The sequence below is a fragment of the Chionomys nivalis genome, chromosome 24 (assembly GCF_950005125.1).
Source record: "Chionomys nivalis chromosome 24, mChiNiv1.1, whole genome shotgun sequence".
Taxonomy (NCBI): domain Eukaryota; kingdom Metazoa; phylum Chordata; class Mammalia; order Rodentia; family Cricetidae; genus Chionomys; species Chionomys nivalis.
The window spans coordinates 9,317,465-9,461,643 of record NC_080109.1 but is presented as its reverse complement, the minus strand read 5'-3'; the positions used below and the strand labels follow the sequence as shown (position 1 = coordinate 9,461,643).

The following is a 144,179-nucleotide window of genomic DNA, read 5'->3' as shown; positions in this document are numbered from 1 at the left end:
CTTCAAGCTTATGTCATAAATATATAGAATGGGTGAACCATAATGGCTTAGAAAGGATTCATTAGTGACTAAGGTGAGGGAAAAATTGCTACAAGTTAATGAATGGCTTTGCAGAGCATGTAAAAATTGTCAAGAACCTATTGTCAATGTTAATCTGGGTGAAGAGCCCTATTGTTACGTTTAGAAATATGTAAATAATGTTAGTCCTGTAGAAGAGACTAAAGTGTAATGTGAAAGTCCCCAACTTTCAGAAGTAAAACCCATTTCTTAGGTACTAGAAAGAGAAACATATGCAGAGAAGGGTCTTATCTAGCATACTAATTATCTTCAGATTTTTCTAGAAAGAAAAACATATGCAGAGAAGGGTCTTATCTAGCATACTAATTATCTTCAGAATTTTCTGAACATCTGGGTGGACTCACTTTTTTAAACAACTCCTAGCAAAACAGTTTAATTCTTAGAAATTTCCCCCCTTTTTTGAAAGGTTATTCATGGGCCATTAATTTCTCACAGGAACATACATATCCCATCCTAAAAGGCAATTAATATGTGCTACCTAACATTTTCCTGAGAAGACATGAACAACTTCTTTTTTTTGCCAAACAGAAGATGATGCATAAAGACAGTTTCACCCAAGTGTGCCTCAGTGAACTAATGACTTTATCAGACTTCATTTTCGGTAGGGTAGAGAAGTTTCTTATAGTAGGACTTTCTTATAGTGAGTTATAGGCAACTGCATCATCTAAAAGCCTAAGCCAGCAAGGGTGATGAGACATGGGAGCTTCATTTTGTGAGCTCACTGAATAACCTGAAGACGACTGGGCTACATGGAACTCTCCATTTCCCAGAATGTGACTGCCTCTGTAGCCTTGGGGAAGGTTCTTATGCTTCTGTAGATTTTAAAGGTTTCTTGAGATCTGTTTTGTTTTTTAAAATCTTGACACTTTTTATTTTAGATTTACTTTTATTGTGTGTGTTGAATGTTTTCCCTGCAGGCATGTATGTTCACCATAGGAGTGTCTGATACCTGCAGAGGTTAAAAGAGGCATTCAGGTTCCTTGAAATTGAATCCAGGTCTCCCGTAAGAATAAGCAGTTCTCTAAACCACTGAACCATCTCTCCAGTCTGACTTCCTGAGCCTTCAGGAATTTAATTCTAAGAACGAATGATTCCGTTGAGAGGAACTAGCTAATACAACGATATCCTTGAGAAGACCAGTTACAAGTACAGTTGTTAAGAAAATTGTTTTTAAGATTGTTTTTTACCAGTTTAGAAAAAGTTCTTTTTAGTTTTAAAAGGTGACATCTGTGGATAAGGAGAAGGACTCTGGATGATCCCTGGTCCTGAGAGAACATGAATTCTGCATAGTAGTGGAACCTAGAAGGTAACTTTAGGTGGGTGAAAGCAAGAATCTTAATAAAGACAAAAGTTTTAAGAACCAAGAGAAGCCAGAATTCACTGTGCACGAAGTGTTATACTGGCTTGCCATGGCAGACTGAACCTCAGTGCTGACTGATTGAACAAAGTCTTTACAAAGACTACCCAAGTTTGCTTACTAGAAATTTTTATGGCCTATGTGTTGTTACATAATGCTATCATTTGTTGGATTCAAGAATCATGAGGTTCTAATTTATATATATTCAATTCATATATAAAAATTTAAACCTGAAATTACATAATTTAAATTATAAAAATTTCCTCCATGCCTAAGTGCTCTTCATGGGTTCAATATTCCATCAAAATCTTAAAGAAAATGATGATTATTTAAATTTGAGAGAGAGAGATGAGAGAATTTACTGAAAACCTTAAACTTATAATCATTTGTCACCTATAATTTTAAGACTAAAACTTTTAGATATTGTGCTCAATAAAATGTATCATATGAAGTTTTTTTCTCAAAGGCTTAGATACCCAGTTCCAAGGAAGTAAAGACTGAAGACAGAGGTAGTAACGAATGGGGGAAAATCTCTAGTAAATTGAGAAAGTCATACATGGTCTAGGCCTTGGAATCTACCTTCCCTGTGAGTCTGATTGAAGGAGGAGGAGCTGCTATTTGTTCCAGCCTCCCAGAACCGAAATAATCACACAGAAACTGTATTAATTAAATCACTGCTTGTCCCATTAGCTCTAGCTTCTTATTGGCTAACACTTATATTAATTTCTATTAATCCGTATATCACCATATGACAGTGGCTTATTGGCAAAGTTTTGGCATGTTTGACTCTAGCAGCAGCTCCATGGTGTCTTTCCGCCTCTGTCTCGTTTCTCCCAGCATTCCGTTTATTTTTCTCTGCCTACCTAAGTTTTGCCTTGCTATAGGTCCAAAAAAGTTTTTTTATTCATTAATAGTAATCACAGCACAAAAAGGGGACTCCCACATCATCTGGTTCTCATGCCTTCCCTGGATATAGAACATGAGTCACCCATTCCCTATGAGACACAGTTCTTCAGAATTTGGATGTTTTTCTTCATTCACTTTCCTCAAGAAGTGTAAGAGATAATATGTATTTGACATTCAGCAAGAAGACTGACATAATATTAGCATTTAATAAGTATTAGTTATTGCTGTTGCTATTTTCGAGAAGAAAAAGGAAAGTGAAAAATCTAATCTTACTCCCTTTAAAGGGTGTTACAAATCATTTTACAGAATGGGTATCTGACAAATGTTTGCTGAACAAGTGAGCCGTAAGCGATATCACGATACTTATTTGAAAGACATGTCATTGACATCCCTTTTGTTTTAGTTAGATTTTACACGTCTATTACATTCACATTAGAGCAGAGATCACCTTGCTTCTGTTTATTTTTTCTAAACATGTGTACTCTGCAAGCTCTTTTTATAGAAACCTGATTTATGAAAGATATCACACCATTAGATTATAATCAATAATAATCTTATGTCCTAATAAGTCCTAACATTTCTGATAATGTAAATAGGTGCATCTATAAGGCATGTAAATTAAATTATAATATGACATAGGATGATGCCGTGGTACAATAGAATAGACTTAAGTTAAATTATAGCATACAGTAATATATAGCACCTGTTGGATGCTATGCATTTGGAAGAACTTGATCTCAGTGCTTTAGTGCATCAGATTAAGTAGCCAAATGAGACCATTCTATTATTTATTTGTTTATTTTTATTTACTATTGTTTATTGATTTATATCTGCATTGAAATTTTTAATCTTTCAAGCATTTACTTGATCCTTGTAATTTGCCATGTACACTGCCAGCTGCCAGGCAATAAATTTGGAACAATAAAGTGATGGTTTCTCTTTCAAGGAGCCATTTGGAGGTGATAGTAATGAAAAGACTAGCAAAAATAAAATGTGATTGAAACAGTTGTGTTTTGGACTCTTAAGCAATGAATCCTATATAGTTAAATTTCCCCCAGGTGTCCCATGATGGCAGAGAGAAAAGCTCTGGAACTGAGGAGAAGTTTTCATCCCAGGAAGAGAGATCACTCTTTTCAGGTGTTGTCTGAGATGTAATTCAATGTGTGCATTTCTGGTTTGTTTTGTCCTGTCTCTGACATTGCATTGCTGCCTCTGTGGGATTAAGAAGTTCTTTCTGGTATTTCTGGTCAAACTGTACATATTCTTTCCTTTAACAAATTCTTTGTATAAATTTCTTTAGAGATATGAGAAAACTAAGACTGTCTGTAGCAGGTTTATGGACCTAGGAGCTGAGTAACATCATGAACATGAAAGCAACACGGAGTTTAACAGTTTATCAGGAGAAATTGAAAATGATTTCTAATGTATCTGGAAACTTTTCTGATGGGTAAGAACCTAACAGATGTTTTTGAGGCCTAAAGTATTTATTGGTTTAAATAATATTCTAACTTTGAGACATCTGGAATTGGAGAACTTCAGAGAACAAATTTCATAGTATGACGCTTGTGTAAATCCAAGGAATGGCAGAGGAACACCTTATCCTTTCAACTACTTGTCTTTATGTGAATTGACCATTTTGGCTCTTAGGTAAACCGTGCATCTTTATTGATTTCTGCCAAGAATCGTGGCATCTTACAAGAGAGTTTTCATAACTTCAGTAGATGAATCACAGAACCTTGGTAGAGATTTAGATCCTATTTGAACAATACTATTCTTTGTTGTATACAAGGGAATCTTGACATCTGTGTTTTAAATCTATTCTGGCGATTCAGCTTTCTTTACCTTGCATGTTTAGTAAGTCATTTTCCACACTCCTCGGGCCTTTTCTTAGTTACATATACTACTTGCTATGCTTATCATAAAAAATTTCAAAGATTTTAGATGGTGTTACTTTGCTCATGAAGATCTTTTATTTCCTAATGCAAATATCTAGAATCCAATTGTACATGACATAGTGCATTTAAAAGGTCTTTGATAATTCTAGCAATAAAAGTACTGATTATATTTCTGTTTAATTAGAGGGACAAATTTAATTTTTACTAAAACATCTGGTCATATGTGTTGATGGCTGCTTTTATGAAAACAATATCTAGCTTACATGACTGCAGCTGCATTTTTCTCTATTCTTTTCCATTTTTTCACATTCCTTTCTGTATGTCTCTACTTCCTGGTACTGTTAATGCTTTATTTTAAACTTTTAGTCATTACAGTTACATTTATATTCAGTTTACTTTTTAACAGTTGTATCAGGTCGAATTGCAATAATGGATTTAATCAACCTATAAAGAGGAATAATTTAGGTTTATATGGGTTTGATTTTGACTAATATTTTTATTTTTCTATTCATTCTCATGGGAGTTTGTTGTTTTGCCTTTGTGGTACAAATGATAGAGGAAATGCGAGTTGGAACAAAAGCGCTAACCCCATGTCTGGGAACCAAAGAAGAAAGAAAAGATGAACCTTAGTTTCTAATGTCACCTTTCATGGGATTTCTCCAGTGACTTGAAGACCTCCTCTGGTGTGACATCTCTAAGTACCTGTACAGTATCCTCTTGCATTTGGACCAGGAACAAATCATTAGAAGTTGAGACAATTATCCTGAGATAGTAATCATAAGTGTGGGTTTGTTAACTTTAAGGAGGCTGGGATTCTATTGTATCTGTTTTACCTATCTGAGCTTCTGTTCAATCTTCAGGAAAATGTGGACATTCGATTAAATAAATAATCAAATATACTTGTTATCTAAGAATACTGAATTTATGGTTTAATTTGAACACAAGTAGCAACTTCAGAGATGACTCTCTATTGACATTATAATATGTTAGGGAATAAAACAAATATAGTTTATAATTGTCTTCATCTTTGTTCCTAGCTGAAAATTGCATGTGCCTGTATGTGTGTGTTCTGCACGTGTGTGTGCAGCGTGTATAGCATTTTATGGAAGGAAGATAAGGCAGGAGAGTGTGATGAAGGTCAAGATGACCTTTTGTAGAATAGCACAACTTCTTACATGGAATGAGAGAAGTCAGTACTAATAAGCAATATGTTCTCAAGTAATCGACACGAGAGGAAAGAAAGGGGAGCCACTGGAACACAGTGAGTCTGCGCTAATATCTCTTGCTGTTTTTTATTCTGTTCATGACACATATGTAGCCCCATAAATTACTTTCTAAAGCTGAAATGTTCTCTTTTAAAAGAAATTCATCATCTATGATTCTGACTCCATGTACTGAAGTGAATGGAATCAATTGAATACTCTGTAATAATGCTGAATAAAAATTACCTGCTTGAGTCCATAACCTTTTCCAAATAGTAGAATAATTGAAATGCTATGCTGCCACATGACAATTGTGACACTCTAACTTCTCTTCATTCCGTACGAGGCCTCAGAATGTCACAGCAATATGATAAATAAATTCATTTAATACTTTTAGTGTTATTTTCCTTCCTTTAAGCTGGCTAACATATTTCTGCTGTTCAGAGCAAAAATATATTCTGCTGTTATTAGAAAAAAGCACCGTGATACTTTCTAGTAATTTAGAAATTATTAATTATCTATTTATTCTAAGAAAGCTACATGGAAAACATACTTCTATGGTCACAAATTACAATTCATACTAAAAGTGAACATACATACATAGATAACTCATATATATTTGTGTGCATGTATGCAAACTGACACAAATTTAAAGTGTTAAATACTTTATGCAGTGTCCTAGTCATCCCATGCTGCTACAACAGACTATCATAGACTACGTCATTTATACAAATCACTAGTTTCTTTGTCTTTCACTCTAAAGGCTGAAAAGGCCAATTCAAGCATTTTACCTTCTGAGATTCATCTTTCCACAGAAAACATCACATAATGAAAGTATATGCGTGACAGGAAAACAGGGTGAGCTTCTGGTCTCCAGTACTTTAAGATAACCACTGCTCCATTAATGAAGACAGAGTGCTCCAGACATAACACAGTCTGGTTAGTTAGTGTATACAAACCTTGTGGCTGAGGACTATATTTTCAAATGGTGTTAGCTGGGGACATGTTCAAACTCTACATAGCAAACAGAAATTCATGCTGCTTGTAGGGGTCTCAGTAAGGCTGTTGGCCATGGTGATTTTCACAAGATACATGCAAAGTACAGGATAGTGGAAAGACTCAGTCAAGGTGTACAGAGGAATCAATTTGACTGAGAGCTATTTCTTCCCAATATATCGATTATTTTATGAAGCAATAGATATATTTAGCTCATCTACGTACTGTGTATCTACATCCTAATTGAATGTGAACTAAGAAAGTAATAAGGTTCATCAAACCTGGTTTTAGCTGAATGACACCTGATCGGTGGAGTCAGTATACGGAAAGTAGAAAGTAATAGAACTAAATAGTTCCTTCAAAACTTGGAATTGAAAATTGAAGCTTAACCATTCCATTTCTTACTCAAAACCTTATTGCTTTTTAATATGTAATTTTAACCACCTCTTGACTACAGCTTAAATGTGTTAAGAGTAGGAAGGACTAACCTAATGCCAAAGAGGCCATTACTTATCAAACATACATCAAAAATATAACCTCAGAAAAGCAAAAATATTATCTGCTATCTTGTTCTATTTTCCAGAGACAATAGGAACTATAAGATGATGAAAGAGTCATAATACTCCAACCAACATAACAAATTATATGTAATTGATATGGTCATTGAAGGTTGTTTTTCTTTAATAATAATGTAAATAAGTGGTCTGTAGAGATGTCGCAGTGGTTAAGAGTGATTAATATATGCACCAAATTTTCATTATCAGTTTATCTATTGATGAACATCAAAGCAGATACCAGCAACCCCCCACACACATACCCAAAAGAAAAAGCAAAATAATTCTAAAAACAGGTATTAGTGAATATGCAGTTTTCCATTTTGGTGGAAATTTCTGAATAGGAATTTTTGTGGCATTTCAACTGTATTTTAATGAAAAAGACTGCCTGAAGATCTGAGAGTAAATGGTCCTTCATTCAGTCTTACAGACCAGAATATGGTAACACACACAATTAATCCCAATAGCCACAATGACACAACATCTTCAATCTCAGTTGCCACCCTAGTTACCATGGAAATTAGGTGGTGCATGCTTTTAGTCCCAGTGGCGAATGCCTTTGATCATAGCCAGGTAAGAGCCAGGGACTGGCTGTTCTGCTTTTCAGATCTTCAAGTTGAACCCCAATTTGTGACTCTGAGTTTTTATTAATCATGATTCAAGGAGTCAAAATTAGTGACATGCTAATCTATATGTTTCAAGCCAGTGGTGATACTTGAAGCTACAGATACAGTTAAGGTTCTCCAGCTAAACTGTCAAAGTAAATTTAAAAATCTGAAGAATCCTTAAATTCTCAGATGAGAGGAAAAGCAGCAAAAATATAAAGCTTTAGAGACTGAAAAGGTTTTTTCTCTGCAAGTATAAAGTGTTACTCTTTGTACTGGTGAGCTGTAATAACACGAGTAGACAAGAGTTTCACACTTCAGAAACCAGACGGCCACGGCTGTGGACATTTAATATCCTCTAACTTCTAATGTAATCACGTAGCTCTTACAATAAAAAATACTCATATTCACATTCCAACTCCTTTTAATGATTTCATTGGAAAACCCAGTGCATTGTTTGCTTGAAGGTTTTTCTTTGATAACATAAGGCAATAATTCTCAACCAAGTTCAATTTTACTCCAAGGAACATGTTTGGTAGCGTTTGGAGGGATTTCCCACCGCTAATGGAATCTATTGAACAGACATTATGACTGCGCTAAGTTTCTGAGCACACACCAAACTTCAGCTTCAGCATACAGAAAAGTGCTCTTCATTCGCAAGCAGAAAAATGTGAGGCAGAGAATCGCCAATCTAGAGAATTGTTGTTGTTCAAAGCATGGAGTCTAGAAGATGAATATTACATATATGCACGTCCATGTACATTTAAAAATGGCTGTGTCATCAAATAAGTGGTAGACAAATGAAATCTTATTTCCATTAGGATTCCTTAGAGTTTTCCCTATATTCACAGATATTTTAGGTTGCTTAATTCTCCTAAGAGTTATTTTCATGCCCTGTTTCCCATAGTTAATTGACCTTAGAGCCTGTTTCTGATAAAACACTTTGAGAAACTAACACACTTTGCAGGAAAGTTTTGGAAATACTAATTTAGAATCTACAAACAAAGTTTCATAGAGCGCATGGCACAGTAAAAATATTAATACCTACTTAAAAATTTGTGAGACAAGAACATTCCATCCTGCTGTCTAACTTCAGATCTGATTGCTAGCTTGGACAAACCCTGTGGAAGATGTTAGTTGTGCAGAACAATCTACCAGGTAATACAAAACATAACTTCTATTTAATTAGTACACTTTCCTTTGGATTTTTAAAATTTTCCCTATCTGCATATTAGAAAATGGTTAAATGGAAAACACGTGCAATAATGTTACAGAGAAAGTATATTAAAAGTTTTTTTTCAATTTATTTATTTTCATTTTTAATGTGTGTGTGTTGCCTGCATGTATGTCTGTGAACCACATGCAAGCAATGCCCTCTGAGGCCAGAAGAGAGCATCAGATACCCAAGGAAGGAAGCTACCGTAACAGGACCTCAGTATTTTAAGTACTATAATTTTCTTTTATGTATAGTGATAGTTGTTACTTTTTTGAGAGAAAAAAATTACAAATCTGAGTTGTAATACCAGTAACATGTCTAATGACAATGTGGCATATATAAATACACATACAGAAATTTTAACATTTATTTTATGCCATTCATCATCTGAAGACTCCATTCTCAGTTGGCATTCTTCATTGAATACCCTTACATTTATAAAATTTTTAGTGATGTCACCTGGCATGGTAGCTACTCTGTCCTCAATATATATCTGATTTCAATATACATCTAATGTAATTCATAATTTACAATTTGATTTTCTAGCTGAGTGGAGGAGTAGAATCACATACATATTAGAAATTAATTAAAAGTCCATTAATATTTTAATAAAACCATCAACTTTTGCTGCTCAAAATGTATGTTAAAACATAACATTTTTATTATATTGTCTTTATAATGTCATAATTTATTTAATTTATTAATTCACTGGTTAGTCACATAATTAGCTGTCAAATCTACAAGGAAATTTGTTAAGTGAATTCACTTCTTTGTGCTTTCAAAGAAGATTCCATGTGTACTATTTTCTTAATAATGTGATTTGTATTCTGTTAAAGACACATTCATAACCTTTTGAAAAGTATTTTCTGTAATAAAAATTAGCTATAATTACTTCAAATGCCCAGTATATAGAAGTTTTTAATTAAATCACTTGTTATTCATATTAATAAGAAAGGGTGTTGGGAAAGGAAAATAGTTATTCAAGTTACATGTATGGCAGGAAGTTTAGCAACAACATACATAAACATGTAACATTACTAAGGCATCAAATAAACTACTGCAAGACACATGTAAATTTTTGAAATCAGGGAAAAGTCTTGTACAACAGTCAGAAAACTCTGCACCTATTAGCTATGCAACTTATTAAGACATCAAGAATCTGGAAGACACTGAGTGGGTTCGGTACTTGCTGTCAAAATGTCAGGAACTGAGGTCAGATCTCCAGTACCCACTTAAAATCTGGGCCCAGCGGTGTATACCTCTAACCCCTTTGCCAGTACTAGAGAGAGAGGTGGGTAGACCATTGTGTTGGGTGGCCAGCCAATCAGAAACAATCAATTTTAAGTTCAGTAAAAGACTTTGTCTTAAAAAAAATAAGATGTAGAGCAATAGAGGAAAATATTCAAAGACAACTTCTGGCCTACACGTGCTTGCACAGGAAAGTGTACCCACATAAAGTGGAACACATGTATTCATACAAAGTCACTCAATAATTTTGGTATTTTACATATACACATGATTTAATCTCAGGAAATTCAATTAAGGTAGAGTTAATGAGAAGCTGATACATTTGACCATTGAGATATTAAGTAGAATGGTAATAAAATTATGCTTGAGATACAAGATTTTATTATATTCTTAGCTTCAAAGTAAAATAACTCCATAAAATTTGGCAAAATAAAACACATTTTGTCTGAGGAGTATACTCTGCAGTCTGTGAACTTGTTATTTCTTAATTCATAAAAGAAGATTCCTAAATAGAGTTTAACCAGTGTTTGCCATCCTTAAATGTTCCCTGTGGGTCAAGAGTATGCAGCAGTATAGATGCATAACTCTGGCCAGGACTTTTTATGAGCTTATATAGGCACTGCAAGCTGGGACTACAATCGCATTTCAAATTTCAGTTGGGACCAAATTCACTTATGTGACTGCCAGCAGAATCAAGTTCCTCACTGGCTATTGACTGAAGTATTTGTCCTGGAAATATATGAAAATATGCACACATTCGTACATAGTCACCTTATACATAAAATATTTTGCAAATCTTATAATGTATTTGTGAGATACAGTTTAAAGGTTATTTATGAAAGAGCATAAAAGCCATCTTCATACTTATTAGACCATGCATTTTCACTGAAAAGCAATTATATTCTTAATGTCACTAAGCACATTATGATGCTGAAAAGATATGGTGGTAGAAATTGTAATTTAAATTGCATTTAAAGCTCTGAAAAAACAGTATTATTAAAAATTGCTGAAAATTCAAATTCTAAGTAGGTGACTAAACAACTGGCTGGAAGGAACAAGATAATAATGCACTAAATAACGAAGGCACTGAGCACAGAGAGTTTAACCCTTCCAAGAAAGGACTCTGAGATTATTCCAACTAAATCGGATCCTGGTTGTAAGAACATTATTTTGAACAAATTTGGATAGAGTTGAGACCTCTTGCCTACATTCTTTTCTTGTGGTCTGTCCTCTGATTATTAAATATCATAAATATCATTCCTAGTGCTTTCACATATTTAATTAAGACAGATCACATTGTGCATTTTTTCTCTTGCATATTTAATGGAACATTCCATGTATATTTTATCGTTCTTTATCATTAAAATCTCAAGCAATATCACAATACATTGAGTTTTCGGTGAATCTTTTTTATTGTGTTTATTCCACATGATTATATATTAGTATTTTATCACAGGAAACTAGCAGAACAAAATGATGTAATTATTTCAATGAGTATTTGCTTCATAAGCCTGTCATTGAGGGATAAAGAAATAGTAATAGGGTATTATTAGAAATCACCACAGTTTCTCAATTAGATGAGTTCTAATTGCCATAACTAATATTACCTTCTACCTACTCAAAAACTGTATATGATATTACTTATGTATGGGTATATTATAGTTTAATAACTCTGATAATATCTCCTTAGTGTTTTGTTGTAATTATTATTACACATGAGAGATCAGGGAACATTTTAAATACTTACAACTTATAGGCATTCATATAAGCTGGCACTAAATATCCCTTCAACACAGGTAAAAGGCCCTTTATAGATATTGTAGGAAAAATACACACCACATTGAATATCTTTTCTAATCAAAATGATCTGCCGTATGCATTTCCCAGTCACTCATAATAAGGAGCCTGTAAACCTGACATGAAGCTGAGCAAACAAATAATTAGAAGTATAAAGCAGTTTTTCAAAATCACCTTGCTAAAAAATTCTAGGGCAACGCATTCAAATCTAGCTTCTAATCTGCTTTCACTTTGCACTTAACTATTGCTGGATTGTCTTTATCTCAAGAGAGTATTATGCTATCTTTAGTGAAGCTCAAGTGTAAGTTAGACAGAAGGAAATGTATTTCCTTTCATAAACAATCTTCTGGTGTCATTTGGGTGTTATCAGAGATGTTTTTCAGATGTGTAAATGTTGTATGTTGGAAACACAGAGCATGTACTTTCCTTGACTTCGTAGTAAGTATATCAGAAAGCAGGAAGGCTGCAAATGGTGTTTTTAAATGCACTTGTGACAGATCAGATTTCTGAAGACTAGAAAGCGGTTGTCACAACACATATCAGAAAAGCATTAAGTGATGAGAAGTACAGAAAGAGAGCATCCGTTAGCTTAATATAAATCATGGAGCAAGTTAAATTAGAAAATGAACTACAGGGAGTAAGTGCTTACACAGACATGGCACATGCAAAACAAAAATCAACTTCTTCAGTAACCTATTTGGTCAGTGTTGTGCTGTACAGGTATGTTCACTGTCACTTGTATGGCTTCCAGACTGCCACCGAAACTGAGCATTGGTGGTTTATAACACAGCAGGCATGGTATGGCTCAAAATCAAGAATTATTTCAAGCATCAGAATACATCTTTAATTTAAATACATCACTGTAATTCTGCTTAGTAGTCTAATAAATAATTTGACTAGTTAGTTATTTAATAGAAAGGTACCAAATATAATGTCTAACTATTGTTGGATAATCAAACTCAGTGGTCTAATTCAAAATTATCTGTATATTGTCAGTAGAAGAGTCATTGAATGGGCCACTTTTCTTTTTCTTTTTTCCTATTTTTAGTTCTTTAATTCTTTTTTATTGCTTTATAAATAATACCATTCAAAATTTCCACTTCCTCCCCTCCTCCCATTTCCCTCCTGCTTCCCCACTCACCCTCCCTCCTTCTCTTTCAGTCTTAAGAGAGGACAGGGTTGATGGAGGAGTTACTTTCATTTAATAAAGAAACTGCCTTGGCCCATTTATAGGCCAGCCCTTAGGTGGGTGGAGTAAACAGACAGAATGCTGGGAGAAAGAAGCCGAGTGAGTGAGTCACCATGATTCTCCCACTCCAGACAGACGCAGGTTAAGATCTTCCCTGGTAAGCCAGCTCATGGTGCTACATAGAATATTAGAAATGGGTTAGATCAATATGTAAGAGCTAGCCAATAAGAGGCTGGAACTAATGGGCCAGGCAGTGATTAAAAGAATACAGTTTCCGTGCAATTATTTCGGGGCATAAGCTAGCCATGCGGGCGGCTGGGTACTGGGAACGCAGCCCTGCCGCTCTTATTACAACACAGGGTACCCTGCCATGTGGGAAATCCAAGGCCCTCCCCACTCCATCGAGGCCTAGGAAGGTGTGCATCCAAACAGACTAGGGTCCCAAAAAGTCAGTACATACAGGAAAGACAGATCTCAGTGCCCTTATCATTGGCTTCCCCATTGTCAACCACATTCAATTTGATCACATGCTCCTTCAGTCCTAATCCAGCTGGCTTTCATGAGCTCCCATTAGATCAGGCACACTGTTTCAGTGGGTGGACCAACCCCTTGCAGTCCTGACTTCCTTGCTCATCTTCTCCCTCCTTCTGCTCTTCAACAGGACCTTGGGAACTCAGTCCAGTGCTCCATTTTCTTCAGAGTATGTTTTGTTTTTTCTTCATTTTGGAGTGTACAGTGTGGAGGTACCTGTCACAGAGGCACGATGGTAAATAGTACCTGTCAGCTTACTTGTGTCAACAATGTCCCTGATGCTTGGTCTGCTTTACTTTCAGATGTGTCTGTTGAGAGTATTTTTTTATGAGAGGATTATTCATAAAGATTGTCTAACTAATGAAGTTTTCCCTTTCTACCATGAGTTGTCCTTATATTGTAAGTTAACAGTTTGCTTAAAACAAAAAGGCTCACCAAAATTCAAGGTAGAGAGGAAATCTGTGCTAGTCAACATTTTTTAGAAGAGCAGAACATAGAGAACATAACTTTCTCTAAATATATGGAATGGGCATAGTAGGATGACTTAAAGGCTGTGGTTAGCTAATCCAACAATGGTTCCTTATGAGAGGGAGGTCCAAGTATCCATTAGTTCTTCAGAGAATGAAGCTGGATGTCTCAGCTGGTTTTCAGTCAACAGTATTTTCTAGAAGCCAGAAGAGCAGGCTCTAATGTCAGTGAAGGAATTAATTTGCTAGAGAGGCATAAGCAAACAGGTAAACAGTGAAATTTTCCTTCTTCCATGTTCTCATATAGGCTTCCAATACAGGGTGTGGCCCATATTGGTGGTATGTCTTCCCACTTCAAAGGAACTGGATTAAAGTTGTGTCTTTTCCCTGGAAAACTGTAGGTTAGAAGTGGATCTTCTACTTCAAATTAAGCATAATCCCTCACAGGTATGCCCCATTTGGGGGTTTTAGTTCATTACAAATATAGTCAAATTGACGATCAAGGATAGCCAACACAACACCTCTTGCCCAACTATCATAAACTAATATTGGTCATGTGTTTTTTTTTTCAGTCAGACTGAAACATTGGTTTTACTTGGATCCAAAATCTCCTGTGTTTTATATGACCTCCCGTTTGCAGAATACAAATGTTAAAAGGTGTCAGCCTCCTGAATCACATGAATACATTATTTTTGTTATATCTATCTTTCTTCCCATTTATCTCTATCTTTACCCCCTCTTTAGCTCTTTCTACTTCCTCTCTTTCTTACACACACACAATTTCATGATATAGAAGTTACTCTTAAAATTGCTGAAAAATGCACAAACTTAAAAGCCAAAAGTATTTTTGGAAAGTAAAGGGTTCAATTTGCAGTCCCTAGATGGCAGCTTATAACTGTCTGTAACTCCAGTTCCAGGGGATCCAGTACCTTTACATAGACATACATGCAGGCAAAATACCACAATGCACATGAAATAAAAATATGTAAAACATAAAAGATTTTGAAATTTTTTGATTTGACCTTCACTCACTCTTTTTTCACATTTCTTTATTATTATTGTTATTATTATTATTATTAAAAATTTCTGCCTCCTCCTCACCTCCCACTCCCCTCTCCTTCTCCTTACTCCCCCTCCTCCCTCTCCAGTCTAAAGAACAGTCAGGGCTCCCCGCCCAATGGAGAGTCCAAGGTCCCCCCCTCCATCCAGGTCCAAGAAGGTGAGCATCCAAACAGACCAGGCTCCCCCAAAGCCAGTACATGCAGCAGGATCAAAACCTGGTGCCATTGTCCTTGACCTCTCAGTCAGCCCTCATTGTCCGCCACGTTTAGGGAGTCTGGTTTGATCCCTAAACCAGTCGAGCTGACCTTGGTGAGCTCCCATCAGATCAGCCCCACAGTCTCAGTGGGTGGGTGCATCCTTGCTCATGTTCTCCCCCCTTCAGCTCCTCATCTGGGCTTTGGGAGTTCAGTCTGGTGCTCCAATGTGGGTCTCTGTCTCCATCCCCATCCATCGCCAGATGAAGGTTCTATGGTGATATGCAAGATATTCATCAGTATGCCTATAGGATCGGGCCATTTCAGGCTCCCTCTCCTCAGCTGCCCAAGGAACTAACTGGGGACATCTCCCTGGGCACCTGGGAACCCCTCTGGAGTCAAGTCTTTTGCCAACCCCAAAATGGCTCCCTTAATTAAGATATCTTCTTCCCTGCTCCCATATCCACCCTTCCTCCATCCCAACCATCTCATTCCCCCAGGGTCTCCCCATTTTCCCCTCCTCACTTTTCTCTCCCCATCTCCCCATTTCCCCTTACCCCCATCCCATCCCCACCCCCAAGATCCCAATTTTTGCCTGGCAATCTAGTCTACTTCCAATATCCAGGAGAATGACTATATGTTTTTCTTTGGGTTCACCTTCTTATTTAGCTTCTTTAGGATCATGAATTATAGGCTCACTGACCTTTATTTATGTCTAGAATCCACTTATGAGTGAGTACATACCAAATTCATCTTTTTGGATCTGGGTTACCTCACTCAGAATAGTGTTTTCTATTTCCATCCATTTGCAGGCAAAGTTCAAGATGTCATTGTTTTTTTACCGCTGAGTAGTACTCTAATGTGTATATATTCCACACTTTATTATCCATTCTTCCATTGAAGGGCATCTAGGTTGTTTCCAGGTTCTGGCTATTACAAATAATGCTGCTATGAACATAGTTGAAGAAATGCTTTTGTAGTATGATAGGGCATCTCTTGGGTATATTCCCAAGGGTGGTATTGCTGGTTCCTGGGGTTGGTTGATCCCGAATTTCTTGAGAAACCGCCACACTGATTTCCAAAGTGGTTGCACAATTTGCATTCCCACAAGCACTGGATGAGTGTACCCCTTACTCCACATCCTCTCCAGCAAAGGCTATCATTGGTGTTTTTGATTTTAGCCATTCTGACAGGTGTAAGATGGTATCTCAAAGTTGTTTTGATCTGCATTTCCCTGATTGCTAAGGAGGTTGAGCATGACCTTAATTGTCTTTTGGCCATTCGAACTTCTGTTGAGAATTCTCTGTTCAGTTCAATGTCCCAGTTTTTAACTGGGTTAATTAGCATTTTAAAGTCTAGTTTCTTGAGTTCTTTATATATTTTGGATATCAGAACTTTGTCTGTTGCGGGGTTGGTGAAGATCTTCTCCCAGTCAGTAGGTTGCCTTTTTGTCTTAATGACAGTGTCCTTTACTTTACAGAAGCTTCTCAGCTTTAGGAGGTCGCATTTATTCAATGTTGCTCTTATTGTCTGTTCTACTGAGGTTATACGTAGGAAGTGGACTCCTGTGCTCATGTGTTGTAGATTACTTTCCACTTTCTCTTCTATCAGATTCAGTGTGTTCAGATTGATATTGAGGTCTTTAATCCATTTGGACTTGAGTTTTGTGCATGGTGATAGATATGGATCTATTTTCATTCTCCTACAGGTTGACATCCAGTTACGCCAGCACCATTTGCTTAAGATGCTTTCTTTCTTCCATTGTATGCTTTTAGCGCCCTTGTCGAAAATCAGGTGTTCACAGGTTTGTGGGTTAATATCCGGGTCTTTTATTCGATTCCATAGGTCGACTTCTCTGTTTTTATGCCAATACCAAGCTGTTTTCAATACTGTAGCTCTGTAATAGAGTTTGAAGTCAGGGATGGTAATGTCTCCAGAAGTACTTTTATTGTATAGGATTGTTTTGGCTATCCTGGTGTCTTCATGTTTCCTAGATGGTTTTTATTTCTTGTTTCTAATCATTTATCATAGATACATTAATATTTACTCACTGTGACCCCGAGAGTAAATTTAGTATAGCAGTAACACTAATTTTGTTTACTAATTTTTGAACTTATATGGACTCCTCAGCTTTTAAATTATTCATTCAAAACATCACTGTTTATTCTCTATTTGTTTTTTCGAGACAAGGGTTTCTGGTTGTCCTGGATCTAACTCTGTCCTAGAACCAGGCTGGCCTAGAACTCATAAAGATCAGTCTTCCTCGGCCCCCTAGCCCTGGGATTAAACACATGTGGTACCACACCCGGCATTGTTTACTATCTTAAGAGAAATAGTCAGGTGGTGGTGGTGTGGGCCTTTAATCCCAGAACTTGGGAGGCACAGGCAGGTGGATCTCTTTAAGTTTAAGGCGAGTCTAGTAAAAAAGAAATAGTTTCAGGACAGGCACCAAAGCTATTTAGAGAAACTGTTTCAAAAAATTGACATACATACATACATGCATACCCACACACTTATGCATGTATGTATGTATGTAAAAATCCCTGAGTTTTGCATATGCCAATAGCTTTTATTTAGAGTTCTTGTTATCAGTGCCTTGTATGATTAATATCCAGGTTATCATCTAATTCAAATTAACAGGAAATTTGTTCCTATTAGTGATTGCTACCAAATACTACTACTAGTACTAACGTATATTTTAAAATATTAACTCTCTTAAGGATTTGATGATAATTAGCAGTTTATTTGTGAATTATACAGGTGATCGTGTTTAATGAGAATGAATGAGTTGTCACATGGTTAGTAATCCCGCATCATTTCTCTAGTGAAATATCTACCAATATTTTCTTTTTTTTCCATGTTTATCATCAAGGTTTCTTTTTATTGAAAAAATTTCTGCCTCCTCCCCGCCTCCCAGTTCCCACCCCCTCCCCTGAGTCCTCTCTCCCTCCTCCCACTCCTCTCCCCCTCCACCCACTCCTTTCCCCCTTCCTCTCCAGTCCAAAGAGCACTCAGGGTTCCCTGCCCTTTGGGAAGTCCAAGGTCCTCCCCCCTCTATCCAGGTCTAGGAAGGTGAACATTCAAACAGGCTAGGCTCCCACAAAGCCAGTTCTTGCAGTAGGATCAAAACCCAGTGCCATTGTCCTTGGCTTCTCATCAGCATTCATTGTCCGCCACGTTCAGAGAGTCTGGTTTTATCCCATGCTTTTTCAGACCCAGTCCAGCTGGCCTTGGTGAGCTCCCAATAGATCAGCTTTTCTGGCCAAAGACAGCACTGAGTTCAGAGACAGACGATGTTTCAAAACATATAGTGGAGAGGGATATAGGAAGACACTTAGCAAGGATGTCTGAATTCTGAATACTTAGGTATGCTCACACACAGTGATTCAGAAAGGACAGGAAGCATGTAATATAGAATGTGTGGTTTCTTATTTTGAAATTGCCAATTTTAATCTACTGATCTCAAAAGCAGAAATGAGAACAGGTGAGAGAAAGAGAAGTGCAGAAAATGAAAAGGAATTTGGGCCTCCCAAGAGGCGCTATTACCTTAAATGCAGGACGATGGCAAGGGAGAGCTTTCAGTGAGGGCAGAGAGGTGAGCAGGTGTTTTCACTTGTGAAATGTGTTTGATTATGATAATTTTACCAATTTTGCAATCTTAAGGAGTGTTTTTGGTGGCTAATCATGTGTCACAGGGAAAATGTGTGCTTCCTCATGGTGATGAATCTGTTAATGGATCATGAAATCCAGCTTCATATAGACAGAACAGGGGAGAGCATCCACTATGTAATTTCACAGAAAACTAGATACTACTTATATAAACTACATTGCTACACTTTTAGTGATGTCTTTAATATATTTAATAGAGAAGATGTGTCAATAATGCTTTGGTTCTGTCATCTCTACTCCGCAACTTTAATACAGACTGGAAAAATCAGTACATTGCTTTTAATAACATTCAGGAACAGAGGACTATAGAACCCCTTTGGGTGGCTTACATAAGTTACACTTTGTAGGGTATTTTTCCTAGGCCATGCCAGTGTTCTTAGCTGCCCAATGTGTGAAACAATAAACAGATTTCAAGGTGCATGGCAATTTGTTTTCATCGGTAGAAAATTGCCACACAGTCTAAATCATCACCATTATTCTGTGTTTTTATTTCTGAGGAAACATCTCAATATCTGACCACACAGAAAAGCAGTAATTAAGTGTAATTTTGTTTAAATAAGGAGTTATAGTATAGATAAGATAGATAGACACAGCCTATTTATTTCTAAGTGAAAGAATCATCAGTATATGAAGAATTCTAACGTGTTTCTTTTTTCAAAAGATATTAGTAGTGTGATAATGGAAACCAAACTGATATGCCAATCAAACTATCAGACCATGAGAACAAATGCTGCCTATATAACAAGTGAGAAATGTCATATACTCTTAGTTTTTTATCTCTCATATTTAAAAAAAACATTTTATATCTTCATTGACTTAAAAGATTTTCATGGATCCAAATGAGTAGATTTTTGAATGATGTAGAGTTTTCTCTTGAAAGGAAATAGATTGATGGATATCTAGATAGACAATTAAAAATATAATGATTTATTATTTATGAAAATGATTGTGGGGTCTATTGTATGGATTGGTATGTAAAAATGATTGCCCCAAATATCTGATAGTAAGAATAACAATCCAGGACCCTATGGAGGAAGGAGAGAACTGACTGCCAGAATGAGTAATCTGACCTCTACAAGAGTGCTGTGGCCCACACACACTCACACACACACACACTTGTCACAAGAAAGAGTTAAAATGTATTTGGAACCCTATGAAAAGGACATTATAGGGTAAATATCAATGCAGATGTCTCATCTCATTAAAAACGACTGTGTAATTTATACCCTTTTTAAAAGCAAAATTGCTCAAGCAGCAAATTCAAAGTGACATGGCTCTTCATATCATATGTGTGGCACTATTAATTTTGCAGCATCTCCAGGATTTGCTAAAAATAGTCTGTCATTAAGTCATAGTTATACACCAAGCTTGCTGAGGTGTGGATACTCACAGTCTGTGCTCACAGGCGAAGATGGGGGCATGGAAAAGCTCATTAATATAAATAATGAAGTAAACAAATGGATATTGCCTCAGGCAGTACAATTATTGATCAATAACTCCTCCTTAGCTGTATTTGATATCAAGGTTTTATTTTAGAACATTGTTTCTTTTTTTTTGATCTAATAATTTACTTTTTACATCTGAGACCCTTTCGTTATTTCCTGCAAGCAGGCTGACCCCATAATGATCCAAACCCATCGATCTACACACATAGCCATTTCATTCCATCTTTGTGCATTAATAATGAAATCCTTATTAATTCTAAAATCAACAAATCCAATTCTGGTATTTTTGAAGTGCTTAGTTTTCGAAAGACATATTCCAAAGAATTAAATTTGTTGGCACATTTGATTATTGTATAATGATGCCAAGAAGTACATAATAATCACAACCATCTTAGTGAAGAAAAAGTTCAACTTTGGATATGTAAGTGACCAGTCATAAAAAAAAAAATAAATGATGGGTTGAGAAGGCTGATGTCACCTAGGACCCTTGATTCTAAACACTAAAATACTTTATAACAACTATTCTTACTGTTTTACACTTGTGAATGTCTGTCTGTCAGTCTGTTTGTGTACGAAAAGTTAGATATTTTTAACTATTTATATATTACTTTTTGCCCTTTGGAATTTATTTATATTGTTATGCCTTCTACAACCTTTAGCTGATTTGTGTATAGATCAGCAATATTACACATATTTAAAGATCATTGTCTCTCTGAAGGCCTCTGTCTTATATGTCTATGAATTTGACTATACTGTATTTATATCATTAACAAGTTTGAGGCTTCCCCATCTCTTTTGGCAATGAAACCTTAACTTACAGTCCTTAAGACTCCTTGGAATACCTTGATTCCTTTTATATTATTCACTCCAATCTGGAAACCACCTGTCAAAGATAGCCAACATCTATCATGAGACATACTGTTAGTGCATGATTTAATAATAAAACAATACCTAAAGTGGGTAAAGATTAAGGAAAAGATGTTTATAATGCATGATATTTGAAGGTAGAATAAGTGAATCTATTTTCTTGCATGTGGATTTCTGTGACAAGAGACAAGAACTGTGTGAGTGCCCGTGTGTGTGTGTGTGTGTGTGTGTGTGTGTGTGAGAGAGAGAGAGAGAGAGAGAGAGAGAGAGAGTCTGTGTGCATGTTGTTTTCTTTCACTCATTCTCTCCCTCCCACTCTCTCTCCCACTCTTCTCCCCACCCTCCCTCTGTTCTCCTCTCTCTTTCCTGTCACCTACAGGTGTTCGATTATGAGAATCTACCACTGTGGCTTTCTAATATTTCAATCACTTCTCAAAGCTCTATTGAAGAGTGGGATAATTGGGCTGTTTCCATATTTTTAACACTTGGCTGTGTTGTCTATATATTTTATCACATAGATTCTTAGAATCTACACGATATTCAAATCATAGGATTTTTTAACTATATCAAGACTAGTGTCTTTCTCATAATACAAACTACAATGATTCCACCAACAATTATCTCTTCTTTGGCTGACTTAACCATTGATTCAACTGTCTCATGTGAAATCAAGATAAACTCTTCCAATTGAGTCTATAAACAAGCAGATAATATTAACTATTTCTAACATATAATGTTGCTACAGGTATGTGATAAACATCTGTGAAGGGGTAAGTAAATGTGAATAAAGTGACCTGGTTCTATTAAAAGTCCAAAGTCAAGAAGAGAAAATAAATCTCTAGGATCAGCAATTTGTGCTTGCTGCAGTGAAAGTTGTGACTATTCTTTTTATTTGTGATGTTGTGGGTCAAAAGCCTCCTGCTTTCTCTTCGGGGATCATTTTGCAAGGTGCCTTCTATATCTCCAGTGTACTTTGAATCCTGCTGGTAGCTATCACGTTTTGGTGTGCCTACTGTAGCTATATCACTAGGTCTTTTCTAACCATTGCACTCTATAAGGGCTCCTTAAAAGATCCAATCTGGTTGAAAGCTACTTCTTAGTTTTCCAGGATTCCTTTGGAGCAGTAATTCTCAATCTTCCTAATGCTATGCCCTTTTAGTGCAGACCCTCATGTTCTGATGACGCCCAAAGATAGAATTAGTATGTTGCTACTTCATAACTGTTATTTTGCTACTGCTATGAATCATAATGTAAATAGTTTTGGAGACAGATGTTTTGAAAGATGCCATGAACCGCAGGTTGAACAGCATTGCTTTAGAGCCTTGCTGGGTGTCCTTACCTCATAATGTGCTTTGGAATGTATAATCATGAATGCCAAGACTCCTGTAGACACTAACTGCAACATCATCTTCTTGAAAAATATTTTCAGGGGTGAAGCATTCTTCTGTCTACTATTACTTTGAATACAATGTCCTCAAGAATTCCTTTATGAAAACTTTGGCATGCTTGGTAAACAGCATTGAGGGAATTTTTCAGAGATAGTGAAATAAAAGAAATATGAGCCTCATCAGTAGACTAATACATGATTGAGCTCATGATTGAATTAATTGACTTTAAGAGGTTGTGGAGCCTCTAAAAAGCATATTCCACTTTGAGGAAGCAAGTCACCTGAATGGAAATATCTTATTCCAGGTCCCTTCTCTCACACTCTCTGTATTCTACAAAGCAAGAAGTGTGGCATTTTTCTCCATCTTGTTTCCTAGCAAGGTGTTCTGCCTGACTGTGACTTCAGAAGCAATGGAGTCAAGTCAGCATAGATGGAAACCTCTCTAAGCATGGCCAATAGAAGTGTTTTCTCCTTCTAGTTGATTTCTCTAAGGTGTTTCTGTCACAGTGATAGAAAGCTCACCTCCACAGTCTGAAACCGGAAAATTCATCTTAAGTGGCACTGTGCAACAGGAATGTAGGGATCCTGATTTGGGGTCCTGAAACCATTTTGTCCGCAGAGTTGATGGACTGTGATAGAACAGAGAACCCTGAAGAATTCAGAGATGGCCTTACAGCTTTATTGGGTTACGTCTGACCAAAGCAAGTAGCTAGTTACTTACAATCAAAGAGTCCTTCTGGCAGGGTGTCACCCTGCCATACTTTAGGACACGCATCACTGCTTTCCTGGACACATTGCAAGTTTGTGTTTTCTTTTGCTTCCACATCTTTCTGTAAATAGGATAAAATTCCTGCTGAACCCAGAGTATTTTTTCAGGAAGTTCTCTCTGCCAACAAATTTTCACCTCTCAGTGCAGATTTTCATGAAGTTTTACGTAATGAAAAGGAACTGGTTCCTGTTCTTTGCTCCATCACAGAATCAGAATACTAATAATTTGTAATCACACTTAAAATAGTCTATTTCTAAGAAATATCAATGAATTATGAGAACCATGACAAACTTTGAGGTGAGATAGCCAAATACACACACAAAAAAAGCTAATTGGGCATGGGAAAGGAGATGGGAAATTTGATGAAAGCGTAGGCGATAAACCTTCAGAATGAGGAGCTTAACTTCAGAGGACCTATTGGAAGAAAATCATGGGGATGAGAAAAATCAAAGATCAGAGACTTCAATATTTTTCCACTCTTGAAAGTGAGAAACTGAAGTTTAGTTTCTGTGAAGTTAGCACACCACACTGAACACTTCAGCAATCCTGATGAAAAGCAGACAGTCTGGGCTTTAGGTAGATGAGCCTCTACCAAGATCCATGGTAGTCACGCAGGATTAGTAGAGTCTGAGTGGATTTAGCTTAACAAAGTCCAATGCAAAGGCCTTGATATGATGCAAGGATGATCGACTGCTAGTGTAATTTCTGTGCAGAAACGATCGTCAGATGAAAAGGAAAACAAGGCTCTTTACAACACAGCATTTGTATTTTAAATATATAATTGAAATCTGTTAGTAATTCGAGGAAGAAGAAAAATGAGATCAACTCAAAGAAAAGAAAATCAATAAAAAATACATTCTTGTGACACACTTCTTGAAATTAGCAAAGACCTAAAAAAACATACAACATAGGCTAAATAAGTTACCAGAAAAGTAATAAACTGAAAGAAAATTTCACGAGTTAGGAAATCATTTCAAAGAAAGTACCCACAAAGACATTTAGAATAGTATACATGAATAAGTATTATATCTCAAAAAAATTTGAGAATAGGTAATAGAGAAAAGTAACATTATCATTAGTGATTGTTTAATAGAAATGTTTTGATCTGAATGATATGATGGCTAATTTTAGATATCATCATAACCAAATTAAAGAACAGCTAGATTATTACTGAAACATTATTCTCTGGTTGTACCAGTCTTCAATATCCAGAGAATCCTGGAAGCAATTTTGTTTACTTATTGGTAAATTTCTCCTTCAGTTCACGCCAGTGCCATCTAATTGCTTGGTGGACAGGTAACAGAATTAAACAGCGGGAGAAAAACTTAGTCATTGTCATCGTGGTTGGAGGAGGAGAAACTATTGTGGTTTGAATAAGAAGTACCACATAGGAGCTTGTGTCTGAAAGGTTGACTTCCAATGGCGAACACTGTCTATGGAGGCTTGCGAAGCTTTTACAGGTAGAGCCTGCCTGTAGGAAATAGGTAACTGACTGCAGGATTTGAGAGTTCATAGCCTCTCCCACTTCCAGTCCTCACTTTCTGCTTCCTGTGTGCAGATGACATGCGGTGAATCTACCCAACTCTAAAGAGTCTTCACACATGCACCCATGAGGAAAACAGACCTGTGCCTTGTTGACATCTCAGCAAATACCAGCTCCATCCACTTCCGGTTTCAGACGTGAAGGGAGTAAACTCAGTTAAAGATTCAGACTGTGGCTGCTGCCCAAAGTCATGAAAGACTTTGGCATCATCCATTTGACTCTGATTTTTCAGATGTGTAGAATGCAAGATTTACAGGTCCATAAAGTTAAATTTAAAAATAAAGTGTAAGAATCCAGGCCTTGTGCTGTGGGTTGAGGGTCCTTAATAGGAAGGCACAACCTAAGGGGCAATGCACAAAGCAATGGGAGAGAAGCTGCAGATGCAGTGGAAATGTCAGGAAATTGAAGAAAATGGGAGCAGAGCACATCTGACAATGAAAGCTGCAGGTAGCAAAGGACGTCAGTACCCATAGAAGCGGCGGCTCCACAACTGCACACAAGCTCTCTCATATGACTTGTGCCTTGGGTACCAGTTGTTGCCATATTGAGATTTGGTTCGCCTTGATTTGACCATTCGTTCCTATTATTCAATTGTTCCCTTTTGGAATGGGAATGTTTACCTTGTTCCATTCATGCATACTGTCATTATGTAACTTTCTTTTGATTTCATTAGGGCTCACAGCTAAGCGTTTGGCATGTCTCTTCAGAAAGACTTTGGGCTTGGACTTGTGAATAATGCAGAAACGGTTGACACTTTGAGAATAATATGAATATGTTTCAACTGTATGCACTATTGTTATAGCAAAGTGAATTGTGACTTTGTTATTCTTTTAGTTGGCATTTCAATGTTTGGCTGTAACATTGAAAAAGAATGGACTTGTCATGGTTAACCTTGATTGTAAACTTAGAAGTTTAGTGAAACACTTCTTTGGTTATATATCTGAGGAAATTCCTACAGAGGAATAACTAAGATGAGTTGCCCTGCTGCAAGCTGCTCCCACGTACGGGTCCTGGCCAGCCAGATGAATAACTGTTCCACCTCTTCGTGCTTCAACAGTGGCACTGGGCCTCATCACAGACACACATACGTGAAACAAACAATCAAGAACTGAAAGTGCGACTAAAAATAGGTCAATCAAAATGGTATTTTCAAGTATTATATCATAACCATGAAATGACTGTCAAATACAAATGACAAATAACTTCTTATACTCCTGGACCTAAGATTCCCTTCTCTTGCCTATGGGGATCTGATCTTTAGATTCTTTGTCTCCTGATCAGAAAGACCTAACACAATGGCAGCATGAATTTAGGTTATATTTTTGAATTAAGAGTTATTCCATGAGTTTTCTTGGAACTGTAAAGAGATACCAGAGCATCTTAGGGTTTCCACACTACATGTAGCCTATTGTGAAAATTTTCAGCATCCCAGATGGAGGAGAGAAAATATTAATATGGGATACAATTTTCTTATATTAACCCAAATAACCCAAAGAAAATGCATATTATAGCTTAAATAAAAACAAAACCAGATCACAATGCTGTCAAGCTACTAAAAAATATAAAAAATAACTTATTGAACAAAGGTAGTAAAAACAAATAACATAATAAAAAAGATGAAGCATCAAGTAGAAAACAATAAAGAAAGCAACCAATCTGTGTCAGTATAAGCAGCGTAAGTTAGAGAACTGTGAAACAATGTCTGAACATGCTTACCAAAAACACAATAAAAGCAGGTAAAGGCTGGAAATGTGGGTTAGTTGGTGATATGCTTGCTGAGCAAGAATAAAGACCTCAATCTTGATCTCTAATTCCTATGGAAAAAGCTCAGCAACTTGCTACACAGCCGATCTAGATGAACTGGTGAGCTCCAGGTACAACAAGAGACCTTGATTCATAGAACATGATGGAAAGCAATGAAAGAAGACTCCTTACTTTAACCTCCACCTATGGGTACTTGCTTACATGTGCACACATACATACACTCCAACACACTTACCCAGTGTTTATATATGTAAAATTTTCCTATAAAATTATAGAAAATTAAAAATGCTTTCTGGTAAAATTTAATTATCACAAGTATCATAACAACATGGAAAAGAAGTAAATAGTTTTGGTGAACACAAGATTGCAAATAGTTGTCATTGATAAATTTTTACATTTTATATAACATGAAATGATACTAAGAAGAATGAAAAGTTAAAAACATGTGAAATAGTTACTACAAAAATAATTTGAAGTTAAGAAAATTCTATATAGCAAATAGAATGGAATTCTCAAACTAATCTAAAACTAGTCTATTTTCTTTTAAAACAAACAAACAAACAACAAAAAATAGGCAAACAGAACTACTACCAAGAACCAAACATGAGAAGGAAAAAAAAATCAATTAAATGACTCCTAATTATGTTCTACTCTATTTGTAGATTGATTACTAACCCAGCTGTCATCAGACAGGCTTTGTCAGGACAAAGTTGAAGGGACTAGATGCAGAGACCTACAGCATTAGACCTAGAGAGTCTAGGTTGGTGGTCTTCATCTCCTCCCTTCCCTAGAAGCTCAGGGATCCCCACAGAAATAGTGGAGAAGGAATGGTGGGAATCAGAGAGGACACTAGGAGAGCAAGGCCCATGGAATCAACTAAGCAGGGCTCATAGGGAATCACAGAGACTGAAGAGACAATCACAGAGTCTACCTGGGTCTGCACTAGGTCCTCTCCACATATATTAATGGTTGTTGGCTTAGTGTTTGAGTGACACAGGACAATGGGAGTGAGGATGTCTCTAAATCTTTTGCCTCCACTTGGACCTTTTCCCTCAAATTGTTTTGCTTTGCCTAGCCCTGACATCAAGGTCTGTGCCTAGTCGTACTGTATTTTATTATGCCATGTCTAGTTGAAATCCCTGGGTGGCTTTCTCTTTTCTCAGCAGAAATGGAGGAGGAGTGATCTGGGGGAGAACAGGGTTGGGAGGGGATTTGAGAGGAGTGGACAGACCAAGGGGAAACTTCAGTTGGGATGTATTGTATGAGGGATTAGATTTAAAAATAACTTTAAAAAATGAAAGGTATAGTATTTTAAAATAGAAGACAACTTGAAGGGCCAATTGAATACAAACATAGCGGTAACAATAGAATAAACATAAGAGTATTTGCTAGTGAATCAGCCCTTGGCATAATGAAAGGAAGAAAGGATGGAAAGAAGGAACAGAGGGAGGGAAGGGTTTCATAATTATTAGTTGAAGATAATGTAAATAAGTTTATCTCAATAAATTTAGAACATCAAATTCTAATGTAATCTTTAAATTTATTGTAATGGCATATAAAACAAAAATTCACGCAGATTTGTTAATTACTGTGTGGTGTTCTTATGTATGAGAGTGTTGGCAATGTTTTAATCAGAGCAGACATTCTGAGTATTTGAACATTAATTATTTATGATAAAAACATCATAATATTTCTTCTAGATTTTGAAATAACAAAATGTCTTATCATTGCTTATAGCAACTGTAATGTAAAATGATGCATATCAGAGATTCTTTTTTATTTATTTATTTATTTATTTATTAAAGATTTCTGCCTTCTCCCTGCCACCACCTCCCATTTCCCTCCCCCTCCCCCATCAAGTTCCCCTCCCTCATCATCCCTAAGAGTAATCCGGGTTCCCTGCCCTGTGGGAAGTCCAAGGACCACCCACCTCCATCCAGGTCTAGTAAGGTGAGCATCCAAACTGCCTAGGCTCCCACAAAGCCAGTACATGCAGTAGTCTTTTTTGTTTTATTTTACACTAATTTTTCTTCTTTGTCTTTCTTGAGGCAAGATATTATTTAAACCAGTCTGGCCAGGAAATTAATATTTATTGAAGAATATCTTGATCTTATGATTCTCTTGTCTCCACATCCCTATTTCTAGGAATCCAGGCAGAAGCCACTACATCTGGTTTATGTCGTGCCTGGGACTGAACACAGATATTCTTGCATGCTAGGAAAGCACTTTAACACCAGAGCTACAGTCTCAGTTCAATATCTTAACTATTTATAACAAGAAATTAGTGGCCAATGGTCAACCTTAGGGAAGCTTAACAGTGGTGTTAAGTTTATCTGTAAATGAACAGCTATGCTATCTGATGACATCTTTATCATATCTTTTATGATGAAAGTATATAAAATATTGTCCTATTGATGTGGCAGTTTGAATGAATGTGTGTATATATATATATATATATATATATATATATATATATCCTTCAACTATACACTTTAAGCTACATGTTATTACATATAAACTCTGTACCATTAATTATTCGATGTAACACCCTTATGTCACTAACATTTAATATTAGTTTTTAAATATATATTTTGTATATTATAGCGTTCTTCTCAAGTTATGCACCTTGGCAATATGAAGTGTCTTGCTTAATTTAAATAAACAGTAACAACTTAGCAAATGAAATAAACCGTACACACACATTCACACTCTGATTTGTGAATGACAAAGTTTAATTTCTGTTATCGAGTAGAAACTGCTAAACTATGGCTCAGACATTAAATCTGACCTCTTGGCTGTATAAACTAATGCCTTAGCTACTTTTCTGTTGCTGTAATGAGATATCATGACAAAGATAATTTATAAAACAAATGCATTTCCTTAGAACTTAAAATTTCAGGATTAGAGTCTAAGACCATCATGATGGGAACATAGTGACAGGATTGCAGGCATGGTGCTCGAAGAGTAGCTGACATCTCCTATCACAATTCACAACCGTGAGGCAGAAAGAGTTAACTGGGAATGTCATGGGCTTTTGGAAATCAAAGTCCTAGTGACAAACCACTGCTAACAAAGTCACATCTTCTAATAACCTCCAAATCAGTCTGACCAGCTAAGGCATGAATACTCAAGTAAGTGAATCTGTAGAGTCCTTCTTATTCAAACAACCACAGCTATTGACGACTTTTACGTTTTAAGTGACTAGCAATAATTTTAAAAGAAGACAATACTGTGTGATGTGAACAAAAAGCATAAAATGTCAACACGCATGATCTGTAAGTAAAGTTTTATTAAGATACAGCATAGTCAAAAATAGTAATTACAATGCCATAAGATAAACCAGAATGCACAAAGATAAATGCTGAAAGTGAGGCTGACATTTTGTTACATCTTACAGAAAATTTATTGTAATTATTGGAACAAGAAAATCATTCCCGTTATGATCCATGCAAATAGCCAGCCATTTCGCAGATGCAAACTTGCAGGTGGGAATCACCCAACAGAGTCTATAAGAAGAGTAAAGCGATTAGCCAGGCTACTCATGTGGAAATAATTTGGGAGGCTGTGAGATAAGGAGATAAGTGATTTCTACCTACACAGTTTCATCAGCTTTGCAAAGATGAGACTAAAAAGCGCTTTATAAATTAAGGGAATTAACTGCAGCACCACTAAACTGAAAGTACCACCTACACTCCTTGTACAGTTTTCTATTAATAGTGCTTGAAGCATTAGCTGCCAAGGCCCTGGAATAAATTATTGAGGAATTTGAGTTTGCAGAGATGAGTTATTGCCTCTCCCATGCACACTTCTCGTAGCAAGAAAATGCCATATTTGGAGTCAATCTCTTGTAAAGTCCAAAAGCTATGAACAGTTACAATGACATAAGAGCTTAGACTTACAGGCTTATTAATGTTTTATAGAAACAAAGTAGAGGAGATAAAATGGATAATAGTTTAAATGATGGTGAGATAGTTCTTCAATGCCTTTCGATCCCTTTTTAGTCTAACATCGACTTTTAAGAGTACAAACAGATATTCCTGGATGTATGAGAAATTCATTATTCTATGGCATTACTTATTAAAGAGGGTGATTATAACTCGCAAACCTTTGCTGTTAGACTTGATAAATTTTGGTACATATCTGCAATACAGCATGAAAATATGTTTAAGATCAAGATCATCATGCCATAATTTATATAAAAATATTTAAAACTTACAAATAGCAAACTCCTAAAGATCCATTTAATCTGAAAGGAAAACTTATCATCAGACTACAACACAAGAAAAATTCACAGTTCCCAAGGCCTTGTGGACAGTCTAGGAAAATTAAATGAGACCATTAGTGCAGTGGTCACCATCTGTCATCGCTCTGGTTGGCTTTTTTGTTCAGACATGCAGCTGACCCAATCCTTCTCATAGCAGAGAAAGACTGTCCTTCAATTTTATGTAAAGACACTCCTGTAACAAAGTAGAGACTAACTACCTAGAATCTCACTAAAGGAACTGTTTGGTGCACCTTATGTCAGTTGGGAATCATTTTGTCTAGCTACAGCAGTTCATTTTACGGTGTTCAGGGTATGGTCGACTCCTTTTCTACTTCACAGATACCTGCCAGTCAAACCAGGAAATGTGATTTTAAAAATCTCAGAGAACATAAGATGTCTAAGAGAAAAATCTCCTCAACTATTAGAACAATAGTTTTTTTTATTCATCACTGTAAATTAAGAATGCTGAACATAATGGACAATGAGGACTACTGAGAACTGAAGAACAATGGCAATGGGTTTTTGATCCTACTGCACGTAATGGCTTTGTGGGAGCCCAGGTAGTTTGGATGCTCACCTTAATAGACCTGGATGGAGGTGGGTGGTCCTTGGACCTCCCACAGGGCAGAGAAACCTGCTTGCTCTTTGGGCTGAGGAGGAAGGAAGACTTGATTGGGGGAGGGGGAGGGAATGGGAGGTGGTGGTGGGGAAGAGGCAGAAATCTTTAATAATTAAATAAATTAATTAATAAAAAAATGTAAAAAAAGAATGCTGTCTGATTTAGTTTAATGATTTTTTTAACCACAAAATATGAAAAGGAGAGATTAACTTGCTTTACAACATGTACATGTAACGAGGGAATAGCTCTCTCTTATTCTAACACTTTTTCCCTTTGCTTAATTTATATTTTAACTGATATAGAAACTATTTTATTGTATATACTAGTGGTGTGTTATCTAATGTACTGGTTTCACAAATTATTAAATGTTTGAGTCAATCAAGTTACATATATTTTTTTCAAATGAAGTTGTATTCTTATTTTTATGTATATTAGTGTTTTGTCTGCACCTATGAATTTTCTCCATGTGCCTGTAGTTCTAAAAGAGTCTAGAAGAAAGTGTTTGATTCCCTGAAACTGAAGTTGCAGGCTACAGTCAGCTGCCCTGGGAGTGCTGGGAACTTGGCTAGTCTTTCAGGAGCAGAGTTCTTAATACCAAGTCATTTCTCAAGATCAAGTTAAACAGTATTTCTTCATGGAGGGATGGATCGAAATCATTCCTTCTAACATCATGAAATGTACATTCTTGTTTCTGTAATCACAGTTTTGTAACATTTTTTAGATGCATTTACCATCCTTCCTTCCACATTTTTCACTGTTTCCTTGTCCTCTGGTAACATGTACACTATCCTTAACTTTCATGAATCAATATTTTTCAACAATTACCTCTTGATAAAATCTTCACCCCCACATACACAGAATGATGTTGAGTACAAAAATTTAATATGAATTTTGATATGGCCAAACAAACCATTATGAATGAGTTGGTCTCTATTTCCTTTGCATGGTGTGGAGATCCCAAAACAATTGAAGGAACTAGAAATTAAAATGAAAGACTCATTATTTTCTTATAATAGGTGACAATGAATCTTATCACTTCATTGAGTTGTTTTTCTAATAGTGGAGCCAGACCATTTTATTTTTCTTCTAGTACTTTGTTTTTGAACCCCGTTTCTGACACAGAGATTCTAAAATTCTAAAATTAACCTGGGTAATAGAAACATCTTTTGTGCTAATGAAGCAAATTTTGTTGATTTTTTAGACTTGTACTGGTCAAAAAGAAACACCAAATCATGATTACAAGCTTGGAGATTCCTTATCTTACAAACTTTAAGAAGAAGGGATTGATCAGAAATGAAGTTATCAAATCAGTGAAAGTTGTGAGAAGAATCCTTGGCAAAATGTACAAATTATGATTGTTGAGAAACTTCATGATAGAAATCTCTTCGGTATTCTGGAAGATTGTTGTATCCTTATTTTGCAAGGCAAAAGCCTCTACTTTTTTTCAGGAACTTGTCCTGCGAATCCCATTATCATGTGTTATTGTAATCTTTTATTAATAAGACAATAAATGTATTTAATGACTTCTGAAAGCAATCTCAAGGCATCAATACAGCAAAATATAGTGCTTCCATTGCCTTCAGGATAGTACTTTATGTTACTTTAATGTCATCACCTTTAGAGTCTGTAGATCAATATGCATTTGCTCACTGAGTACGGTATGTCATCTTATATGTTTCAGTGTTGTAATTCCTCAGTGAGTAATAATTGGTCATGCATTTTAGAAAATTAAAGCGAAATTTGGGTATACAAACTGTGTACTCTTTGAGTAAACCATCAGATGTGCATTCTGTGATTTGTATTAGTAATTGTTCTTTTCAAAGTTCAAGATCGTAGAGCAGGTACACAGCAGAGGTGTGTTATCTGTGTTCTTTATTTGATTTAGTCAGAAAATCTGCTTTTTCAAGTTCAAATTTGTCATTTTCCACCAGAAGTTTCTCATGACAGACATTTGTTTTTCTACTTCAGACTTCTCATTGACCCATTCCATGGGTATTTTATGTTCTACTGATTGCCACAGCTAGTACAGTATTGTGCACATAGTTCATAATACAATACTATTGGATTGTACTGTCTCCATAGCTCAGGGAATAAGATGTTCATCAAGTACTGCTTAATGGGCCCTATGAAGAGTGCCACAAAAATGATAGAAAGGAAATGAAACTTCTTTTAGGAAAATTTATGTAGTCTTTCTTGCTTAAGTGATACAATGAATAACTTCTCTGAGCCTCAGCTTTATAACGGTAATAGCAAAAATATTATTAAAATAAAACAAGGGTGGCACCTCATAAAGTCACAGCATATGCTACATGACAATTTGTATTAGTAAAACACTTTTCTTCCAGTGTTGCTTAATGTCAAATTTTAATCCCCAAAGCTCTCCTTTAATTTCTCAAAAGAACATTCAACATTTTTCCACTACTAACTTTTACGTTTAGTTTAATTAAAAGTGTTTGTAATTATGTGTTTGGAAACTTCTTCTATATGTGCACTTGTGAACCATGTGTATGTCTGGTGCTGACAGAAGCTCTAGGACAGCGCCAGATCCCTTTTACCCAGAATTACCTGCAGCTGTGGGTCACCATGTCCATGCTGGGAACTGAACTCACGTTCTCTTCAAGACCACCGAACATTCTTAACTACTGATCCATTTCTCCAGACTCTTACTAGGTACAGTGTTATGAAGCAATTTTCTTTGTATGTCAGCTCACTCTGATATTAAAAAATTCGCAAGCGATTAGGTTCCCGTCAATGAGACTTCTCTTAAAAGAAGTACCTAAGCAAAGGAGCCATACACTATACTGTAGTTTCTTTGGTAAGGAAAACCTTCTTTTATGTCTTTGTTAGATTTTGGAAGACTTTATTAGGCTTTGGAAGCCCTGATATGTATAATGAGACATTAAAATTATTTAGTCATAACTAAATTAATTCCAATCTATTTTTAAAAATTAACTGGAATTTTATAACTTTTGCGATGCAACAGTCATTATCAATTTTTATTCGTTTATATAATTACTGTTTCCCAAAATGTTTCCTATATATTTTTAAATCACAAAAGGCACATAACATTAACTTTGCTGCCCTCCTTCTCTAGGGCAACTTCCCTCCCACCCTACTTTAAATGAGTCAGTCACCTGACATGTGGCAACTAACAGCCGCACAGATGGATCACTGAGGGCAATCACACGATTGCTGGGTTTCACAACACAGGTGCTTAGATTGACTTTGCTTGCCTGCCAGCTATATACACACTTTTGGCAGAGCCTCTGTTTGTAAAGACGCAGAGAGAAAGAGGACTCAGCTGGCACCGACCTTCTCTGCAATGGGTCGACAGCTCAGCTCAGAAATAGTGTTTTCAATGCATCTTAGTTCCAGAGTCACTGTCAGGTTCTTAATTCATAACTACAAATTGGGAGTAAGCCATTTTGATTAAGTTGTATAATAATAAGTTTATTATAGCAACCTTGTAGCCCTTCATGCAATATTTTCTATCAACAGCAGAGTAGGAAGAGAACTTGAGGAAAACACAACTATTTTATTCAAAATACAAGATTTCAAAAACTAAAAAGAAACACATTTAATATTTATATTGATGAAATCTATGTTTTCTTACTAGTTTTCCAACTGTAGTCTCGATTTCCATTTCCATTTCCTATTTAAAGATGCTTTTAAAAGAGTGATTTCTGGAGCTGAAGAGCTGGTTCAGTGAATTAAAGCCCTTTTTGCTCTTACAAAGGAACCATTATTGGGCCCCAGTACCCACATACACCATGCTTCTTCAAACCATGTATAAGACCAGCTTTGAAGAACTTATGTCTCCCTCTGGCTTCTACAGACAAGAGCATTCACATTCCTTACAAACACACAGACATGATCACGTGTACATAAACAAAATAAAAGTGTATCTTTACAAACAAAGAGTGATTGCACTTTATATATATATATATATATATATATATATATATATATATATATATATATGGAGCTGTCTATATTATTGTGACGTGTATTTTAGGATGGAAGTACACAAAATCTTCTATTGTGAGACTACAGACACAGACACTGAACTATTTCCCAGAAATACAGATATGGGTTTCTAAAGGTTCATCCATGATAGTGATGCATAATAATGAGGATTCCAGTGTGATATTTTCCTATTTTAAAAGTGTGATACAATGCAGCTAGAGAGAAATAATTATCCTTCATACACGTCAGACAATCTAGAAAGAGAAACTGACATATTTTTAAGCTTGGTAAAATGTGTAGTACTTCATTTAAAAATGTACAAAAGTGGGCAAAGTAGCTTATACCTATAATCAAAACTTGCACAGGTTGACAATAAAAGATATTCATGGGATTGAGGAGATCTTAGGGTATAGGCTGAAACCCCATCTCAAAGAAATGAGCAAAGAAGGGAAGGAGAAGAAAGGTGGAAAGAAAAAAGAAAGGAAGGAAGAAAAGTAGAAGGAGAAGAAATGAAAAAACAAAAGTAAAGCCAAAGGGAACTGTAAAGATAATAGAAAGGAAGAGGTAAGGGATGGGACATTTATAATGGAAATGAGTGTGAAATATGAAACTATTATACAACATACATGCAAGAAAATTGAAAATAACACAAAATATAATTTCAAACAGCTTGTATAATGCTATTTTAAATAGAGAGGTGCCTGGAGTTACAACTTCATGATAGAACACTTGTGTAATATACATATAGCTCCAAGTTCTTTCCCTAATGTTTACACACACACACACATACATACACACACACCACACAAAAATTATCATAGCTGTAATGTTTGTTTCTGCTTTATAAAATACTTTGATTTTATGCGAGATTCATGTCTGTTTTACAGTTGACTAGCTACGTGTTTGTAGAGTCTTTGATCAAAATGGAAGATTTAATAATTTATAATAAGGAATTTAGGCTTTATTTAAATAATTGCATTATAATCATTTGCAAAACACACAGCATTTGAATTAGACCCTCAGGAAAAATTTTATTCTACTGACTGAGCTTCTGCATCTTCCTTCCCCTGTCTCGCTTTAGGGTCCTAAAATGTGTTGAATTAATTAAGCTAAAATCCTAGTGGTTTCCAAATGACTTTTGCCTTCATAGCACATGTAACAATACATTTAAAAGCTCTGATGATTTTACGTTTAAAGCATTTGCCATTTTCTTATCTCACATTTTACAAAATTATCATTCAAAGCCAAATTATTGGAAAACTGAAGTAGCCCCCTTAATAATTTTCCTGATTCTTCCAGGACTGTCTTTACTATTGTTCTGTTTGCCACAGGGGAGGTACAATGAGGTTGATTTTCTAAATCAGATTCCTTGTTCTTATTTTCTTAAGTGCTCTCCATTGATGTTAGAATAAAACACAAAGACCCTCTGTAATGCAACTTCATCTGTTACTATTTCCCTATCCCACCTATGAATTTTCATTTTCCTTAAATATATAAGCATTTTAGGTGTATGTGTGCATTCCTGCATATTTGTGTGTGTGTGTGTGTGTGTGTGTGTAGATATGAACATGAGCACAGGTACAGGTACTTAGAGAAGCTTTGGATCTGGAGTTAAAAGGTGATAGTAAGTGCATAGTGTGGGTGTTTGGATAAAACTGAAGTCCCTTTCAAGAGTTTTACATGCTTTAACTGCTCAGCCATCATTCCAATCCCATTATTTCTTTTATTTTTGTCTTTAATATTTTCATTATTTCAAGCCATGTTTTTTGTCACTCACTTATATTGATCCTAATGAGTATTTCATAACTGAGAACTGACAGTCTTTTTAGCATATCTTTTTCTTATGATCTGTCTGTTATCCATGATGTCCTTCCTGGATTTTAATATCATTTAACAACTACAAGACATATGGCATTTCTTGTTCTGTTCTTAAGATGCTCTGATTTAATGATAATAGACAATAGAATTGATCACAACATTCTACAATATTCTTTCTTTCTTCTTATCTGTTTTTTGAAGGTCAGAGCCCATAGTTTCCTTCATACTCGTAGGCAAGTGCTCATCCCTGAGTGATATCTTTCCCTTTTACATTGTTTTTAAGCAGTATCTCTCACTGTGATGTTCAGCTTTACCTGGATCTTCTGATCTTGTTCTTCTGCACACTCAGAATCAGAGATATATGCCACCATGACTGGAAATGATCTCAATTTATATTATCCTTCTAAATTTTTTTTTTATTTTCTAGTGATTGTCTTAGTGTTTATACTGTAGTATCCTATTTTTCCACTCTCTTCTCTAGCATTTTCCAGCAAATGCTTTGCTAAATAATAAAAGAGTTTTAAACCCTGCTAAGCATATAAATGTAACAGTAGCAGTGGAGGTCCATTAAGGAAATGCTACTTCTTCCAGTTAAAAGAACTTAACCTCCCTCCGTGTGGAACCATGCCATTATTTACTCCCTTAAAAGTTAAACAGATGCGGGAACCCGTGACTTGGCTACAGGGCCACCCATCAGGAAGGTTGATTCGCATTAAGTAAATAGTAAAGAAATAAGAGTAATAATTATCTATACATTAATGAAATAATGTACTTTTCCTTTCCAGAATACTTGTTTCTGTTGAGGCTAGGCTCAGCAATGTTATTGTCTGTCTGTTTTTCTGAGTTCTCAGAAATGCAACTTAAAAAAACAAAACAAAACAAAAAAGCCTGGACACGTTTTCCCAGACATGCTGACTTTAAAACATTTTTTTCTAAGTTGCCCCTGTCCTTTCTGTTATAACACTATTTACACTATTTTTCTTTTCCTTTTCTCCTTCTTCCTGTTCTGGACAATGACCAAACTACACAGCTTCACAGTCCTGCTTGGTTTTGTTTTTTATCCCCCCCCACCTCCCGCCTTTAGACTCTAACAAAATTGCCCTTAGATACACTTCTGAGTCCACTCTTTTATTACTGTATTAACAAGATTAAGAACTCTAAGAGGCCCTCAATGTCCTCAGAAGTTTGTGTCATTCCAGACAGGATTCTCCTAACTTTTCAGTAACAAAGACATAGTGTAATTAATATGCCAGTGTTTGTGAATGTAATATAAGGAAATGAACTCCTTAGTAGAAGTTTTAGGTGAAGAAGGATAGAAAGGCAGGGAAAAGATAGAGAATAGAACACATTCAATTATTTTGGAGTTTGTTGGAAGTTTCTTAGCAACTGAGTTGAGAATTTGATTAAAAAACAAAATTTGTTATAAAAATTACTACACCAAAACAATATTCTTCTATATAAAGTTATTAAAATGTGTTAGGAAGAATTTTCCCTCTTTTTTTAGCTTTATTAATTTCCCAGACACAAACCTATAGTTTTTGAGGTATCTCTCAATCCAAACTATAGATGTAGTTTATGTAAAATCATGTCTTTACTTCCTTGATGAACCTTGGTTACTTGTGGTTTCACTCCTGCATAGAACAGGGCAGCCATTACAGCCTGTGATCCCATTTACCAAAATCAGAAAAAGGAACAAAGAAACAAAATCAATAAAGTCATACCCACAGACCAGAAAGCTAACAACTTTGTCACTTTATGAACAGTAAATAATATTCTAAAATATAATGGAGATATATTTGTAGATACACAAATTTATATATTGGTATACACACACAAATGTGTGTGTGTTTCCAAGGCTGTTGCAATAGAAAAAGTTTGGGCTTAAACATAAATTATTCTCTCATATTTCAGTGGGTCACACCAAAGTTAAAGATGGGCATCTTCTCTCTGTTCTTCATAGGCTGCAGAGGAAAATAAATCCTTTGTCCTTTCTGCTGGCATTCTTAGCTTGAAGATATGTGACTTTTTTTCTTTGGGAGTAGTCATTGCTTTCTCCAATTAAGTCGTTTCTTTGATTTCTTAAAGGGAGTCTTTCATTCCCATTCCAAGGACCTTATCATATTCATAAGAGTTGTTTTATAAGGTTTTAAGGTCATTTTCTTGTGTTCCAGCTACATTGGAATGTTCACATCTTTCTTTTGTAGGCTACCTGGGCTCTGGTGATGCCACATTGCCCTGACTGTTGGTGATAGTATTTTTACACAAGCAGTTATGCATCTGGACTTAAGACTATTAGTTTTAGTCCCTGATTTGGTAGTCAGTCATTGTTCCATGTGTGCTTTGTTCCTTGGTTTTTGTTTCCTCTTTAGTTTTCTAGTCTTTTAGTCCTGGATTTCTGTTGACCGGCATGACCTCTGGTCTAGTTGAACGTCTCCTTCCAAGTTGGGACGTGGTCATCCAACAGTTAGCTTGGCCTTTGGAACAGCAGGGCATCTCTGTTCTTCTGGCTGGTGTGGCCAGCTCCTGGTGAATGTCCACCAGCATGTGGAGAAGGGTTCAGGAGTGGACCATTGGCATGGTGTGGGCTGTGGGAGAGGTCTTGGGATACAGAATCTCAAGTGGATTAGTTCCACCTGCAGTCGGGTAGCTCACTGTTTCTGGCTAGTTGTGGCCTGTTCTTGAGTCATGAAGTCCATGGTAATTGGGGGCTGACAAAGATCTGGGATGGCAATGCAAGAGGAAAGGGTCCCAGGGAACAGCTCCATCTAAGTCAAACCTCTCTCTATATGTGATCATTGTTTAACCTCACTGTAACAATCAATGATAAGCATCCAGGTATTTAACTCAGCATCTTCTGAAAACAACGTTTGCTGTATATTTTTGCACAGAAATGTTCAGAAACTAGGATGCCCCCATCTATCTACAAACCACAGTCAAGTCTTCAGATATGTTTGTACTTGTTTATGTTTGTACTCTTCCCATGATCACACAAACAGAAGCTATGTATTGTGTGTAAATAAATCAAAATAGCATTACTATTACACTGATTCTGTAAAGAATTTCATGTTATTAAGAGGAACATATATTAATAGTGCTATTATAAATTCAATAAGGTTTTTACTTACTGGAGCAACTAAAAGATTTTCTCAGCAATGAAAAGAAAGAATGGTTTATTTTTCATGAGGCAAGTAAATTAAATTTTTGGTGAATTTCAGGTATACTATCATGAGTAATTCAATAGAAAAGGTGTTTCAGATAGTATTGGTAATAACCAATGAATTCTAACAGAGCATAAACACCAAGTAGAGTCTCAGTACTGAGTTGCCAGCCCTTTTAGTCCACATCTACATTAAATGCCAGCATAAATGCCAATTGTCTTGTCTGTATTTCCTAACCCCTGGACAAATTTCCTAATTAATATCTCTAATTAAATCATACCTCTAATTTTATATCCAGTAGACTCTACTCTCACTTAACCCAGCGTGATCTTGGATTCTTTCTTGCATGATTAGACAGCATCTGATAGCTAAAAGGATTTAATCCAAAGTCTCAATTCTCTTCAGACCTTCTCAATAAACACTTGACATTCTCAGAACATTAAAATTCCATTCAACCTGTTACCTTAGGTGGAGAACACTGCATTCATTTTCTATGCCCTTTATCTTGGCAAATCCTGTAATCAGTTGCTTAGAGATGTTGATAATGTAGCACCTCTAGCCCCTCTAATGGCCACTACAAGTTGTAGCTACCATCCTCTCTTGTCTTAATAGGTCAAATGTTGCATCAACACCCACATTAGCCTCCTGTATTCTAGTCCTCCGGGATCAAGAGTAGTCCTTCTAAAATAAATATTCTTACTTATGGGCTCAAAACTTGGCAGTGGCTTCCAGTCTACACCTCTTACCTCCTAACATCATCTTTTATCATCATACTGTTCTCTCAGAAGGCTTCACTTGGTATTTTACAACACTTGTATGGCTTAGTACATTAATCACTCACCATGTGGTTGACAAGTCTTTTGTTAATTCATCAGTTAGAACTTGACCCATTACAAATTTCTATTTGAAGTTTGTCAATACTACACTTACTCATGGATTGTCATGTAATTCTGAAGCTCTCTGTTTATATATATCTCATACCACTAAAATATGGGTAAGAAGAAAGAGAAAACTTTTCTGTTGTGGACACTGTTGTGGAGGAAGGCGCTAAAATATGAAAAGAAAATAATAGTAATTAAATAAAAGATGAAAATCTTTTTAGTCTGTCCTATATTATATTCGGAGGACCTGACTAAGACTCTTTCCAAAGCATAGGCATTTAGTGATATGGATATACTGAAATCAAGAATAAGACTATATATGGTCAGTATAGTTAGATTTTTGGTATGTTTATTTTTTTTTCAAATAATACAAATGTTTGACAAGAATTTCCACATAAATCCTGAGGAAGTTTCTTTTGTTTTTTTGTTTTTGTTTTTGTTTTTTTTAGCATTCTAGGCAGATAAAAGAACAAAATCAAATAGGGCTTCTTTTATTGTTTTTTTGTTTTGTTTTGTTTTTGGCAAGGAAGGAAAGCTCATTTAATATATTTACAATAATTTACAGCCATCTTCTTTCATAAAAATGCATAATAATAATCACAAACAGGAAATTTCAAGCTATATTCCAGACGTAAGTACAGGATTTAAATATTCCAGCTTGTGATGGGAAGCGGCAAGGTGGTCACAGTGTACAATATAAACAAGTAGCTTTGGAAAGTGAACAAAGTCCTTGAGTGATTTTTTCTTTATTAAGAAAAGAACTCTCTTTCATTCCTTCCTGAAACATGATCACAAGTCAAAGTAAAGTTCATATACAAACATAATTTAAATGGAGTCAATCAAAAACCACTGACATAAAAAGAGTTTTATTCAGCCTACACGGGAGGGCAGTGTTGAGGTCCCTATTATAGTAAACTTTTTTCATTTCTTTTAAAAAACAAAAGCACTGCAGTATTTGCAGTAATCCAACTTCTTGATAGCAGCATTGTTTTGGGAGGGTTCAATTTGCTAGAGGCAAGCAAAGGCATGGCTCCTTTAAGAGAGGCTTCCTAACTCAGCCTTAACAGCAAAAACCTGTGCAGTTGTTTTGAGAGGCCCTGCTGCCAAACACTTAAGTGGTGTTTATGAGCAGCTGCTGGCATGCTTTTTGGTGGTGTCACGAACCTAGAAACTTCACAGAGTTTTTGGGGAAAAAAAGTGGATTCCACGTGTACCTCCACCATGAAGCTAGCTAGACTCTCAGAAAGCCAAGGAATGTGGCATATCCTGCCACCAAAGCTGTGGCTTTAATCCTAGCCATTTCATTTAACAAATTAAAGATTCATGTGATCAGAAAAAGAGGAATATACAGTAAAGACATTAATATGAGAAAAATCTTTAAATAGTTTACAGTATGTTTAACAATATATTTAGGTTTGGACGAGAATAGAAAACAGGATAGAAAAAGTTCTTAAAAGAAAGAAAGAGAGAGTAGTTGGGAATGGGGGTGGCACATATACTTGGGAGGCAGAGGCAGATGGATCTCTATGAATTCAAGAGCAGCGTGGTCTACAGAATGAGTTCCAGGACAGCCAAAGATACACAGAGAAACCATGTCTCATTTCCTGTGAAAACAAAAGCAAAACTTCTTCTCCAAAGTAACATATTTTTTGACTTAAATTTTGAAGTCAAGGCATATTCAAAGTGTGTATGTTGCATTAATCCAGCAGCATTTGTAATCAGATGTCTTTTATATTTGCTTAAAAAGAGACATTTTCCAAATTATTGCATAACAATGTTATAAAAAAAAACAAAAGAAAAGAACATTTTCTAAAGAAAATAAAATAATGTTGAAGAACTACTAGAAAGAACGGCTGCTCTAAAACTAAAACTGAAAAAAAAAAGTGCCAAAAAAGGGGCAAAAGGCCAATGACATATGGAGAAAACACTAAGTCCTCTTTTCAATATCCTGAAAAATATTTTTGGAAATACTATTTAAGAAAAAAATGTGTTAATTAAATGCAGCTCCCTTAGGAAGATTCTTGCTAGTGAAGATCTCTAGCTATGGTTAAGATAAACTGGCTTCACAACACAAATCTCAATATATGCCTGGAGCTTACCAGGTATTCCTAGATTGACATCAGGAAAAAAGGGAAAAAAACAATATAAATAACCAACAAAAAATAAGGAGAAGGAGGAGGACAGCAACAAAAGAGCGGAGGGAAAAGAAAAGAAATGCAAGTAGAAGGACGTTTGTTAGCAGGAATCGATGAGGAAAAGCATAGAACCATGAAAACTCGAATTTCATTCAGAGGAGAAGAAAAGGAAAGCCATAAGCTCAAATTAAGAAGCACTGAAAATTAACAATAATGTAAAATCATCTGACTGTGTTCTGAAAGATATTTGGAAAAGTTCACTCAAAAATTAGACTATTGCTCTCTTCATCAGAGGAATCACAATTTCTGAAATATGTCTGCTGCAAGCAACTTTTTCCTTTCCAGTACATAATAATAGAAAATTGGTAAAAGCTGATGTGGTCCTGGGACCTGTTAAAAATGTTGGATTTGGGATTTTGTTTATCATTAAACTAAAATTTGAGCTAAAGCTAAAGAGCCAAACAGATTTTCTTTGATCCTACTGAAGTAAAAGACAGACATGGAGTGAAAAACTCAGAGGATTTAAAGTGCTGAAGTGATCCGGTGCGATGGCATCACAGAAGGCTGGAGACGGATGACCAAAAGAATATGCACCGCTCAAGGACATTTTTCTCTGATTATACAATCAGAGAAATCTAGTAAACAATCTCTGTTCTTCAAAGACTAATTTTGGCTTACTCCTTCTTGTATGCAGAGATGGAAACACTCTTCGGATCTATCCCTTTCAGAGTGATGATTCCCAGGATATTGAGAAAGGTAATATTCCCTGAGAGGCAAAACTGAGAAACAACTGGGAGAAAATTCGAATACTTCTACATGAGATCAGCAGGTTTTTTCAAACAATTCTCTCAAAATTAGTTTATAAATAAAACATTCAATAACATCAAACTTTGCTATAGTTGCCACTTCTGGTTCTAATGTAATATATATGAGAGGAGCTGTGTATATACATATTTTATAACTGTTTGACTATATATTTCTTATGATATACTACATCATTTTGCATTAATTGTAATGATTAATTAGATGAATATCATGTGATCATCCTACTATTTTTCTCATTTTCTATTTTTTACCATATGAAGTTATTTAACAAATACCTTTGTTCTACTTCTATGATGGAAGAAGTTCTTTGTATAAATGAATATGAGTATACACATGATGCATTTCGCTTGCTGTAATAAAATAACATGACCAAGGGAACTTATAGAAGGAAGCATTTATTGGGCTTATATTTCCAGAGAGATAACTATCCCCAGTGGGAAACATGACAGCAAACAGGAGTCATGGTGCCTGTAACAGGAAACTTAGAGCTTAATCTTCAAACACAAGCATGATACAGAAAGGGTGAACTAGAGGAATAATGAGGTTATATATCTCAAAGCCTATCCACAGTGAAACATCTCCTCCAGCAAGGTTGTTTCTCTTAAACCTCCCAAACAACAGCACCCACTGAGGATCATGAGTTCCAGTATCTGAGCTTGTGCCTGGGGGAGGGGTGTTCTCATTCAAATCGCTATATTATCCCACTTAGCAGATTATGCATCCAAACATATCCCTCTCTCCATCCTTGCCTGAGAAAATTGCCCCTGTTTTGTACAAAGAACTCAAAATTATCTTCCCTGAAGGAAATGCTAGGCAAGACCATACAGATGTTCCTTGGTGCCAACTAATTGTTTTCTGTAGACCTTTAAGGAGACTAAGAACGCTCCTAGAAGTGAGGTCTTTGAGGGCAATGACTCTACTAAAGAATTTACTGAACTTTCTAGTTCATGAAAGTAGAGGTCCAGGGAACATGTGTGGGAATAGATCTTAACGATGTAGTATCATGGTAGAAGGAACATAAAACTTGATCAGGCTGAGATTATTGATATACATCCACTGAATGACGATTCTAGGTTTATTATGGAAGCTTTCACAATTGAAAAAGGGTAGCAGAGGTATATTGTTTGGTACGCTGATGTATTTATCAAATGATATTCTACTTAAAAGAAACTGAATGGAACTGCTATATTGACAAGGCTTATTATTGATGATGGGAATTTTAAGACACAGAATTTGGAATGCTAGGGAAGATAAACTTGGAAATATCTATTCCTTCACAGTGGCAGGGCAAAGAATACATGCCCTGCCCTACAGAAAATGGTGAGTGGGTAGCATGGAAAATGCTGAGAGGGCTCCAACACATTTGTAGAGCCCTGTCCTTGTTCTTTTCCTTAGGTCAGATCTTAACATTGAAGATGCTGCTGATCAATGCGTTAATTAATTGTAATGGGTTTAATTGGGCCACTGACTTGCATAGGTCAGGTGGCATCATTGAATTGTCAAAGGCAAGACAAGCATAGGTATTGGAATGGGCCACACAGACAAAGCAATATGTGCAAAAGTCTGACCCATAGGGACCTTTGGTACTGTCTAGTGAAACATGGTATTTCTAGGAAGCAAATAAATAGAAGCCTGTCTAAGTGTTTGTTTCATCTTTGTAAACAGAAAACTTCTAGAACAAATGCAAGAAAGGATAAATTGGATTGTCGTAATAAGGATTCTCTACCTGCCAATTTTCAGACTTGATCCAGTTAGAAAACCTAGAACTTCATGAATGAGGGAAGGCTAAGTCCCCCTGAGTTAGGATTGTATTGGTCTACTGAAGAGTTTTACTGTTGGCCTTTTGTCTTTTACTAGAGTAACTAAGCATTGAGGAAAAATAAAAAATCCAATTTGCATGGCCTATTGGATACTGATTTTTAATTGACATTACTGCCATAAAGATAAGCTGCTTGCTAAATGTGGAGGAAAAGAAATGGGTAGTAGAGAAATGTAGTTATAAATACTCGCCAAGATTCATTTGCAGAAATGATTGAAATTGGTATGAGTTTCTGTCTTATTATGTTAACAATATGTTAGTACGTATACACAGATATTTTTGATTTCTTCCCTCTATATCTTTAGCATGCACTGTAATATCAATTGAGATAATACCATTGGTTAAGTGTTATACATCAATATTGTCATATTTAAGTTGAAAGACACTAAAAGACTAAGGAATCTTCAAGGGACTTTGCTAGTTATTCTAAAATAGAAAATATGTTTATAGTTTTTCATGAGACAGGTATAGATTGCTAGGTGTAATTATGACTTGATTATTGCTTTCATTTGGAAAATTAACTTTGCTTGAGGAAATCTAGCTATATGTCAGGCTGACAATGGATGGATTTGTAATGCCTAATTTTGGTGTCATCTTGACGGTTGCTGAAATTATATTATTCCCATGTTTCAGGACAGTCCTCAGAGTGATTTTTCTTGATCTGGTTATTTGAAACAGAGAGACCCATCCTAAATGTGTGATGCACCTTATGGTGCCTGCTCAGATTAAAAGACATGGAAGAAGGAAATTTTGCATTTTACCTGTTTAGCCTAATTCTTGCAGGTAAATTTAATCTATTCTGTTAATGTGACATTCCTTCTCTAATATTAGAACCCACTTTTGGGTATTCCAAAGAAGACAAAAGCCCAGAAACTCTGTAGTATTTCTTCTTGAGGCTTCCAGCACCTGAGTGGGAATGCTGAGACTTTCGGCCTTGTGTATTGAACAATTTCTATATTCTAGGCCTTTCCAGTTTGAGACAGCCATTATTGAACTACTAATATATTTCTGCTAAGCCACTCAAATAAATTTCTTTCTAATATATGCATTTATTCTATCTGTTCTGTTCCTTTAAAGAACTCTAATACACATTTGTATGCATTTTTATAACTGCTGATGAACTTTTCTTTATTCTTTATCAGTGTGAGAGGATATTAAATAATGTTTTACATTCAGGCTACTTAGGCAAAGCACTTTTCATTCTACAAATCTGCTTTTTAAACTGGTGTTGTTGAGTTCAGTATTGACAGCCATGCTATGAAATTTCACTATTAATTTTGTTGTTTTCTTCAGCAATGTGCAGATTGTCTTATTTATTAGGCATTGGGTTGTGTCACAGCTAAAATTATATTAATAATTATCCAAGAAACTATCAGATTGATAAGAACTTAATTACTTTACTTTTTAAATTACCCCATCATTATAATGTTCAGCATATTATTTTTCAAATATTAGATATTATAAGAAGGGAACTTTTTTTTTTTTTTTTGATTTTTCGAGACAGAGTTTCTCCGTAGCTTTTTTTGGTTCCTGTCCTGGAACTAGCTCTTCTAGACCAGGCTGGCCTCGAACTCACAGAGATCCACCTGCCTCTGCCTCCCGAGTGCTGGGATTAAAGGCGTGCGCCACCACCCGGCTAAGAAGGGAACTTTTTAAAAAGATAACTTATTGCTTTAGTTCTCATAAATCATAATTTGAACCTTAATCCACTAAAATAATTTTTCAGCATATAAATAATTGATCAGAATAAAGGTCTAAACTGCCTGGATTAGTCACACTTATTCTTTTATAATCTAAGATATGTCTATTTGTCATATTTTGAGAAATGAATCAAAAGATCACCTAAGTTAGGTGAGAGCTGTATTAGTAACAGTTCCTCATTATTAACCCAAGAGAGGAATGACTGATGTCGAGTCTAGATTCACATACATTCAATTCATGAGTAATTTAACTCGAACATTTGTTTCATCTGAGAATCTGTTAAAGGCGCAATATCCAAGAGTTCCTCTAAACTGATTTCAGGGTCCGACCCAAAGCACAGCATGGAGGAAAAGGGTTCACTTTTAAACAATGTATTCTTTCGCTGTGGACTTCTTGTATGAGACCTGCTTAATATGCCAAATTGTTTTCAGGAACTGATGCCTGAAAAGTGTTTCCTGATGCAGGACAGCAAGTTGGTCTGATTTTTCAATGGTACATGAAATTCCTTAGTTTGTGCTTGTCAGCTTTATTTCACTATCACCTTTCCCAGATACTATGGTTCTTATTTTTCTATTCTCTCTTGCTTCTGGATATATGACCAGCCAATTTTTTTTTGTTATTTTACTATTTCATATTTACACTAGGTTTATAAATAAATTATAGGAAACATGAATATAAGCTATAACGTCTATTGTTTCAAAATCTGACTCAGTTTTTCAAGATACTTTTTTCTACATGGTTCTGAAAATGGAGGAGTTAATAAAAAGAGTGTGCTCCTTGTAGGCAAACCCATAAGGTTATCGAGGAAAGCAAGATCAGAGCAGCACAAGGTATTAACACACACACAATTCTCCAAGTTTGTATTCTATAAATTAATAAATCAACTTATGGTGACCCGGTTCTGAAAGGTTAGGTAAAATACTAAATGAAAGACGCGAGGAATCAATACTCTCCTCTGGCATTTGTTTCGCTGCTGTATAATAGCATTCTTGGTATGTGTGGAGAGAGCTACTTGTATTTTTTGCTCTCACCTACAGGAAAATGAACATTCTATAAAGGGTAAATCTATTAATTAGAGACCCATACAACTCTCTTTCTTGCTGGTGTAATCGTTAAATTGATTCTTCCAGTCCATCATGTAATTGCTCCAGCGATGGAATCCTGCTTTCCATTCTTGTTCTGTTTCATCAATATTTCCTGTAAAACACAGAATTCATTGCATTAATCTCAAGTTTAATCTCTGTTTACATTACCTGAAAAATAATTCTAATTATAGATGACATTTTCTGAAAGTATACAGCATAGCAAGGTTTTAGTTTTCATTATGTATTATGAACTTCTATTACTACTAGAAAAGGCTTTAATAAATTTTATGCAGTATATTAAATAATACAACTAAAATATATATATATAATAAAGTGAAAGCATGAATTGTATCATCTTTCATTATTTTCCCAGAAGACATGTATATATTACTTCTATTAATGAACTCTTTTTTTTTTTTTGGATTTTTCGAGACAGGGATTCTCTGTGGCTTTTGGTTCTTGTCCTGGAACTAGCTCTTCTAGACCAGGCTGGCCTCGAACTCACAGAGATCCGCCTGCTTCTGCCTCCCGAGTGCTGGGATTAAAGGCGTGTGCCACCACCGCCCAGCTATTAATGAACTCTTTAAGCAGTAGAAAAAAACTTCAAAATTCAAAATCTAGTCACACATAGACACTGGGGTATTATCTTCAGTTAAAGTACTTATATAGGTAAATATTTACTAATATCTAATGAGAACTTCATAATTATCATTCCATACAGACTTTTACATTCATTAAAATAAATTTTCATTCCATATGATGTTCAGTTATTTACAGTGTTGGCCACAAGAAAGCAGTTTAATATTTCCTTTGTAAAACACAAAGGTAACCAAGCAAATATTGTCCTTCATGTAGCCCGTGAATCATCTGTAGATTCATCTGATGATTATGTCATTAATCAGTATTCCACATGTATACATTATTGTGATACAGGAAATTTTAAAAGTGAAATGGCTAAGAGGATAAACTGCAAGCATTTATAAAAGTAAAAAAGAAAGTAGATTGGTATTAAAAGTATGGTAAATATTGATAAATATCATTAAATATTGAAGTAGACTTTTCCTCAATATAAGAATTTATTTATGTATACTTTCCATTTGTTGTTGAGAGAATTCTATCTTACAGAGCGAATTTATATAAAATATAATTCCTTCATTCTTGCTACAGTGGCACTAGTTTATGACTGGGGCATTATGATGTGAAGAGCATCTTAGCCTATCATGGAATGATGACTTTTTATGAAGAAGAGCCTTCCCTAGAATTTTGTGGAGAGAGTATTTGTAAGAATCCCCTCTACTGATGCCCTATAATAGAAGTCTATGTGGGAAGGTAAATTTGTTTCTTTTGTTATATGAACCACAGAGAAACAAAGAGTACTCATTCATTGTCTTCAGTTTGTCACTTTCAATAGTGTATGCAAAATAAAGAAACACTGAAAAGCAAAAAAAGAAAAAAAAGTACACCTATATGTGACATAAATTTAAAAGTATGTTATGGATATGAATAACAGCTCTAGAAGTAATCAGTGTCTAAAGTTCATTAAGAATAAGATAAAAACAATAAATATACATAAAATTAATGACTCTCGTTATTCACATATTTCAATATATGAATAATATATTCACATATATGAACATATGAAATATATTTAACATATGAAATATATTAAACATAATTATTTTTAATTTTCGATCATATTAAGAAAAAATCAATTGCAGAATTTTAGGCATCTGTATTATTTCTTGAACTAAAAATACCAGCCAGAGGCAAATTTAAAATTAGATATTTTCATACTAAAGAAAAAGATATTTGCAATACCTTTTAAAAAATAAATATAGATGGACTATATTAACATACAAATAAACTGAAAGTAACATGTTCTGGAGAGGACCTGGCAAACAAAAGCAGCGCAACCTGATGAATGGAATGACGGTCTGGGATGTGTTTCATAATGCAAAGCAGGAGAGCCTGGCATGCCACGAAAGCTAATATATCCAGGAATCAACAATACGGACCCGTCAGAGCTCCACTTAAAATTACTAAGCAGCTGTGCTTAAGATAGAATTGAAATTTCTTAGCACGGTGCAGAGGACACGTCGTCCCAGGTCCCTGGTTATCCGGCTCCCCTTTCCAGGATGCTTTCCTATTAAGATTCAGTGCAGGTGTCTGCTCTTAATAGCTTTCCACGATCCTGGACCGTGCCTCTGCCAATTCACTGTGAGTGAGCTTGCATCATTTTTATGAGGGGCTTCATGGATTGCACAGTCCCTTTCTAGGGCTAGGGAACAGAGCATGCATTCTATAAGCAGTTATATTAGTTGATGGAGATGAAAAGAAGGGAAATCATATTTCTATTCCGCATCTGGTTATACTACCCAAAATTGGACAAGCTTTTGTTAAATGCAAACCACAAAAGCATAGCAATCTGCTTGAATCCACTAGTTATTTAGAGATTATTTTTCTCTTTCCAATTTTTAATATCTTGTGGCTAATTGATGATGTCATTTTTGTTTTGAATAAAAAGATTTAATAATATTTGTGTTAACCAGTGTCTTGAAAGTTAAGTTTCTTTGGGGAAATTATTTTTAGTTTTTTAGTTATAATTAACCACACAATTTCACCATTCCTTTTGCTTCCTTCAGATGATCCCATATGCCCCTCCCTGCTACTTTCCAAATTCATGGCCTCTTTTTTCTTTAATGGTTCTATACATGTATTTATATTTTGCTAGCTGTCGCCCTCCCACCCACCAAAGAAAACATCCTATTGCCTTTTTAGCAGAAATGTTAAGTGGTATTCTGAAAAGTGTGTTAAAACTATCCCTGGCATGAGCTAGCTTGTTGAAGCCCATTCCCTATGGTGGGATGCTATAGCCAGCCTTAACGCAGTGGGGGAGGGGCTTGTCTCTGCCCAAACTTAATAAGCCAAACTTTGATGACCCTTTGAGAGGAGTAGATGGGGTTTGGGCTGGGGGGAAGGTGGGAACCAGGGCAGGAGGAGGGGTGTGTGTGTGTGTGGGGGGGGGAACAGTGAATGGAATGTGAATGAAATTTTAAAAAATTAATCAAAATTAAAAAAATAAAATAAAATGGGGTTAAGCATTGAGAAGCCTCCATGGTCTATGGCAGGAAGATCAAAGTTAATCATAAAGTTAATTTTTGCTTACTTACTTTTCAAAAGTAAGTAGACACATTTTGTCTAAGTAAAAATGTTCATTTTGATAATAAAACTATGGTAGCATTATTCTCCATGTTACCTTTCCATGATCTCATCTTCAATTATTAATCTTGCTAACTAATTGGAACTATCAGCAAATGATTCTGGAAGTAACCAAGTTATAGACTATCTGAGCATTTTTGCATTTTTTTTTTATATTTTCATACATGTCTGTATGATACTTTTCATACCACCTGTGTGGATATCCTGCTTGCTCTAGGGATCCTCTGCTCCACCTTCAAAGACTAATTGTACTCACATGGATTTAGGGAATCAAAACACTAAGCAGCCAGTCTTCTCCACATACTCCAACGCCACTTAAATTTAGATAGGGTCTTCTTTGGATTGGGCAAGAATAATGCTCCATGATTACTCAAACATCAGTCGAGAAATTGCTGTGTGTAATGTGTTTCATTGTGAGATAAAATGAAGCTAATATATTTTCTATTAACTTTCATGCTATATTTCTATCACTTATGACAATGAATGGATAAATTGTCTCCTTTTAAAAACAACTATGCTGGGGGTGGGGGGGCTGGAGAGATGGCTCAGAGGTTAAGAGCACTGGCTGCTCTTCCAGAGGTCCTGAGTTCAATTCCCAGCAACCACATGGTGGCTCACAACCATCTATATTGAGATCTGGCGCCCTCCTCTGGCGTGCGGGCATACATCGAGGCAGAATGTTGTATACATAATAAATAAATAAATAAATAATATTAAAAAAATAACTATGCTGGGAGGTGGTGGCGCACGCCTTTAACCTTAGCACTCTGGAGGCAGAGGCAGGCAGATCTCTTTGAGTTCAAGGCCAACCTGGTCTACAGAGCTAGTTCCAGGACAGGCTACAAAGCCACAGAGAAACCCTGTCTCGAAAAACCAAAAAAAGAAAAAAAAACAAACAAAAAACCAAAAAACTATGACTTCCTATATGATAATATTCTTAAGGAAATACAAACAGAAAAATATTTCATACAAACATGAGACATTTTATTTTTTACAGGGCGTGCAATAAAGGCCAGGCATGGACTGATGTATAGCCCAGAAGTGAAATGCTGGAGGCTATGTGTTTAAACGAGTCTTAAGAATCATTGAATTTGAGAACATTTATTGCTCTAATGTAAACTCTAACTGAAGTGGCGCTTAGAAAGCATGTTGCTTTGTCATTTGAAGTGAAATAATCATTTCCTGTTTCAAGAAAGGCAGTCAGTAGTAACTCTTTGAAAGTTTCTTTTGTTTGTAGATCTACATTTGGAAAAAAATAACTTCAGTACAAGCCTTGAAATATTATATTTGAAACCTTAAAGATAAAACATAGAACATTTGTTTGTTTTTGTATATCGAGACGGTTTCTCTGTAGCTTTGGGTTCTGTCCTGAAACTAGTTCTTGTAGTCCAGACTGGAATTGAACTCCCAGAGATCCACCTGCCTCTGGCCCCCCAAGTGCTGGGATTAAAGGCGTGTATTACCACCTCCCAACAAAACATACAAATATTAATACCTGAAAATGTAAGGTATAGCTTGACTATATATTTTACAAATGAAATCTTCCTAACATTATCTATTTATAAAATTCAGACTATGTCCTTAATCTTGGCTATTGTAACAATATTAAATGAACACATTGTCCTCCAAATGATATAATTTATTTGCCTTTAACTTTAAAATATGTGTGTAGATACGTATTAATTTTTCTCTGTTATGATTTATGGCATATGTGACCCTGGCAGGTCCCACATGGGTGGGAAACAGACAGATAGGCCATGCAGAGAGAGCTCGGGTATGGAGAGTTTATTTAGTGGGTATTGGGAGGATATGGGAAGGTAGGGGGACATGGCAGTAAGAAACAGAAAAAAGAGAAAAGAGACAGAAAGAGAGAGGGAAGAGAGGGGGGACAAGGGAGGCGAAGGGTGCCTCTTCAGAAGAAGAACTGGGGGAAGAGAGAGAAGGGAGGGGCAAAGTAAAGACTAGTTTGCCTCAGGAAGAAAGGAGAAGATTGGAAGTGGGCAGGGCTTGTCTCTTAAAGGGACAGGATACTCAGGGCAGGTCAGCATAATTATAACATTTTCTGTCTCTGTCTCTCTCAGTGTCTTTGTCTCTCTATGAATGTGTGGTGTGGTGTGTGTGTGTGTGTGTGTCTGTGTGTGTGAGCACACTTGAGCATGGATGAATGCATGGTTGTGGATTATTATTTGGGTATTACTGAAGGTGGGTCATAGAAATATATACCGTTCTGGTGTGTGTTGGGGGGTTAAAGTTAGTGCTAAGATTTCAAGCTCAGGTCTCTGGGCTTATTCAGTGAGTTGTTTACCCAATGAGTCATCTCGTCAAACTCCTAGAAAATATATTACATTTGAACTCATTTGGAGGAATATTCAGAATACACGAGAAATCTAACAAATAAGAAATTATATTTCAAGACACACTAAATTTAATCCAAAGAAATTAATGTGTTCTAGAAACTTTTCTTTTTAAGTTTAAGAGATGCTCACTGCTTTCAGAAGCAGTAGCAGTTAACTTAAACTAAAGTTTTATGACAGGAAAATTTTTCAAATAAATCTTTTTGCATCTTACTTTCAAAATCGCTGGTACTTCAGTCATGGAATATTAATAACTAAAGAATCAAATCACTTATATTTACCTACTCAGACGCTCATTAATAATTATTCCCTGTAGAACTTCACCCTCTCCTTTAAGTTGATCTCTTCCAGAGATCAGAATCTGGAGTTTGTGGTATGTTCAATGGTATCTGTTTGGGTTTCTTGGCAGATCATGTGAGTTACCTCATTGTTCCTCACACCCAGAGAACACAAGGACAGCACTGTTGCTCTGCCAAGGGACACAGAGACTCTGCTCTGGATATATATTATGTCATAGAACATTTAGTCTTACTCAGAGCACAGATATATCGTTAAGCTCTTTCAAACAGATAAAGTACACAATTACAAATTTGGTGATCAATGTCAATAATCAAAGGGCATATTAACCATACTGACACTTCTCTGAGATGCTTATTTTTTAAAACTAACCCAAATTCTATGAAAATGGAATCAACAATATGCATTATTTTTGATTTCAAACACACACTTTGGCAATGAGTTTTCTATAAATGACCTGTCATGTGATGGGTCGCTGAAATTTTATTTTAATAAAAATAAAACATTTGAATTATGAACAAATAGTACATGATTATTAAACTAACATTAGATAAAAAGGTACACATTTTCAAGTTTGATCATAAATATGATACTTCTCACAAAAAATATGTTTAGATGGCCAAATAAAATTTAATAATTAAAAATAAAATTGACAATGTTGCCATCATTTTTCCTTAATAAGTGTTCTGTAGATACACATAGAAAGCCTAAATTAAAATGAGTTGAAACATAAAATTTTTGATAATATGAGATGGTTGCAAATTCAACAAAATATTAAACTTTGAATCATAAAGACTGCTCTTTAGACTAGAGAGGGAGGGGGAGGGAAGTGGGGCGTGGGGAGTGGGGGGAGGGGGCAGAAATTTTTAATAAAAATAAAATAAAAACAGATAACCCCCCCAAAAGAAATAATGTAATAAATGTAAAAATTAAATTAGGTAATAATTTAAATAAAAATGAAAAATAACCCTGGTTATGGAAAACTTCCATCTGAATGATTTGGTGAAGACTATGAGTTCACATGCTTTTTACTCTAAAGAATGGGATGGTAAATATGCTATCTCTCCTGCAACTGTACTGTTCTCTTTAGTAAGTAAAAACAGCTACAGATAATACATGAAAGCTGTATTCCAATAAAACTTTGTTTATAAAGCTAGAAAAAAAAGAACCAATATGCACTGTGGAAGTAGATTGGTACTCTACTAGCATTCTCTGTGATATTTAATAATAATAAAAGCAAAAATATTAACTTCTAGAGACAAAATTAATGAACTATGCTGAAAAATAATCCTAGTTAATAAAGTATCTTAGAGATATAAATGCTAAATATTTCCAAGATTAAAATTAGTAATTCTACCTAGATAATTAAGAAAACAATTATTTCATATTTAATATTAACCACATTTGAGAAGGAATACTTATTTTCGTTGTATATGTGTTCTTTTTTATGTGAGCAAACTCCATGCTTTTTGAGAAAGGTTCTTTCACTGAACCTGGAGGTCACTGACTCTAATAGAGTTCCCAAGGAGTCCTCTTCTCCTGGCCTCCCAGCACTGCATTTACAAATATGTACCATGACCACAAACTCACGTATTATGTGGTGCTGGGAACAAAATGCACATCCTCCTGTTTGCACAGTAATCACCTTACAGGTTATCTAGCCTTAATTTTTGTCAATATTTTTTCATATAGTATATTTGGAGGAAAGTTTATCACCTTCATTCCCTCTCAGGTCCTTGCCTCTTCCAAGCTCATCCAACCAGACAGCTTTCTATTTAGAAAACCATCACTTACACCCCATTTTAGCATTTGAACTAGATCAAGTAAAGACTTTTTCAACATTCAATATTCCATTTTCCCCTAATTTTGCACAACCCACCATCTATCTACTAAATAAGCAAATGAGAAAAACATACCTGTCATTTCCAAGACTTTAGGAAAAAATAGTTTCCAAAATCGGCATTGTGGAGCACGGAGCTTAGAGTTTATTCTTGGTTTCTCTGTGTTCAAAGTTAGGTATTTTTGTTCGGTACTTGTGAAGACAGGCCACATTGTGCTATCATTCTGGATCCCATTGGGATGTCTAGATATTTAAAGAGATGTTAGAGATTTTATAAAATCATTGTTGGATAAAATATTTTCTCTGAAATTGCCAATAAATGTCAAACAATAATTTTAGAAAACCTGTGGTCATATTTTGATGATGGCAAGAGAAAATGAACTGGGTTTTAAGATGTCGAGCATGAACGAAATTCCTTTTTAGTTTCTTCAGTCACAATATTAATGAAAACTATAGGAACTGAAATTCAGTGCATGCACTTATGTGCAAAATAAAAACACCTTTTAATTTTTTCAAAATGTCTCTTTTTTCAACATAATACTCTTGTTGATTATTTCATACAATGAATCCAAATCACACTCACTTCATTTTTCCACCAGGTCTACACCCCCACACTTATTACCCCCCCCAAAAAACAATATACCAAATGCCAATTTGTGTTGGCGAATTCTTGATTCTCACTTAAACACATTCAGAAAAGGCAATGTTACTTTTATTCCATTATCTTCTCCTATTATAGATTTAAGCTTTTGTAGTCATAGTATTACCACCATCTCAAACTGCATTGCCTCTACTATGTTCTATGTATAATCCTGTAAAATACTCTCTGGATTTGGCACTATGGATCACCTTATGAAATAATCTTACTGTCATAGAAAAGTAGCATGCTTCATTTTAAAAGCCTCTTATTTCTCTTTTGTTTTACTCTTTAAAATATCTCTATAAGAGTCAACAAGATGTGTCACCATGTAAAGGTACCATCCCCCACATCTGATAGCAGAGTTTGATCCCTGGGGCCACATGGTTCAAAGAGAGAACTGATTCCTGAAAGTTGTTCTTTGACTTAAACATGGATTCCCTATGGAATACACACACACACACTCATGCACACACACATGCATTCATAAATATACCTAAAAAACATTAGTGAGTAAGAATATCTAGGAAAGCAAAGAACCATTGATGAAGAATATTCTAATACTAGGTCTAATACTGAGAATAGTAATCACATCTGAAAAGAGATCACCCAAGGAATGAGATTTTGGGTGAATAATAATAATAATAATAAAACATAAGCCAAAAACACATGTGGGAAAGACAGAGAGGGAATAGAGTTGGAGCAAAAGTGAATATTGAATCTGTTGTTTTGTTCAAAAATGATAAAAAATGTCCTCACAGTTAAGAGCCAAGAAGCTAGCTTAGATATTAGTGTTGTCACATTATATATGACAACCTAAGAAAACAGTGGGACTGCATTTGTGAAATTTTCTGCTCTTCAAGGAATTTGGGGCCACTTTTTGTTGTGGTAAGTAGAGTGCTATGTAAGCCTATGAGGTACATACTTATGTTTCTATAGCAAAGAGAGGATTAAAGTCATAGAAATAAGAAATCCATTTTTTTCTCTTAGCTTTTTTTCTTTATGTGAAATTACAGAAGAAAATTTCTCATTGACCTTCCTAGAAACAGTATGAAAGACTTCATTGTTCATATATTTGTAGATGGTTAGTCAATAGAAATTTACAAGCAGAGTGAGACAATACAAAACTTTGAGATTGAGAGGAGACTCTGAAATGTAGCATTCATCAAAATAGTTATCCAGAGGCAGATTGTACCAAGAACTTGTATTAGAGAGCACGACCAAAGCGCATATCATCCCAGGCACAGGCATACTCAAGCATGAATTTAGGAGCTTTAGCAAGAAATAGCTTCCCGATGGACTAGTTGATTTTATGCGGAATTGGATGATGTAGGACGGATTATTAATAACCAGAGCTATTTAAGCTAAATCAGTATCATCCTAGTATGGAAACCTCCAGCTCAAGGATATTATTTGAAGGAGGTCAAGAGGAAAATGTGGCCTGATCACAGATGGCTCACAGCCTGGGAGAATCACGGAATCCTTTACTTTGCTCTAAAAGTTGTGGAAACAAACAGGTCCAGCTGCTGGAGGCTGGCTGTTAAACGAGGGGAACCACTGGTGCGACGCAGAACTGTGATTTTGTGTTGTAAACTGCACACTTTCCCTCTACGTCCTCTCTAATTAATTTACAGCAATGTGTTCACTGCACCCGCCTTCCTGACTGATGCAATGGGTGGCTGAGATAGAACTGGCTTTCTCTTAAGTTCGAAAGCAGGACAGTAAAGGCAACATCAGTGTGCACTTAACAAACCTTGTCCTTAGAAATGACTTATGATGCCCCATGCTATAACTTGGGGGCAATAAATTTTCTTCTGCTCATGAATGCAGATATGGTTTTCAGAAAACATGATTGAAGCAGTTTGCCAGTGACAGACATTTTAGTCTGTAATGTAAGGAAATCTCCCACAAATTGAAACTTGAAAAGAGATGCAATTCTCTTCCTGTCTGTATCAATTAAAACCTTGTGAAATGCAGTGTATTTCCCAGACACACAATTCTGAAACAGGATGTAATTCAGATCTCACGAATAACATACATTTCAACATCTTGAGTTTTGCTATTTCTATAAAACATTTTCTGCCTTTGTCACAAAATAAAGACTTGAAAGTGATTATAACATAAAAAATTTCAAGAAACAGTAGGCTATCCTTTATTTTTATTGCCAGATCTTTTTTCACTTTGAGATATACAAAATGTTCTAAAGCTCACTTATTATAATCTCCATTTTATGTAGGTGTGAAAGGTTGGGAGACATCCCATCTAACCAACCAAAGAGATTTTCTTTCTTTATGCCTATGGTACAGAAACATACTCTGCCAGTTATAAATATCTGGGAATATATATATATATATACATATATATATATATTCTTTATGAAATAGCTTTAAAAACATGTATTAACGTACTGTGTCATGTTAAGAAATAGTGGACATTTAGTTTCATATTGCAACCTTCTTGTAAAATAAAATTCTAATCTTTCTTACATTAACAGAAGAATTAAAATATATAAATTTGGGGTAGGGAAATGACTCTCAGTAAAGTGCTTGTTGCACAAACACAATGAGTGAATTTGGATCCTGAGTGTCCATATAAATGCCCACTGTGGTAGCTCTTCTGCAACTTCCAGTGCTGAGAGGAAGGGGACAGAAGCCTGGAACTTGTCAATAGAGTGGCTTTAAGTGGGCTAGCCATACTGATACTTGGAGATTTGGAGTTGACAAGATCTGTGAAAAACACCACTCACTCATTCAGGAAACTTAGAGTTCCACTCATGTGACCACCTGATTCTTTAGAAAGGGCCTCGAACTCCAGATCCACCTGCCTCTGCCTCCTTCAGCAAATCCTACCGGTCTGCGCCACCAGAACCGGCCCCCATTCCCATTTTCCTTAATCACTAAAGCCAATAACTTAATTTCTCTTACCTACTAAATGGGGCTTTATTGTCAACATGGAGAACAACCCCAAAATAAGCCCACTGGTCACCCCCCTTACAGTGTAGCAGATGAGGAAGGCCTTGATGCACTTCTTAGCATCCTGTCCACCTTGGTTGGGCAGTTCTCTGTCTGTATGGGATCAGCTTTTGTTTGCAAAACTAGTCCTGTCTTAACAATAGGAATGACCACTAGATACAGACTGATGAAAAGAGGAGTCAACCATGCAAAGGCCCAGCAGCTGTTTTCCATGTAGACCCATGATCTGTCTTCAGCTGGGATCTATATGACACTTGGGGAAATTTTTACCATCACGGCTTTTAATGAGTTTGGTTTTCATTGTCGTTGCTTTTGCTGTTAATGTTATAAGGATTGTTTGTTTGTTTGTTTTGTTTGTTTTCAAAACAGGGTTTCTCTGTGTAACAGTCCTACCTATCCTGTAACTAATTCTTGTAGACTAGGTTGATTTTTAACTCACAGAGATTCACCTGCTTCCTCCTCCCAAGTGCTGGAATTAAAGGCATGTGCCACCACCAAAAAAAAAAAAAAAAAAAAAAAAAGGGAGTGGGCTCGGCCACATGAGTAGTGACACCATCAACATGGTGTACAAAAGAAAAAGGACAAAACAGTGCGATCACCAAGCTTAAGTGAGATTCCTAGGTTGTTAGTAGCCCCTTCAAGATTTGCATAATTTATATGAGAATAATGCATCTTGAAAACAATTTGGCCCTTTGGCATGACTGTGCAGATTATGTTGACTGTCTGATTGATGAGAGAAGATGTAGCCTAAAAGTGGGCAGCATCATTAACTAGTTGGACCCTGAACAGAATGAGAGTGGGCAAAACTAGTTGGGTACTAAGCATGCATATGTTTATTTCTTGCAATTTTTGACCTTGGATGTGTCGATACTAGCTCTGTCAGGCTTCTGCTACTACAACTTCACCTTGAATTGGAGGTGGAAACAAACTCTTTATACCCTGAGTGACTTTTTGTCAGAGTATTTTGTCACAGCAAGTGAAATTAAACTAACACATTTAGAATTGGAATCAATATGCTTTATCATTTATAGAAGAATGGATGAGATAAATATTTAGCCGGGCAGTGGTGGCGCACGCCTTTAATCCCAGCACTTGGGAGGCAGAGGCAGGTGGATCTCTGTGAGTTCGAGACCAGCCTGGTCTACAAGAGCTAGTTCCAGGACAGGCTCCAAAACCACAGAGAAACCCTGTCTCGAAAAACTTAAAAAAAAAAAAATATTTCATAGGTTTTATATATGCAAGGTCATGTTATTTCACATTAAAAGAAGGATATGCTATAAATAGTCAAAATTGGAGAGATGTAGAAGATATTATACTAAGTAAAATAATTCAGGCATAGGATTATAAGTGTGTCATAGTCTCTCTTGCTTAGAAGTTCTAAAATATTGTAATATGAATATAGAGTTCCCATCACTATGGGGTGGGATGACTTGTAGAGTGTCACTAGAGGAAAGTTAAAAAATAAGTATGTAGGCCGGGCGGTGGTGGCGCACGCCTTTAATCCCAGCACTTGGGAGGCAGAGGCAGGTGGATCTCTGTGAGTTCGAGACTAGCCTGGTCTACAAGAGCTAGTTCCAGGACAGGCTCCAAAACCACAGAAAAACCCTGTCTCGAAAAAAAAAAAAAAAAAAGTATGTGGAAGAGCAAGTGCGAGCACCAAGCCATGTTGTTCTACAGTGAGGCAAGGTGACCATTGCTCACATACTATAGATGGTATCAGTGCCTACCAGAAAGGGATTCCAGGATTCCACATACAGTGTAAGGCTAAGGAGAAAGCATATCCTAACTGATTGTACTTGTGCACTGAATTGTCACACTGCCCCTTTCATAGACAGCCAACTGTTAATCATTAGCTTAAAATTTAAAAAGTCGAAATGAAAGTGGCAGTTATTTAATTATTTTTATACAATTCTTTTTTGTTTGGTTTTGTTTTTTGAGACAGGGTTTCTCTGTAGCTTTGGTGCCTGTCCCAGAACTAGCTCTTGTAGACCAGGCTGGCCTCGAACTCCCAGAGATCCGCCTGCCTCTGCCTCCTGAGTGCTGGGATTAAAGGCGTGCGCCACCACCACCCAGCTATTTTATACAATTCTTGAATTATTATATGGTACTCTCCTCAAATGCATAATTTAAATTTAAAAATATCAAATTAAGCAAGAATTTACATGCTATGCTCACTTGTTCATGAGTCAATTCCACATCAAATTTGACATCCAAATGTAGGTGTATGTATGCAGTTAAATTTTAATGATTAATCTTTATTTACTGACAGAACCTTTACATTCCAAATGATTCACACTGTATTTTAAATGGCGTTTTCCTAGAAGCATCAAAACTGTGAGTCAATGTGTTAATGGGAACACAGACACTATTTAGAAAGGCGCAGTTTACAGTTTGCATAGTATCTGTTTTCCTCAGGCCGTTACTGAAACTCTTCCACACTTTCATCCTCAGGGAATCCTTCCCTAATCATCACACTGAAGCAGACACCTTGATCACTGCAATACTGTCTTGTTCTAAGCTCGTCCTCCCTCCCTCCCTCCCTCCCTCCCTCCCTCCCTCCCTCCCTCCCTCCCTCCCTCCCTCCCTCCCTCCCTCCCTTTACTTTCACTCCTTCAGGGTCTCTAACTTTATACCTTTCTACCACCTTCCCTGTCTGCCCCTCTTTCTCCATAAAGTCTAAGACCCATGCAAGCCAACATTTGATTTTCTTATTTCTGGAATGAAGCCAAGCCTGAATCATTCAAAGGAAGTAAGGCCTGGTTATTTTCAAATGTAAAGCACCACAACAGTTATTTTTAATTAACTTCCTTTTTACAGAATTCTAAAATGATCTGTGAATGATCTCATAGGAAAACTGTACATTGGAGATAATTTCTCCACCTTTAGCAGAAAGGTTCAAGTTTGATTATGAAAACTTCTGCCTCAAAAAGCTGTGACTTCAGAAAGTATTAAAACTATGCCGCGTTTCCTCATTATTTTCCAATGATAATTTCATATTTAAATCAAAATCATCAATAACAGAATATAAAGTATCTCTAAACTCTCACCTTTCCAAAGTGAAGTGATGTAGTGAATTTAGTGCCACCAGGAATAAAGTCTAATTGAACAAGGAGAGCATGAGAAAGCAAGGCATTCATTTTTCGACTAGCAGAGTTGCCCGCTAATGAAAATGTTCACACGTTCTTTCCATTATTTTGACATATTTATATAATGATCAGGCAAAACAATTTTCACATAGTAAACAAACTCATATTCTGTCTTTACACACATGGTAAAAATAAACACATGGCATAATCCGTTCAGGAGGAGAGACTCCAGCCATGTTAGTTTTCTAGAGCTGTACCTGAGAAAAACAGCTGAAGGAGGAAAGACATATTCAAATTCATGATTTTGGAGTTTCCCCTTATGACCTACTGGCTCCATTGCTTTGAGACCGGGCAGTGGTATATCATGGTGTTGGAATCAGGCAGAGTACATGACAATGCATGCCTTGAATCAAAAAGAGTCTGGACCAATAGCAAAGTGTGGTTGATCAGGGCACATTAATTGAACTACTTCTCCAGTATGTCTCCTTATTAGTTCTGCATTTCATTCATTGTCCACAATGCAGTTATTTGTCAAGTCATGAATGACATGAACGATCTACAGGTGAAGTAAGAACCCTCCCGATCTAATCCCAGTCTGAATGCCCATCAGTAGGCAAAACAGGAAGTTTATGGAGACCTTTCTTGTCTAAACCACAACAGGAGTGAAACAGAAAAGAATAAACCACAGACAAGAAGGAATAAAAATAGTATTTCCTCCAAGATCATCTCCTGTGCCTCATTTTGCATAAACAAAATTCCTTAGTCTAAATTTGGTTATAAAGTGCACTTTAAATTCTTTCTAGGGGGATTTTATGCCTAGGAAAAAATTCAGTCTACCAAAGTCTTTGTGCCGTGAGAACTGAGTAAATTATTACTATATCTTAAATATATTTGAAATTATTCATGAAACATAATACTTTTAGAAAATGGAAAAAGTCCACCACGAAACATCCCTTTATTCTCAGTGTTTGAGCAATGTGTTAGAAATATTACTATTCTAAAATGAATTAACCATGAGTCCTCAAATAATGTATTGATATCTGCATTATTTATGTGACATAGTACATTGTTTCTTATGTCATATGTGTGTTTCAATCTTGTTCACGCTTTTAAACAAATCTTAATGTCATTTATTTAATTTGCTCATTTATATCTGGCTGTATGTATGATGTCCACATGCCAGAGTGTGTGGATATCAGAGGACAGTTAGAGGACTCATGTGTCTTCTTCCACCGCTTTGGTTCAGTAACTGAACTCATTCTGATGGATTTGTCTTTGGGTGCTTTCCTAATCTCAGCCATTTAACTAGTTTTTAACCTTGTTTTTTAAATGGAAACTTAATTCAGTTTTTCTAATGCCCACTTAAGTCCACCAGCTTGACTCACTATATTGTATAGAGCAGGATTAATGACTGGAAATATTTCCTTCTTGATGTAATAATAGCAAAGTGATTAGCTTATAAAACAATAACTAGATTACACAATAATTCATTAGTTCATGGGAATTTTGGCTGGTGAAAAACTGGTAAAATAGATTATAGTTCATAGAAATATTAACACCTAGCTCAGTTACTAGTAACATAGATTATAATTAATAGAAATATCAAAACTTAGCTCATTTTAATTGTTTTTGTCTTCACATATCCTAATATGTTTATTAAAAATTGTGGGAAGGAGAGAGATAATTCTTGAAAAACAATTACCTAAATTAATTAATCTATTAGATTCTTTCTTAGTTAAACATTATGGGATGTTCTTCTACTCAACAATCTTATTTCTCAAGAAAAAAGAATTGTAACAGAAAACCTTAACGACTTGCAATAAAGAAATTCACTAATGATTATGTTTGGAGTCTAAATATATTGAGTAGAGCTCACATTTATATTTTTAACAAAATTTTCCTGTGGGTCCTGTTAGATGGCTAAGCAGTTAAAGCTACTCACTTTAAGCCCCAAAACCTTAGTTTGATCTTCAGAACTCACAAGGTAGAAAGAGAGGACCTGCTTCCCAAGATGTTCCCTGAATTCCTCAAGTATGGTGTAAAACAGATATGCATAAGCACACACCCATAAATAAAACAGTAAGTAAATGTGAGGAGATTTTTTTCTTAAATTACTATTTTATTATTCGTAAAAAATATAGTAATTTCAAAGAGGACTTAGAGAACTGACTTTTAAAAGCAAGAGAAATGAATGGAGGTGTAACAAGTGGGGAAGGAAGAAAAGGAAGATCTAGAAAAGTATGAATAGAAAAAATAACCACTACAATCCAGTTGAATTATCTGACCAAAACACAAAGCTCATCAACACGCCAAACTTTCTAAGAAAAGGAAATGAGAAGAATTCTTTCCATGGAGTTTAGTGAAAGAGAACAGGTTTCATTAAGTTAAATGTGTACTAGAAAGAATGCATCTTTGCTGGCATAGTTTACCTGCACATTGCCTTTGAGGCTGAAGGTTAGTAATAGCCACAGTCATTGATGGCACGCACAATATTAAATGAAGTTGTATGGCTGGCCATAAGCAAACAGTTAAGTATTCATCTTCCAGGAGCACAAAGTTGATTGTCTCTGCTTGGAAGCACCTAACCTAACAATAGTCACGTTTTTCTTTTTTTTTTGGTTTTTGGTTTTTGGTTTTCGGTTTTTTTTTTTTTTTTTTTTTTGAACCGACTAGTAAAGCCTTACCTGGATTATTAATTAGTGTTGTTTAAATCAATCTTATTTTATAAAAGCCATTCCTTTCAACAAGTAAAACACATTTCTCTTTTTAGTTCAAGATAAAATCTACCCCAAACTCTCTGATCTTTCCCAAGTTCTATTTTTGTCTTAAATACATAACTGGAGATTATATGCCCATTTTAAAGTACATTTTTCTGTATTTCATGAGAATATATAAACTTTAATTTGCATTGAAAGACATCCATATACATAATTTACTGTCTGGAATATTCAGCTAACGTAGGTGAATAGCATCCTGAAAATAAATTTTTTTCTAAGGCTTCCTGTTACTCGTTTAGATTGAGATATCATCAATATTGTGAGTCACTCATCACGTGAAAGGGCAGAGGGCTGTCAGCCCCAGCTCTCTGAGATCTTCACTGTATAGCTGGCATGATGGTTGTAAAGCTCACGGTCTGGAAATGACACTTTTTGTACTTTCCTCCACATTGTTTGGACAGAAGGGTTTGTTTCATTAGCTGGAAAGTTAAAAAGTAGTGTCAGGCACTTAGCCCTCCCTCCAAATTCTCCAGAAAAATCAATTGCGTAGACTAGTAGATCAATTGGAAGATAAGCAAATATCCATATTTCCTTTCTTTTCTCCTTTCATCTTTACCTACCTCTCCCTTCCTCCTTCCTTTCCCTTGCTCCTTCATTCCTTCCCATTTCTCTCCTACATTCCATTTCTTTTTTTTTTGTTTTTGTTTTTTTTTTTTTTTTTTGGTTTTTCGAGACAGGGTTTCTCTGTGGTTTTGGAGCCTGTCCTGGAACTAGCTCTTGTAGACCAGGCTGGTCTCGAACTCACAGAGATCCACCTGCCTCTGCCTCCCAAGTGCTGGGATTAAAGGCGTGCGCCACCACCGCCCGGCATACATTCCATTTCTTGATCACTATTTCTTTCCTTTTCATTAACTTGGCAAGTATAACCAGATTAATAAGCTATTTTCTAAATTAAAGATGCATGACTTTAGTGTCCACTTAAGTTTCCCAGGTACAACAAAGCAAATGTCACCATTTGGATGCAACCATGTGCTCCAAAGGAACTCGGGCCCAGTGACCTGCAGCGTTCTAATGCCCCTTCAGTTAATAGCAGCAGAGCACCAAGGAAATAATAGACGAGTATTTGTATTAAATTTAGATAAAAAAAAAAAAAAGCAACTGCCAAATGGCAAACTTTAAACTGGCTTCTCTTCTTAGTGTGCTGATATCTTTCAGATTTGTTCTCTATATCTATTCATTCTAGTTTGTGCCATAAAAGCGACAGCAATTACAGGAACTAGCTGAGGAAATGCCAAGAAAACATCCTGGAAACTTTGTTCTGGAGTTGCAAGATCTTCATTCCAAAGGTATGCTGGAACATTCTAAAGTATTTTTGGGAAACCGAATGCTCTTAAGAGCAAATTATGTTTTAAATGGCAATTTGGGCATATTATTTATTTGAAAATCAAAAACTTTCTGTTGTTGTTTCGGGTTGTTTTTTTTTTTTTTTACTTTTCCTTCCTTTCCTTCCCTTCCTTCCTTCCTTCCTTCCTTCCTTCCTTCCTTCCTTCCTTCCTTCCTTCCTTCCTTCCTTCTCTCCTTCATTCGTTCCTTTCTGCATTTTCTCTATTGTGTGTTTGTGCATGTATTTGTGGTACGTGTGTTTTAATAAGTGGATGGTCATTATATTTGTTTAATAACTCTTTAGACTGAAAAGAGGGCAAAAGCTGCACTGTATTTTGCTTGCACCTGTATCCAGGAACAGTTAATGCTCTATAAAAGTCACTTCACATAAATTTTATTGACCCTAATACTTACTTATGTAAGTAAATAAGCCATGCAATTTATTGTCTTGAATAGAACCTCAAAGTCACTGGATTATCCTACATAACATCACAAACAAGCAGGGAGTGTTAGTAGATAAAGGTGTTTGCAATTAAGCCAAAAAACCTGAGTTCCATCACAAAGAATGATGCGGTGAGAAAAGAATACCTACTCTTGCAAGTTGTCCTCTGAGCTCCACATATTCACAGTGGCATGTGCTTGAAAATATGCATGCATGCGGAATAAGTACATATAAAGATAAAAACACTACAAATTAGTTCCACATTATAAAAGCATAACATTTTTAGTCCATTCATACCAAGGAAAATACTAATTATTTTTCATTCAAACAACTGATGCTTTTGAGGAATAAAATGTGCTTTGAGGATATGTGAGATCTACATCAAAAGTGTATAAGTAAATAGGAATGACATACACTTCAAAATCTAGATTTGAATTTTTATATCATAGAAATTTTACATAAATCTCATTAAAGTGTTTACTTTTGCAATTGTAACGACAAATTTCTCCCTTTCTTCTTTCCTCCCTTCAATCCATCCCAAACACCCTTCCCTCCTTTTCAAATTCATGGACTGAACTACTTTTTTCACTAATTGTTATTGCCTGTTTGTGTGTGTGTGTGTGTGTGTGTGTGTGTGTGAGAGAGAGAGAGAGACAGAGAGAGAGACAGAGAGACAGAGAGACAGAGAGAGACTGGATTCTTTTCTTAAATTGTTACTTGTATGTGTGCTTTCAGGACCGACCTTTTTGGCACTAGACAAACAGATGGCATACTCATTTCTGGGGAAGATCAGCTCTCTCACTTGCAGCGTTCCTCCGGTGCCTAGAGTTCTTTGTGTATGTTTGAGGTATCTCAGACTTTTCCTTATCCACTTTGGTATCTCCATTACTGCCGTCCTTGCTCGGCTTACATTTGGGCAGTCATGCTTGTGACCCTTTAAGGATATAGCTTCTGACACTACTAGAAGACATGGTCTCACCACAAAATCCCTGCTTCTCTGCCCCCTGTTCAGCAGTGTTTCCTAAGCCTTTGCTGTTTGAGTATTTTGTAGATGTACCCATTGGGAAGGGTCTTTGCAACTCTGGCCTTTGATTGGTTGTGGTTTTATGTAGAGATATTCATCTGCTACAAGGATAAGTTTCCTTGATAAGGGTGAAGACTATATTTATATGTGGTGTGGGTATATAAGAAAAATGTTTATAGACTGTTGTCATTAAGAATTACTGGTTTAGTAAATTAGTGGCTGTAGATTCTCCTCTAATAACCATGAATTGCACTGAGTAGTTAGCTATGTTTCCAGTACCAGGCATCATTGCCCTCTTGCCGAGAGGGTCTTACGTCCAATTAGAAAGCTGTTAGGAACCAGTAGTTTATACGTGCCACTGCTGCATTTTTACTGTTATCCTGGCATCCTGGTAACTAATGTGGTTTTTTTTTTTGGCATCATTGCTATTCTTTCTGAATATAGCTCTATATTTTCTCTTTTTGTGAGATTAATAGTATATTTTTTACTCAAAAATAAGTGTTAAATCTTTTAAACATATTAGATGTTTCTTTGAGTTACGATGACTAAATATACTACCCAGTGTTTTATTCCCCCTACAATATCATCATAAATGGGTTTCATCTTCAGTTAGCTCACTGTCCATAATGAGATATATATCAGTTTACAGAATGGTGTAACCATTGGTAAATATGCTCATTGTATATTTATACCCTACTAGAATATTACACATTGTAGATTTCTAGTTGTTACAGAATTTTTCAAACAGCAAGTATTTTTTTAAATAATTAGCTCAAACTAATTATTTTTCCCTTACCAGATCTCCTCCTTGAACCCTGAAAAATATGTTCAATTTGTCATTGGTGACATAACTGTAATAGATCGACATCCCCAACCCTTATACAAGCAGCACAATCAAATATCTTACATTTAGAAAAAGTTACTCAGCCACAAGCAGCAATCATATATCTAATAAGAAGATACTGAAAAGTGTTCACCTTTGTAGTTGGCTTTGGCTAGAGCTTTCTGCCTGCTCAAGTGAAATGTGAGAAGATGAACACAGAGGACTTACTTTCTCACAGATGCTAAATACAGCTCAGACAGCCCCTCCCAGGGTATTCTTTAGAGACTGTGTTCAATTGGTTTCTGAGGAACTTGCTACTTCAAGTTCCTTAGTAAACTCTACCTCACATGCTTATTGTAAAATAAAATTACCACATTAGTTTTTCTTGTTTTCAAGTCAAATATAGCATAGAAAACTTATAACTAAAATTAATTTTTAAAAGTATTATTTAATAACTCATGGATTTAAAGACAGTGTATCTTAAAATCTAGTCATGAATCTCATGCAAAATGATCTGGGGAAATGGCAAAAGAATAAAAACATATTTGCAATTAAAATTTTTATTGTCTTATGATTAAGGGTATATAAATATTGTTGCAACCAGGAAATCCTTAACATATTCTAAACAGAATGATGGAACATGAATAAAACATGAGTTATATAATATAAATATAGTGTATCTTTTTCATTGGAAATCTTAAATTAGCTTTTATTCAGAGGGATGGAAGAGTTTATGATATTGGAGACGGAAGCTTTAGAAAAAGAATATCTGCTAACAGCATATGCATCCAGTGTTTGAGTTTCATGCTGATTAAATAAGGCTAGTGTGTTCCTTCTTAAAGAGTTACTTTATGTGTATGAATATATTTGCATGTACGCATGTTTGTATATATGTATGTATGTGTATCACATGCATGTATACAGAAGAAGTTATTAGTCCCTCTGGAACCAGAGTTAGAGATGCCTGTGAGCCACTATGTGGAGATTAGGAATTGAACTCAGGTCCTCTGCAAGAGCAATCAATGCTCCGATAAACCTAGCTATTTTCCAAGGTACTTGTATGTTACTTTATGATACCATAGCTTGGATGCAATTTTTAGCCTAGTTGAAGCAGTGTGTATTTCAAGTGAAATTCATTGCATATCTTTCTTAAATTCAACTAAACTATTAATCAATAGTTTTATTTATAAAATAAGAAATGTGAGTTTTTAGATAAGTTACAAAGTATTGTATTTTATTTACCAAATATTTAGAACTTTGTATCAACTTCCAAATACTTAAGAAATATGTATTGTAATGATAAGCAGAAAGAAGTGGAAGGTTATGACAGTTAAAAGACCATAACTATAAACCCTAAAGCCCACATTCACGGTAGCAATTGCCTGCAGACTTTTGTACATATACCCATGTCTGCATGCATCCTCAGTTTTATCAAGACACATTTTCACAATAAACACTTGAGGTAGACTTTATAGGGAAACAGACAGGGGATTAGTATAATTGGCAAACATGTGGCAATCATAGCTTTCAAAATGAAGTGTTTTTGTCTAATTCTATGCTATTTCTGATGCACTATAATATAATATCAATAAAAATGGAGATGGAAATGGGAGCAAGAAATACGCACAGAAATGTGTGCTTAGATCTTCTATCCTTAGTGTTAGTGATTGCAATGCAACTGGGATTAAAATTTACCAATATTCCTTTGCTGCTATGTTCAGTTTATTGAGTTACATACATCATTTCGAGGTTTTATGGAGCTCTTTCCTTCACACAAGCCTCTACTATTAAACCATATACGTTTTTTCCTATGCCTTGTAGAAGAATCCACATGGAAAATTTTAATTAAAATATTTTTTATTATTATGCTTCTTTTTACTGCTTCTGTTGCTGTATTCCAAGTTGTTAATCACTTTTGATTGTGTAATTAAAAACCCATTTTGGTTATATTTCTACTTCTTATGCAGATGGCCATTATTCTAAGGTCATTTCAGTACTTCAGTTTTCTAGGTATAAGCAAACAAATAAACAAGCAAAAAAAAAAAAAAACTAAAAAAAACCAAAAAACCTAATTCGGTAGGTGAACAAATTAGAGATCAACCACATTTGTCAAAACAGTACCTCAGCTTCAGACTTGCCAGGGGTCAGACTGACCAGACTGTGACCGAATTACATAAGTACCCCTGACATCTTGTCCCAAACTGATCAAGGGATTTCTGCGTTTTGCTCCCTTACAGAATCTATAAAAACCTACTATGCACTCTGCTGGCAGAGCTCTCTGAATTTCTTCTCACGCTGTGTTGCCAAATTGCTCAACTGTTCTTCTTGCAAACACACCCTGTACTTTTGTTACTAAATAATCTCAATGGAGAAGGAAATATGAGTGAGAAAGAAGTGACAACCAACAGCCACGCAGCAATTTCCAACTGAGATGTTTTCAGAATTTCGTATTTATTCACTTACTATTGTGATAGATATTTAGGAGTAAGCCCATTGCAACCATTTAAAACTGTGTACGATTAACTGGAAATCATGAGGAACATAAATGCTATTCAAAATCACTACCACATATTCTGTTCCACTGTGACCCACAAATAAGACCTTGGCCCTTAAGTGTTTTAATTAACAGCCATGTTACAATTATTTCTTTTCGTATATATTCACTCTCTTACAAAGCTTATCATTTTTAGTTTTCATTATATTTTAGTGCAAATTCCAATGACTCGATCCACTTTGGTAGACTCTAGTCATGAACTTTTATTTACCACATTCACATGTTTTCTTTTAAACTGTTGATACACCCTCACCATTCTGATTCCTAAAAAGTATATATTATCTTCTTCAATGTTATATATGCATGCAACCCTTCTTCAAGTCATATAGCAGCCTGGATGTGAGGGACTATGAGATGCTCTGTTCAGAATTACAGGCATTGCAGCCAGACCAGTAGTTAAAATTAAACTTGAATGATTAATTCAATTTCTCAGCACCTACACATTTTAATTTTCAATGATGTAAGAGGTTAAGATGGTAGGAACAAGATGAATAAAGGGACAAATCATCCCAAGCAAAGTCATATAGATATTTATTAGATATTTAAAATGATTTGAACTTTATTATACATAAAATGAAATGTCACAGGAAAATTATTACATAGGAAGTGATAAGAGTTGTCTTTCAATTGAAAATATCACTCCTATAAGCGATATAGGATGAGGCTAACATTTGGAGTGGCAAGAATGAGAAAAGAGAGGTCGCCTGACTAGTGCATTGTACCAGAGAAAATTCTAGGCTGCTTTATATCAAGCATGTGACTGTGAACAGGTGAGAACTAAATTATCTTGCTGTGCTTGTTGGAGGAAGAAATGACAACGTTTGCTAATATATTATAGGAAAGGATTAAAACACAGCAAATGCTTGGTTTTAAGCAATGTGACATTTAAGTACATGTGACATTTACAGAGCAATGAATAAACTTACGAGTTTACATATGATGTTTTATGACATGGCAATCAAGAAGATGATTGAAGAGAGAACACGATACTGGTGATGGGGCAGATCTGAAAGGGAAGCTTTGTAGAAAGTGAGGACATCGGAATCTACCCAACTTTTAAATTTTTTCTCAACAACCATTCATTGACTACTTATTATATACACAAGAATTTAGTAAGTACTAGTAGAGATTTGGACAAGATAAATATTTTGCTTAGATATTTGTGAAAGAAGGTGATGATGGACAAGATCAGCTAAAAACTAACAGGAGGAAACAAGACAGAACGGAAATATTTTTAAAGACTTATTTGTGTGTGTGTGTGTGTGTGTGTGTGTGTGTGTGTGTGTGTCAGGTCATGTGCTTATGTATAGAGGTTCTTTTAGAGGCTAGGGTTGGGGCACTGGAGTCCCTGTAGTTGGCATTATAGGCAGTTGTGAATCACATCATGTGAGTGCTAGTATCTGAAATCTAGTCCTCTTCAAGTGCGGCAGGTTCTCTTAACCTCCACATCACCCATGTCTCCAGCAACTGAGAATGTAAATATTAAGTATGCAGAAAGAAACAGTAAAATCTTAAAACTCATTACATTTGTTATGTTATATTAAAAACCCTAATACTGTATTACTAAACAATTCAGCTTATATTCCTCAAAATGAGAAAATTATTCCTTTTTGAGAGATGTGCAACATTGCCACCTAATAAACTCTACAGTAACCACGTAAATTTGTGTAAACAGGCTATGCTATATGATATGCAATGAATATCACAACTATTTTAACACACTATTTGAAGAGGACTCTAGATGAGTTGTATTTTTAAAAGTCAAATTGACAGAATTTATTTAAAAACTTACTGTGGAAATAGATACTTTGGATCATGAATGCTCATTACCATTTTTTTTGCTGTTATTTTGCTTTTATTTTTGGTTTAATTTCAGTGTGTGTGTGTGTGTGTGTGTGTAAAATACACGAGAAAGTCAGTAGAAATAGAAAGTATGGCATCCATGGGGGCCTGAGTTTCAGGTTTGAGCAATCTCAGATGAGGGCTGGGATGGAACTCAGAAAGCAGCACTCAGAATCCCAGCACCATCACTCTTCCAGTCTGGTTTGGCTTTAGTCTAAGAAGCAAGTTCTTAATTAAAAATGTGACTTCAGGAGGAATTTTTGATCTCTAAAAGGAATGTTTTATTCTGTAGAAGAGATAACAGATTGGATTGCATAGAAACATTTCATGTGGGAGCAACATTAGATTTTGTCATCCTTCCTCCCTTATTTGTCTGTATCTCCCCTGGTCTGTGCACACACATGTTTGTGTGCATGGGCGCGCGTGTGTGTATGTCTGTTTATAAACCACTCGGTGATTACATATTTAGATTTCTTTCTATTGTGATTCCTTGGTGAAAAATGATTGAAAGAGACCCAAACTTTGGAAAGTTTATTGCATGAACTCTGAAATAATTTTAAGTTCCTACGTGATTTCGGGGTATAGCAGGGAGAAGGATGCTGTATAGTAGCATCTGCAACAAATATGATGTGGAGAGCTCAATGGTACAGTTCAACTAAGTTAAAGGAAGACAGGGATGATATTTTAGAAACGGGAAAGAGCCTTCAGACGTATATGGCAATGAAGTCATGTGCAATTAAAGTAATAAAGAAAGCTAGAAGAAAATGGAAGAGAGTCTTCAGAACATCCAGGTTGGGTAAAACCAAGGAGCAAGAAAATCTTTAAAAAGTTTAACCACACCGAATTTCCCTGCTACACTGGGAAGCTTTGCTAGAGGGAATCAATGAGGGTTTTTAAAAGTTTTGGAAATACACTTGATTAGTTCAAATTTAGTATTAGTTTCTTAAAGTAGCATGCCTCTTTCAAAAAAGATTTTTGATTTTTATTTGTCCCACGTTTATGGCATGAGATATTTGCCACATAGTGTGGGTAGGTGATATGAAGTTTGTGCGTTCATGTACATATCTCTGCAGATGAACAGATTTTTCTCATCATAGGAGTTGCTGACACCTAAAATACAGCTAGCTGAATTGGCAACCATGACCTAATCATTGAATCTTACAAGCTATGTTTGCAATATTTCCAATGCCAAAATAATTGCAAATAATTTGCAGAACTTATTTTCACTGCCTTCAAAATATATGCTTTATTACTATTATTATTATTATATCACTTTACTCCTATTCAGATCTTCAGTGCTCCATATTTTCCAAAGTCGGTAAAACATACTGACTTGCTGAATCAGATTCTAGCTGAAACTCACTGGTCCCCTCCATGCTTACCCTCCATGCATAAGACCCATGGACTGCATTCACTGAGGCTCTCCAGATAGTACTTGTCTTGCATTCTCAGTATGCCCTGCACTGTAGACCATTATTACTGCTGTCCGCGGTGCAACAACATGTCTGCTACTCACTGCCCATCTCACCGTACTGATTGTCTCTCCTAGGACGTTCACTCTTTGGAAGACATAATGACTTTTATCTCTTCAATAGCTGAAATTTGTCTGTATTTCTTCTTGATATAAACTAACAACAACAACAACAACAACAAAACTCACTGGTATATGGCATCCTTGATATGAAATCTTAAACTAACAAAGCTTCTACACACATGATCCTATGTAATTCTCTAGTTTAGTGTTTCCATATGCCTGCCTTGTAGTGTTTTCTTTCTATTTTTCTATCACTTCATGCCTTTTCATGAACAGTTTCATCTTCAAAAGGTATTTTCTTTGATCTCCTGCAGCATCCAGGGCTAGGTTGCTCAGTTTTGTTTTGTTTTTTTTTTTTTAAATATCCCTTACTTTAGTTATCCACAGAACAATCGTCAGCCCACTGGCAAATTGCTTATCCACCACTATAGTTATGCACATAATTTTCTGTGCAGCCAAATACATGACTTATAACTGATACTCTGTAAATATTTGCTAAATTAATTAAATTATAAAATATTATTCAGATGTGACATAAAGTTTAACACAAAATTGCTTTATACATGTATTTGTATTCATAATGTTGGATAAGACAAAGAGACTGGAACCAGATGCCCAAATAATGATATAATTGCATCTTTATTATAATAATTATGTAGTTCATTTTAATATGTTTGAGTAACAGTCAAAATGCAAAAAATATTGTTCTGATCATTGTAATTACCAAAATGGATCCTTTTATTGTTACAATTGATTGATTATGCAAAATTCCATCATTTAATTAGTAAAGGGAAAATAACAAGAGCATAACTCTGTAATTTAAGGAAGCAGCTATAAATAATGTCCTATCACTGAGCTCAGATGGTAAATAAATGGAACAAAATCCACTATTCCTAAAATAACTGTTTTTCTTAAAAAGTCGTTTTTTAATTTTCGTTTTCCTATGATGGAAAATGGAGAATAAAACTTTGTTAATTCTTTTCCTTTTTAAAAATGAACCTGAAAGCTGACAGCACAAAGTGACCATTAAACGATTCGAGGTCATTACATTTCAGATGGTGAACAAAAGCATCCAATTTCTGAGAAATTTTGTAAATTCATAACAAAGCATTTAGTTCTCCAGTTAAACTGTTGTGATATTATCTGTCTAATTTTGCACACTACACACAGAATTTTTTCTTTAGCCTTTCATGATAAACATCACTCTGGTGTCACATGTCCCTAAAACTTATTTATCTAAGAAGAAGTATATTTGAGGGATGGAGAGATGGCTCATTGGTTACGAGAACTGGCTGCTCTTCTACAGGTCCTGAGTTCAATTTCCAGCACCCTCATGGGGGCGCACAACCATCTATAATGGGATCTGATGCCCTTTTCTGGCATAGAAATGTACATGCAGATAGAGCCCCTATATACATTCTAAACAAGTAAATAAAAAAATCTTTAAAAAAGAAATATATTTGAATAATCTCCAAGTGTAGAACAAAGACATTTGAGTACACTAAAATGAGTTGTAGTTGGTTTAAACCCTGCTAATTTTGCTGGGAAGATGACTCAACAGTTAAGAACACTTGCTCTTGCTGAGGACCTGGGCATGGTCAGCTTCACAGTACAGACTAGAAGTAGCAGCGAAACCTCTGACATCTAGAATGGTAAGATCTCAGTGATGTAACAGAATCAGATGAGAAGCAGATTCCATTCCATGTCTAGTAATTCAACCTTGCCCAATTCCAGTCTGAGTGTGTGTGAATGTGCATATGATATACTTGAGAAAACTTTTTCTGAAATTAAATAGGTGAAGACACTTTGTTCAAGACTAGAAATGTGGTAAATTCAGTTTGCTTCTCCCCCTCCTTTTTATCCTTCCTCCCATTATTGGTCATCTATAGCACTTCTTTTGAAAAATTCACTTCAATTGTTCAGAGTTTCTGCAAGTGGATTCTCCACACTGTGATCACAGACTTTTAAAAAGAGAAATAGAATTCTGTCTTGAAGGAAAAAAAAAACCCTACATTTAATAAAAATGACTATTCTGGGTCTTTATTTGCTCTCAGAGCATTAGTATTGAGTTTGAGAAACAATATATTCAAAAACTAAACTGCTAAGAAGTAAGAAATCTTATCCTTACAAAAAGATTACATGCAAATGAGTCAATTAATGAATAAAAATTGGGATTTAGGAAAATTGGACTAATTTTTTGTAGTCCTGTTGTTATAAACAAAACACAAAATTATTATGGTCCTTTGGTCATCTGATGTAGTTTAAGACATTGTGAATGACAAGTATTTATCACCTGTTTGCTGAGATAAAATTCTATAGTAATCATAACAATCAAATAAATGGAAAGGTATATTATTATTTTACATGCTGTATATTGGTATTTCTAATTTCAGTGATAGCAATGTTTATTTCTTTAATTTTTTGCTTTATTCAAAAATTAACAATTGCAGAAAACCCAAGATCTAAAAAAAAAATGAAATATTTTACACATTTTTGTTAAGTTTCCAACAAGTATAATTACTGTCTAGGCAGTTTTCTAACATAATTTCCCACAATTAAAAGTGGTTAATAAGTAATGTATACTAACAAGCCCATGACTGTATGTACACATTAGGATTTGTATCCTGGTGCTTCCCCCAAAGTCAGTGTTTGAAAGCCTTCCTCTCCCGGGCATCTTTGTTTAGAAGAGGGTTCCACCTTCAGCACTAGGCTGTTTATGGATGAATTTGAATTCGTAGCTTAAAGCATCACTTGGAGGTGTTAGAATTTAGACACTAGAGACTACACTGTTGACATGCCTTGAAGGGTACAGGACCTGCCGAAGTCACATGCTTGAGTGGACTCGTGTTCCTTCAGAACCCAAATAAACACCTCCACTTCCTAAGCTGTTTCACTCAGGACTGAGAAGTTACCTGTCTCAGTAGGTACCCAAGCTAATTATGCAGGAGTACAAGGAGAAAGGTGTTTTTTAGAGCTTCCTTTCTATGTGCTAAATATTACCCCTCAAAGGGATCACGAGCCAGAGCATGTTCAGTGGATGAGTTCTTGCAGAATCCTTTATTTTCTGTCACTATTGGAAGTATTCCTCTTGCCGTAAAGATGTAGTGGGACTTCCACAGCTCTCCAGTTCCTGCACATATCACTTTCATTTTCAACCGTTCCTTGAGTGTTCTCAGCACCCAGGGTTGTTGGAACTGTTCCAGATGATGACTTTAAAGATCACTCCAAAAGTTAAACATGGCAAATACAAGTTAGACTACAGTGGACTAAACAAAAAAACGTTGGAGGTTGTAATGCATGATTTCTCTATGGCTGGTAGGTGATACCATCAAAACTTTAAAAGAAATGTGGATGTATCTGTGATAACTTTCTTACGTTGTGTTAATTTCCACAACTTCAGGTATTGAATGATTAGTGCATTGTGTTCCTCAGTTTACTACAACCACATCTTTATTCTGTTTTCTGTTTTCCACATGATTAAGTGAGTACATTACAGTTTGTAAATAAAATGTGAAAATAAATTTTAAATTTTCAACATGTTAGTATTTGCTTCATAAATATGTGTTGGTATGTTTATTTCTCTAGTATGGTCACTGGGAAAATTTCATGCAGCATGTCAGTAAACTGTAAACTTATCCCTGTTTAAAACTAAGGGTTACTGAAACAGCTACATTGAAAATCTGGCTAGGAGTTTATTATGAAAGTAATTCATTCCAATATTTTGATTCACTTCTCTATATTGAAATATCTACTGGAGCAAAACCAAAAGAATAAAAAGGAATAAAGTTTCATTTACTTTCTAAGACAATTTCTGTTTCTATTGAATGAACGAGTAACAAAATTAATTTTAATTTAATATTCAGAATTTAGGAATTATTTTAATGTAACACTATATAATTGTTACATATATGTTCTCCAGTATACTAAAGGTAGAAAAATACTGTAGTCAAAAGGAAAAATAGAAAATAATTGATGAATATCTCTGATATAATTTAAACACTTATTTATATCTACTTCATTATAAGCCTAAGGAATTGGTAGAGGATTTGAATGTCAAATTGGTGAAGAAGACAATATTAACATCTGTGTATCTTCAAAACTTCCACAGTTGTGTAATATGTTTTCTTTAACATCTACAATTATTTCCTCCCCAAAAATGCAGGTGGTTCTCTATTCTACAAGGTCTGAATAATGCATTTTCCAGTAGCCCAATCTTTCTAAGTAAACAGTGCACTATTGTACTTATTTTAGGAACGGATTGTTTAAAAATGAAATCCATGCTTGCAAGTTCTAATAGGGGTTAGTCTAAATATTATGCAAATATTTTGGTTTCTGGTTTCCATTTTTCTTCAAGATCCAGCATCTTTTAAAATAACTCTTACAAAACATTCATTTAAAGGGGTTATCCTTTCTCGAGTAGAAAAGAAAATAAAAGAAAATTCAGGAAAAAAAATAAATTCACAACAATTTGTAGTGCTTGAGACGCTCCAGCTAAGGAAAAAGAATTGTTCTCTCTTTCATAAAGTTAATAGTTCAGATTATTTTGCCCATCAGTGTTAACCCTTCTTTCCTCTGCTCACTAAGACTCCTGGGAAATATGTACTGTTTTGCTGAGACCTGCTGAGCCCCTGAGACAATCTCCTGGAACACATTGAACAGCACAGAGGTGTTCTGTCACCCTTCAGTCCTTGTTCTTCAATCTCCACTGTGCTGATCTCGTTGTCAGGATCAATTCCCAATTGCCGGGTTCAGATAGTTATTTCTCATTTTCTCACCAATGTCTGTACCCTTTGCTAGTTTTCTCTTTGACACTTTTCTTAGTTTTTACTAAACCTTTGCTGCTAGGGACTATGTTCTCTTTTCTCCATGCTTTTAGTTTAAATTAGAGCTTATCAGAGATGGCAAAACCCCCAAACAAAACATTCGGCTAAATGTGAAGGTCAAGTTTGAGGATGAAGCCAGTGGTAGAGTATTTGTCTAACATATATGAGAACCTAGGTTTGACCTCTGCATAGCAAAACACAAAGAAAGAAAGAAACAAAGAAGGAAGGAGAGTAAATATTTCTACCTAGTCACCAAATCAGTTTTTAATGTATTATCTATAAATCCTCAATCAGAATATCTATCTATCTATCTATCTATCTATCTATCTATCTATCTATCTATCTATCTATCTACCATCTATCTCTCCCCAAGTAGAAACAATTTACTAATAATTAGTATAAAAATAGAAAAGAAAGCCTTTCTTATTTTTTTTTTCTTATTTTCTATGTGTAGAGTAAAGTTCGCAAGTAGATTGAGTGCCGTAAGGACTAGACATGAGTCATTCACAAAGCACATCAAATAAGATGGAAATGTTTCTCTCACTACAAGGGTGAACTATAAATCACAGCTCTTAACAATCTTTAAGGATTTAAGCAAAACAAATTATTTGAATGTGTCTACCAGCTAATCAAAAAGTTTAGCTACCTTAGCTACAGCACCAGCATAAAAGTTGTAAGACCATTCTGCCAATGCATAGGTCTAGGCACGAAATGGGCTCTATTGAAATCAAGCACTTCTGCTCAGCTAGTAACAATTTAAAATGTAATTCATTTAAGTTGCATTAGTCTCTTGATGTGGGAGTCCTATCTGTGTGCTGTGATTACCATTAATGAATAAAGAACTGCTTTGAGCTATGTCAAGGGCAGAACAGAACTAGGCAGGAAAAGCTAGGCTGTATGCTGGGAGGAAGAAGGGCAGAGTCAGGGGACACCATGGAGCTGCCAGAGTCAGACATGCTGGTAAGCCGCTGCCACATGCTGATACACAGATTAATGGAGATGGGTTAAATTCAGATGTAGGAGTTAGATGGTAAGAAGTTAGAGCTAATAGGCCAAGCAGTGATTTTAATTAATACAGTTTCAGTGTGATTACATCAGGTCTAAGCTAACCCGGGGGCTGGGAACCAAACAAGTGTCACCCCACACACACGTCTCTAATTTTGTTTCTTTTTAGACACCTTGGATGTTATTTGGGTTGGCTTTGAACTCAATATGTAGCCAAAGGTAGTCTCAGTCTCCAGATACCTCTATCTCATACTTTAGATCCTGGGATTAAAAATGTGTACCTAATGACCAGCTGAGATTGTTCTTTGGGAAGTATATATAAAATACTGAAAAGAGACCAGGACCATGTGATTCATTGCCACCATGTTGATCTCTGCTACCACACTGGAAAACTTCTGGGACTTAGTGCCAAGGCCTCACTCTCTTACGCAGTCAGAATCTTCATTAATGCTTGGTTTTCAGTATAACAATGTTCCATGAAGAATGATGAGATGTTATTTTATTAACAGCTATTTATTTTTATTTGATCTTTTAAGAAATGTCCTATGCTTTATGTCGCAATTCTACTTAAACCGGAGCAACATAAGGTATTTTGTATACTGTTTCTCAAATATCTAAAACAACCCAGAAAAGAAACAATTAGCATTCCTATTTCATTCCTACGTAAAAATGGAATGATTGCCTCTTTCCCTGCCCCAATGAATACACAGAACTTTTCTTAGAAACAGAACAAAGGCTAGGGGAGATGTACCTTGGTTTCTCCACTGCAGACAGAACTCAGCTTGAAACACCGGTTTGTACTAAGAGCTGTGCAGACGAGCAATGCAAGCTTTTAAGCCCCACAATCTTACGTCCACCTGTGATGAGCACTGCTGTGATAATGAGATGAAGAACTAAGCAGGAGGCTAGGATACGTCAGCAGCTCATACACAGGGACACTTGCTAGTGACAGGGACAACACTGTATCTCAAAATAATTAATCCAAATATTCTTGATCAGTACTTTCTTGAGCTATCCTGTCTTCATGATAAGCTAAGTTATGTTTGCTAATATGTGAAGTGAAAAGCACTTTCATTAAAGACTAGGCCTAATCATAATCATATCCATTCTATTTTAAACATTAATTCTCTAAGAAACATATTATTATCCTGAATTTTCAAGGACACATTTAAAACTCAACATGGTTTGTGGCTGGGGTCAATATCATGGGCCACCATAGATTTTGCCCCATCTTTAATTTTCAGTTTCATATTTTGCTGTTAGTTTGAGACAATTCAATTTCAGTGTAATGTTGTTCATTTTCTGCTTTGATCTAAACTGACAGCTGTAATTCTGCTCTCTTCCCAGTTATTGGGGAGGCAGAAATGCAAGAATCTTCTGAGCTCATAAATTCAATGCTACTTTTCCATAAATGATACTCCATCTTAAGAGAAAAGAAAAGAATAAATAGTCAAAGCTGTGGTCTTAGAAGTTAGGATATGTGATAAGTCAAAGGGTCACAAAATATTTTGTTTCCTCTGGAATAAAATGTGAAATAAACATTCATTTCTATTTTGATGTTTATAATACCTGAAAGCTTTATTTATTTTCTCTTATGTTTCTGTCTCCTGATTCCTCTTCTCTGTACTCCATACAATCCAAGTCACTGGTAGCTTCACTTCTAATTAAATGCCTTGCATTTTATCTAAAAGCTTCACTTTCTAAATGTAAATGATTAAATAAAATGATTCAGTTAGTCATGATATAACATGAAATTAAATTAATAGCACTAATGGTACAATCCCTGTAATACACTCATGTGCTGATATATCAGTCTGTTTCTCTGGTATGTGTGTGTGCTTTTATTTGGTTTTAATTTTTGGTGTGAGTTATTTTGTTTGTTTTTTTTTATTATAACTTGAATAGTGTATTTTGTTTTCTAGGTTTTGACTGTCTGTTGCATTTTGTGTGTATGTGTGTGTGTGTGTCTATGTGTGTATCTGTATTTGGTTTTTGCTTTGATTTTTTTTTTTTTTTGCTTTGATTTTTTGACAACAGACCTATTGTTGGTGGGTAGGAGATGACCTTGAAAAAGCTTGGGGGAGGGCAAGAATATGATTAAAATATATTTAAATTTTAAAAAGTTAAAAAAATGTAAAGCTATTACCCCACTAATATTGACACTTAACTTATTAAAAAAGTCAATAGTTAATGCTTTCAGGTTAATATAATAGCATCCATCATGATGACATAAAGTAGGAAAGAACCCATTAGGTTTGCAGACTTAACACTCTTTAGCATGCGGATCCTAGTTGTACCTGACTGGAAGAGGATGTGGGAAAAGGAAGAATTTCTTGAAACTCATAATTCTCATTAAACACAGTTTAGACAGAGCTGTCTGTTAGAAATGTGTGTTGTTTTATACAATAAAATATTTACAGTAACATTTGGATACTGTATTATGTTACTATACTATATTCAAAGTTATGACTTTGCATATGCCTGATCTTTGGTAATCCATTTCTATGTGGTTTTTTTCAAAGAATTATTTCTAAAATAAGGCATCAATTCTAATATTAAGATGGATACAAGTAACGGGTGGTGGTGGCACATGCCTCTAATTCCAGCACTTGGGAGGCAGAGGCAGACGGAACCCTGTCTCAAACAGCCAAAAGCAAAACAAAACAAAAGATGGATATATGTACAAATGGGCTAATGTTATATACTTTCAAAATATAGATGATATTTGGAAATGAATAGAAGACAAATTGCATTACTCCAAGTAAATGGATGTGATAAATATTGGTTTCTGGTTTAAGATGCCTTATTATTGTAATATAACATCTACCCAAACCATACAAAAACAGTGTATTCCAAAATATTCATTGAAGCATATTTTATTTTATACCCTTCTTCATGGATCCAGTCTTTGGTGGAGGGGAACATCTGAATCTCTCTCCTCTCATTTTGCTATTATTGATGGTAAAATGGTGATTTTCTTTGAAATAGTTCTTGGGGTAATGTAAGCTAGACTTTAAATTGTCCCATAATGGAATATGTCCTTTTCAAATAAGTTCTATTAATGCATCAGATTTTTTTTGCCTACATTTATATTCTAAGAACTTCCAGTAATGCTGCAGTTAGCATTTATTGTTTCATCTATTTCTAAGTAAGTCCTTACCTATTCCTAGGGGAAGAGAGAGCTAAAATAGTAAAAATCCAAACTGTCAAGGTAGGGACAAAATATATCCATGGGGATTTTAGGCTTGGTTTTTCTGCAAAGTCATCAAAATGTTCTGTTAGGGTTAATTATTATACCACAAATAATTATAGAATCGGAGGGTAAGTATATTTTTCGTCAGTTTGGAACCACCACAGGAACTATTATCTATCACAAAATCTAATTATATGACTGATAAGAATTGGAACAGATGGCCAGATGACAGTCCTTCACAAATTTAAATTTTTCTCCATATCGCATGCAGTCTAATATTAGTCCTCTCTCCGCCCTTATCCCTGAAACATTAACTAGGATGGCAGTAGCATGCTAACATGTTAAATTACAAGTCTGCAACCAAATGTATTTTCTAAGCCTACTTAATGACTGCTCTTAATAATTCATGGTAAAGGTATAATACAAGAAAGTGAAAGTACTGGTTCATCTCTGTTTTGTCACCTGTTAGTGACAATTTACTGTTATTTCACAGACTACAATATTTTGGTTTAAAATTGGGAAATTTCACTATTTCATCATTTCTTCATAATACCATACTTCATCACCACACAATCCATACACTTGTCAGGCTGATACCACCATTCAATTTGTCTTGAACTAATGAAAGGTTTGAGTTTGGTCTTATGAAAGGAGCTCTAGAATGTATATTGTTTACATTGAAAACAGTAAAAATTAAGCTGAAAATTAAATTGAAAGTTGACTATTTGCTGAAGGAGTCCATGTGACTACAGAACCCTCTCTCCTGGTTAGATGGCTTAGGAGAACTTTTAGTCTTCCCTTTATTTCCACATTGTATGGTAAATTACTGAGCTACTGCATGAAAAAAGCGAAACAGAACACACACAAAAAAGCTTCTATTTGCAAAATAAAGGGAAAGACGACCACAGTTATACCAACTACTTTCTAATATAAAAACTAATAAACTAGAAGACAAAAATATTAATATAGTTTTATGCTATAAATTTTGAAAATACAGTAATACTAATAAATTCCTGACTGAGTTATAAAGCTATGATTGTGTATATGAAGACTCCTCTCTTCATTTGTTTGAGCTGTGTGCGTGCACATGTGGATACTTGGGCAAAATCTTGGAATCATAAGAGAATTTTCTCATTCTCACATTTGTCAAATCTGTAAGTTCTGAGTTTATGTTAGTGTGTGGAAGATTGCCATCATGGTTTGAATGAGAAAAGCTTCCTTAGGCCTGTATATTTAAATACTTGATCCCTAGCTAAAAAAACTATTTGGAAAGGAGTAGGAAGTGAGGCCTGGTTGGAGGAAGTGTCACTGGGAGTAGACTTTTAAGTTTCAAAGGAGCACATCATTTTTAGTTAATGATGTCTAAATCATGATTGTCTATCAGATGTAAGCTCTTAGCTAGTTCACTAGTACTGTGCTTCCCTGCCTGCTGTGAGGCTCCCCATCATTGAAGGTCATGTACTAAACCTTTTTAAGCTCTACTTCCTAAAAAAAAGCCGTTTCTTTTATAAGTTGACTTCATCATAGTGTCTTAACACAGCGATAGATAAAATGAAATTGTATATTTTATTGAATAAGGTATGGCATTAACATTTCAATTAATCTCACCATCTTCACATTAAAAAAATAACAACTGCCTGTATTTATACACTTACATATACACAAGTAACTACTTAAGATACATAGCATTTAATAAAATTCTCAAACCTTCTTGTGAACACGTAAGTAGAATAAAGAAAAAGCAGTGAATACATGACACTATATGTTTCTTGCATTTGTGAATTTATGAAAATGTATGGAAATTATTAAGATGAATTGTTAAAAGGAATTATTCATTTGAAATGCTGTTGTGAATTTGAAATGGAACCAAAGTTTAATATAATCAGGCAGTTGTCAGAAACAACTGTTTTCCCTAAAGCAATCATGAAAGAAAAATCCAAGAACCAATTAAGTCAACAGAAAATAAAATGAAATATTAAAAACATTTACTAAATTCAAATTAGCTACAAAGAAATAATGTGGATGGATAATTTATAAAAAAAAGATGTAGATATATATTCAGCTAAATTAATGATTACATTAACTGAAAAATAAAATAGCCACACTGTATGAAAGACTATTTTTAAGACTTGACTATGCTCTGTATTATTAAATATTTATTCGTTTTTAACATGTACATGTGTGTGCCTGCATGTATGTATTTGCATATGTGTGTTCCAGTACCCATTGATAGTAGAAGGAATAACAGAGCCCCTGGAATGAGAGTTACAAGCAGGTGTGAGCCTCTTGATTTAGTTGCTAGGAACTGAACCTGGATTCCATGAACAAGCTGCAAGAGTTCTCGGCTACTGAGCCATCTCTCCAGTCTCCAAGTAAAGGTTTTTAAAATATACAGATAGATTGAAAATTAAAAGATACGACAAAATATGCTAAAATTCCAAAAAGCTTGACATATCTCAGTATTAAACAAAACAGACTCTGAAGAGTATTTGATAACAGTCAGTCAGAGATATACACTAATGAACGTTCAATTAGCTTGTAGCACAGATTTGTACTCTAAAAGGAAAATCCTAATAAAAATAATGCTTTGTCCTCCACCTCTGCTATCACTGTTAATAAGCAAATACCATTCCACTGTACCTAGTACAATACACACAGAAAAGCGCCTATCATAAATAAATCTAAAAATGTATAGCTAGAAGGTCGCTTGCTGGAAAGAATAAATGGTCTTCACATTCGGTTATATTTATACAGATTTTGTGGCCTGTCTTTCAAGGTTAATTAAATAGGCAAAAATTAAGTTATTTTTCCTAAGAAAATGGAAAATATGAATATAATATGGAAAATAATTAAATTAAGATATTCTGTGGTCCAAACACTCAAGAGCTCCACTTAATAACTCAAAATCAAGATTGAGGGTAGAAGAAAATATTAAGATGCCCAGACCATATTCACAAAATCTTTGTTAAATAAATTGACTAACACATACTGTTGTAATTTTAACCTCAGTGTTTAAGAGAGCTTGCTGATCTTATAGAGGAATTGAATTTGTTCCCCACTACAACATCAGGCAGCTCCCAACAACCTGTACCCCAGTTCCAAAAGACCCTATGCTTCTGACCTGTATAGGCAGCTGAATCTTGTGCTCAAACATACACATACAGTTATATACAAATTTTATATGTAAATTGTTACTCATAAGCATGCCCTCACACACACACACACATTCAGAGAGGAAGAGAGAGAGAGAGATCATGCACTAAACCACCACGAGATCTTGGTTCAGAACTAGAACAATTTTAAAAAAAATGATTATTCCGAGTCTCCTTGAAGATGCAGAGTACTGATTGGGTTGGCATACTGGAGAGGGCTGGTTTTGAACTGCATAGAAACTGTGCAAGGGAGACTTGAGGTAGCATTCTTGCGGATAGGCTTGGTAAACCATGTTGGGAGGAGGCAAACCTCTCCCATCAGTAGAGTGCCTTGCCAATGGTCAGTCCTTGAGAACACAGATGTGCACTGTAGTTCAAAGGCTCTGATTAGGTTGTGGTTTTTCTTCTGATGAGGTGTTTTTACATATTATATTACAACAAGAGTTTTTCCTATAACACCTAGCTTTTTGTTTAGATTAGCTATGGAACAAAGCTCTTGAAATTAGTCGCAACCAAGTGATTAGTCTATGAGACTATTTTCATGTATTATGGGAACCTAGTTTGAATCATGATTTGATTATTATAAAAAGAGCACTGGCTTTGCAATAAAGTATGCAGTTGTATCTCCTACTCTGCATCTCCTGTGTCCTGATATCTGCGGCACTACCCAGGGTCATCCATAACCGAGGAGGTTGGGGAAGGGTCCCCAACAGCACACCAGCAATTTCTATCCCTGTGTTCCTTCATTCCCCCCAAAAGAATATATAGTACAACATATTAAGAAAAAACGTTCACACAACTGTTCATAATATTCCCAAGCAGAAAAATTCTTATAGATAGGTTATTGAAGTGTAGTATAATCTGTGAGAAACAAAAGCCTATGTCTCAGATAAAGAAGTGGGCTGAGGAGTTGGTTCTGTAATTAAAAGCATTTCTTACTTTTCCAAATGTCCCGATTTCAGTTCCCAATATCTACATGTTATCTGACAAGTGGCTGTAACTACAATTCTTGGATTTACGCACTCACGGCCTCCAAGATAACCAGGCATATTTAGGATATATATGGACAAAATGCTCCACATTAAATAAAAATAAATTTCTTCAAAAAGTAACAACTATAAATAAAACACACACACAAAAAAAGGTTCTACTTAGTGAGAGGGAACATAAATACAGAAGCAGGATGGAAGATGAAATAACATTAAGAAAAAGTCATAAGGGATCATAGTATCACATATACCTTAAAAAAACTTATAATACAAACCTGAAGAAATGACTCAGTGGTTAAAAACACTGACTATCCTCCCAGGCTGCCCTTCCTGAGGTCCCATGTTCAATTCCCAGCACCCACTTGGCAGCTTACAAAGTCAGTAACTCCAGTTATAGAGGAATCTCACACCAATGCACACAAAATAAAATAAAAACTATAGGAGGCACATGCAACGTTAAATGAGATGTCTTCGTCTATAATGGCAATGCTTAGTCTTCGAAGAGCCAAAAACAATCTAACCAAAATACCTACATCAGGCATTGTTGGTCTGATTACAGGCATATTGGACAGATCAAAAGTTGTCAGACTGAAGTTTCTGCTGTGTGCTGAACAAGCATGAAAAATAAATAAGAAAAGAGCCATGCAAAATGAACAACTGCTGGATGATGAATTATAGACATTAGTCAAAGTTTATCGAACTAGGTATGAAAATTATATACCAATGAAGCTTATGAGCATCACACATATATTTAACTAACATGTAAGAGTAATTGATTGGAACTGTGGTGGAAACATGAAATTCTCCTTCCTAAATGATAATCACTGCTTCAAATCTGACTCCACCTCTCTTTAATATAGCCTATGGCATGAAGATTAATAGAAATAAAAGAGTTCAGATCTTCTGATAGCATGGGTGCCAACATTTTAAAGAGCCACAGCCTACTTTTCTGTTGGGCCAAAATTATCGTAGGGCCTGTACCTCAAGGTCTGTAGGACAGAGAAAAGCCTGGCTCAAGTTTAAAGGATAGTATCAAAGCTACCAAGTGAGGATGAGACAGCAAAATCTAGGTAGACACCTCTCCAGCCAGAGGGAGGGCTTGGCTGTCTCTCATTGGCTGGAGGTACCCTCACATTACATGATGTCACTTAACCTATAAAAGCTGATGCTCACACTAATAACCTGAATTTCTGCTTTGACTTGATCCCTATCGCATCTGATTGTCCTGCATCCTGGGGCTGCAGAATGGGCGGATAGTGCACTCACCTTTCCCCGTGGAATAAGGCGCTAAAAAGACCTATCACTCACTTTTCCTTTGTTGAAAACACATTTTGGGAGTGTGGGGAAATACAGGCTATCACATGTTCCAATCTTGGTGTGGCTAACATTTTGAAATATTAAGTGTTTGTTTGGTGTTCCACGCATTAGATCATACTTTTCACCACCCCAAAATGGGCTCCAGAAAGTGCCCAGTATCCTCCAAGTCCAGCTGAGTGGTATATAAGGAAGATTGTCTAAACTTGAGAAGTGTAGAATCCAAGCATGTCTAAAGTAGCACTTGGCCCCTTTACCTCTGCTGAAGTTCACTTAATATTATCACTTTTTAGTATTATCATTCATTTCAAAGCATACATGACATCTTCCTTTGTTCACCTAAAAATATGGACTCTGAGGAAAATTGCCTTAACAGTGAAATCTATCGTGTGGATATTCTACTTTGTAAGGCTATTTTAAATTTTTATGATTTGTTTTATAAATATCATTTTATAAGTTTCACATTATAATTAATAAGCCCAGCCTTCATTTATTCCCCAGGAAAACTCACTCATCAGAAATGTACTTAATTAGGGTTAAACTGTTCCATTAAATGTCAAAGACTCTCCTCTTTGATCTGAAGCTATGTATCATAAATAAGATATTAGACATATTCTATTAACACTGTTAATGGGAACAGGGGAATTATTAGTTTATTATTAACATGAAAATATGAACTGTTTTAAAATTTGCAGACACCGTCAGGCCAGCTTGAGCTATATAGGGAAAGCCTGTCTTAAAGATTAGGAGAATAAGGGGGGGGGGAGGTAAATTCCAAGAGATTATACATGCTCCTACGTTTACCATGGAGTAAACCTAGACTCTTCTTCTGACGGAGCAGGCAATATTGAAAATAGACTTAGAGGAACTAGTGTAGCTTAGCAAGGTAGAATGTCAGGACAGCTGGCTGCTTTGCTACAAAGTGTGTGGGCTGGAGCTAAATTCTCAATGTCAGGGATATCCAACATCATGAGAGACTATAATTCCTCACATTGCTAATCCAGAAAAGGATAAATCCCAAGTAGGATTTCTAGTGAACAGTATCAACTCCGCAATATTCTACTGAAGACAAAGCCCCAGTGGACCCATTTGCAACTAGGGATAGCGTATATTTTATTATGAGTCCAGAACAACATCACAAAGATAAGATGAAAGCTAGCCACAAAACATGAGCGACCTCAAGAGTCAAGTGAAGCAGGCTACCTAAAAGGTCTGATAGAATTTTCTAGAGCCAAACTGCAAAATGCTGGTGCTATGAGACTTGAGAAAAAGGGGGTAGGAGAACTGCCTCATCTTCTCGCCACATTCATATTCCTAAGAGGGACATGCTTACTTCTCTGCCTGATGTCACTGACCCAGGCTATAGACAATGAGAAGACACATTCTTTCCCTTTCTTAAACCTAGTAACCTATTGTAATTCTGATACAAGCATTTATTTCCAAACTTTGGTTAACATCATTAAAGTGTTTTTGCAACGTTTTGGAAATGAAGTCAAAAAAAAATAGTTAACAGAAAAATTTTCCGGTAATTTTTCTTATGCACTGAGAAACAAAGAGCTGAAATTCAACACATAATGAGACACAAAGGCAGCTTAGCTACTGAGAGAAAATACTCCAAATGTTTCTATGCTTCTAATGAAGTCTGCAGTAGAGGTCAAGCAAAGCGAAGCAAAACAAAACCAGGCAACGAATATAGAAATCAGCACTTACCCGTATTTTGCAAAATTTGCCCAAAATTTCATTATGGATCGACTCAAATTTTCCTCAGCTCTCGTATAATTCGCTCCTCTTTCCAGAGGTAAACCAAAGACAAATTCGATTTCAGAGCCGTGCATCACTCCCATCCATTCAGGCCAAGGAACTTTGGAAGACCGGTGTTCGAAATAGTAGAAAAAGGCATCATTTTTAAGGTCTGAAAATGTCTTGGTAAACTCCAGCGCAGGGCAGATGAGATTGTAATCTCCAACAACATCGTCCAAAGCCTCCCGGTAAACTTCCGGTGTCTGGTCACCTAACCAATCCACATAATAAAAAAGGATTGCTTCCTTTCCCAAGCTGCTCACGCCTGGGAAATACATATCTAAACCTTCTTGAAGTTCCCTCCGAGTGATGAGACTGTCATTGTCTTTGCTGAAGCCAGGAGCCCCATACACTAGAAAAGATGACCCTTCATCTTTGTTAACGCCCACTAAGATCTGAGTTTTTTTCACTTGTCCGAGTTGGAGCAGTGTGTGGGGTATATCAGTGAGAAAATCGCCATCCACCGTTGGACCAAAATAAACCGATAAGAGGGAATCAGTTGGGAGAATGAACCTTTCATTCAGAAGAATTTCCTGAGGGTCTTTATTTTGAAGGCATTTAATCATCTCCGTCTCATTCTCCTTTGAGCAGCCAGTAAATTTAGCTAAGGTCCAAGTTCGGTTTCTGGCTTCCTCCGGAGACATTACTGCCCAGGGGGCGTTAGCGGATCCACTTTCCAGAATGGCTCTGGTAAACAAAGGGTAACTTTGGGGACAAAGCAAATGAAAGTTCACTGAGGCTGCTCCTGCACTTTCTCCAAAAAGCGTTACACTTTTAGGATTCCCTCCGAAGGCAGCTATGTTTCTTTGGACCCAGTGAAGTGCCAACTGTTGATCAAACAAGCCCATGTTCCCTGGAGCCTCAGCATTTCCCGGTAAAGCTAGAAATCCTAGGGCACCTACCCTATAGTTCATTGAAACTACAATAACACTTTCAACCCGAGCTAGAAATTTCCCATCATAAACAGGTAGAGAGGATGTCCCAGTTTGAAAGCCACCACCATAAATCCATACCATGACGGTGGCATTTTTCGGTTTAGGTGCTGGAATCCAAACATTCAGATACAAGCAGTCTTCACTGAGCTTCGTGTTCGGATTCCACATTTCCGACCCTTGGAAACCGGGGAAGGCTTGATCTATGTTCTGATAACAAGAATTCGCATATTTGGTGGCATTCTGGATGCCAGACCACTTGTTTAAGGGTTGTGGCTTTTTGAACCTTAGCCTACCAAGAGGGGGCTGTGCGTAGGGGATCCCGAGAAAGGCAGTCACTGTGCCACCGAGAACAGGTAGGCTCAGTCCCCGGACTCTACCAGCCTTGGTTGTGACTATGAAGTCTTCTTCAGCGTGTGTCTTCCCAAAAACCACGCAGAGAAGAAAAATGTACCAGAGGAAGTGGGTCTCTCTGACGGTGGTGCTCCAGAACTGCATGCTGATTTCTAAGAGAAAAGTAAGCAAAAGGTTTCAACAGCCTTGGAGATGCTGTGTTATGGCCCAATGATGATTAGTCACTAAAATACAGTAGTTCCTAGTTACCCTAAACTTATAAGACCTAATGAGTATGTTACTAAACCTTGGATATGTATAAGTACTAAGAAGAAAATCAATTGCTAACCACTTAGAAAAAAAAAAAAACATAGCAAGGAAATATATATGATCTTGCCTTGAAAAAAAAAACATTTTTAAGGATATGTAAGAAGTTTAAGCACTGTAGTTTGTCCCTGGTGTGCATGCTATCTTTCACTACACATGGCTACATTAAATGAGGACTAGCTACAAGTGGACATGTCAGAAGTAATTTCTACATGACTGGAGGGGGACACAATTGTTTTCTGAAATAGCATGGCTGAATGACAGAAGTCAGTTAAGAACATCGAGAAATCTGGAGGCACTGATCATATACTGTCTTCCTGTATTCCATGTTTTTTATAGCCCCCCTTTTAAGTATATTTTTCTTTTATACAATCTTAGGTTGTTTCAAAAGAAAATTGAGACAATTTATTCGCAGAATGTTAAGAATTAAGCAAATGTAATTTAGTTACAAATATCAACACTAACAAGCCAGTTTTTTCCTCTGGCTATTAAACACAGGCTGCTGAGCTGTATTACCTGTAGGTTTAAGGGAAGTTCTCTCAATTTATTTGATAATGATGAAAGTTTTCTGTGAGAATCACAATCTCCTCGGGGAGACCCAGGTGATATTTATGTGAGAGATGACATTGACCTAGACAGAAATTTTACAGGGCTAACAACAAATAATTTGTAAACTGATTGAAGCAAACATAAAGTAGTTAAATATATTTGCTAACAAAGTCATGGATACTCATGCATTTTTTACGGTGTACACAAGTCATTGAAATCAGAGGACCCAATGCAGAGACATGACTGGAATAAGTGGAAGAGGCAAGAGTGGTCTTTGTAAACTACAAAATGAAATGTATCTAATATTGTAGTTAGGGAATATTTATTTACAGTCATATGAAGACTCTTTTGTCTGGTCACAGTGTTATTAATTCATAACATAAAAATCAGTTTCTTTGAAATAAAACTTTCCAAACTCCATGGGAGGAAAAGGAATATAAAAAACATAATAAAAATATCGTTAAAAAGGAATCAATGTTCATTTATATAGTTTCAAGAAACACAATTAAAATATTCATTAACAGACACTGGTTTCCATCCGCATAACAATGGCAAGCACTCACAAATTCACAGACATCCTGTAACCTTTTCTAGTGCTCTAGTTTTAAATCTTACCTGCCCGCTCAGGAAACTAACTCTATCATCACCAACCACTTCCTATGACTTTCTGTATATATAATGAAGTTTGTTTTGCTAGGCCATGAGAAAGAAACAGATGTGAAACCTATGTTCCCTGACCATGAAGAATATCTTTTTTTTTTAATTTACTTACATTTGTTTTGATTGTGAGATAGGACAAGTGTGACACAGTTTAAGTCGAAGATCAGAAGACAACTCAGAATTTCTTCTCTTTTTCCACCCTTTACCCATCAAATCACCTTCCCACACTTTATACCTAGAAGATGCTAATTTTAAATCAGTATCATTTGCCCCTGCTCACGGGAAATCTAGCAATGAAATCCCAACAAATACATAAATAAACCATAATAGCAACACTTATTTTTGAACCCAACACTTTATGACTACATCCCTGGACAATTTTATTAATATCTGTATCTGTCCAAACTAGACTTTTTTCAAGTAAATAAGTCTATGTATAAGTTGATGGCTATGGTAATAAGATCAGGTTTTAAAATCAAGTCACAGGTTTTTGTTGCTATCTTGTAATGTCTTTTTGATACAATTGGGTATGTGCTACGATCCATTAAATGTATTATTGAAATATACTATTGTAAGTATTCATGGGATACTTAAATATTGTACTCACAGTGATTGTGATTTGTAAGTAATGATAGTCAAACATATAACGATAATGTGGAGGTCTGGGAACTTGACAGGTACTGAGGTAATTTAATATTTGTACAGGAGGTATGTATTGATTTCTGTTCTTCGTGACTTTCTGTACTTTTTCCCTGATAATAACAAAACCCTTTGTCTTTAATAAAGAGAACAGAAAAATCCATGTGCAGGTTTTTTATTGTTTGTTTGTTTTGTTTTGTTTTTTGTCATTTTTGAAAATCAGCTTTGACAAGAGAAAATGACAAGGTCCTGGACCTGTCTGTTCTAAGCATATTTCAATAAGCTAGCCTAGGAAACTGGCTGTTGTCTCTGGCTGTGTGACCTGGAGGGCAGGTTCCTTTTCTGTCCACGGCAAAGATGATCTGGGCTGTTTTTCTTGGGTTTTGTCTTATAAAGATTGAATTAAATGCTAATAATTTCAATTTCTAGCAATTTTTGATAACTTAAACTTTTGTTCAGCGGTTGGGGATTTGGCACCATTGGTATAGGACTTGCTCAACAACCAGGACTTTTGCTCAGAAACACAACCCTCACAATAAAAATCCAGGTGTGGTGGTGCCCCTCTGTGACCAAGACAATTCAGGAGAGGGAAAAGGAGGAGATCCTAGGGGCTTGATAGGCAGACTGTCAAGAAGAATCTGTGAGACTTGGGTCTGTAGGAGACCCGTTCTGAAAGGAAAGTGGAAAGTGATCAAAGAAGACACTTGAGATCAACCTCTTGCCTCCACCGACCATGTGAGCGTACCTGAGGGCAAAAATGCACTAAAAAACACACTGTACATGAATTGCATGCACACACAAACAGTTCTTCAGCAGTTTCTTGTGAAGTAAATGCAACTACCCCCATTGTTATTTGCTTGGAATATATATGGCAATTTTATAATACTCTACAACAGCTGCTATCACCCAGTGGTTCCATGGTATCTATATTAATATAGCTTTTCTTCCTGTGATTTAATAACCATTTTCTCCAAATGGACCTTAAATTTCCAGAGCTGTTTATATGAATTAGAATCATATTCTCAATAATGATGCCTATGAGACTTTCTTGTATGTAATGTTAGGTGTACCATTAGAAACAACTACCACAAGTACACATAATGTAAAGATGGCAGTTCAGTTCTTTCTCCTGAATTACCCACGGAGAAGTTATATGCCATATCAGTGCATCTGCAGTGCTAAAAGAAAAAGGCAGATGCTCCCACATTCAGTACAGTCTAAATGTGCTACATTTAAAACAATATTATTATTTTCGTAATCTGACATTATTCTATGGTATTCTGCACTTCTGTACTAAAGATATACTTTAATATTTTTCATCATCACACAATCAAAACAGAAATAAATAACCAAACCTTCAAAATTAATTTATTAGCTTGTTTTTAATTATAATTTAGAATTCTATAAAACTCCATTGCATCTCTCATATTGTGGTACAACTGGCGACTGCTAAAAAATAAAATATTAAACTCAGGGAAATGTGCTTATCATAAAAAATGAAACAAACTTTCACACTGAATACAGCTATCTTAATGTAGATAAGCTCATTCCTTGAAATGGCAGTTAATATTTAAAGAGATTAGGAGACTTTGCTCATGAGGCCAAAGTAAAGAGGTGATAGAGATGGGGGAAAAAAGAACCTTGACTAAGGAATTCAAATTTAACAAATGCTACTTGATAGCAAATTTTGCTGCTAACATTTTACAAATTCTAAGCATTTTAAAATTTTAACTTTTAAAGTAAAATGTACATCACCACTTTTCAAAAAAAAATTAAATTTGAAATTAAATACTCCAGACATTTTTATGAGAAAATATACAATGTCATTATACCGTAATATGTGGATTCTTAAAATAATTTATATTTTAAAAAGTTATTTATTATCACTTATCTGTATAAATGATTTGTTTGTGAAAAGTTTAAGGTAATGGAATATGTTACAAAAAGGTCTAAAAGGCTCTCAATATTGTTCTCTAGGTATTGTGTTCCTGTCTTAAAAATATCACTAAAATTAGTGGATCTTATTTGGAAATGGTGATTTTTAAAATGTGTTGGGAAAGTGCAGTCAAGATTGTACTAGAAAGATCCAGGAGCAGTGTTAGAATTCTATTTGACTAAGAGAGCTAAGTCTTTATACCAAATCCAGCACTGTTTGGTTTCAGGCTAAGAAAAGTGGATTTTTGTGGAGATCTGTTCATAAATGGACTATAGCATGGGCTTCTACAGAGCTTTGATGTCTGCTAAGACATCCAAGAGACAGAAGATGACAGATGAGTTTGGAGAACTCAAGATCTATTCCTGAGCAAAGTCGCAATGAATACTCCACAGGATTATATTAATAAAATGAATATTAACTTATTAGATTTGTTGGGTTTTCTTTGGAAGCTGCATTTTCTCTGCTTGCTGTCATTTACTGACGTTTACCAACTGTGGCTGTGATGGCCTGGCAGAGGTGAAACTGTGAAGAGACACTTGGTTCTTTCAGTGCCAAAACAATGGAACCTAGAGAAATGGGAATTCCCCCAGGAAATGCACATTATAAAAAGAAAAATACATTCTTGAGAGAGATTCATACAATTCCAACAACTTGTGGGAACACCTTGCAGTATGAAATTGAAGACTGGGCAAATGCTAAGTCAATGCTAAGAGGTACCACACCTTAACCAGGATGTGTTGGATGAGCACATTTCTGGGTCACTGTTTAAACTTCAGTCTCACTTCAGGTCATAAAGAGGGGCTGTGGGCCATGGGAAGGAAGTCTTTGTTCCTTTTCGCAATGTGGTCACAATGAATACATGTCCCTTTTCTGCTTTCCATTATTAGTTTAGTTCTTTCAATTGGTTTAATAAGGACCTGTGTGGCCAAACCTGGCTTCTGGCAAAGGTTGTGGCCTCCAGATTTGATAACAACAGAGACAATCGATTTCAGTAAGAATAAGCAGACTTTGGCAAAATGTCAAAACAAAGACAAGGATGAAACGTAAACCACATTATCACTTGTAACCAAGTAATGAATCAAATTGAAGTCTAAATTTATAAAGGCAAATATATTCATGACCCTGTAAGATCTTCTTCACTTATCTTTTATAAAAATATAATATGAAATAAGTTTCAGATTTTTCCTAAAATTAAAGATGCTGGATATTCTATATCAACAAATATAACACAGAAATAGAAGAATAAAGCATGCCTTTTCAAATCTAGCTAGACATTAGATTTGGCATCTTAAAGCAATGTTCTTTTGTCTATGAGAACTCCAGAGTTATGATTCATATCATTGAGATATATGTTAAAAGCCTGCTAACTTCAAATATGATTTTATCAAAATGAATTGTAGTCATATTTATTATAAATAGTCTATATTAAAGAGCATTGGGCCTGCTAACTGGAATACATTCTTACAAATACAGAATACCTGCTTACAAAAAAAAATGTATAACCCATAGGAATCTGATAAGACAATTTTGTTTATACTTCAATTTTCTTTTGGTCTCATAAATTTTATAGGCAACGACTCAAGAAAATCTGGTAGCATAAAAATCGTGTCAGGTTTCCAAAAATCTAGGAGAAGCCAAAAACTCTCTATTTGTTTAGTATTCCTATATATATATAATAAAACAATGGAAACATAAAATATTTTACTCCAGATTAAACATTCAAAAGTGGTCAGTAATGGAGGAGGGGCTATTTGTAGATCAAATTAGGAAATAGATTTTCTTAGACATAAAAGGAACTGCTGCTTTTTGCTTGCCAGCTGATGTTGCGAAAGTTTCAGGAGACAAAATGTTGAGTAATAAAAGTTAAGTAATAAGAGAAAATTAATACATGTCATTGCAAAAGAGATGATATTGGAAATAAGTCAAGGTTGCCCAAACAGTGCTTTTGTTGGTAAGAAGAAGGCAGTTAATCCTGCATTAAAAAGTAACCCTAACCCTAAATAAGTCTCCTTAGAGGGGGCATAAATAAACAAGGGAGGAAGACTCCACAGGTGCTGTATCTCTTCAAGCAAAGTTAAACAAATTCGGCATAGCCTCTGCAACGAAAGGAATTGAATTTGTGTTTCTGGATTAATAGAAAGCTCTGATGCAGTGCCTGCTAGCCAGTCTCCTCTGTCCCACTTGCTAGTCAGAGACTGTTCCCAATGAAGCAGCGAAGGGGCTCCGCACACCCTGAAGAAACCGCCTTCCTTTCTCAGCCGGTTCTTCACCCGAACCTTCTCATCAGGGGTGCAAATTCTGAGCAACTCACCGGAATCTGTGTAGAAAAGGATGCTGACGAGTTTGAAAAGTGGCAATCATGTAACACTTCGGGGAAAGGCGGGATGCAGCAGCCGCTCCGCCTGTGAATTGCACAGCTCTGACATTCAGTCAACTCTTACTGACAAAGCTCGCGAGAGCTGGCGGCAGCAACTTGATCTGGCGCTGGCCCTGCTTTCCCGACTGACATCTGCTCAGACTAATGGCAAGAGTACAGTGGTCACGCCTTCAGAGAGTGCTGGGGGTCTGCCTCTACCATCACAGACAGGCTTCCTGGAAAGAGCAAGGGCGGGGAGGCGCCTCTGCAGTTGAAAATGAGAGAGTTACTCTGTCCCAGCTTCACAGTTTCGTGCTGTGCTTTGTTTTGTTTTGATTCCATTTAAGAGTTTTACAGCAATGTACACTGTATACACTGTTCTAAAGAAATGTACTGGAAGCCGGTGTCCCTTTCATCTGTGACAAATCGTGTGGTCATAAAGCATCATAAAAAAGAAAATAGGAAATAAAACAAACAATCTACATATAAACTATGAAAATCAAAAGATTGTTTATCTCTGACTATCCGGCCTTGGTCCCAGCATATCAACATTTATTTAACCCCCTTCAAATTTCAATTACTGGCAACTTTTCCAAATCTCTGCTGGTAGGTAATACATGTGAGGAAAAGCCACGGTTTCTAAGACACATAAAAAGTCCAAAGTTCTTCAGCAAAGAGTTAAAAGGACATTTCAGTCAGGCACTGAAAGTGTTTGTGAACATACATTTTTATGTTTCACGCTTATAATACTTTACACACGTATTTTGCAAAACAATAAAAAACCTTCAAGGTTGAATAACTTGGTTTAATAACAGTCTAATAACTGACTTTCCATCTAGTAGTACCTTGAAGTTTCTGTAAATGTCAGATTTCAATGTCAAATCGCTCCTCTAAGGGCTCACTACAGATTAAACAGTAACTGGATGTGTAGAAAGACATGTTTTTCTTTTTAACTGTCAGTAAACATTTCAAACATGTACATATAAGAACCGGACTTTGATTCTGATCAATGACAATCATTGTGGGTCAAATTTACATATAATAAATTAACCTAATGAACACAAGTTTAACATAATTAATCAAAATTTCAGGCCATGACATTTGTTCTTAAATATCTAAAGATCTTGCTATGCTACTAGCCATAAGAACGTGTACTTAAAATTTCAAATCAGATATTTTTGATATCATTTTATATCAAGTGCTTCCCAGATCACAAACATTTTTATTAGCTGAAATTATGTTAATATAGATTAAACATTAAACATTACAATCACAAGCATTCATAATGTATAATATATGGCCTTTGTAGCCTTAAAAAGAAGTACATTATTTGTTTCTTTATATGCTGCTACACACACACACACACACACATATATATATATATATTTCATACATATTTTCCAATATATAAGTATAGTCTGCTTAGTCTGTATAATGTTGTATGTATGCTTTCAGGGTTGACCATTTGATGGTGTCATATATCCAGTTGACATGTTCTTCCCTTAGAAAGACATTTCTCCCACTTTCTGCAATTCCCAATTTTCTGAGCTTCTTCATGTGATGTTGAAGCCTCATGGACTTTCATTCATCTACTTTAACACATCGATTGTTGCTGTTCTTGTTCAGATCTTTTAAGCTGTCATGCTGGAGATATTTCATGGGTGTAGCTTCTGGCATCACTAGGAGATACTGTATCACTGCTAACTCCCTCACCCTCTGACTCTTACAAGCTTTCCACTCTCTCTTCTACAATGAGCCCTGAGCCTTAGGGTTAGAATGTTTTATAGATACATCCCTTTGGAATGGGTTCCACAAATCTACCTATTGATTGGTTTTGGTTATGAATTCAAAAGAGAGGAAGGAGGGATATATTTCTAACAAAAAGTAATAATTTTTAAAAGAATACTGTCAATTTGCGATGCTTTGAAAGTCATGGTGGTTGTATTTAAACCACAGTCATTTGGGTATCCCACTGAAAATCCACTAGTTTAGGAGTATTATTCCTTAAGATTTTATTCATTTTTATTTTATGTATGTGTATAAATGTTTTGCCTACATGTGTGTTGTCTGTTGTCCTCACAGTTCAGAAGCTGTTGAGCTCCCTAGAACATTAGTTACAGCTTGTTACAGGAATCATGTGGGTATTAAGAACCAAACCTGGGTCCTTAGAAAGAGCTTCACAAGTGTTATGAACTGCTGATCCATCTCCCTAGAATGTGTGATTTTTTTAAAAAAATAAAACTAAAATGTCAATATTATTCTTCTGAAACCAATCTACTGCATTGTTTTCTGTAGTAGGATAAAAGAAGGTTTAGGAGCAAACCCTCATCTTAATTAATGACTCTCTCATCATTTCTTTTTTTTTTTTTTTGCATCCTGCTCAGTTCTACTCCAGATTGTATAAATATATGTATCTGTTTTAAAATAGTGATGAAAATAAGAAAATTGGTTACTATACGATTGCAATGTGTGTTTAAACTGGCTAGTCAGCTGTATTAGGTGACTATGAAACTTCAATTTTTCTTCTGCTCAGCATTTTTACTTCAGTGAACCACTTGGGATCCACTCCCTTTGGTTTATTTGTGTCTTGGTTTCTCAGCTACATTACTTGGTTATGCACCACTTTAGTTTGTCCTTAAAGCATTTCTTCTTCCGATGTTATTGATCGCTGCCTTCTGACTCAGTGCACAACAGGTGCTCTACTTCTGTGCTGTTGTCCTTTTTCTCAGGCTTCCGGTGAGATTATTATCGGTCATGTGACCTGAGCTTGTTGAGTCAGGTGGCCATGTTTCACACTGTTATCTCATAGCCTGGTATTTGGTCAACACTACTGCCAAGTCTTCTGTACTAATTGTAAGTGGCTCTAATGGAGTACCCCTGAAAGTCTGACTCCTAATTATTAATGCTCAGTTTAGCCCTGTCAGCTGCCTTTGGTGAACACATTTAGGTAGCCACTCATAGCACTTTACAGGTTTAAAGTTTTATCATAATTCAGTTACTATTGAGTTTATTGCTTTCTTGGAGGTAGCCATGAAGATTTTAAAGAGTGTGAATCATTTTATCACACAATGATCTTTTGTAGGCAATGTCATATACAAGAGTGTTCTGATAGTTACCTTTAATTGATGCTTGTTGTGGTTTGTATTTTTAATTGCCTGACCAGGATTTGGGTCTCTTTATAGCATTTTACAAACAACTATTTTGTTGCCCCCCCCATTTATGCTTTCATATGATATGTGACATTTTATCCTCTCCCGTTCTATTTTTTCTTAACAAAACAATATATTTTATGAACAATGTGTTCATTACTAAGAAAAACTATCTTTTATTAGATTAAAAAAAATACCAACCCAAATTCCCACTCACTCCCCTCCTCCCATTCCCTCCACACACCCTCCTACCCCACACCCATCCAATCCTCAGAGAGGGTAAATCACATTGCCTTGTGGAAGGTCCAATGCCCTCCCTACTACATCTAGGGTAAGCAAGGTATCATCTAAAGAGAATAGGATCTTAAAAAGGCAGTACATGCTGTAGGGATAAATCCTGGGGCTACTGCCAATGGCCCCCCAGTTTTCCCCAGCCATGCAACTGTCAACCACATTCAGAGGAGCTAGTTTTGTCCTATGCTTGTTCCTTCCCAGTCTGGCTGGAGTTGGTGAGCTCCCATTAGCTCAGGTAAACTGTTTCAGTGGGTGAACCCATCATCGTCTTGACCTCCTTGCTCATATTCTCATTCCTTCCACTCTTCAACTGGACTTTGGAAGCTCAGTCCAGTGCTCCGATGTGGGTATCTGCATAAAATATAAAAAAAAATTAAAAGTTTTTCTTAAGTTTGGTGCATGGGAGTAGATATTGGTCTATTTTTTATATTTTATGTATCACAGTGCAGGAAAATATTACTTTCATTTTATAGAGTTACATAAGGGTGGTCAAACAATTTGTTGTAAGCTTTTCCATTTCTTATTTATTTAATAATATCAACTATCGATTGAAAGATCAAGTGATATATTATACCATGTATATGCTTATTTTTTTCTACCTCTGTAATGGTAACAATCTGAAGAAGTAAGTAGTATTTTGGGGTCAGGATGTGGATCAGTGATAGAACCCCCACAGGGTATAAATAAGTCTCGGTGTTTGAACATCAACTCTGCAAATCATAAGGGAAAATAAGTTTTATTTTCAAACACTTTCCTGCCTGTCCTAAATATCCTAATTAATTTAAAACCTGGTCAGTCTTGCCTGCAGAATATTCTGGGATCAGAGCCTAGCAGGACAGCTACCAAAAAGTCCAAAGAGATTTTATCCAGAAATTAAAGGGAGCAGATTAAGCAGAATTTGGGGAGTCCAGCAGAGGAGGAAGAAGAAGGATGGGAGGAGCTAGAGAGGTCAGGAACACCACAGGAACATAGCCCATAGAATCAACTGATCAGGACTTATGGAGTTTGACCTAGGTACTCTGCATATAGTATGTCTGTGTAGCTCAGTGTTCTTGTGGGATTCCTAAAAGCAGGAGCATGGACAGTCTTTTCCTCCTACTGGCTTGTTTTGTCCAGCTCGTTATGAGGGCATCTGCCTGTTCTTCTTGTATTTGTTATGTCATGTTTGGTTGATGTCCTGGGGAGGTCTGCTCTTTTCTGAGGGAATATGGGGGTGGGCTTGTGGGAAAGGAGAGGTAGGAGAGAGACTGGCGGGAATGAAGAGAGGGGAACCTCAGTTGGGAAATAATATATGAGCTAATAATAAAATGTAAGATTTAATAAAGAGCAAGTAAAAAATGCCATTGTAAGATTGGCCTCCCCAAATTCTGCTTAATCTGCTCCCTTTAATTTCTGGATAAAATCTCTTTGGACTTTTTGGTAACTATCCTGCTAGGCTCTGTTCCCAGAATATTCTGCAGACAAGACAGACCATAGGTTTGTGTCTGTTTTGGTGTCCCAATCCCTCTACCTGTGGCCTCGCCTGGTTACAAAAGATGGCCAGTTCAGGCTCCGTGATCCCCATTACTAGGAGACTCTGCTAGGGTGGCTTTTATGAATTCAAAGGAGTTTCCATTGGGCTTGGTTTCTATTTTGCTTCCCAGTTGTCCACAGTTCCAGTCATATCTCCCAGTATTTTCTACCTCCCACTGCCAACTGATTCTTCCTGTTCTTAACCCTACCTACCTCCAGTCTACCTGCAAAATCTATTGTATTACCCCTTCCCAGGGAGATCCTTTCATCCCCCATTCAAATCCTCCTTGTTACTTAGCTTCTCTACATCTGCAAACTGTAGCATGATTATCTTTACTTTAGAGCTATATTCACTTACAACTGAGGGGATATCGTTTTTTTTTTTTTTTTTTTTTTTTTTTCCTTCTGGATATGGGTTACCTCACTCAGGGTGACTTTTTCTAGTTCCATCCATTTGCTTGCAAGTTTCATGATGTCATTGTCATTAACAGCTAATACTCCATTGTGGTAATGTATCTTAGTTTCTTTATCCAGTCTTTGGTTAAGGTACATCTAGATGGCTATCCAGTTTCTGGGTATTATGAATAAAGCTATTTTGAACATAGTTGAGCAAGTGTCCTTGAGATAGGATGGAGCATCCTTCGGGTACATGCCCAGGAGTGGTACATGATGGGGGAGTGATCTCTTTCTAATCTGTTGCTTTCATTGGTTAATTAATAAAGAAACTGCTTTGGCCCATTTATAGGCCAGCCCTTAGGTGGGTGGAGTAGACAGAACAGAATGCTGGGAGAAAGAAGCCAAGTCAGGAGTCGCCATGATTCTCCCACTCCAGACAGACGTAGGTTAAGATTCTCCCTGGTAAGCCAGCTCGTGGTACTACACAGAATATTAGAAATGGGTTAGATCAATATGTAAGAGCTAGCCAATAAGAGGCCGGAACTAATGGGCCAGGCAGTGATTAAAAGAATACAGTTTCCTTGTAATTATTTCGGGGCATAAGCTAACCATGCGGGCGGCTGGGTGCCGGAGACGCAGCCCCGCCGCTCCTTATTACAACAGGTACAGCTGATTGTTGAGGTGTATCAATTCCCAACTTTCTGAGATACCACCTAACAGAAGAGAAAGTGGGGAATAGCCTTAAACTCATTGGCACAGGAAACAACTCTCTTTAGGATGTGGAGCAAGGTGAGCGCTCATCAACTAATGGTCGAAGGAGAAACTTGTTCAGTCTCTTTGGAAAGCATATTCCTAATTGCGGTTCTCTCCTTTCAGATGACTTTATATTGAATCAAGTTGACAAAAATCTATCCAGCACATTTTACTCTTGTCAATTTGGCCCATCAATACATCACTGTTAAGCCATAACCCTTCCTTTCTCTTTCATTCTGAAGATCTCACATTAAAAAATATGATAATTTTAAAATCCCTTACTATTTACAAATTAAAACACATTTAAAACGTAATTCATTTAAAACATCAAGTCTCTTTTAAAAACCCAAAGTCACTTTTAAAAGTTCAAAATCTCTCAAGTATGGGCTGCTGTAAAAATTAAAATTAAGTTAAATGCTTTCTTATTTCAAGAGGGAAGAACCAGAGCACAGAAAAAATCTGAACAAAGCAAAATCACACTCCAACAGTATAAATAACACCCAATTATCTAAGATGCACTCATGATTTTCTGGACTCCTCCATGGAGCGTGGGTCACTTCTCCAGCCTTTTTCTCTGCAGCACACACAGACTGTCTTCCAGGCTTTGACTGGTGGTCATCCAATGATACCAGCCTCTCTCAAACTGCAGGGGCCCCTTGCTGTGGGGCAATGGATTTGTACTTTGAAAAGATTTGTCACTTCTATTTTAATAAAATGCTGATTGTCCAGTAGCCAGGCAGGAAGTATAGGCGGGACAACCATGCAGGAAGTGGAGGTGGGGTGACGAGAACAGGAGAATGCTGCGAAGAGGAAAGAGTCAGTCTGCCGTCATCACCCAGACACAGAGGAAGCAAGATGAAATGCCTCACTGATGAAAGGTACCGAGCCACATGGCTAACATAGACAAGAACAATGGGCTAATTTAAGATGTAAGAATTAATTAATAAGAATCCTGAGTTACTAGGTCAACCAGTTTATAATAAATGTAGACCTCTGTGTGTTTCATTGGGACTGAATGGTTGAGGGATCAGGTGGAACAGAAATCTCTGTCAACAATCTCTTGCTGTATCTATACTGCACTTTCTCCACTAGCCTCTCATAGCCTCACTTCAGGGACTCCTGCCCTGCCAAGTCACACACTGCAAACCCTCAGCTGCTCTCCATGATCCTGTTAGGCCTTCAAAACCAGAACCACCTGCATGAAGCTTACACTACCAAATTTGGCTGCAGGCCCAAGGTACATCTTCAGCCACTTCTGGAACACAGATTCTGTGTACTAACCCTGAGAAAACACTTCCCAAATGACTTCAACACAATGATGTTGGACTCTTCTTAATTAGTGCTACTTTCTTAGCTCAGGCTAATCAGCATCAATTGTCCCGGTAATGCAAAGGTATCCCTTCAGTGGTGCTGGTCTCTTGTTAACCATCGCTGACTCTTCAGCCCCAGCTAACCAGAACAAAAGAATCACAATTTAAAATAGCAAATGGCCTGCGTAAGTCTTTAAACTTTTCTCTGAAATTCACAGTCAGGTCTCCAAGTTCTGCCCTGCTCTCATAGCCTTATCTCCCAAGATGCTACAGAACATCCTACTGAGTTCTCAGCACACAGTTGGGTTTCTAGCCCAAAGTTGCACATTCCTCTCCAATCTCAAAACTATGGTCACATCTTTCACTGTAATACACTGCTAAGATGGTACCAATTTGTTTTAGTTAGGCTTACTATTGTTGTGATGAAACAAAATAGCCAAAAGCAACCTGGGGAGAAGAGGGCTTATTTCCCTCATATGTCTATATAACAGTTCTTCATCAAAAGCAGTGAGGGCAGTAACTCAAGCAGGACAGGAACTTGGAGGCAGGAGCTGATGCAGAGGCCATGAAGGGGTGCTGTTCACTGGCTTGCGCAGCCTGCTTTCTACTAGAACCCACAACTGCCAGTCTAGGGATGGGCTGGGCCTTCCCAAATTAGCCACTAATTAAGAAAATGCCTTACAGCCAGATCTTTTGAAGGCATTTTCTCAACTGATGCTCCTTCTCTCTGATGACTCTAGCTTTTGTCAATCTGACAGAAAACTAGCCAGTCCATTATCAAATATTTCTATTTCATTGTCTGTGTATTAGCAGGTTCAGTGAATACACTTGTGGTAGTTTGTAATTGGCCCCCATAATCTCATACAGAGCAGCACTATTAGGAGGTGTGATTTTGTTCGGGTGGGTGTGGAGGTGGAAGGAAGTGTTGGAGGATGTGCTTTACTGTGGGGGTGGCATTTGAAGTTTCCTAAGCTCAGGATACTGCTCAGTGTCTCAGCTGACTTTCTGTTGCCTACAAGATATAAAACTCTCAGTTACTACTCCAACTCCATGTCTGCCTGCATGCCACTGAGCTACCTGTCATGATGATAATGGACTGAATCATTGAAACTAAACCAAACCAACCAGTTGTTATTATCGCTTCTGTTTTAAACTCTTTTGCTCTTTTGGAGGCCTGCCACCCAGGTCCCAAATTAATCACAAGGAGCCTTACTCTTTCTTATGAATGCCCAGCCTTATCTTGGCTTATTTCTTAAATTATCCCTTTCATCTTTTGCCTCTGTGTAGGGGAGACCCAGCCAATCACCTTGCTTGTAGGGCGGGGTCCCCAGAGGATATTTTTCACTTATAAAGATTGCGGGTGTGCTTCCCCCCTTCCCTTCTGCTCTCCTGTTCTCCGCTGGAACTTCGGTTCTGTGAGTCTTTCCATAATTAAAGCTGAATATTTTATTATAATTTCCGTCTGCTGTTCATTTATGCCACTACACCTCTGGCCTTTTGCCTTTCTTTATTTCTGTGTATGTTTTTTTTTACCTCTTAATCCATATCTGACTTTGTAGCCGGGTGGCTGACTCCTTCCTCTCTTCTTCCTGAATTTCTTAGCCTATTTATTTCCTCTGCCTGCCAGCCATCTCTTCTTTCTCACACCTTGATATTGGCCATTCAGCATTTTATTAGGCCAATCAAGAGTTTTAGACAGGCAAAGTAACACGGTTTCACGGAGTTAAACACATGCAACATAAAAGAATGGAACACATCTTTACAACATTAAAGAAATGTTCCACAGCATAAGCAAATCTAACCATCTTCAAAAAATATTCCAGAAAAGCACTTCAATTAAATGCTTCCTTTATAAGAACTGCTGTGGTTATGGTGTCTTTTCACAGAAATAGAAACAGTAAATAAGACAATGCTATAATTCATCCAATGTAGTTCTTGTAAAAATCTATTCATTTCCCATTGAAACAGTAATATAAATACTAGCATTTGGGAAGCTGGAGAATCAAACATTCACAGGAAGTTTGGGGTATATAAAGAGTTTAAGAAAAATAAAGAATATCTGAAGTTCTGTGAAAAGATCAGAAAAAAATAGCTAATTCTCAATGATTTGTTTACCTAATTTTACGAAATAATATATTAAATCACAATTACTTAAGAGGTCTGCAACTTATGGATAAGAACTTTATTATCAGTTAGCAATATATTTAATGTTAGCAACATTTATACTGGAAGTATAGGAAAATGCATACCTTCTTTGGAAAAAGATTTTGTTTCAATATTGCCACTCTTCCTCATTTGATAAAATGTAACTTTTAAATCATATTCCTTAGTTTCTTATGATCAGGCATGTTTTGTCTGTTCATTATAATTAAGAATATTGAGATCTCTTTGTATTTTTTATGAATTTTAAGTATATATATATAATTTCAAATTTATAAGCATTTTAGATAACATTTATAAAACTCATGTATTTGTTATGCAGATTAGTTGCACGGTAATATTTTAATACATTTTCTTTATTGTTCAGTCTTTCTGTGTGAAAAGTATATAAATAATACTCACTGATAAAATATGGGTTGCCATTCCCAAGAAAGCATGTAGCCCTCATTTAGGTTTCCGTAACACAAGCAGAGCCAATTTAATAATCGCCAGTGCTGGAACTTATCGTAATATTAGGTACAGAGTAGCATGTCACCAAATCCATCTCATTTCACTCAAATCATTAATCTATTCATTCTTGAGTTTTAAGATTCAAATTATACTTTATATAAAAAATAAATAAGTCAACTTTTAATAAATAAAACAATCCATAAAACGAGGATGCTTTGCTTAGTCTTTTCATCAAAATAGTGAATATTAGTTGAGTGGTTTCCTTGACAAAATATCAAGGACAAGATCAGTGGAATGTGATGTTTATTGTCAGAAATATGGATTTGGAGAACATTTTGATGGTTAGTTTTAAAAATTTTAAAATCTGAGAGCAGGCATATTTGTTTTATAAAGTCATGCAATGGAAAGCTTGTTATAAATTACAGTTTCAAGTGGTCATATAGTATGTGATATGTATTACTATATATCCCTGTCATATTTCTTATCATTATGCATGTGCTGTCAGGAACCGGTCATAAATTGCTTCCTGGTAGGGGAACTCTCTGGTCTAGGATTTAGCCTTCTGATCCATAGCAGCATGATACCTTTACATTTATATATCAGGCTGCTAAAGTTGTCTCTTTCCTGCTTTAGGTGAGTAGGGACATTTTAATTTATTAACATTACATTTGTAGGGTGTATACCTGGAACTATAATGCCTATTCATTACAATAGAATTATTTTGATTTTCTGGGGTCAGAAACTGAAAACTTCAAAAAAGCTATGAATTAAACTGAATGTGGTTTCAGTAGAGAATTCTCAGTATAAGATGCATGCACTGATTTGAAACCAAACAGATACGCAGACCTATAGACAGACAAACAGGTAGGCAGACAGACAGACAGACACACCAACAAGCAAGTCCACTCGAACCATAACAAGTAGGAAAATTTATTTACCTTAAACAGAAATAAGGGAGCCACACTCTAGATGTGTGCACTGATCCAAATGGATACTCTCAGAACAACTTATTTGAAGGATAGACATAAATCTTTTGTCTCAGGAAAGCAGAAACTGATCTAGGGTAATAATTTCAGTAAGCTATTATTGAACTCCATCACTTATATTTCTAAGGTGGGTTATGTTGATTCTGGCTGTCAGAGCGGAGTAGCAAAACTTCCCGGAATAGAATATTCCGGCATGCATTCATCAAGTCATTATAACTTTATTAAGTACATTAATCTTCTTGGTTTGAATAAATTTTGTGTAAAACTCACCACATTCAAGAGAAGCAGATTTTTTTAGACTATTTTGAAATCAAAGTATCAGTAGTCATTTTCTGAAGACTATTTTGCTAAGATTTGGTTTTTTTTGACTATTATATTTAGTGTAATGCAAACTATGTTTCTCCATGACACCCCTGATTTCTAGACATAATTATCAATAACACTGGATTTCTCCATAGGTAATATGTGTTAATTATGTAGGCCTCTACCGATAGATGCATAATATGAGTCAAGGAGAAGTAGAAGCAATGTCAGAGAAAAGAGAAGCAAATGTGAACACAAAATTTTCAGTAAGATTTTCTGATACAATGATATAGGCATTAGTAACCCATTTATAGTCACTGTGGTGAAACCTAGTTTGGAACTCATTGTGTAAATAGCAAAGTTTTCAAATTTCATTGAAAATAATCATGTGCACCATTTTGAAAATGAAGTGCCTGGGTATTGCATCACTTGTCAGGATGAAGCAGTTCATGGGCCTGGTCTGGCAGAGGAAGGACTTATTGACTGTGCAGTCAGAACAGTTGCATGGCGATGAACATGAACCTTGCCTCTTGCCACTCTCGCTTCGTCTCACTGCATTGCAGCTGTGCTAGGCAACAGAATGCCAGATGGTACCGAGACATCAATTGATTATTGCTCAAGTACAATGTCACCTACAAGAGCAAACCAGAGGCAAATTGACAAGGCCAATGAAATGTTTGCAGGCCTGCCTAAGCAAACCTGAGAGTAGATTCATGGCTGCATTTTAAACTCTGCTATTCGGAAATGTTGGTAGAAGAATAAGGCTGCAAAGTTCATAATGGAAGCACATATTTTGCTGTATTATCTTTACCATTTGATATTTTCCTTGTCTGTACACCTACACATAAACTAGTTTTTCTATCACATATTATCAATCCCAAACTCTCTAGTTCTGCTTTGAATTGTATCCTTGACCATCTTGTGATGATGATGATCAGTTAACATTATAAACTTGGCCCAGAAATAAAGGCAGCAGAAAAAGAGCCTAAAGAATTCTGGATTTCACAAGCTGTCACTGTGAGTTATCTGTCCACAAAGAATGTCTTTTATGACTAACTCTTGTTTTTATAGAAGGCATTTATTATCACATTTGGTATCATTTTCTGTAGCATATCTTGGATTATTTGCACTCAAACCTTGGCTGTGTGCTGTATCTGATGGCCTGGAATGGGTGCCAGTGTTTGAAAATGACACATGCATTGCTACTCAGCTGAACTGCTGTAAACAAGTCTTATTGGCTTTTGTAAAATATTCTTTGGAGCTTCTTGAGTGTGTTAGCTTCTTTTCAGATTTATTTCACGGCATTCTAGAACGCGAACAAAAATCTATTTTAGAAAGCATAGCATACGGAGCAAAAGGCTGCTCATATGCAGTACATAAATTGCACAGAAGTATTGTTTTTGATAAATAGTGCGCGTTTATGTAGGGACAAACACAAAATTGCTTTGGACAGAAAATTGATCCTCTCATCCAAGCTGTTACCAAAGTGGATTGCTTGCTGCGGAGAGGGTTTTTCTTGGAAAACCCCAGGTGATTTAAAAATAATACTGACTTCTTCTGTATTTAGTTTTATATTTGAAATTTGTTATTATAATTGACTTTATTGTCTCATAAGAATACATTTCTCTTGATGGTATGGGAACAATGGTCCTTTTATTTTCTAATCTTCTAATTTTTTTCATATAGAAAGATAATGTTTTTCCCTTAGGCACTCCATGAATAGAAAGTGAACAATCTTATCAGAACATTTCCTGTAAGTGACATTTGAAAGTTTACACCTGGTCCCAAGCCACGTTTCCATGTGATTTAGAACACAGACACTCACACACGTGGATGCTCAGGGCTTTGCTCAGGCACTTAGTCCTGAACTGATGTTTGCCAAGTTCCCCTTGCTAGCAGCTGGTTTAAGATTCTTGGGCAGCATTCAGTATCCCTGTGTATGCTCCACGTGGCATCAGATCACAGACTGCTGGATTCTGCTGGTTTCTTATTACAGAGCGGGAACTTTGTAGGCCACAAGTTTTCTTGGTATAAGTGCGTTTTCACAGAGGCAGTAGGGTGCCCGTGGGTCTCCTGCTTGTCTTACCCAGGCTCGAAGCTCCCTCAGGCATGCTTCTACCTCTCTTTCAATGTATAAGCCTAGCAGCTATTTCTGGTCTTCTGTAGCTACAGTGAACCAGGGAACAGAACTTTTTCTTAGGCTTGCTCCTTCCCTACTTTGATTTTTTTCTTTCATTGTTTCCAATTGGGGATATAGGTCCCTTATCAAAACTTCCTCAACATTGAAGTTCTATTCTGGGAATTTACATTCCTGTCACTGCTTAAACTTTTATTTCTTAAGAAATGAAAGTGAAGGTATCTAATATGATATCTCTATCTATCTATCTATCTATCTATCTATCTATCTATCTATCTATCTCTATATAGTTTCTTAAAGTGAAAAGATCATTAAAAATAAGTTTCCTCTTGACATTTTAAAAGAGCTTTCAAAGTTTCAGAAAATATATAGCACGTTATAACCACACGTGAATGGCTGTTACTTTAATCTGAAAAATGTTGTAGTTTCGTTTTACCCCTCACAGAAATGTTCTCTAGGGAAAAGACACTCTCATGTAAGAGTTCCAATTAATCCTCTAAATTGAAAACTGAATATCGCGACATTTTATTTTTCTGTCATTGGCCAATTATTACTCTAGTTTGATTATGTACAATCAGGAAGCTACTTGCTATTCCTATATTTGACCACAAGAGGGCACCATGACTTACAAAGAAGACTCATTGTCAAAGTGTGCTTGGAATTACCAGGCAAAGGATTCCTGGGTTCTGTCCCCCAAAGTACCCTAATTGGGTGAATCCCCATTTCACTCAGCAGCTTTTATTTCTTGCGCTAACAACTTTCTGTGAGAACAGGCGAAGCTTTCTCTGTACACATACAAATCCTTTTCTAGTTGTGATTTGCACAGCTGCATCTGGTTTCTGACAATCCAGGTGTCTTCAGATCCATAATAATGGCAAGACCCCAGTGCTTCTCTGGCTTCGTAAGACATCTCCAGAGGGATGTGGTGTTTGCTTTTCCAGCTGTAGGATAGAATACATTACAAATCTAGAGTCCAAGGGAGATTTAAATATTGTATTCTCTGTCGTCATTTCCTTTTTGTTTATAGATATGTCAAATTATCTTTCTGCTTTAGACTCTCTCTGTGTGTGTGTATGTGTGTGTGTGTGTGTGTTTCTACACACTCATTGCTTTGGGTTTAAATAACTAGGACATATATTGGGGTAGATAATAACTGTATGGAATGAATAGAAGTCTTCACTAGACTTGTCTTTCTGAGACAATGAAGTATTTGCTGTACGTATGTTTTAGCCTCACAAACATTCCTGTATTAGGCCTTACAAAAGTCATGCAAGAAAGCATTGAAGTGTCACCCTGGCAATTTGGAATTGAAATTAGAACAATCTTGCAGCAAAAGTGACAAGCACATCTATGGGATGATCCCTAACAATCTTTTAGAAAGTGGTTCACTTCATCCCTTGCCAGGCAATATTGAGAAGTATAGCCTGCATGTTTCACGGGGTAGTGTGGGTGAAGCCTGTGCTTGGGTGGGGGATGGCATTTATCATGGATGCCAAGCATCTCTGTGAATTTCTTGGTCCAATGGATGTCAGGGTTATACATGACTTTGCTTCTTTCTGTTGATCCACCTCAGCTATCTCTTTATGGCACATTCCAGGGTCTTCTGACTCGCATTTCAGGACAAGGGAAGCTGCATCTTCACAAACCAAGCCGTATGTCAGCTTCTGTGGCTACTTCGAATCTTGTAGTGTGAATTGAGGGCCTGCTGGGTTCAATTTCTCCCTTTTCGTTTTTGGAGAAATTTTTGTTCTCTTCACCGAGCTCAACCTTGACTAATCAAAGAATTAAGTTTTAAAATCAACCACTTTTAGGCTAATTTTAGTTTTTCAGATGCTTTTTGTTTCTCCCATAATAAATTTAGATTTTCCTTTTTTTAAAAAAAAAAATATGTTTTCCTTCACTTGTAGCAGAATTTATTGTGTATGCTGAGTTGTTCTGGAACTCACATTGTCACCAGGGCCACTTCAGCCTTCCAAGCATTGTGACTGCTCAAACACTGCAGCTTTAGGCCAGTTCCTGTAGCCATGTCTTCCTGCAACTGTGTCTACACTCCATTCTCTTATATAAACCACACACACACTCACATTATGCAAAACAAAACACATACGTGAAGCTTCTAAAAGGTTAGAAAACTCGGACTTGATCTGGTTTTGGAGATTCATCTGAGATTCCTAAGAGGCTCTCCCCCCAACTTCTCCCTCTCCCAGTTAATTCTGCTTCCTCTCTCTCTCTCTCTCTCTCTCTCTCTCTCTCTCTCTCTCTCCCTCCCTCCCTCCCTCCCTCCCTCCCTCCCTCCCTCCCTCCCTCCCTCTCTCTCTCTCTCTCTCTCTCTCTCTCTCTCCTTCTCATTTGTATGGAAGTTCATCTCTGGAATCTAAAGGAAAGGCCCCCCCCTTCCCTTCCCTTTAAAATCCCATCATGTTTACTGTTTAAATCTCCACACACTGTCTTGTTTCTTTCTAATGCTCTCTGACTCACCTTCTAGGCCCAGTCAAGACTTTGAGACCCTCTCATTCTGGTAAATATCATCTAATAAAATTATGTGTAAACTTCCGTTGCTTCCTCTCCTAACTCAGAACAGTTGATGAGCTCCCCAGCTTCAGGCAAAGACTTCACTGTGCTGCCCTACATAGAAGCAGCTGGAAGAATCTGTATTGATAGCAGGCTTCTGGGCAGGAAAGTAGATTATCTCAATACTGGGATAATAATTCTTCCCATTTCCATGCAGGTTAGCTGGGACTATCAGGTTTCTACACAGAGCAAGGGGTGGTTAAGAAAAGTAACTGAGTAAACAAAAATAACTCCTTCTGCTCAAGAGAAGATGCCTCTGTTCTGCCTGGAGAATCAGTTGGAACTGTTCAATCTCCTGTCCAAGTGTCCATGCCTAAGAAGGCAGGCTCTCCTTAAGCCACACTAGCGAGAGGTGGGATAGTTCTGCCTTCAATAAGATGCTATATTTTTCTCTTCTAAGAATCTCTGCCCCTAGTATAGTAGCTTTCTGGGCCCTAGTCGTGCAACTACGCAACTTGTAAGTAAGTCTGTTTTGTTGTTCTTATTTTGAGTTATCTCAATATCTCAGAAGTTTAAATTCTCTTTCTTTTTTCCTACCTCTAATTTAAGCATCATTGATTACACTTTGAGTGTGTGTATGAAGTTTTGGGCTTCCCTCTCTGTCACATCCCTGCTTCTCCACCCATGTCTGACCTTCATATGACCTTCATACCACCTCAATGACATGGCTTTATTTCGTTTTCCATTCTCCTGTTGAGATTTACAGCTTGACTACACTGCACATTTTTTTTAATTTTAAACTCTAACAAAATTGTCCTTGAGCTTTTGTTTTAGTCCATTCTTGAATTATTCTATTAATATGACTAAGAACCCCAAGGGGGCTCCCTTTTCCCTTTAGCAGAAAAGAAAACCTTCACTGTTCATATGGTAATTTAAATTTCAAGCAATAACAGACTTATTTTTACCTTTTAGGATTACCAGGAAAAGGAGTGTAGTCTAAAACTCAAAAGCCTGGTCCTACCACCAAACCACACCTATCACCACACCAGGCTTGAAGTTAAAAATTCTCTGGCAGCACACATAGCATAGGAAGAGAAACTCAGATGGAGGGAGCCTGGTACTCATTGTTCTGATTCCGAAGAAAAGACAGCATGGTGTACCATCCTATGTGAAAAGCAGCAGTCAAGACATCATGCTTTGTGTTAGATTTCCAGGCATCTTAGAAAGACAGAAGGAAGAAAAAGACAGTAGTCTGGCTTCAGCAGATTGAACTGTTTATTTTAAACAGAGAAGGAGAGAAAGTCCACCATGCGAAAAGGTGGCTGTGACTCTTTTCCGGGTAGGGTGATGGGTTACTGTTTGCAGCCACAGCAACTAGGGGTGGGGTGAATCTGTTGTTTATTCTGCAGTCTCTGTTTCCTTGAATTGTCTACTTCAATCAAGACAGATTACTTTGGGAGATAGGTTATCTCGGCAAATATTCCTTTCTGAGAATCCTGCTTTATAGGTGAAACACTCTATTACCTTGAGTCAGGAATGTCATAAAGTGATGAACTCCTGACCTCCTGTTGTGTTTAGAACTATGGGATAGCTTCAGGACAATGTGCTCTTCTGAGACTGACATGGGATTTTACTAAAACTTTAGCCCTAATGCTTAGCACATAATTTGAATATTAAAATTTCTAATATAAATATGCTCAAGTCAGGGGTTGCAGAATCTGGTCTTCTTATCAAAACCGTTGCCATCTTCATGAGATCAACTATGCCTTCTTGCAAAAGTCCAATCAAAACTATTGACTGTTAGCATTTCATTCTAAAAGGAGACATAGGGAGGGACACTGGACCCTCACTTGAGTAAACAGCAACTACTCTCAGCCTTTTGTATGAAACTCACCCTTATTGCTTGGAGGCTCAGTGGTTTCAGGAAGAGGCTAGAGTAGGAGGCTCAGTGGTTTCAGGAAGAGGCTAGAGTATACCAGCTGGGGAAGGTTACTGGAGACAGGATCTATCTGAGTGGCCATGGAGAGCCATCTATCCAGGCTTGGACCACGTGAAGGTCGCTCATGCTCATACCCAGAGTTCCTCATCCATTTGCAGTAAGCGAGCCGGATGCAACCATTGGTTCCCCAAGTTGTACTTTCATAGAATCATACTTGTCCTAAGGACATTACAGAGAGGCAGGTAGACATTGTTTATATCTCTCAGGGGAGAAATTCTTATACCAACAGAAAAGACTTTTTACTTTTGTAGTGCTGAGGCAGCATGGGCAGTCCATATGTGGCAGTTCTGTTTGTTGAGCTTGTCCATGTTGGGTTTCATGGTCTACGTTGATGAGGATGACTATCAGAAAAGATATTATAATCACAATTCTTAATTATGTTTTTTAATGTGGTGTGTGTGTGTATACGTCGTGTTCTATTTCTTTGTTCTTTTAAGAAAGCGAAACAAAGGGCATGGAAGTAGGTTGTGGTTAGGGAGGGAGGATCTGGGAGGAGATTGGGGGAGGAAGATGGATGATCAGAATACAAATTTTGAATGGTGTGCTGTGTAGATAGTAGTGCATGAGACTTAAAAAATATGGACTAAGTGTAAGTATAAGCAATTGAGCCTTGAAGGTGTTACAAGCTTTAAGCTCTACATACTTGAACCAGAGAAACTCAGGGTTTATATTCAGAGAGATTTATATATTTTAGTGTTAAAGAACCCGAAACCCCTCCTGACCAGTGCCTCTGCCAGCTATTTGTATTCATATTATGTCAAGTGATTTATCTGCCTTCCTCGGGAACCATCACTCAACATTCTAAGTCACTAGCTCTCTGTTTATATTATCTCAAAGTCCTCTACATAGCAAGTCTGATTAGCCTTGTGCCTATGAATAAAAGCTTTTTGTTCTGAACGGCCCATCTTATCTGTTAATCGGTAACCTGTATTTCATGGAGAATTGATACAGCTCCGAAATTCATAAATCTGGATATCAACATTTATTTTACACTTGAAACAATATTTTCTCCACATAAAAAAGATATTTTTTTTTCTCCTGATAAGGTAGAGAGGTCTGCAGTTGGAACTCAGAATTGGGTTGCAATCTGGAAAGCTGGTTTTTGTTCCCTTTAAACAGACAGCATCTTTAGCTCCTTTTATTAAAATGCATAAATTGTCAATTGATCCATTCGACCAAGTTTTCTCTGAGTATTGGTTTGCCTTTAATTATTGAACACACTAAATACAATGCATATATTCACTAGGGGATGTTTCACCCTCGTACAAAAGCATCGTGGCTAAATATGACTAAGGAAGATTTGCCATTTAGCTGTCTTTCCTCACAGAAGGCGCTGCCATTCTTTGAATGCACAGGTGCTGTGTGATCATGAACATCCCAACTTAGGCATCTATGCAAAGCTTCCACATGCAGACCATGATTTCTGCATGCTGGATAATTTATCATAGTGCCATCTGCTTCAAATCTTTAGTTGCCAGGCCTGGATGGATTTCCAGGCAAATAAATTATTTTGTGTCTTTACGTAAAAGTGTTTGCTGACACTTGCATGACAACATTTTATAGATGGCTAGCATTTAAAAGCAAGATAATATTACAAAGGTGGTATAACTATTTAAAAGAAATATAATACCAGCTGAAGAACTAACTCTTAACCAAATGGTAATCAAGTATGAGTTGTCACGGTCAGTCCATTATTTAAAATTAGATATTAATAGATTTATTAATAAAAAGGGATATTAACAAAATTTTAGGTGGAAAGAATATAATGATTGTGTGTGTGAGTGTCCCTAGTCATTCATGATAGTATCATAAGATATTAATTCGGTTCTTAGGTTCTTTAGAAACATATGCATGTAGAAATTTAATTGGGTAACAATCTTCATATTTTCAATTTCAATGAAATTGTCATTAGCGTGCACAAAATTCAAGCGGTCAACCATGAAAATGTAATGCAGTTATCTAAGATTTTCTACTTCATGGTCCTTTCATAATACATCATGAAAATGATAGATCACATAGATGCGGAGATGAGATGACACTGTAGGTAAAAGTTCTCATTATGCAAACATGAGGACCTGACTTTGTACGTCTCAAAAACCTGAGTGTAGTTTTCTGCAGTTGCAACCACAACACAGTAGAAGATCACTTTGGCTTTCTGGTCTCCTGACTAGCTACAGGTTTAGCGAGAGACCTGTGAAAATTCGTAGAGCAATAGCGAGAAACATCTGATATTCTTTGTCCTTCACACAAATACGTGTGTACAAAAATATGCACACACACACACCTTACAGAAAATCTGGCTGTAAGGTATTTATGAAACCACTCATCCACCTTTTTTTGCATTATGAAAAGGGAATTGTTATTCATCTCACATAAGTTGTTCAAAATGACAAAATTAATTGTGTTAATTCTAGCTCCACAGTGGAAAATAATATACTGTGTGTGTGTGTATAATAAGTACATGCCCAGAGTGACAGAAGGATTCCAATGAACTGGCTGTCCTGACAAGAGTGAAAACGTCAAGGAAGGACTACAAGTTGTAGGATGCAACCTTGGGGCTGAGAATACTATGAGAGGAGTCGAAAGGCAACCTGCTAGCTAGGATAGTTCCTTCTTAGTCGCAAGACGCAAAATATTCTTTCATTAAAGTTTTCAACTGCTGGAAGACACTTATTACATCATGAAGCTACTCAGCTTTATACAGCCCCCAACCACGTAAATGCAATCTTTACAATATAATCTTCACAGAAACACTTCAGAGAACATTTTTTTTTTTGAATATATGGTCAGCATGTTCCAATTGTTCAACTGCACCTCTATTGATCTCTTACAGCATTTGATGTTTCTGGGAATTGATATATCCTTTTCTTTCTTAATTATCACTATGTCTATAGGTAATCCTATATAATTTCCCCCACTTGAAGTCCAAATATTTATAGCAATTGCATCCAGCACTCTCACAAATATGAAAACATGTAGACACACAAACTCTTATAGAAAATAGCTATTTGCCTATGACCAGTATACTTCCTCTGGTGCTCTTAAACCAAGTATGGGAGTTTAAGACTGAAAGCAATATAAATGCTGCATAAATAATGACCTCAAAGCTGTTTGGGGACTAAGAACAAGGAAACAGAAGATAAACACTCAGTATTCATATGCTAGATTCACTAGATATTTTCCATCTATAGTTGATTGAATAAATAAACATGCAACTTGCAATTGTAGACAATGACTATGCATTTCTAAAAATCTAAGCAGTGAATAACTTTCTCAGGAACTGGGTTGAGATAGCTCTCTTTGTATTAAATAACCAAGCTACAGAATGCTATGTAGTACTAAATGAAAAGTATATGTGTAGACTTTGTTATACTGAATGTGAAATTAAAATGATGTGATAACTATAGTCCTCTTTTGGAAGCAAAAGCACATTAGCTGATCAAAGTGAAAATAGCTGATAAAAACATTGCAACACCATGCTGAAGGTGGATTTGAGTAGATTTGGTGCTGAATCACACACATACGTGCGCACACATATATGAGGATATTGATGTGTGGTTATGTGTGTATGTTTGTGTATATATGCATATGTATATATACTATTCACATTATTTTAAAATCTATAAATAGGTTGAGAACATTGCACAGTGGTAGGTGCAGGCCTAGGATGTGTGTGACCCTGGCTTCAATCCCTGGTACTCTAAAACAAACTCGCCAGATAAAATACATAAGGTACAATAGATGACTGCTATTAACGAAATCTAATTTTGGCCTTCTATCAAGACTAACCACAGTAAATAAATACATTTATTTTTCTGTATCTTCAATACCAATTTCATATACATAGTATAATTTTATGTTTTACCAATTTTAAAGAATTGTTATTGCTGTCTTTGACTCTCTTTGTAAGAAATAATTTTAACTTAAAAGTTCTCAGCAGACAATTTAATAATTCTTAAAATAAAGAGGAACAAATTCTTTCACTGACCTCACTATAAGCACAATTGTAGAGACAAACACATGTCTACTGCATTATTCTTTATTTAGATATTTGCATATTTTATTTTTAAAATCATAATAACTATATTGAAATATTAATAAACTAAATATTTCCTAGCCCCAACTTTATAAAGAACATCTAGTAGGCCCATCCCAATCTTACAGCAGAATCATAAACTCATAGCATCTTTCAGACTAGAATTTCAGAGTTGCAAATCTTAGGTTATAGTCTGGGAACCAGTAAATATCTGATCTCATCTTGTAAAACATAAGGAACCCCTGTGAGTTATAGCTTTTGCTAGGACTCAAAGGCATGAGTCTCCCTCAATAGTTTAGCAAACACCAGCTATCTGCCTCTTCTACACTGTGGATTTCAGTAGAGATTACAAACAACTACCATCCACCTCTCACAGTGGAGGGGACTCCAGATAAATACTGTCAATCAACAGCCTGTTTTCTCACCTGCCCATTCCAGAGGGAGTAAGAATCCTTCCCCATTCCTAATCTGAGACTACCCTTCCACAGCTACCAGGATCAAGTTTCAAATGTCTTTAATATAAACATGATTCAAACCTCGGACAAGAGATTGAGGTGTCTATTGAACATATCAAAGCTGGACCTGGCTGCCATATTCTTCCTGCATCCCTTGGTCCCTACCTGTTGCAGGGTATGGCTGGCATGCCCTGCCCTATATTTTAAAAGGATTTGTGCCATTCTTCTTTTCTATGACTCATTTGAGGCTGCATGGCCTCAACTCCAGACTCATGTTCGGAGCATATGGGATGATTCTGATTTCTTTATGGATTTATAGACCGTACATGAGTGAATTGCTATGATTAAGCCATACTAAATTACATTATCTTTCAGCTTCCAGAGTGATGGAAAGACTTATAAATTCCTTTTGTGGCAGAAAGATAAATTTTTGGTCATTTATTATCAATGTTGACACTTTCTAGAGGTAGTGCTCATTCCCATCATTCTCATTCCACTCATCCTCCCAAGACTGACAAGTCCTGTTAGATATCTTTGCCATAATTTCCAAATGTCTAAATTTAAAAAAAAAAAACAAAAAAAGGAAACAATGAAGACCGCCTGGTGACCATTGCTGTTTGATAAATTTCCAGCATTTCCACATGCCACACCGTATTTCTCCAGCACCTTTTTACTATCATGTTTAATGATTCTCACTATGTGTTATGGGAGTTAATCTTCAATGCTGCAAGGCAGATGCCCTCTGGCAGATTGATGTCACCCATATACCCCAATTCGGGTGACAAAAGTACATTTTTGTTAACAATAGGCACTTGCTCCCACTTCATAAGGGCCACTGCCCAAACTGGAGAAAGCTCTAGGAAATTTATGCCAAACACATTCACTCTGCTTTCAGCATTAGGGACCTGCCACAAAATCAAAATTGATAATGCCCCCACATTCACCAGCATCTGATTTAAACCACTCTGCTCTACATGGGAAGTTGATTGCCATACAGGGACCCCAACTATAATCAGGAACAAGGTATAATTTAAAAAGCACATCAAATGCTCAAAACCCAGTTAAAAAGGCAAGACACAACTTAACCTCCTAACGTTCAATTGAAAATAGTCTTAACAAGACTAACCATGCTTAATATATATAAAAACATGAAATCCCCCTCTATTGTTCTTCCTTGGCATACACTACAGTTGACCCTCCCATTGTTAGTTAATAGAGCAGAACCCCTAGATGGGATCTGGAAGGGACCTGACCCCTCCTCACAACAGGAAGAGGCATTTCTTATATATTCCCACAGGATCAGCCTTGGGGTATCTGGATACCAGTCTGAAATGTCTGGCACCTCCCTACCTGCAAAGAAGATGGCCCGCCTATCATTGAAGGCAGAGACCTAAAAGGAGACCTAGGAACCAAATCACCTGGAAGGACATTCATGACCTAGTATCAACCACATAACACATGTGCCCTCCTCAAGCCTTTCTCTCTGCTATTTCAATGACTGTCTTAGTTATATTATTCAGCTATCTCACTACCACCCAGACTAAGACCTAATTCTTTTCTCAGCATCCACCACTGGAGTTCTCCATTCAGGAAAGAGGCAGGAAATCAGGTCCCCAGATTGCTCCAACCCAGGGTGCTAAAGCTCTGTTTTTATTCCTGTCTATCCTAACTCCACCCCTGTGACCTCCAACCACCTGTCAACAAAGGGTCGCACAGGGAAAACCTGCTGCCTTACTAACCAGGATTATTACATCTGCCTTGACTGGTCCTACAAAATTGAATTCAGTTCCCACAGAAGCGGCCTCTTTGTAAACCTAAATAACCACCTCCCCATTAATATAGATGACCCCTGGGATGAAAAATGGAGAGCAGGAGATGTGAACAACTACTTCCCACTGGTCAGGCTATACTTCCCTCTGCTAATTAATATTTATATTTCTCAACAGCTGCTGCAAACCTCCCAATCCGAGCTACAGCAGAAAAATATTCTTGAACAAGAAACACAATGGAGAAGAAATGCCCAAGTCACCCTGTCTTGATTTCAATATGTCCAATACACTGCTGTCCTGCTGCCCCTTACAACCTACCCAAATGCCTCTCAGTGTTTCTTCTATGCCTCCTTTCTGCATCCCCTCTTAGCCAAGGTGCCTACTAGCACTACAAAGCATGATTCCTGCATTCCCTCTTAGCCACTGTACCTGCTAACACTACAATGCATGGTTCCTCCTTAGACAGAGGCCTCTGCTTGAATCAAACCTTACAGGGGAGCCCTCTCTTGGAGGGCCAATCCTCCAAACCCTATACCTTGTGGGAATCACAGAGACATCCCATGCCTTCCCCTGTTCCTGTGGGGTGTGTGTTGTGGAGGGGCCTATAAGTCCCTGAGCCAACGTAAGCATTAAAGACATTTTCATTCCTGTTATATTCATTCCCCAGGTATATCTACATAAAGATGATGAGGCAGCCCTCCACATCTCCACAAAACAACGAAAGAGAAAGATTCATCACATTGTTAGTCAGGCTAGGGCTTATCATTCCCACAGACTGGGAGCAGTGGAAACAGCTGGTGTGCCACTAGTACAGACCTACCACCTAGCTGGGGACTTGAAAGATAAACTAGATCAAGCCATGGCAACCACATGTAGCTTGAGTGCCCCCCCCCCAATGGCAAATGGCCACCCTTGCCAGAGATGTACTACAAAATAGAAGGGCTCTAGACTATTTGACAGCGGAACCAAGGTGTGTGTGGGGGGTAGACTTGTGTCATCCTGTGGGAGGAATGTTGTTCTTATTTAAATGAATCGGGATTGGTTGACTAAAATATGAAGACCCTCCTCCACCTCCACAACAGTTTAAGTTCTCAATGTGCCTTCACTGATTCTGCCACCTGGTGCCCCAACCCCTTCATTGCCTGGCTCTTGCCTCTGATGGGCTCAATTACATTCCCTCTTCTTATCCTATGACTTACACAGTTTCTCTTAAAACAAGTTACTAATATAGCTGAAGTCACCACCGACCAGGATTTGGTATGATGTCATACTATTATCGCGGATTAGACTAACACATTTGATGGCTCGTTCCTACCTCAACTTGATGTGTCATGTTTTCTTTGTTTAAGACCACGGGAACCCTGCACCTTTCTGAATGGAGACAGAAGAGGAGTAGATGAGGCTGGCAGGAGGTGGGGTAGATGAGAGTTGGGGAGTGAACAGGAGGAGAGGATGGAGGAAAAACTGTGGTAGCTATGCAAAATAAATGAAAAAAAGAAGTTAATTAAGCGGGCAGTGGTGGCACACGCCTTTAATCCTAGCGCTCGAGAGGCAGAGGAAGGCAGATCTCATGAGTTTGAGGCCAGCCTGTTCTACAAGAGCTATTTCCAAGACAGGTTCCAAAGCTGCATAAGGAATCCCTGTCTCAAAAAACAAAACAAAAGTTAATTAAATTAAAAAAATAATGAAGGGGGAGATGTGGGCCCTCAGGGAAGATGAGGAACAGTAGAGCATTTGATGTACCCCAGACAGTCAGACAGCTCTTGGAGCAAGACAGGAATTACCACTCCTGTCTGCAGTCAGGCCTGAACACACTAAGCCCTATAGAAACAAAGTCATTAAAGTTTCTGTCTCCTGCTAGAAACCTGGTTCTTGAGAGATCTTTGTGACAGAGTCTGCAAAGTGATAAGCCTGGAACACCTGTCTGCCTCAGATCCCTGTACTTGCTCCCTTCCGCTTTGATATGTGAACTGCTGCATGTTTGCCTGCCCTCAGTAGCGTCCTCACATGCAAATTAGGTGCATTCCCTTTCTTATGTCTCTTGTCAAACCCCTACCCCAGACTCCAGCTCTATGAGCAAGTCCAATAAAGGAAAGTCTCCTGGGTCATTTCTGCCCTTCTTGCTCACTTCTATCCAAGACCTTGCTTCCTGAGTTCCTCCAGGAAGAAAGGGTCGACCAGGTGCTAGAGATTAACATGTGGGGACCTACATACAGATCCCGACATGGCTATTAACATTATGACAACATTCTTTGAGACTTTTCTGTTGTTTGTGGTGGTTGATTGATGGGTTGATTTTGGTTGGTTTGAATCTGACTGTCTGTTTTCCTATTGATAGACAAACATGTAGGTATCAGTCTATTCTTTGTTGGTGTATAACTTTTTAACACACACTTGAGGCTTAAAACAACTAAACTTTGTTATCTCAAAGTACTCTGAGTCAGGATTCTGGATCCCAGCTTAGCTATTACTCCCTTGTGATCTAGACTGTAGCAGAGTCTGTTGGGGTTGACTTTTTACCCGGAAGACTGACTAAGAAAACATCTGCTCTCAGGTGAACTTTGACTTGGAGAAGAATTCATTTCCTGGCATCTGCTGGAGAGAGTGCCTCAGTTTCTGGTTAGCCAATGGCTGGGGTCTCCCTATGCAGCTGAGGCTTTGCAGGTTTCTCCAGGTGTTTCTTTTTCCCTGTGACTGGCTTTCCCAGGTGTCTGCACACTCAGCAACCAATAGTGAATTGCTCTAAAGCAAGTGAGCCAACAAGGTAGAATTTTACACAGCCTAGAAGTCATGTCCCACGACCCAGCCATACAATTTCTCTGATTAAAACCCAGCTGCAGCTATTATCTATGAACAAAGGGAGAGAATTCCACATATAGTCAAGGACCCAAAAAGGTTGTGATGGCAGCAAGGGAGTGACACGGTTTCAGGGCCTAGTAGCTGAAGTTGGCAAACGACTTTGTTGAATCCCATGAAAAATGGCAGGAGAGTCTCTCAAATCTTAACACGTCTGGCAAATGACACTGAGATTTAAAAATAGATCTTCCCTGCTTCCAGAATTACAGCCTTGCTTTGATGAAAAGTTTAGGTCTAGTTACTTTTTCTTGGCTCCTTGACTTCCATAGCGCACAAGAGCCAGTTGGGCCTGGAAGCCATCCCTTCGCAGCTTCATCCCTGGCCTGCATTCAGTGATCACCACTGCACCTTTTTGGCAGATGGTACGGTTCAGTACTGCTCTCCACACCTGCTCTGGAAATCTAACATATGGAAAGGCAAAGCATGGGAACCCGACCCACAGGACACGAAGCTGACAGGCCTCTAGGCATGTAATTTAGTAGAAGTCAGGGGAGAATCAAGTAAAGAACACAGAAAATAAGATATTAAATGGGAATAGGGGGAAATCTCTCTTTTTTATGTTCTGTCTTCTATATGTTAAACCTGGAGGCCTTTTTTTCTTTTAATTTTAAACCTGGCTGTAAATTTTAAATCGTAGATGGTAAGTTGGCACCCAAAGGGCTGAATGTTTTAAGATTCCAAATGTACAGCAAACTGTTTTCTGATCTTTTTTTTTTTTTTTGAAAGATGACAGGTGTTTCTGGGTGGATGGATAGGAATAATACAATCCATATCCTTTGTTGGCTGTGTGTGACTCCAATGTAGACAAGGCTGCCACCTTCTCATATACAGAAATTTGGGATAATGGTAATTGTTGTAAAACTAGATTTCAGAAGAAAATGAGGATAATAGATATATAGATTTATTTAGGTGGAGTCAAGCATACTATTCCTAACGGAGGGCAAATAAGCAAGTATTCCTGGGGCAGACTGAATGAGAAGTAAGTAGCTGGATAGAAAGGAAAAGTAACGGCTCCCTTTGTTAGATCCCATTGAGTAATGATGAAGCTTTGGCTTCACAATTGAATGAAAAGATGTCTTTGGAGGACTTAGACCAGCACTAGAGAGCTGAGCACCTTGTAGTGTGTCGTAGGCAATAATATACTTTAGTTGTTCCTATGACTCATTCCTGCTCCTGCTTTTCTACCCCCAACAACAATAATTTTATTAAATTTACACACATATACAAACATATGTATAACAAAAAACAATAATCTTACTAAATTTAAACAACTCCTTTGATCTTATATTTGACCTTAATTCTAGAAACATAACCATTGGTGTTCTTTAAAAATGTTACATTTGCTTATTTATTTTGTGTATCTGGGTGTTCATGAAATAGTACACATGTCAAGGTTAAAGGAAAAGTTTTGGGAATTGATTCTCCCTTCAACCACCAACATTCATTTTAATGCAACTTTTGAAATAATATATAGGGTTTGGCAACAATATGTAACAATGATCATTATGAGTTTATTTAATTTCCATGGTAGTGTTTGAAAGTAGAAGATTGCAAAACTCTCTTGCCTGATGCTTGCTTAAGACACTTCTGCTATACAAAACCAAACTATATTATAGTACATGCATAACATGCTTTTTAGGGCTTAGCCAGTGATGTCATCAGATCCCATCAAGACCAGGAATATTTGGAGGCTAATTTTTTCTGATTGGTTGTTTTGTTAGGAGGAAAATACTTTTGCATTTCTGATTTTAATCTTTCCTAAATGCTTATACTTTATTATTTTATAAGATTGTTATTTATTATTATTGTGTGTAAATGTGTGTATGATGTATGCATACTGTACATGTGTGCTACAGTATATGTGTGGAGTTCAGATAACTTTGTGGAACAGTCCTGTCTTCCCTCCTCCTCCTACCTTACCATTCCAGAGTGTGAACTCATGTTTCCAGACTTGCTTGGCAAGCACATCTATCTACAGCGCCATCTCACCATCCCTTCCTCAAACAGTATTCAAGCAGGTGCAAGAGCTCACCGAGTTGCCAGGCTACCGGAGAACATTCTTCTATTTTACAGAAGGACATTAGAAATGGAGAAATTTATCTCTTGTTCCATCTTGATTTCAAAGTTTAAGTCAGGAAACAGTAATAGGGTTTACTCCACAGCTTTCAGCATCACCCCAAAAACTGGTCCCAGGCCATCTACAGGTCAGGCAAAGTAAGTTCATTGGCTTTCATTTAAACTATATCCACCAAAGTTAGATTTGTGAAACTGAAATCTTGACCCAATTTTTTTGTCTTTTTCTCAAGCTTTTTAGGAAGTTTGGTGAGGTAACCAATATACAAAATTTTTCTTTATACCCTTAGATGCTCTACAATGACAAAATAAGGAGTTATTCTCAAAATACAAGATATTTGAAGCTATGACAAAAATACACATTACATTTTATTTTTACCTATGTGCTTGAGTTTTCCCTATAAATCCCTATTTTTGGAACTGTATTTTCCACCACTGTATGACATAGTTGCCACCTCTTCAAGTCTCCAAGCTTAATCCTCTTGGGTGGAAGTGAAATTGAAGCATATCTGTCTACGAAAACATCAGCAATAACCCTTATAGAGCTCTACTTTAAAATACATATTAAATCGTATCATGGATCAATAGGTGTTTTAGCTCAAAAAATTTAGTCTTCAGTAAATTTATTCATAACATCAGTTATTTAGATAAAAAAACAATTGATCAATGTGAGCACATAAATTCAAGACAAAACTGGGATAGAAAAATACCTCCATGACTCAGGTACACATCGTGTAACTTTGTAAATGGTTCAGATAGGGTTATGAGTGGAGATAATCCATATTTAGAGAGATATTGTATATCAAGGATTGAGAATACTGCATATAATATCCTACCACACAAATAGTGTGAAAAGTGACTTAAGTCCCTTAGGTGTTACATAGGAGAGTAAGTGAGGCAAGTGAAAACCCTGGATGGAAAAATGAGTTGAAAATTCAGCACTCGGGAGGCAGAGGCAGGCGGAGCTCTGTGAGTTCGAGACCAGCCTGGTCTACAGAGCTAGTGCCAGGACAGGCTCCAAAGCCACAGAGAAACCCTGTCTCGAAAAACCAAAAAAAAAAAAAAAAAAAAGAGTCAAATTCAGCCACTAGAAGCAGTGGAGCTACTTCACCATTTCTCAGCCAATGCACCCTGACTAAACATGAATCTTAAACTGCCAGCCCCATGTGATTTGAAGGCAATATAGTTCTGATTTTAGGTAGCTTTTACCTTACTGGTAGACGAGGCTGGAACAGAATGAACACACGCACACACACACACACACACACACACACACACACAAGCAGTAGATCCTCAGTTATCTCTTGAGGCACAGCAGGATAATCAAGAGCTATTTATTCAGGTCCTCTCCAGTGGAGCATCTAGGAGCCTTGAAAGGCCTTATTTTTATAAGGCAGAAAGTGTAAATTTGAATTCACTCATCGTAAAAATGCTTGTCTTTCTTGATGGTTTTTTTTTTTTCCAGATAGATATAAGTTAATGTTGTTGGGGAATCTCCAAATAGTTTAGTTTTCTACAACATTTAAAAAGACAAAAATTGTTCCTCAAAGGCAGCTCTAAAAATTTTTAGGTCTCATAAAAACAAAACAAAATAAACAAACAAACAAAAAAACCACACAATACACCAAAAGTTCAAATAAAACACAGGAGAAAATTAAATTTTAAAAATACCAGATTTTAAGTGAATTTTAAGTAGTGAATATAAAATGAAGTAATAAACAGTGAAGAAGTCTTTTAAGAATACTTATGAAACTCTCACTACGTCTATTCTTTGATGATGATGATGATGATGATGATATAAGACCTTAATAACTCTGTCCAAGTGCCAGTCGATGGGCTAACTCCTTGACCACGTAATTTCTTTGCATCTTCACTAAAATGCTAGGGCATAAGTGCTGAATTATTGTGGCCTTCAGTTAAGTTAATCTGGAATTTAACTACAAGAAATAAGTAATGCTTGTGGTATCTCAACAGAAAACAATCTTATAACTTGGGTTAATATTAAGTTGAAATCCAATATTTCTTCAAACGTGAAAAATATGCTTAAGTAAACAATGCAGTCTGTGGTTCTCAAAACAACATATATATGATAATGTTCAATGTTAATCAATGCAAATGAATAAACTCACCAAAATTCTTAACGCAGTTTCAGACTGTACGTTTTCCTTGGAGTCAAGCAAACATGCTACAAAATGGAAGAAAAATTAAAAACTATCATGTTGGGTGGGTAGGGAGTTGAGGGAGAACCTAGAAGGAGTTTGGGGCAGCAAAGTGATATGACCAAAGTATACTGTATGAAATTCTCATAAAATTAAATTTAAAAAATCCTCAAGATAAGATAAACTACTCCATTTGCATATTTTGTATCATCAAGAAACAAATATAAATGACATATATCAATTGTCATTGTCTTAAAATTGCTTTAATGTAGTGACATTAGAAGAATATAATACATTTTGTTTAATATGAACTTACTTTTAAATTTGTTGAATACAGCTATAATCAGTTATTTCTCTACCCATCTAACAAATAGGTGATGAAACACTCATGTCCATCTGTGCAGCAGGTAAAACGGGGATCAAAGAAATGTCTAGGAAAAGGGGTCTTCAAAGAGAGAGCACTGTGAGGGGCTGTTAATTAGAACCTGCTTATCCTCTGTGTTAGCGGAGAATTCTCACTGACATTTTAGTTATCTATTAGTACTGTTAATTTCACCAAGGTGTAGCTATTTTGAAACTTTGGTGGAAATCTTTAAATATATTCCTGGTGACATTTATGAAATCATTTGTGTATAGGTCAAACATTACACAGTAACAGAGGCAGAACACTCAGATATTAGTTAGGTTTGAATTCATATCACTTTATTTCACTGAAGGAGGATAACCATTACTTGCAACTCAGCAAGGAGAAAGGATATTCTTTCAAAATGAAATTGTAGGTAATGCATTTTCATGTTTGCTCAATATTTATACAAAGGATGGAGATTAAAATATATTGTCCACAATAATATAGTATATCTTATTTGTTATACAGGCATAATTTTAAAAAGGATTAAATTATTTCAGAGAGTTAATTTATTTTAAATATTTAATAAATAAATAAATTTTAAATATTTAGATGTTAAAAATGCCAATCATCAGCCCTCACTGAGACTGACAGATGTCCTTAAATTAAGATGTCAAACACTGAGTTATCCATTTTAAATAAAACCATCGTACCAAATGCTGCCACAAAGTATAAAGGGAATTATCAGGTCAATTAAGTTGAAATCAGTAATAATCCATATGTTTAAAACTTGCAACTGTGAAGCCAAAGCCATTACTCCCGTATTTTAGCTTCTTGTGGGTCCAAATATGTCACCACATATTAGCTTTGCTATTCCCCTGCCTTTATTACATTTAGTAATACAAAGTAAGGGAAGCAGATTCGACACAACCTTTAAGCGTATTTTAAATTAAAAAACCTGCTTGACTCTACAATCTTTTTTCCTTGTTGCCTCTGAACAGGACAACATCTTGAAGCCTCATCTCTACTGGAAACCCCTCTGTGGATTTATTTTCTAATAGTGCTGGAGGTACTCTTGAAAAGTAAAATTACCATGTTCATCTTTGTTTAGAATGAGAATTTCAGAAGCCGTATATTTTCAGTTGAAAACGGGCTCTTCCAGTTTGCTTTCCCCACATAACCTGAGCAGATAGGTCATGACCCGGTATTGCATTCCCAGGATTAAAACAACAGGCTAGTTTTATCATGTGCATTTGTCTTCATAAGAGGAAAATGTTACAAGCTAGTGACATGTGGCTATGTCTGAATCATAGAGTCTCAACTGTCACCAATGTACTGTGGCAATTAAATATATCTGCGTCTCGTTCGCTATGCACAACACAAAGAATAAAATCTGGGTGGAAAATTACACATGCTAGCTTATGGAGCTCCAAGTTCTTCTTCCCTTGACATCAGTACTTTGAACTGTTAAACTCCCATGGCTGTACCTTTCAACTAAATAAAATTCCTTTTTATAAAGAGAAAGAAATGAATCTCTTAAAAGATTTATCATTAAAGTGATTTTTAAGATTCAAACTACAGAATGATGTGAGATAAAAAGTAGACAAATTTTACTAAAATAAAAATATTTCTAGCGATAAAAATGGTCATCATTTATTTTCTTGGAATAAAAGAGACAAAAATTAGAGTGTCCCCTGGATCTGTAGGGCCAATCTTGGTAGGGGCTCTCATTTCATCTGCACTGGGAACCTCTGGATGCTCATTATGGATATTCAATGTAAACACAGGGAAAGAGATACCATTAAAATTCCTAATATTAAATGTTATAAAGTTTCCTTACTTAAATTTCTTTTTCATGAATCCATATTTTATTGAATTTATTCAACACACCAATACTTTCTGCCTTTTAGTAAAATAAATTGTTGCCATAGTTTCTCTTTCCTTTCAAACTTTTTGGTAGGTAAAGAAGTCAGGTTTAAACATTTTACTCAGCCTTCAGTCACTGAACTTATTTTGAATTTACAAGGAATATAATGGTTGTCACATGAATGAATCCTCAGAATTTCAGATCATGGAGACAAGGAGACAGTCAAGCTACTAGAATTCTTGTGAATTTAAAGCTATTGGTTTTTGACATGATCTACAATTTTCAAAGTACCAAGAATAAAATGTTTAACAATAAAATAAAATTAGGATACTTTATTTTCCTTATTCGGAGGCAAATCTTTAAAATCAAAAATCAAAGTTTCATAAGTTATTTTAATCTTAGATTAATCAGTTGGGTTACATTTATGGAAAATGTCACAATAACTTGCTTCTGGTGAGTTGGCCAATTATACTAATGAAAGTTCGGTCACACTTGGGACTGGGTGAATTTTAGCACGACAGATCTTTCAGTTACCTAATCCATCAGCAATGTGGTGCAAATCTGACAGGTTAAAGCCATAGATTTCAGCTTATTATCACAATGGGAAAAAAAATCTGAATTAACATTTAGGTAATGGATTCAGAAGACATTTAAATAACAACTTTTCCCATGTTTGGGATATGTATTTTCTAAAGTCTGGACTTTGTGATGAAAATATAATTTCTGAAATGAGAAGATAGAATCTAAATCTCAGCAGCATAGTAGACTTATGCTGAATCATCATGAAGGGAAAGTGTTACTAACACACGGATCAGGTTCAGAGTCCTTTAAGAAGAAGGTAGAAAAGTCACTAATGAAAACAGAATATACAACTTCAGCAAAACTATTAGTCACTTATTCTATTGTAAAAGTTGTTTTAGTTTAAGCACACAACAAGAAATCTTGTCTTCAAGTTTTAAAAAATTGTTAAACTAAATTGAAACATTAAAGAAATGCATGAGCCAGGAGTGGTAGTGACAAACACCTCTAATCCCAGCACTGAGGAGGTAGGGACAGGCAGATCTCTGTGAGTCTATGCAGTGAGCCCCTTTCTCTATAAAGGAAGAAGAAAGAAGAGCAAGTAACTGTTGGGGCTCGTCCTGGCAGTAATCATCAAGGTGTACCTGGGAGGGAGGGAGAGATTATAGGAAGTGTCAGACTAAGAGAAATGAGGACAAAAACGTAGGATAGACCGGGAGGACTGAACGTTAATACAAAACAGTCCCAGGCTTATTTATTACCCAACATATATACTATCTGCACGCAAAAGGCAGAACAAAGAGTAGTACAGTTAGCTAACCACCTCCCTGCACTGTCCTTGGGAGGAAGCTCAAGCAGTTGCATTATCACAATACCAGAATTCAGCCAGTAGCAAACAGCGATCAATCACTAAGGAGGAGTGCCTCCAGCTGGCACACACCAGCCCAAATCTTAATAGATAATGTGCTCTTTCATCTGGACAAAAATACTCTTACTCATGGGCTTAATCAGAACTTTCTCGCAGCTCTCAAAGCTATTTGGAGTAAGCAGGGCAGGCAGTCTTGAACTCAATTGACTTCAAGTTAGTAATGATTCCAGATGGAAAGTGAGTCACATGTGGGCTCCCACAAGCAATGAAAGAAGAAAGGAAGAAAAATAAGAAGGCAAGAATAAAGGAAGGAAGGAAGGAAGGAAGGAAGGAAGGAAGGAAGGAAGGAAGGAAGGAAGGAAGGAAAAAGGAAAATATATTCATAAAATTAGCATATCTAGAAAAATAAAGTAAAGTCAAAATATATGAAAGTAAAAGATAACTTATGCTTTCGATCTGGAAGTCAAGGAACACAGAATCTAACTCGTGGAATTTAATATTCATATTGAGATCTCAAGGATTTACAGAAGTTGCAGAAGTAACTAGGAGAGGCTTTCAGCAAAATGGAAGTCAGAACAACATACTTGAACTGAAAAGACTGACCTAGAGAAAGTCAAAACCAGGATAACATGGCTGCAACCTAGGATACAAGGGTAAGATATCTATGAATGTTAGTGAGAGCTTTAACTTATACAGATGCAAGGCCTGATATATCTTTCAGATTATTCCCAACATTGGTGGTGGTTTAGCCCTGTTTGTCCTTTTACCTTGCCATCTATTTTCACTAAAAATCTGTGATTGACATGTAGTTTCTACCATGGATCTCTCCCTTTTCTCAATAATTTAATGAGTGAATTATTGCTTCACAATCACTTCAAGTATCCATATTTGGGCTGAGCATGTAGCTCAGCTGACAGTGAGTGTCTTTAGCATGCACGATCACCAGATTTTAGCCCCCAATGCCATGAAAACTGGACATGGTGGCACATACCTCTAATCTCAGCAAGTTATTAAAGGCTGTGCTTGGCTGCATGAGGCCTCCAAGACTAGCATGGGTCACAAGAAGTAAGCAAGCAAGCAAACAAACATACAAAAATACCACAAATTTTCATCAGATCTATTCAATGAATTTACATTAATAATTAATGGATTCTGTACCTGTAAAGGGATCTGATTATCATTCTTAATAAATTGTAATAAAGTACTATTAGTTATTAACAATATTGCTTCAAAATATAAAATTGTGTTTTAGTGTGCTGCTCATAAAACTGTTCAATTTCTCTTTTCTATGTTGTCACAGAAGATATCATTCTAATACAAGTTTAAAAGTGCCCTTTCCTTTGTAAAGTACCAAGGCAATTTTTATTTGTTTTTTCCCCTAATTTTATTTTTTCTCTCACTGTGCGTCTGCCTGCAGGCATGTATGTGTGTCTGTTTGTTTGCCTACACATTTGTATTTCCACCACATACATGCAGTTAGTTCCTAGAGAGGACAGAAGAGGGCATTAGATTCTGGAGCCAAGAATTACAGGTAGGGGTCTTCTGCAAGAGCAGCCAGTGTTTTCATCACTCAGCCAACTCCAATGTACAAGTTTTGACTTGCTAATTTTGTATTTGCTTTACTAAAATTTTTCTGTCATTTGGAAAAGAGTAGTGTTTAGTTTCAAGATTTGGAGACAAGGTGCAAGATAGTCAATGTTAACAGGCAGATAGCGTGCAGTTTGCCATGCCCTATGTAAAGAATAGGAAAAGATGATATGAAGTGGGCAAGTGTGACTGGAGAGATTTGGTGACATCTCCCTTTAACACATATTTGCTTACTCTCCTTTTGTTTCTGGATTTTTTATTCTTGTGTCTGGAAAGCATAAAAAAGGGACTTGTAAAAATAACTTAGGTCGCAAGAGACTTGTCATATATTCTATAGTTTTCAGGTTTTCCTTTTGAAGTATCTATTTGCCTTGTTTCTGGGTATTTTTATTCTTGTTTAAAACAACTGTAAGTAGGCATTCATTTAAAAGTATTTTAAAAAATTCAGAGCACTAATTCTATTTTAGTTTCTGTATAGTTTATTAACTAGAAACCAGACGGAGGGTATGATTGTCTTATCTGTTTAATATTAAAGCTGGTGAGAACAGACCCAGTCCTTACTGACTTTAAAGAAAAAGGCATTCGATATTCTGCTTCTGTCTAACCAATTAATTATGAAGGTAGCATAAACAATGAAACAGGAAGAATCACAAAAGAACATCAAAGATATTTCTGTCAATACAGAATTGAACTATGTGTACAACATTAGAAAATGAATTTTCTTCTGAGATCTTTGAACATGCAAGAGAAATGTATGTTCTTTATGGAATAAGAGAAGTTTACTATCACTCGAAATATGAGCAGAGAGAAATCTAATATCTCACTCATAATACAATGACATGAGTTCAAATTCTGAGTAACACCATTGATATCACAATTAAACCTTTATCAGTGTTGGCATTTTAGACAATTTTATAAAACATTCCAACAGAGTATACATAATTGTTCAACCTGAAATACAGTAACTAAATTATACATGATTCATAGGGAAGTGGAAACATGTATTTATTCAGACATATATTCTCCCAGATGATGAATATATTTCATAATTAAGTATGTGGGATCCATCTGCTTTGCATTAAATTGTTTTGATTAATATGTGTGTCAAAACTGTGTTTGCTCATCATCTTAGATGGCAATATTTGGCATTAAATTGGCAAATGACATTCTAATGATACAGATCTCATTCTATATTACAACGTATTATATATTATGCGACATTGTATTCCAACCTCAAAGTTCTCATAATCATGTAATGTAAACAAAATGTAATTGTAAGAATAATGCACCTTAAATCAATTTTCTTTCAGAAATGGCCAAGTACAGAAAACATTCACCAAATTTTGACCTAAAAGAGGTAATAAAACAAAGCTAAATTAAAAAAAGAATAAACATTGGGCATATTCTAGACCATTTGAATAAAAGTTAACCAGATACATAAAAGAAAGGCCAAGATTTAGAGGCATAACTGAAAGATATGCATGAAGTACATTGTGTAGGTATGTATATCAGTGGATATGCATGAAGTACATTGTGTAGTATGTATATCAGTGGATATGCATGAAGTACATTGTGTAGGTATGTATATCAGTGGATATGCATGAAGTACATTGTGTAGGTATGTATATCAGTGGATACTCATGAAGTACATTGTGTAGGTATGTATATCAGTGGATACGCATGAAGTACATTGTGTAGGCATGTATATCAGTGGATATGCATGAAGTACATTGTGTAGGCATGTATATCAGTGGATATGCATGAAGTACATTGTGTAGGCATGTATATCAGTGGATATGCATGAAGTATATTGTGTAGGCATGTATATCAGTGGATATGCATGAAGTACATTGTGTAGGCATGTATATCAGTGGATATGCATGAAGTACATTGTGTAGGCATGTATATCAGTGGATATGCCTGAAGTACATTGTGTAGGCATGTATATCAGTGGATATGCATGAAGTACATTGTGTAGGCATGTATATCAGTGGATATGCATGAAGTACATTGTGTAGGCATGTATATCAGTGGATATGCATGAAGTACATTGTGTAGGCATGTATATCAGTGGATATGCATGAAGTACATTGTGTAGGCATGTATATCAGTGGATACGCATGAAGTACATTGTGTAGGTATGTATATCAGTGGAAACTATGGGGTTTTGGCAAGTCACTACAAGCACTGTGAGGACTCAAATAGAAGGAAGTAAGAAAATATAATCAGGATAGCTACAGCAATAATATAGAAAGAAACAGAAGGAAAAAACTGGTTAAAATTTAGGAATGAGGTCTGACATTTTGGAAACCCTGGAACAGCTTGAAATATGTTCCAGACTTTATTCCAACTGTGGTTATTCATGGCCTTATGCCTTGGTACCATGACACGTGGCTACGGCTGCCTGTCTACTGCTTCCATTTCCCAGTCTAGCTTTACCTATGCCCTTGGTCTGAGATTAACCTCACAAGCCTGTTTCTTATCACCCTCACAGCAAAGAATGACAAACTGAATGGCTTAAAGCAACAGGATTTTATACCATGCGATTCTGTACGATGTAAGTGATAGAATGGAGCTGGCTAAACTCAAAGTCTTCTTTTCTGGGATCTCTTTTTCTTGAGGAAATGTTTTGGGGGGAAATATGTTCTCAGCTTCCATATTCCTAGCCTCTCTCTTTTACTCTGAATACTCAGTTTTACTTTTTAAGCATCATGTGATAAAATGACAACCACATGCATCAAACAGTATCTCTCTGTCTCAGGACAGCCATGCCATTTCTAACCCTTTACCATGTGTGCTGGAAGTTGAATGTTATCTAGACAGGAGCTAAAACTATATGAAAGAAAAGAGTTTCAGTTGAGAAAATACCTCCATAAGATTCAGCTATTGGGCATTTTCTTAATTAGTGTTTGATGGGGGAGGGCCCTGACCAATATGTGTGGCACCATCTCTGGACTAATGGTCCTGGACTCTGCAGAAAAGCAGGCTGAACAAGCCATGAGGAGCAAGTCAGTAAGCCACACCCCTCCATGGCCTCTGCATCAGTTTCTGCCTCCATTTTCTGCCCGATTTCCATTCCTGCACTCACTGTTTTTAACTGTTAGTTGAAACTGGTAGTAAAATAAATCCTTTCCTCCCCAAGTTACTTTGGTTATGGTTTTCATCACTGTTATAGATACCTAACTAAGAAACCATGTAACATAAACTATCTATCCTAACGTTGCAGAGTTAGGGGTCACACAACTTTGGATAAAATATATAAAGTATTTGACTGATATAGAAAGGCACATTATCATATAGATTATATATACCACTGTGAGATTTAAGTTTATTTTTTATTATTTTGCAACTTTCATTGTCAGTTATTATAATGAGTATTCTAGGAAATATAAAAACAAATAAAATATAGTATACATATCATCTATTTATGTCTAAGCATTTAGATAATTTCTAATCTTTCATACTTATATGTAAACACGAATATAATGCTCCTGGAATTCAAGTTAAAAGTTGATTCTTCGGACTAAAGAAAATTGTGTTGCTGTCACTATTTAAAGGGCTTTGTTTTTTTGTTTTGTTTTTCTTTCTTGTTTTCTTTCTGTTCAGTGTTACTAGTTTCACCTTTACACAATGAAGAGGCTAACTCAGCCCTTGTTCGATCTTCGTTCCTGATGTGTCATATCAAAAAGTGAGAGAGACAAATAGAATTGCTTATTAGTAAACCTTTCTTTGGGAGAAAATCATTGTTCGTGTAAACCAAAGACACAATCCTAAATATAAAAATGTAAGGGTGAGTATCTATTAACGTATTCTATTGTGAAGCTTTCTTTGAAATTAATGAATATACATAAATAAAATATGAAAATGAAATTAATGAAGATATAAAAAGATAGAGTTGATGGAGAGAGTAAATTAGAGACAAATGGCCTTTGTGTCAGGTACTTTACAATATTTAATTTACCAAATGTTATCTTGTGATATTAACATTTAGATAGATTTAAAGTGTTAGTCACAAAGTTAAGGTTGGAGGTTAAGGTGAGGGTGGATCAAACTCTCCTACTATCCTTACCACTCATTTCAGTAAATTTTATATAAGAGGGATTTACTCTTTGTTATTTAAAAGTTCAGAGCATGTATTATCCAAAAACTACCTTGCTGACTACATTCTATTTAACGGGGGCAGAAGGATTAAAATCAAGAAGCGCCATTACTTCTGTGAAAAAAAAGTAGCAGATCATTTGATTATAAATATTTGCATGTATTGATCGAACTCAAAGGACTAATATCTGATGATACAATTGGAGTAGTTGATTTAATATATTTCTGTAAGAGTTTATTTTTTTAATATGGTAGACTATATTTTACACATGAAAATTCAGTGAGGGCTTCTGGCATCTAAACTTTCAGGAATTAATAGCTCTCTGAATATCAATCAATGTAAGTGAAATTAGACAAAGAAAAACTAAACAATTAAACCAAAGCAGGAGGTGCACCATTGTGTTGTTGCTTTAAGTCAATGTCCTCAGACTCAATAATACAGTTAAACCCAAAGTTGTATCAGAAACTTCTGACTTAATTGGTTCACCCGAAAGACTAGTGACCTATTTTTAAATACCATCTTATATTTTGAAGATACTGCTATAAGAACAAACCTTCATTAAAAACAAGAAAATATAGTTCTCCAAATATTGCATTGCCACAATATTTGTATCTGTTGCAATAAATTATTAGTGCAAGAATTAATTCTTCAGTGACCAATAGATATTTCAGAACCTGAATGGTTTTTTGCACACCAAAAAGGATAAAAAAATAAAAATACATCATGAGATAGTTAGGGAAGACAAGGCATACTAATGTCATAAGTGATATGTCTTTTCACTCAATCAATATATATTTTAAGTTTTCCTTCATTTTTAGTTGTAATGCTGGATAAGAAGTGTTTCAGATTATAAATGTCAGATGAGGCAATGGGGAAAGTATTTCATTTGTTTATACATTTCTGTAAAGGTGAGAGTCCTGAGGGAAGAAACAATACAAGCCACTGTGATTCTGTTTTGATGATTTACAATAATAGAGGGTCATGGCTCCATAGTGTGTTCTAAAGTGACCTGATATTTTTACTTGTTCCTCCCAGGCTGTACCGAATGTTATTATTTATCCAGTTAAAACTGTGTCAAAGATACAGATAGGGAAACTAAAAGAACATACCTGTCTTTGTTCTTTCTAAAGACTACTTGCTTGGTTTTGCAATTAGTATTTAAATAGCAAAATTACTATTTCTGATACTAAGGACATGTGTGGTGCCTACTCCAAGTTTGTGGCTTATGCCTCATTTGGTTATTGGTTATTTGGCTATTGGGCAAAGAGAGTTTATAGGTAAGTAGTACTAGCATGCTTACATTAAAACATAACACCAACCTTCTATTACTATGCTAAAGGAACATGGAATAAAATGGTTCCAAAGAGCATATTGTATATCCCTAAATCAGACAAACACTAAAGCCTCATCTGAGAAGCATCTCTCTGCAGTAGAGAGCAATTAATTCAGAGACCCATAATTGAACAGCATGCACAGAGTGAGATACATTGATACATTAGATCATTCAGTCCTAAAGGGGATCTCTTTATAACATCCCTGTTCTCAAGCCTCAAGAATAAATGCAGAAGAGAAAGGAGAAAGATTGTATGAGGCAGAAGTGATTAGATGACTCCAAGGAAAGAGAATTTCTGGATACAGCAAGGCTGATGAATTCAAAGAGACTGTGACAGCATGTAAAATATTTGTACAAGTTTAAAGCACATAAAATCCCATCATAGAGAAGGGAAAGTGAGTGCAATACCTAACCAAGAAGCTATTTGCAATTGATGCCTGCTGAGACAGAAAATAAGTTTTCTGCAATGGGATGTTCCTAAGTATGTCAATCAAACTCTAGGGCAGCCCCATTGCTCAAGAGTAGTTGGTCAACACAAAATGTGTTGTAGGGAGGTGTTTGTTGGTTCCTGGCCACCTGGCTAGCTTAGACCCAAAATAATCACACAGAAATTGTATTAATTAAATCACCAATTGGTCCATTAGCGCTAGCTTCTTAATGGCTAACTCATATTAATTTAACCCATTTCTATTAATCCTTATATCGCCACATGGCTGTGGCTTACCAGGTAAAATTCCCAGCACCTGTCTTAGTTGGCTCCATGGTTTCTCTCTGACTCAGCCCTTCTTACTCCCAGCATTTGCCACATCAAAAATAGACTCTATCGTACTTTGTGCATGTTTTGTGTTGTTTTGTGATGTTTTCTCTTTTATTTATGTCTGGGAGTGTTGACTGAGGTTTCTGTCCTGCCCTGTTCCCACAGTCATTAAGTCCCAAAGAAATCACACAGGTCTGCGTTAATTATAAACTGATTGGCCTGGTATTTCAAGCTTTTTATTAACTCTTATAACTTATATTAGCCCATAATTCTTGTCTGTGTTAGTCACAGGCTTGGTACCTTTTTTGGCAAGGCAATTACATTTTCTTGCTCTGTATCTGGCTTCCTGTCTGTCTGGGTGATGACTGCAGACTGAAACTTCCCTCTTCCCAGGTTTCTCATTGTTCTGCCTCTACTTCCTGCCTTTTTGTCCCATCTATACTTCCTGCCTGGCTACTGACCATTCAGCGTTTATTTAAAATAGAAGTGACAGGGCACAGATCATTGTCCCACAACACTTCGCCAGACACATTGCAAGCAATATGTGACTGCCATGCCGAAAAAGGTACCAAGCCAAGTGGGAAACACAGACAAGAATAATGGGTTAATATAAGTTATAAGAGTTAATAAGAAACCTGAGATACTAGGTCAATCAGTTTATAATTAATGTCGACAGCTGTGTGGTTTCTTTGGGACTTAACTACTGTGGGAACTGGGCAGGACAGAAAACTCATTCAACAAGGGAGAAAAAACAGATGAAATTGAGTGGATAGGGAGTGGGCTTGATCTGGAAGTTATTGGAGAAGGAAAGTAATATGACCAAAATGCATTCATATTGGGGGAAATAGGAAGTTTTAATATAGGCCTAAGTTTTTTAGAGTGATTTTTATTCTAGTTCAAGTCTGCCTAGGATAATGTAGTCAAGGGATATTTTATTTAAAAAGAAGTAGTTCAATATAAACAGCAAGAATTTTCACACGTAGTTCTGCATAGGTTAATATGTCTGGGATCCATCTGTATGGATTTAGTGACTTTATTTGTGTAACACAATAAATAGAATGTCAACATTTTTTCAAAGATACCATGCTATTCTAGATAATAAGAACTGTTTTTAAACCGTAATTGAAGTTAAATATCTCAAAAATATTTTCTTGACAAATGAATTATGGAAAAAGAATGCCAAGTCAGTATGTGATTAGTTTTGACTCAGGCACTTTAGTTAGTCTGCCATGGAAAATATCAATCTTCAGATGATTTTAACCAAAATCATTGAACGCAGTTATACTCTGACTATTGCATCTATTTCTCCATCCGACAGACTAATACTCATTGCCATCCTAAGTATCTTTGGCAATTGATATTTCCTCATGAGCTCATGTGCCTTCCTTTATGAGAGTTCAGTATTTCCCTTTTTTGCATTTTATGTTTGTTTCCATTCCTGAGGTTTGTAAAGTGATTTGGGATTCTTGTATTCACTAAAACAAGCGAAAGTAGGGATGGAAAAAGGAAAACCCACCACCAGAGCCAGGTTCTTGGTGAGATCAACAATATATGACAATTAATATAATCTGCAAGTGTTGATCATATAACTAAATTATTTTACCATAATGTTTATGGTGTTAAATATGAACTGGATTTTTCTTACATAGAGCAGATATTGAAAGTCATTTTCAAGTAACAACCTAGAGTAGCTCATGTGTTTATTGTGTTGGAGGGAATGAGTGATATTGAGAGTGAGAGAAATAGTTTTG

General features: G+C 36.3%; 1 protein-coding gene across 1 annotated transcript; it reads right to left on the bottom strand.

Moving 5' to 3' along the window:
• Positions 1-44,797: 44,797 nt before the first annotated feature.
• On the bottom strand, positions 44,798-99,816 carry Bche (butyrylcholinesterase). The gene is made up of 4 exons (XM_057757129.1): positions 99,700-99,816; positions 91,923-93,450; positions 56,799-56,965; positions 44,798-49,124 (listed from the first exon to the last, which is right to left on the bottom strand). The coding sequence occupies exons 2-4, from the start codon at positions 93,440-93,442 to the stop codon at positions 49,000-49,002; spliced, it is 1,812 nt and encodes a 603-aa protein (XP_057613112.1). The 5' UTR covers positions 93,443-93,450; positions 99,700-99,816; the 3' UTR covers positions 44,798-48,999.
• Positions 99,817-144,179: the final 44,363 nt, after the last annotated feature.

Bases quoted from the DNA above. Each gene is read 5' to 3' on its own strand.
- Bche (XM_057757129.1), bottom strand. From the start codon at position 93,442: ATGCAGTTCTGGAGCACCACCGTCAGAGAGACCCACTTCCTCTGGTAC. The intron at 56,966-91,922 runs GTAAGTGCTGAT...TTAAATATCTAG, and splicing joins GCAAATTTTGCAAAATACGG to ACATCCCAATGGGATCCAGA. The intron at 49,125-56,798 runs GTATGTTTTTCT...TGTGTTTTACAG, and splicing joins TAAAGTCTTGGAAATGACAG to GAAATATTGATGAAACAGAA.